We start from the raw sequence: 144,179 nt of genomic DNA, 5'->3' as shown, positions 1-144,179 counted from the left end.
CCTCATGACTCAACAAATTATTCTGTGCATTTGCTTTATTGCAGACTCGTGGTTATAATGAAATTAGTTCTATTCCACATTATTGGTTCATAATTAGAATTACATGAGGAAAACAGATACAATCTCACCAAGTCTTCTACGGCCCAACAATTGAACTGACGGCACAGATTGCTCTTTTTTTTCACTCCTCCAGCTTCCTTTTCAGGTTGTTTCTAAGCCCTTAAAAAAATAAGACCTACATCGACTGGATTTTCCTACAGTTCTTAGACTATGTAATTTAGCATCCAAACTGGGACAATCATGAAGCTGAAAGAGAGCCCATTAATAATTAGGCCAGGATGATAACGGAAGCCAGAACTCCTCCAGGCAAACTGCCATGGGTGGTTACCCTACTTTCATAGGGGCAAGCCACCCTCTCCAATAGTCATGAATGAGTCTTGCCAGGCAATGATGTTTTCCTAATTATCTTTTTTTTAATGTTAATTTGGGGGCAATCACCTTTATAAACTAAAAATCTCATGCTATATGGGTGGCTACTGTACAATTTCAGAGCAATTTGAGAAATTAAAAAGTCAAGAAGCAAAGAGCATATTTACATGCAGATGAATGAGATCACTCTGGACTTGGTTTAACGTGACGGCTGCAAAAGGTGTGGGGAAATCTGGGCTGACCTTCCTTTGCTCCAAGCTTGTGACCTGGACCAATGTGTGGAAGTGTGCTGACCTCCACTTGAGGCAGGGGAAACTTTTCACAAAGTAATATTAGAGTCTCTCTCCATTTCGCAAAAGTCAGATTCGAGCAAATGAAAAGCTCACCCTTTGGCTTGAAAATGGAATATGCATCAGTAAATAGGAGAATGTGTTTTTCTGGGTAACAGCCCTCATTTAGAAATAGCCAGGTGGCATCCGGAAATTCTGACCTCAACTCCAGGTTGATTCAAGTGAAACTGACTATTTAGTATCCCTGCCTTCAAGGTTGCCACCAGTCATCCATTATCCACCCTTGGCTAGCCAAGGTATGGTTTTCCGTATTAAAGTATGAGCCTTTCTGCTTTTGGTTTCTCTAGTGATCCTGAAACACATGAACCTGAGGAAAAAAAAAATAAAGTACCTTTGGACCCTCAAAGCAGCAGTGATTTTACCAAGCACGAGAACCACATCTAAGCTTATGCCCTGCCCACTGCCCTACCTGTCTCCCGGGCTTGTGTGAAGGCCAACTGTGATAATAATACATAGCGTATGGATGGACTTTGCTAACTGTAAAGCACCATAACAACATGAGTTATTATTCTCATTTCAGTGTTTTCTGGATGAAGTTGAAATATTTTGGCAGTTGTAGAATGAACTGTAGCATATCCAAATCCATGTACGATAAATCATGCTTTCACAGAGTTCTGCTCCACTGAAATGTAGTTTACATACTTCTCTGTCAGGAGCAACCTGCACTTAGCAAGGTAGGTAGTAGCCTTAAGTGAAGACATATATGGAATCCCATTGAGCTTTAGAGGAAAAAAAATGACTGCCAAGGAAAGAAAGAAAAGAAAGAAAGAAAGAAAGAAAGAAAGAAAAGAAAGGAAAAGAAAAAAGAAAGGGAAGAGAATAAAGGGAAGAAGAAGAGAGAGAGATAAAGAAAAAAGGTGGAAGGAAGGAAGGAAGGAAGGAAGGAAGGAAGAAAGAAAGAAAGAAAGAAAGAAAGAAAGAAAGAAAGAAAGAAAAAGAAAGAAAGAAAGGAAGGAAGAATTCATGATGATTTCAACAAAACAGTTTGCAATTCATCTTAAGTGGCCAGAGGCAACCACCCATATGACCATCCAAAGGAAAATCTTGTTAGAATGAGGTCATATTTTCCCTCAAAAACAAGAAGATAGAAAGTGGCAGGTGAACCGGGATTGCGCTCTCACCTTGCAGCGTTTGGGGGAGATCTGATTTCTGTCCCCTGTGTGATGGGTCTCAGGCACCCAGACTCACAGGGCAGGGCATCACTGCAGAGGAACAGCAAAATCCCTAAACTAGACACCTACTGTAAGGAACTGTTGACAAAAACACATCTTCATCACTGCGCAAATTATCATCTTTTAGCAAGATTGTTCACTCTCCTATCTCATAATAAACCTGTCTGTGGTGTGTGTGTGTGTGTGTGTGTGTGTGTGTAGCAGTGTGTTGAGTGAACGCACGTTATGTGCCCGTGTGTGTTCACTATCTCATCTGATGTGATTAAGGGAGAAAAGCCGGGGGAAGGGGTGCCTGTTCTTTGTTTATTTTGCAGATAAATCTCGTCTCTAATCCGGATGCAGAGCAATGTCTCGTGCAAAGGAAAGGAAGGCCCTCCACCGCCCCGATGGCATCCGTATAAATCACAGGTTTTATTCCTCTGCTGCGAGGGGCATTACGGATCCGAGCGACGTTGCGGACTCTCATTGGGTGATGCTTCATTACTTGGTGGAAAATCCCCAGGGCCAAAACGTTATTTAAATGTGCTATGAAAATAAATGTGATTTATATGTGTGTCGTGTGCTGAGACGCGCTTCCCCGTTAGTGCAGGTGCTGCTGTGCATCAGGATTAGCACCTCGATTTATCGCCGGTTCCAGCTACATACATGCTCCATGACAGGACATTGTCTACATCTCCAAAAGTTCCAGAAAGGAGGCAGTGTTTCCTGAGTGGTGGGTTTTAGACATTCAGTGGTGTTAGTTGACTTTTATGGGCCGAGGATGCATGTGTGCTTGTGTTGAGCCTGGGCCACGTTCATCTGAAGCGTGCAGGGAACACACACTTTGTACTCAGATGCGTTGATTTCCAATGGCAGCAGAATGGTGTTTCTGGTCAAAGAGAGAAAGAAGAAAGTGCAGTTTTCATTTCAGCTCAGGGCTGGGGCCCACATGTTTAGCTCAAAGTGAGTGGAAATCTCTGAAAAGCAGGTTTGAGCTAATGAATGTCAGCAAGCCTTCAACCCAAATGGGATTTGATTAGCAGGAAGGAGTATGGTCGGGATGTTTCCATTACCAAAGAAAGAAATGCAGGGAAGGGCTTGTATTAAGGGGGTGCAGAGCCGTGGGGATCACCTCCTTTCTCAGTGGGCGTGCACTTACATTCCGTAAACATGGGGCGGATCATGACCCCTACGGCATGCCATGGGGTGCCATCCCATCACTCCAGAAGAGGAGACTCGAGGTTGGAGGAGGTAGCAGAGATAGACCAGACACCACTGTTTGTTGAACACCCTGTAGGTGACAGGCCCTAACGAGACAGACCATCCTATGCTGATCCTTAAACCAGCCCTGCCTTTATGCCCATTTTAGATGAGGAAACCAAGGGCCACAGAGGTAAATTTCCCATAGTTTGGAATTCTGGAGAATCCAAGGCCTTTGCTTCCAGAATTCCTCTTCCCTGGACATTTCCTTAACTGGTAGCAACTGGTTACCAAGACTGGTTTTGCCAGTCTTGTCTCTAGCTCTCTCATCCTCTAGTTTCCTTTAAGATTAAGGGTTCTAAATGATATCCAAAATAGTAAGAACTTTTCATCAGATCTGTTTTTTGATTGATGTGGGGAAACAAATAAAGGAACTTATAAATATACTCTACTGGGTTTTTTTATTTTAAATAAGAGACAGTGGTGAAGGTGGGGGGGATGGTGAAATGGGTGAAGGGGGTCTAGAGGTACAAACTTCCTTTAAAATAAATTAGTCCTGGAAATGTCAGATACAGCATAGCAACCATAGTTACTAATACTGTATTACATATTTGAGAGTTCCTAAAGGTAGAGTTCTCATCACAAAGAATTAACATTTCTATAACTATGTATGATGGTGGATGTTAACTAGACTCACAGTGGTGATCACTTTGCAATCCAGACAAATATTGAATCATTATGCTCTACATCTGAAACTATATATAATGTTATATGGGAGCTATATCTCCATTTAAAAAATAAAATTAAGGGACACCTGGGTGACTCAGTGGTTGAGCATCGGCTCAGGTCATGATCCTGGGGTCCTGGGATCGAGTCCCCCATCGGGCTCCCAGCAGGGAGCCTGCTTCTCCCTCTGCCTGTGTCTCTGCCTCTCTCTCTCTCTCTGTGTCTCTCATGAATAAATAAATAAAATCTTTAAATAAAATAAAAAAGAAAGAGTATCTTGGGGGCCTACATAAGAAGACTTTCTTTTTTTAAAACTTTTCATTTTGAAATAATTTTAGATCTACATGGAAGTTGCAAAAATAGTACCAAGCGTATACAGCGTACCTGTATATGCTTTGTTCAGATTCCTCCAGTGTTGATATTATACCATGTTTACTGTGTCATTTTGTGCCCGTGTGAATTAGTGTGTGTATCTCTGTGTATGTGTGTTAACACTTTTCTAATTGGTTTGCGACTAAGTTGTGGACATGCTGCCCCTTTATTCCTGAATACTTTAGTAAATTCATTTATGTAACCAAAATGCGGTTATGAAATCCAGGAATCAACATTACTACAATATTATTACCTAACTTACAGACGTTATTCCAATTTCAAGAATTGTCCTACTAATGTTTTTCTAGAAAAAATTTGTGTTACTTTGAGTTTGTGTGAAGCTTGTGTCCCATTTGTGGGGAATGTGTGAGTTTGCTAAAGTTTTAGGCTATTAAACTAAAAACTAAATAATTTTATTTATATATTATATATAATATATATAAATATATAATATTAAATAATAAATATAATAATAAATATAAATAATATAATATAATGATAAATAATAAATATATATAATATTATATGCATATACATATATACACACAATATGGTAATATTTAGGTAAGGTTATACACATATACATACATATATGTATATAAATATAAACAAACATACACACACACACACACACACAATTCTCCCTTATGTCATAATTAAATTTCCATAACTGACAAATTAAAAATGTTTATATCCTTGCACCAAAAACCAGAGCCAGATGCTGGGTTCCTCTGTGCATTCCTGTTCAGTGTTAAGTCTATATATCCACCTGGTGCCCCTGCGGACCTGCACCTTTGCCTTCTTGAAGCTCTTGAAAGTCTCAGCAATGACTCTGGCTCTGACCCCAGAGTGGGCAAAACAAAGGTCCAGAGGGTTTTCTGGCAAAGTGTTATGAGAAAGGGCAATTTGGTCTGGAAACGGCTCCCTGGTGAAGTTGTGACGCAGGAGGTGTCACTCATCGTAGCTGCGACGGGTAGGTCGTCTGGCTCCCGTGATCAAATGGTGTGTCCTAAGACCCAGAGATAGGCAAGTGACGGGATGAAAAGCCAACATCGCTCAAGGATTTAGTGCTGTCCACGGGCAGGATTAGTGAAACGCCTTTCTAATGCCGGTGTTGACAGACAGGACTAGCATCTATTTTATAGGCTATCGACTGAGTTCCATCAGGCCTCGCCTGTGGGTAGCAGTTCTGTTTCAGCCAACGTGATTTGACCTGTGGTTTATCCGAATCGGTGTCATAATAAGCTGGGTTATGAGGGCGTTTACTTTTTCCATATATGCTCAGAGTAAACCTGTCATAAAAACCAAGCAAATAAGGGCTTCTGTTTCTCCCACTGGTACATGGTGAGGGTGTGAGAGTAGCCAACACGTTCCCCTCCAGGACGCGTCCATCCAGAGAGTTTGTAAAAGCTCTTTATTCCTCGTAGGGAAATGATTTTGGTCTCAGGAAGGAAACACATGGCTCTCTTCTTACAGCTTCAAACCCCGTCTTGCCAGCTGCATTTCTTTCCCTTGGCCTGGCACTAATGAAAGGAGACTTTGATGAGCCGGGTGAGTGGCCGCTTGAGGGAGGGATGCAGAAAGACTCCCCTTTCTGGAAGGTGCTCCTTGGAGAGTGTTTCCACTGCATCTCTGACGCACACCCCAGAGAAACACCACTGGCTCTGGATGAAGAGCCCACGAAGCCTGGTTTACCTGCCAGAGTGACTTTCTATGGGTTAAGGTCCTGGGAGAAGCAGCCCTGAGAGGGCAGACCAGCTCCCACATTGGGCGGCCCTGTCTCTCCCAGTCCCTCCTGGGCCTGATATGCTTTAAAGCAAATTCCTGCCTTTTTTTTTTTTTTGGTTGTTTTTAAAATTTTTTTAAAGGTGTTAGCAATCTGTCTTACGTTCTCCCACCCCTGCTGGGATTTATGATCCAGTTCGTATTTTACTACATGATCTTGGCAGGCTCCCCTCGTTGAAATTCAAACCGAAGCAACTTGATGGGGGAACAGACATAAAAATATTAATTTGGTGGATATTAAAAAAAATCACACTGGTTATAAATCAGGGGCTGTCCACTGCTTCCTTTCATCATCTAAATGGTCCTTCTAACCAGACCACAAATCTTGCTGGGGAGGAGGAGGGGGCTTGGAAGGTGGGGGTTCCCTTCCTGAGGTTTTGGAGACAGCTTACATCCAACACTTCCTCAAACCTGGCTTTGTTTTCTAAAGGTAATAAAAAGTGAGTACTTCTGGTACAGGCAGGCTAATTAGCTGGCCTCACAGAACAGACGGGGCTTAAAAGAAAGTTGGCTTGGTCTAAAAGAAATCAGGTTGTGGAAATGTCTAAATTTTGATTAAAAATAGTGTTTGAGAGACTCAGGAGGAATGTTCTGCTTCTCCAAGCCTGTGGAGATCATTATGTTGTGATGGTGGCAGATGGAGACTGGATGAAGCAGGGTGGGGTGGCGTGCAAGGATTGGGGGCAGCAGACCGTGGCATGCATATATACCTGTGGCCGAGACTGAGGATGAGGACGGCATGCCCATGTCTCCACTGACACCTCCCATGCCAGCCTTTGGATTTTAATGGGGAGCCATCCCTAGAGATAGCTAGGGGAGGAAGGGTAGTTACATTCCTCTGGGTTAGAATTCAGAAAAAGTGGCAGAGAATTTCTCTTCCTATAATGAGAATTTAATGGACTCTTTCATTTCCATCTTATGGCTGATCTTTACTGTTAAAAGACTCTTGATAGGTACTTTAAAATTTCATGAAAACCCCGGTAATTGGTTTTGAAAAACTGTGGATAGTTGGGAGGCTAAATACTCCTATAAGAAGGTGCTAATAAAAATGGAAAGCCGTCCCCATTGCAAATGCCCACCTATGCAAATGGCTGTGTAGCCATGATGAGAAATTCATTAGCGTTCTAGAATTCCAAGGTTTTATTTAATGGCACAAAACCTAATAAAGCAACCAAATCAGAAATTCGACCCAGACAGGCTCACAGCTAAAGCGTGTCCTGTAACAGAGCTCGGAACACATCTGGATCTTGAGATTAAAGAGAAAGAGAAACATGCAGTAGCTGGAAAAGAGGCAACCAGTTTTCTATAAAAATCAAAGCAAGTTCTCGATTCAAACTATTACCATGATAGCAGGAAGAAAAATGATTGTAGATCTTTTTTTTTTCCAAGGGAAAACATTTCTAACCAACAATTGGTTCATATTACTCCTCTGCTGTCTTTATAGGCAGCTTTAGAGAAGGGCCCTCCTTTCTGCCTAAAGAGTATAATGATGAGAATTATTTCATCTTGAACAGATTTTTCTACTTGGTTACCATGCAATCTAATACTGACAGTGCCTTGGACTTGAAAAATGATGTTCTCATCTCTGAGAAATGGAAGACGGGAGAAGGTACAGTCATTTTGAGCTTCACTCTAAAGCAATTATGATCTCTTCACAACTCTCAGACAAGAATTGATTTTTATTTTTAGATTATTAAGCTGTGGGTGTAAGGAAGTCAGGATGTGTGACCTAGTCTTGACCTTGTTGATTGAATTCTTAAATTGATTCAATATTGGAAAGGAAAACTTAAAAAAAAAAAAAAAACATGTTTCTGCCTTATAATCTCCCCAAATTTACTTTGCTTCTTTCCCACCTTTTCCCAAACCTTCACGTTCATACAGACAGTTGAGTAAACAGGGCAGTACGTGCACGGTATTGGAATAGAACATAAACATATCAGAATTAATTGCAATGTCCTAAGGAAACCTAGAAATAGGGAAAACTGCCATAAGGTAATGATGCTATGTCAGATACGTTTGATGCCATCATTGACACGCTTCCTCTCAGACAACCAGGGTAGTAAGGTGTCCAGCTTTTATACTCACATGGTGGACACTCACCTTCCTAATTTTGGGGGGAAGTAGTGGTGTTTACATGTACTCTTATGTGCTGAATGCAATTGCCCCACTGAGTCTAAAAGGGTCCTCTGGATAGATTCAGAGCCCCACCCAAGAGGTAAAAGGACCCTCTTGACTGTATGTGCCTCTGGGTCACCATCCTACTTTTTCTGACCACGCTGAACAGCTCAGACATGTGCCTTGATTGGGCCAACTTCCAATTTTAAACACAGTCTGGAGTGTGGACTCTAGAGCCCACTGGTTCTCTCCCACCCCAACCTGGGCCTTTAATCGGGCCAACAGCCTCACCGCTCCTTGAGAACACGTGTTTATTCCTTACTCAGATCCTCTTATGGAACGTTTTCTCCTACTTGTGCAGCCATCCAGCTCTCACCAAACCTTCTGTGTGCTTCCCTTAACCGCCTCCTCCAGCTTTTGCTCAGCTTTCTCTCTCCCCAGCCTCCGCTGCATCTCTGGCAGGGACGGCCTGCCTTAGCACTACACAGTGAGATCCTCTCTTCAGTTGTGTTTCTTCTCCCCTGGAGATAACTTCCTTGAGTTTCTGATTCACCATCTGCCAAATGCTAATACATGCAGAGCTGTTGTAAAGATGAAGCAGGACGGAGCACAGGACTTGGCTCCTAGTAGGTGCTCAGTGAACACCTGTGGCCATTCCTTCCGCTTAAGGACCATATTACGTTTCTGCTGTGCCTTCCTCTAAACCTCAGAGCATCGGGCACCTGGGTGGCTCAATGGTTGAGCATCTGCCTTTAGCACAGGTCATGATCCCGGGGTCTTGGGATCGAGTCCCACATCGGGCTCCCTGTGTGGAGCCTGCTTCTCCTTCTGCCTATGTCTCTGCCTCTCTCTCTGTGTGTCTGTCATGAATAAATAAATACAATCTTTCCAAAAAAATGAACCCCTCACATAAATTAAAGTGTTTTTGTGTGTTGTGGTTGTGGTTGGACTGTTAAGCAAAAACTGAACCACTGTGCTGTATCCTACTTTAGGCAGAATTACACTTTTCCTTGATTTTTTGGGAAGGGGATGGTCAAATGCTTGGATGGGATGACCTGCTCTGATGTGGGTTAGCCTAGAGGAGTGAGAGATAGCAGACTATTCACAGCAAAACAAAATTCTGAATCTTTGGGTTTGAGGGGCTTTGAAGATGAGTCAATGCAAACATCTCATATTCCTCAGTACTGCAGTCTCTAGGATGAACTGTGGCAGGGGTCGGCCCCAGCAGTCCACCAAGATAATCACAAATACAGTATTTGCTATTTAGAGAAATGAGATTATGACAAGGAAGGACTCTCAGGAGGTGTTGACACAGGAAACCTGAAACAGCTGAATTTTCTGAAAAGAGCTGTGACATTTGCATCCTGATTATCAAGCTGGTGATTATTCCGAACAGGCAGGCTGCTCCTTTCCTCCTGAATGGACCTCCCAGCAAAGCAGAGCTGCAGGCGAGCATAGCCTCCCTGTGATTCCATGAGCTAGGACCACCTCAACTAAGCCAGGCTCTTGCTGAAAACTGGGACCAGAGACTTGAATTTATATGTCACGCTCATTGTGTTTGGTTTAGTCTGTGAAAATGGACTAAAAGACAATGCATGTGCATACATAAATGCCATAAAATTAGTGTAGGCAGCTGGCAAATCATTAATTAACAGCGGTAATGGTCTTCAAATAGCACTCGGGGGAAGCCACAGAGAGAGGAAGTTTCCAGGACCTGGCTTCAGTTTTGTCTATGACCTGAATTCATCCTCATAAAAAAAGAAAGGAGGTGGGATGAAGTGGGGAGAAAAACCCATGTAGATGCCACTGGAACACCTTCTATTCCCCTCCCTCCTCACCAGCCCCAAAAAGGACAAATGCTGAAAAGCCACACCATCCCTGTCTGCAGGGCATTCCCCAAACCAGACAGACGCCAAATGAGCAGCAGGCACAGGAGGATGTGCCCAGCACAGGATAATTGTGCCATAAATATAATTAAAGTCAGCAGGAAGACCATTATGGAGAAAACCAAACTTAGAAAAAAATTAGTGCTAGTGAAGAAAATATCATACATTCTTTTTATTTCCGTCTAATTTTGTTTACATGATTCATACAGTTTCTAAGAGGATCCCCGGAGAACATTAGGCCGGCACCACATGCATAAACATTCATATATAACATGTAAATTAGAAACAATCTCAGGATTTATATAGAAATTACAGCCACTTCTAGCAAATTAATTCAATGACAGAAAAAGGGTTACTGTCTCTCTTCAAATCAAGAGGGGGAAATATTGAGCAAAGCAGATTTATTTATTCAAGAGGCTTATTCCTTGCCAGGAGCTGATGTCCCCTTGGCCTGGAGATTTCCATTTTTTTATTGGATATGTTTTGGTGATTGAATTTACTTTGAATACAGGAGCAGTCAATGAGGGCCATAATGGGTGGTTTTAAGTTATAGTATTGCTAATACAGTCATAAAGTCGATTAGGCTAGAAGAGTTTGCTGTAGGGAAATGATGGAAAAAGGCAAGTCGCTTGAGTTAAAATATTCAAGAATATCGAATCTTAGAGCTGCATGGCCTTAAGAGTTCAAACTTACCATTTTATAGATGAAGAAACTGAGTGCCAGAGAAAAAAGTGATCTGTCCAAGAAAACAAAGGAAATGATTTAACCAAGGTCAAACCAGAACCTGGTCCTTCTCCCCTGTACTTAATGACCTAAACACATCATCAAGCCACTCCTCTTCTATATTTTAATAGAATGGAAAAGTGACATTTGAGTAGGATTTTTCTTGTAGGGTTTTGTACTGACATATTTTGGTGGGAATTTTGCCATTGGGGATTGTGGTAGATTGATGGTCAAAATGGACCCAATTTTCACCTTCCTTGTATCTGTCTTTCTCGATGTGACTTTACAGTCCTTGAATCTGGGCTGGGCTTGTGATTGCTTTGGCCAATAGAACAGTGATGTGCCTGTTCTGAGTCCAGACCCCGAGATGCTGTGCATGTTTCCACTGCTCTTTCCCTACCTAAAAAGGACAAGCCCAGGGCTCTCCTGCTAGAGGAATGAGAGAGATATGGCTGGGTGTGCAGCAAAAATTTGGGAACACACTTATATTGAAACATTCTTTTTTTAGGGGCACCTAGGTGGCTTGGTCGATGAAGCATCTGTCTTCAACTCAGGCCATGACCCCAGGGTGCTGAGATGGAGCCCCACATCTGGCTCCCCACTCAGTGGGGGAGCCTGCTTCTCCCTCTCTCTCTGCTTCCTGCTTTGCCTACTTGTACTCTCCCCCCTCTCTCTATTTCAAATAAATAAAATCTTTTAAAAATTCTTCTTTTATTTATCTGAAATTCTAATTGAACTCGGTGTCCTGTATTTTACTTGCGAGGATGAGAGAAGATCCCAGCTGATACTATTCTGTATCAGTCAGCCAACTCCTAAACGTCTATGAGAGCCCAGCCAAGATCAGCAGATCTATCTGCCCAACCCATGGCTGATCACAGGTACATAAGTGAGCCCAACCAAGACCAGCAGAAGTGCCCCTTAGATTTGTGAGCAAAAAATAAATACTTACTGGTGCATGACACTGAGGTTTGGCGATTGTTTGTTCTGTGGCATTATTGTGGGAGAAGCTAACTAACTTAGGGACTATCCAGTAAAAAAACATTCTAGGAAAAGGAATTTGATTTGGGCTTCAGATGAGGACAATCTAATTGTTGTAATGTTCTGTATGCAAGCAGAAATAGCAAGAAAGAAACATCTTGACATACATTCTGACGCTAGAGATTCCATACATAAATACATATTAATAGAATATGAGTCTTATGCATATTTCTGCCTTTTGGGGTCTTGCCTTCATTCTGGTGTTTTATTTTAAATGACCCACTTTGCAGTTATGTCTTTTTTATAGAAGAACTTGCCAGAATGTGGTGCTTTTCTTCTTCTTTTTTTTTTTTTTAACTTCCCTAGACTTTTGATATATTCTCTGGCCTAGTGATTATTTGTTCTCTTCCTTACCTACCTTTATGTGTCTCCTTACTTGTCCTTCAATGAGGCAGGCAATGTAAGTACAGGTTCATCTCGGGGCCCAGTAATTGTGCTTGATCTCCACTCGAGGTTACTTTTTTTCAAAGGTCAGCTCCACCAGTCAGAGGCCTGAGTTATACGTCTTGTCTTTGTTTTTTGCACTTTCCAAAGCCCATTCACATTAATTACCCTCCGTCTGTGAAAGCAGTTGGGATGGGCATTAGGATCTCTCTTTTGCAGATGAGGAAACTGAGGCTCCTGGACTCCATGTGACTTTCCCAAGGGCACACAACCTAGCTCGTGGCAGATTTAAAACTGGAACCCAGATTCTAGTCTCCTCATCTTGGACTCTTTCTGATATACTCTGCTATCACCCTCCTAGGTGACGAGGCTTTGGAAGACTGATGTCATGTCCAGGTGTTTAACAGGACCTGAATAATGCTTCTGTCTGGGACTGAATGGAGGCAGGACATTCTTAAAGAAGCCTGAGGAATCCCCAGACCTGCACCAAAGCAGGGTTTGGCCCAGAAGATTGATGCCTGGATAAAGGCTTTCACATTGTAACAGCCAGCCTCAGCCTCCAGAGCAGAGTACTACAGCGCGGATGAATCAGCCCATATCTCTGTTTCAAAATTGTGTTACGATATTTTAAAGGTAAGTGTTGAGATGTAATGTTCTTCGAGGGTCCATTTAAAAGCAGGGCTGCTTGCAGGTTTTTGATTGAGAAGAACTGAATGCAGACGAGAGGAAAAATGCGGGGATATTATCCTAGGAAACTCTTTTTTCTCCAAATCCATAAAACAAAGGCACGAGCCACCCACACAAGTGTAGTATTTGCTTTGATTCCCTGCTTCTTCTGGATTCTGGAATATCAGTAATGTTAGTATTGGTCTTAAGGTGAACAGCTATCCTGATTTGCCCCGGACGGAGGTGCTTCTTGGGCTGTGGGACATTCAGTGCCAACACTGGCAAACACTTTTAAAAAACGAGTCCAGGCAAACCAAGATGCCCTCATTCTAACTGGTCTCCTGTATAGCCCTTTGAGATCAGCTGATGAACAGCCAACCCCTCGTCCTCCACCTAGAGATACCAACTCATGTCTCCCACCCTGTTGTTCTTACACATAAGGACCTTTCCACAGAGAAAAGACACAATATGCATATTTTGAAAGAACAACAACAACAAAAAAGAATGACTTCCCCTGGCCTCTCTGAACTGCTGTGCCCCTGACCAGGAAAGAGGATCAGCTTGGGAATTAGGAGACTGACTCAGTTACTAAGTGGTTATATTAACTTTTGCCAAGTCATTAACTGATTGCTCCTCAGTTTTCTCATTTGCAAACAGGGGCAGGGAGTAGGGTTTCTAAGGTCCCTTCTCTGTTATATATTCTAGGGTTTTATTGTATAGGGACCAACGAGGTGATTCAACCTTGTCTTGACTCTTTTCTTTTTTTCTTTTTTTTTTTAAAAAAGAGATTTTATTGATTTATTCATGAGAGACACAGAGAGGGAGAGAGAGAGAGAGAGAGAGAGAGAGAGAGAGAGAGGCAGAGACACAGGCAGAGGGAGAAGCAGGCTCCATGCAGGGAGCCCGATGTGGGACTTGATGCCAGGACCCCAGGATCATGCCCTGGACTGAAGAATGTTCTTCGAGGAGAAATGGCTGAGCCACCGGGGCTGCCCTGTCTTGACTCTTTTCATCCTGATGCTGCAGCCAAGCCCTCTTGGATGACTCTCTTTGAGCTCAGCCCAAAAGATAAAGTCCAGCTCGAGGTCGGACATGGGGCAGAGTCAAGGGTCTCCTTTGAGGGTAAACCTTTTAGATCAAGGCTGCCTCACAAAATTTTCTGTGATGACACATGTGATCTATATCTACTGTTCAACATTATAGCCAGCCACGTGTGACTATGTAAATTTAAATTCAATTAAAATAAAATGAATTTTAAAATTTAGCTCCTGAATCCTAATAACCACATTTCAAGTCCTCAAGTAACCACAAGTGGCTAGTGGTTACCATATTTAGCAGTGCCTATCTAGGACATTTCCCTCATAGGAAAAAGTTCTATTGGACAGCACAGCTTTAGAGAGCCACCTTGAGTATTTTCTCTGTAGCAGAGGAAGGTAGGAAATGGGAGCAATAATCTCTCTCATCATCAGTAACCTTTATGTATGGGTGGAATCATGGGAATGATGTATCCAGCTTACTGGAGACAGACCATTTTAAGTCTTGTCACAGGCAATGGTCTTTTATTTTTTATTCTTTTTTTTAAAAAGGATTTTATTTATTTATTCATGAGAGACACACAGAGAGGCAGAGACACAGGCAGAGGAGAAGCAGGCTCCATGCAGGGAGCCTGATGTGGGACTTGATCCTGCTACTCCGGGATCCCTCCCTGAGCCAAAGGCAGATGCTCAACGTTGAACGTCCCAGGCAATGGTCTTTTAAGTTAGTGAAAAGGACATGAAAATATGTGCTTCACTGAAGCCAAAGAAAAAGGCCACGATAACTTTTTTTCCCCATCCATATCCATGACTGGGTTAACTTTTTGGCCAACTATAGAAAGCATCAGGAAATAAAATTAAATAGCTACATGTGAAAGTTGTCAATGATTTTCTCTTTGCAAGGATCGTGATTGAAGGTTTTCCCAAGCATCTTGCAGGATGAAAAAATATGTGGAGATTGCTTTGTTTATCATTGAGATTAGACAAAAATCAAAATGCAAGGTTAAGTGTTCAACTCCTGAACGTAGCATCACCATCCTTGTTTTGGTAATAAATAAAGTTGCTTTGTGGAACAGAAACCTCAATGATGATGTTGGTGATGAAGAACTGGAACCACAGAAACACATTCTCTCTCTCTCTCTCTCTCTCTCTCTCTCTCTGTCTCTCTCCCCCACCCCCTCTTTTTTTTTTTAAGATTTTATTTATTTATTCATGACAGATGCAGAGGGAGAGGTAGAGACATAGGCAGAGGGAGAAGCAGACTCCCTGTGGGGAGCCCGATGCCGGACTCGATCCCGGGACCCTGAGCTCTCGATCTGAGCCTAAGGCAGACGCTGAACTACTGAGCCACCCAGGTGCCCCCCCAGAAGCACATTCTTACTTCCAGCTCTGCCACTGGCTGCTGTGTGACCTTCACCAAGGGGCTCAGTCACTCGTTTGCTTGCTTCAGAAAGTTACCATGCCCCCTTTTGCTTTGGTGTCAGTGAAGGACAACTTTTCATGTCCTTTTTATTAACTTGTAAAAGATCATTCCCTATGAAAAAGGCTTACCCTCTCTGGGCCTCAGTTTCTACTGTTGGAGAAAATGGTGCCAAGCTGGGTCCTGGACATCCTCATCATTCTCGGGTCACTTCTGCGACCATGTTGCCAACCCCTGCTGGAGACTCCAGAGTTACCTACTTTCTCATAGCCCTAACCACTGTTTCTTTCAACACTCACAAATGATCAGTGTTGTTGGTTGCCCTCACTGAAGGCTTCCGTCATCAAACCTCCAATCATTTGAGACCTAGCAAACCTCTAGGTTTTCTGGAACCCTCACACCCAAGGATGTGCAGCATTTAGCTGCTGTCTCCAAGCCAGGAGCAAACATTGCTCATGAAGCAGAGGCTGTGGCAATCCCATATTTACACAGATGAGGACCGAGGCTCCACCTTAGTAGGAAGTACAGCCACAGTGTCGTGGAGACTAGATGAGAGGGAGTTGCTTCCAGCTCTTCCACTCATCAGCTGCATCACCTTGGGCAACTTCTTTCACTTCTCTGAACCTCAGCTCTTCCCCTCCTCTTCCTCCTTCTTCTTTAATTTAACCTCAGCTCTTCAAACTGTGAAGCACAGATAATAGTGTGGTGGAAGGCAAGGCTGGTTTACCAGGAAACTAATGAAACTCAGGTTTCAGGGCCCCTCATTTGCATTGGCCCCTTTGAAAACCCTGTGCTTCATTTTGGCTTTTAAATATATATATACATATATATATATATGATTTCATGATCTTTTCCTCAAAGAGGGGCCTCTAAATTGTATAAGCTTCAGACCCCCAAAATCTGGTGGCAGTATTTAAAAACAAGATGGCACCCAGATAGACTATTCCCTCTAACGAGATAACCCATCAAACAAAATCTTGTGGAGTCAGTCCAGTCTGCAGTTTTTCTATTTCTTCCAGATGCCATCCTCTCTCACGTCCCAGCACGCCTGTAGGCCATGTTGGCCTGTGTCTGTTGAGAAAACAGGAAAGGAGATACCTACTCAGTCATGAGCACCTCTCAGGTACCATAGTACCTGTTCTTAGAGGTCACATAATTATGAAATCCAAGATCTGAAAATTACCTTCAGAGGCCCTTTACACACTCCCCCTCTCAAAAGATATTCCTTCTTCTCCTTTCCTGCAAGTTCCTTCCCCAAATGGAGATTTCACAATCTCCTTTGAAAACCTGGTCTGGTCTTATGTCATCAACATTCTCAGGAACATCTCCCTTCAGCCGAACCTTAATTTAATTTCTCTCCTAATTCAGATTTGACAATGCCCTTGACTTCCTTTTTCATCCTATCTTATGCAGATTACAAAGGACTTTCAAGACATAATCGCTTGCCTGCTGCATACTCAGAACCTGCTGCCTCCTTCTAGAAAGAAGCAACTGAGGTTTAAGTGGTACAAGATTTGTTCAGGGTAGTGGATGGTGGGGCCAGGACCCTGAAAGGAAAGTTCTGCCCTATAATCCCCACTGTTGCCAGAGGCAGATACTGGACATGGCATACACTCCACAATTTTGTGGGGAGCCAACGCTTAGGAACAGCTTGGCTCTCGGGGGTTGTTTCTCCTACAGGACAGTTACCTCTGCTTCTATCTGCTGTGACCGGCTCTGTTGTTAGGACCTCCTTTCTTGTTTGGACTCAGAATTCTCAGCTCCTGTCTTTGGTGATAATCCAAACTTTCAGCAAGTGGTAAGGGAGGTACATATGCCTCATTACAACCTCATGCCTCCTGCTCCGCCACCCCCATTATTGAAAAATGAAGTCACAGTCTACTTTTTACTCATCATTCATTCAGAATTGTTCAGTGGGTGCCTATCATGGGCATGGCAGTAATGTCATAAAAAAAAATGAAGAAGAGGAAGAAGAAGAAGGAGGAGGAGAAGGGGCTTATAGCAAGTGACATCAGCAAGAGGATGGCAAAGGAAGTTCTGGGTACTCATTGCCCCACAGAAATACCTGAGACATCAACTTCATATATGGGCCAAATGGCCTTTGTGAAAACTCCTAAAGAGGCCTAAATATCCTGTTTTCTAGGCAAAGGGAATTTTTCTTCCTTTTTTTTTTTTTTTTAAGATTTTATTTATTCATGAGAGGTACACACACACAGAGAGAGAGAGAGAGAGGCAGAGACACAGGCAGAGGGAGAAGCAGGCTCTACGCAGGGAACCTGACATGGGACTTGATCCCGGGACTCCAGGATCACACTCTGGACCCAAGGCAGGCGCTAAACTGCTGAGCCATCCAAGGATCCCCGGCAAAGGGAATTTCTAGTTACTTAGTCAAGTAGGCTGCTTGTCACTTGCACACTTAGCTAAGGAAAAAATCTTATGATTACCATTGTCAGGCATGGAGAGCTTTATGAGTATTAATGAAATTTTCACCTTGTTCTTATGAGGTTGTGGATATTATAATCATTCTCAATGTGCTGATGAGAGAAAAAGAACCATAGAAAGGTTACAAAACTGGCCTAGGTCCACAAGGTGGCCAGTGGCTGAGCCAACAAATCAAGCCAGCATATCAAGCACCCTGGCTCCAGGGCTTACACTCCAGACTGTGCTTAAAATAGGAAGTTGGCACAATCCTGGCACATTTCTGAGCTGTTCAGATGAACAGATGCTTGAGTTATGCTGCCTTTAGAGATCTGCCTTTCAAAACAAAGATGTGTTCTTCAAAGGAGTAATTGAATTCACCCGGTCTTAACTCTTGATGTCATAAACAGAAGATGGAAGAAAGGAGCTGGTTTAAGTTTTGGATCTCCATCTTTGATCCTGAGTCTTGATGGATTTTACCAGAAAAAGGAACAGAATGACCGATTAATGAGGACAGCAGGCAATGATAGAGCAAGATCTGTAAGAATAAATATTGCTCACAAAGCTACCAGCGAGGTCTGGAATCTCACCATATTTGCATATGGAAGTGGGGAGTACTTTACCACACCAAGCTCTTCCATAATAGCAACCCATACACTCTGACACATTTACAAACATTTAAATAGCCAGACATAAGTGGAGATACAGTCACAGCTCCTTGATTTTTCTATAGCTCAGAAAGAAGTGGGTTTTAGATAATATTTAGTTAATGCAAAAAATTGGGGAAAAATTAGAAATATCAGGTGACCTTTTGTTGGGAGGAAGGATTCCTCTGCTTAGGAAAACTTTTGCGTATATTAATCAGGAAGATAATAAATATCTCCCCTCTTCTGGGCGGTGGAGGTGGACTGCAAGAGGGATGCATGTGCAGAGATTTAGTTTGCCTGTAGACAATATGGAATCAACTCTGATGCCAGAACCTAGAAGTTCTGTGGGATTTTTTTTTTTTCAAAAGATTTCATGCCTTTGTAAAAGAGACTTACCATAAAGAAGAGCCAGACGTTTTTTTTCGGAAGATCAAATGTTTGTCAGCACCTCTAATGGAGCAATAATAATTAATTTTTCAGTGCGATAAAAACCATATAATTAGAACGGGTTGGGTGTTCTAAAAACTTTCAAACATGGGATGAGCAAATGGAAAAGCTTTCTTTTTCCCCCTAGTCTCTTCCTTTATTTTTTGGAGTTTGTGTGAAATACTGAGAGGAAGCGAGCCCATCTGTTTCTGATACTTCTTCCAGGCTTGAAGTATCAGAATGTTTCATGGCAGTTATTTGATGTCTCGTTTGCCTCTAAAGTATTTTCCATAAGCTGCAAGCTTGTGCTTTTTTACTGACAGGAAGTTTGTTTTCAAGGGCGCTTTGGCATCAGTGCGACACCCAGAAAGGAGAAAGGGAGTAATTGGCCAATTTCTAAGCACCCCCGCGTTTGAGGCAGTTCCGGTTTGTTGACTTCTACACCGGGAGAAAATTCGAGAAGAAGCAAACGCGAGTGGAGTTACAGATTATTCCGATCGCTTACGGTGCTTTTCATCTGCTCCCCACCCGTTGCGGCTCCGTGCGCCCCCGCCCCACCCCGCGCCCCCTCATTAGGAAGGGGTGACCGCACTGGGGAGAAGGGGGATGGTGGATGTCACAATGCAAGGAAGGAAGCTGGAGGCTCATCTCCCCGTAAAGGTCGGGAGGAGGGAGGACGCGGTGGCCCCGCGATGACACAGCTGCATCCTGCAGCGTCCGGCCCGGCGCGGCCCGGGGAGCGCGGGGGGCGCGGGCGCTGGGGGCCCGCCCGGTACCTGCAAGGGCCGCTGCGCGCGCTCCCCGGGCCACCTCCCGGGGGCCTCGGGGCGCCGCGACCGTGACCGCGCCGCCCCCGCCCCCGCCCTCCTCCCGCCTCCCGCCGGGACCCGCTCTCCGACCTCCCTCTGCCCTCCGCGAAGGCGGGGAAAGACCGGGCACTAACCCACACCCTCGGGGCACTTGGGGGCTTGCCGAAGGGATTCCCCTCTACTTCGCTCTAGGGTGGCTGATCAAGGAAAACGAGTGCAGGCTTGGTGTGCACTTTCTAGGCATTTTTGGACATTTTCTAAGGTAATTTTTGATGGTGCTAATCAGTACGAACAGGAGCACAGGGGGACTGCTGGGGTGCGACTCGAGGCGCAGCCCCGAGGGCCCGCTCGGCACCTCTGCGGAGTGACCCCGCTGTGCGCGGGCTTATTTTGAGCTAAAGGATGGCTCACGAATTTTTTTTTTTTTTTTTTTAAATCTAAGCAGTCTCCCTCCAGTTGTGGAAAGAAAATAAGAAGTCATTAGCTTCTTTTGCTCAGCTTATATCTTCATTTTACCTGCTTACCTTGCCTTTAATTCCAGTTTCTTCAGTTAAGTCAAAACTATGCGTTCCTCTTTCCCCATATATTTTTGCTTGTTAGTGTATTTCTTGAGCTGTTTTCATACTTCTTTCCTTTCTGTGAAATGGTTTTTCTTTTCTTTTTTTCTTTTCGTTTAAACCTTGCCTTTAATCGCAACTTCTTTCTCCTTCGCTTTCTCCTATTCCTCTTAAGTGACGTATGATCATCACTGAGAATGGATGCAGTGGATTCAAACATCAAATGGATGTTTGAATTATTATCCGCGTGTTTAAGGCTACGCAGCAGCAGAATAGCGTATTTTCTCTAGGTACACATAGGTTATCTCTAAATCCATAGAGAAATGATTAAAAAGCTACGCACCAAACTGGGGAGGAGGAACCTGGTCTGTGGGAACTTCAGCTATTTGAAAAATTTAACGTCTTGATTTCGAAAAACAAGAAGAGAGTATTTATGGGTCACTTAAAAAATAAGCAATAAAAAAAACGTAAAAAACAAGCAATAAAAAAAAAACCCAAGCAACCAGTCTGAAGACAAAAACAAACAAACAAACAAAAACAAACAAAACAACCCTAAACACACACACCTCACACGCGGATACATGTATGTGCACACGCCACACGCAGAAAAAAAAAAAGAAGAAAGAAAAAATGGAAAAGAAAAGAAAAAATGAAAAAGAAATGAACAGTGCTCGCTTTGGCAGCACATATACTAAAATTGAAAAAGAAATGAACAAAAAGCTTGGAAAATATGCGATGCCTTTCATAGGAATTTATCCTATGAAAATAGCTGCTGACAAAGATACAATGTCATGTACTGCAGTGGTGGTGTTTATAATGTCGGATAAGTCAACACAACTTAAATAGCCCATGATGTAAAATGTGTGAAATAAAACCAGTTGTGATCATTGAAAGTAGATCTGTCAGCCAGTCCAAATAATTTGTGGACGAATCCTGGACCATGGAAAGATTCCCATTATTTTTTAAATGTAGCAAAAAACCAAAAACCAAAAAATAAAAAACAAAAAACCAAAACCCTCTACAGTTTACAAAACAGCATGTGCAATATTATTCAGGTTTTTTTGAGATGGAAGTGTATGCGCAGAAAAAGATTTCAACAACACATCCCAAATCTGAGCAGTGGCATTCTTTGGGTGAATTTTACTCCTTTCTTTGTGCCTTTAAAGTTTTCTACAAGGCACATATGTTATATATATATATATAGTTTTGAAATATAGTTGCTCTCTCTATATATAGTTTTGAAAATGCATTAGCCCATACATGGTAATTTTCAACCAGGGATTATGACTCTTTAAAATCAGGACAACCTGGACAATCAGGATCTTAGATATACTAAGAGTTCTGCCTATTTCATACTTTAATTTGGTCATTAAGATGTCCACTTGCTTCAAATATTCCTTCAAATATTCTTATGAATAATACTGACATTTTGCATCTACTGAACAAGGTAAGCTAAATAGAGAGGGAAAAGACTACATATAGTACTGAAATAAATTTATTTTCCCAGGAGGAATTCCCCCACCCCCAAAATATGTACTATTACCACCTCTAGAAGCCAAAGTACTATTTCACAATTTTAAAAAGAAATATAACATTGCCTGGCATACTGTTATTCACCATCATGAGACTGCAAATAACACTGTAACTGAAAAGTTGCTCTACCAGGGATTCTGGATTTTTTTTTCTATACAAAATTCATTTTATGATCAAGTTTAAAGCAATAGATTGCTTAGTCTTTTGGGGCTGAATATTACTTTGAATCTCACTTGAACTCTCTGTATCTATGATGCAAAGAAAGAAAATTGGGGTAACTTTCAACATAATCCAAGTTTAAGAGAAAAACGTTTATTTTACATTTTGAAAAGAGACTGCTTATCTCTTTAGAAATATTTTCTCTTTGCATGGGAAGTTGGTATTCTGACACCATTTTTGTTTTATACTTCATATCTTGCATGCTTATAGTAAATGAAAGTTCAAGTATTTCACAACTGCTTCACCACCTTTTGGAAGCAGTAATGGACTATGGGATCCTTAAATACATAAAGCAACTCATTTTCTTCAAGAGTCTGTTTCCATTACTTAATTATGGCACTCTGGCACAAAACACTTCTTGTTTACATGAAAAAATATACTTATCCACCTCCAATGGTGAATTTGTGCTGTTAAAATTTTAAAATATATATATTCACGATGAAAGAAACCTGCAACAAGCAAGACACACACTCCCTATCATGTTCTTAATTTCCTTTCTTGTGGATGGTATTTATCCACAAAGGCAAATGCAGTCTTTTAAAATGTATATAGAACAAGCACCTTCCAGCTGAGAACATGTAATTGGTCAATCAGTTCTTATTCAAAGAGATTTTAAAATGCCACTGTAAATTCTTACTCAATTCTGGATTCTTGCATCCACAAAAAGAATGGCCTAGACTGTTGCTCTTCTATGGGGCATATCAATTTCCATGTCTTTTTCTTGTAAAACTACCCTGGAAAGTCTGATGAAATTATCCATGTCACATAACCCATAATTTTAAATAAAACAAAGTAGTATAGAACACAAACTTTGACTTTCTCACAGTTGGCAATTTGGTCTATATATTTGGAACAAGTTTAATTTCTATTAAACTTGAATTTAACATATTCTTAGTTTGAGTATGTTAGAATTGGATTTTACAGGAAACTAAAAGGAACAAAATTTAAAAGCAGATTTCTTTCCATAACCGTCTGCCACCACAATGAAATAATTTGGCATAGAAATTTACAGGATATGTGATACATTATAAAGGCTGTATTGCTATGAGTTTATGAATTAATGATTACCAGTTCTATTTGCTTTGTTACTGGAACCATAATATCAAGATTGGAGAAGATGTAAACAGCACTACACACTAAAATGAAATGGTGAGATATGTACTTTTGCTTAAATTTAGACACCTCAAACATAGCTAATCATGCATTTGGGTAAATACTTGCTTGATGATATTCTTAATTACACGTCCTTTGTGGCTTGCTGGTATTTTCAGGTGCTATTAATAAAAATCAGTATTCCTAAAAGTGCAAGTAGATTGGAAGCAGATGCTGTTTGTAAAACATAATTGGGCTAAAGGAAAAATTTTGCAATTTGAAAACAGGCCAATGTCTTTAATGTGTTGGTTTGCTGTGATTATGCATTCATGCAGGATTTGAAACAGGAATAATCAACAAATACATCTTAAGAGAAATAGAAAATATAGAGAAGGAGAATTTTTGTAAACTCAGAGAAAATGTTTGTATGGACAATATTTGAATTGCTGGCATACGCTGCAGAAGGGAAACTCTTAAATCAGCTTTTGCTACATTAGAATATGAAAATACAACTTTTAACAATTCATTTTTAAAGTATGATAAAAGGTAAATTAATTTGGGGTGTACTGTTTTGCTTTTAACCCAAAGGTCCTATTATGTTTAAAAGTGAATATTGCATTTTTTAAAAAAATGCAAACAAGTGACATGCGAATTATTTATGAACAGATCGTTATATATTTTATATGTATTTTAGTTCTACTTTTTGGCAGTTACAAATGATTATTTTATGAATATGTACGTTTTATAATAAAATGAAGTTTTTAAAAAGTATGGATGTTACAAAACTATGAATTCTTACAAATTTAAATTGTAGTTCAAGCAGAAAATAAAAGCAATGTAAATCTGAACTTTGAACAGTGAGTTATTAATATAAAGCCTAATTTGAATTTCGTAACAAAACAAAAGAATAATCCTAGCAATTATGCATAGAAAAAGGTAGGAAGAAAATATAGGAAAATGTTAATTTAATTCTTGGTTGTGGGAATACATTTCAGTTTTTTCCCTATGCCTTTATTTTTTTATTTTCATTTTTTCCCTTATGCCTTTAAATATTTCTCAGGTTTTTTTTTTTTTTTAAGGAAGGAATATATGTTACTTCAGAATTAGAAAAAACCTTTTTCATAAAGAAAAGAAAAAAGCTCCACACCCCCCAAAACCTATTGTGATAGCTTGGAGTAAATAAATTTTCATTTAGGTATCTTAAGTTGGTATTTTATTCATCACACACAGCTTATTAAAACTTATAGAGCTAACTCCTAAAACTGATTAATCTGAACATATAATTTTTTTGCCATTAGGTTGTAAAATCAGCCACTTATAATTACTAAGAATCAAGTGTATAAAAGTGCTAATGTTTTATTTATCTTAGTTATGGTTCAGTTTCAAAAACTAATTTTGACAAATTATCAACTGACATACTTCTGGGCTTAACAGTAGATTTGTATTATTTTAATTGCTTGGAATATCATAGGCATTGACATGTATTTCTGAAGTTAAATTACTTGTTAGCAATGGAATAATATTTTTGAATATAATTTCATTGAGTAGGTATAAAATGTTTCAAGCCATTTACTTTTAAGACTACAAAATTAAATATGAGTTGAGTTAAATGTACTGAACACATTGATACCACTCCAGGAAGCCAGTAATTAAGCAAAATCTCTACCTCTATTTCAGGTGAGAAAGTATTTCAAAGAAAGAAGTTAGACCACACTGACCTATCAAACGTTTCCTTTACCCTTGATCTTACCTTTCCTGGAACCATTATACTCTGTTGAGAGAACATTCAGGTTTTTATTATTGTAGAAATTATTTGGAAATCCCTTCATTTCCGTGCCAGAGGATTATAGGAATTGGAGAATTGGAAAGGTGTCATTTGTCTTCCAAGAGGAAGATAGATAAAGACAGGATTTGGGGGCGGAATTCAGTACATTCGGTTTTTTTTTTTTTTGGTATGAATTTTAATTTAATTTCAGTTCAAATAAGCCCTGCAAGCCTGCTCTCTCCCCCAGACACCCCTTCTCCATCTTTATTCCATCAAAAGGTGTTATTGACTATTCAGATTTTACAGAGTAACCTAAATTAATGAACAAACACTCCCAAATTTTAGTTTGGAACCGTGAAAGCTGTTAAGAAATATTTTTCAATGTAAAGGCACAGTTGGTGTTTTAAAACTCAGTTTCTTGGAATCCATGTTTGTCCTTTCATTTTCCAATTATTTGTCACCTGACAGCTTTGTCACAAGTCCCGAAAACTTGTAACTTTATATTCAATTGGACAGAAAACAGAAGGGAAATTTTCGTAAGAAAAAAAAAAACCCAAATGAATCACAAAAATAATTCTCTTCTTTAAAAAATGTCAACCTCCTATCCCTGGGGCATAGTACTGTTGGAAACGATTTTAACACTTGCCTCATTCACAAGCAATTCACAAACGCTTAGCCCGCAAGAAATTTCCATCCTTTCTCAGCTTTTTACAGACTTCAACTCGGTTTTCCCTACATCCGCTAGCAGAAAATTAGGGAGACAAGGAATTCATAGTAAAAACAACAATGAATTCTAATGCAAAAGTCACTTAGGATAAATTTTTGTTGTTGTTTTTTCCGCCTCAAAAAGGGCCAGCGAGAGCAGCGGACCCTACGCAGATTGGAAGGAAATTAATTTTCTTTTTGGAAGTACTGGAAATCTCCTCTTATTTCACGGCACCACCTCGGGTGACTGGTAAAAATAAACGAAAAGATACGTTTGGAAATATAGAATTCCCTCTAAAGGGTGAATTAAAACGAAATTAAAACGGTTTTCAGAAAAATCGTTTTGTTTCCTTAACCAAGCCCACCGCGAAAGCTGAGCGAGGCTGGTTAGGGACCCACCCCGGCCCGCCCACACCCCCGCGGAGGGGGGCGGGCACCCGATCTCGGGTTACAGGCGCGGGACTCCCGCCCACTCATTATGCAAAAAGGCAAAAAAAAATCGCCTCCGTTTTCCTGAATCCAGCCAATGACCAAACGGCATCTCTCCCGGCAGGAGGTGGAGCCAGGAGGAGGAAGCTCAGAGGTAAACCCAGTCCCACGTGTCACGGCTCTCTCCGCCCCTTCCCTAATCGCGCCCGGCCCCCCCGCCACCTCCCTCCCTCCCACCCCGCCCTCCCTCGGCCCCTCCCACTCCGCTTCTCCACGCCCCCGGAAGGGGCGGGGGAAGTGGGCGGGGCGAGAAACTCTCGGGTTCTCTCATTTACATGCTGCCATTCGATTGGCTAAGGCTGGCTAAACGCGCAGGGAGGCGGGGCGGAGGAGCTTGTCAAAAGCGAGCTTCACGGATTGGCTTAGCTGGACGATGACGTAAAAGAGGGCCATCTAAGCAAATGAGAGCTCCGGGCAAACCCTTGTCCTTACGAATCTCCTCCTTCTTGCCCCACCTCGGAGTGAGCAAGCCAATGAAAGACGAGCCTGCGCGGCTCCTTTCTTTGAACATTTAAATGAGAAATCCTGGAAACCAACTGTTTAAATATTCATGAGGAGGCGGGGAGGTGTACAGTGTCTTCCGGAAGCGCTTCTGATTGGCTGGCTTTCTCTAGCGTGTGTTAGCTTTAGGGAACCTGTGAACGCCTCACCTTAAAGGATGGTTTCCCCGCATTTTTTTTTTTTCTTCCTCAAAAGCGCCACACCATATACACCTATGTTTTTTCCCTCAGTAATTGATTTCACGTGTGGTCCGACCGGCTCAGCTTTGTTACTCTTTCGCTCTCAATATATTTTCTTTTTTTGTAACTCAAGTCCCCATTTTCATCAGTTTTTAAAATGCAAAGATCTGAGACAGATGGAAACAATTAGAACCTCCGCTCTGCTGATGTGTATAATCTTATTAGTTTAATGGGTCACAGGGCGCAGGACCTATTTCCTACGGATCAAAGTGAAAACAAACACGGTTAATATCCCATTTTGTTTTAGAACCACATCGGATCGGGTTCCCTCTGTCGGCTGTGGTAATGACAATATTAAGAGATCTTGGTTGCCTTGAAGTTTAGAGGGAAAATGGAGTCACTGAAATATTCGGGCTTAAAAACGCATTAATATTAACACCAGGTAGCCGGCTGCCAGTTCCCCGAGCTCTCTTGAGTTTATCACAATGGCATGGCTATTAAAGGATTTCAGTGTTGCTTGTTTTGATCTATGGCCTTCAAGCAAGCGAAAAATCCTGCCTAGTTCGCTCCTAATTATGCCGGCTTCTCAGATTTCGTCTATTCGGGCCCAATGCAAGCATCAAGCTCTTTGTGTAAATTTCCATTTAGGGCTCCTTAATGATTTTTTTCTTTATCTGTGGGTGGTGGTCATCAACTTTAAATTATTTATTTATTTATTATTTTTTATTTGCAGAGTTAAAGAGCCCCATCACCACCGCCCAAGGGTAGCTTTCTCATTTTCAGGGAGTTCTAACGCCAGTTCAGAGCCCTAAGCATCCTGGGCCCTAGTTAACAACACACACCTTAAGGCAATGTTTCTCATATTTTGAGTTGTGTTTGAGTGTTTTATATATAATCTTCTAAGTGCCTACGGGGTTGGGCCGCGGCCTCTCTCTTCGTGGCAAAGGCCCCCTCTGGAAACCTCCCGCAGTAACTTCTCACCCCAATAAATTAAATGCAGCCACAGTGTGGTCCATTACTCCGGAGTGTGAGGTGACGGCGCCTGTCAAAGGTGGCTGGCCGAGTACAGACCCTTAAATATTCCTACAGATAATAAATATCTGTGCAAGGAGCGGATGTAAATAATAGGTTCATATTCGTTTAGAAAGCTCTGAACTACGGCCATGAATAAACGCACTGCAGACCTGATGAATGCCCCCAAGTCTTACACAGAGGTGGGGGGCTGGTCTTGAAAATCTTTTGCCCGGTGCTGGGAGGCTGGACTCTAGGCGCTGAGGGCACCAGCGCCGTGCTAGTTCCTCGTCGGGGGCCTCCAGGAATGTAAATACCACGAGTTTACACAGGTCCAGGCCCCCCTCCGCCCACCCCGGAAAGTGCTTATTAGCAAATCATTTTAATTCGAAGCTGTCGAGAATATTTGCATTCACTTGGCCGCACGGAGTTAGGGGTTCTAGAGGGAAAACTCTGTCCTTGTCATCCTCTCCTCGCTGGCTGGGAAGTAGGGTCACTGAGTCCTGGGCTCTCCTTCCACAGTCTCTGGGCTGAGTTCACACGCGCAGATGGAGGCGAACCCCTCTTTGCCCTGGGGGTTGCAGATGCACGCCTTGCCCAGCACTCAGCTGCGGGGTTCAGAAACCGACGTTAAAACACCGAGCAAGCTGCAGGGGAGTCGGAGGTCAGTCACTTCTGCTGCTCCTCCTATGACCCAGGGCTGTCTCTCAAATAAATGCTCATTGCTTTTTTTTTTTTTTTAATTTGCCCTTGAATTTCATTATTTTGGTGCCTGATCTTTAAATATGCCTCAATGCATCACATAATCTTTTTTTACCCCCCCCCCGAATTTGTTTGTCTCTTGGGGTTCTCTATGCCTTCTATTTTTTATCAGTAGTGTAGCTTTATTTTGGAAAAGAAGAATTTTCTCCTCGGAAGTGGGGCCAATGATCAAATCTCCAACTCCTCTTTTCCTGGAACTTAATCCTGCGTTTACTCCTGGATCATGAAACATTTAAACCATTCAACACGTCCATGACTGATCAACTTTAGAATTATGATCCACTTTTAAAATTGGAAATGTTATCTTGGTGTGTGTGTGTGCGTGTCTTGTTATTGACCGATCATGTTACTCTCTTTTCTGTGGAAAAAAAGAATACTTGCACGTGTGAATTTGAGTATTTGTTCTTCTAGAGCAACGATGTCTGCTAGGCTTGATTTTTTATTTTCATATACTTCTTTGCATCTCATATTCAGAGATATTAACAACATTCAAACTCAAAACAAAACACCTCTTCCAGTGTAGTGGAGGGATGTCCACTGACGTCCAACAACAGATGCCTTTTCTTTACTTTTTGTTTGTTTGTTTGTTTTCTTTCCTTACTTTTCTTCCCCCTCCCCTTGGTCCACAGCTCCTTTAGTTATTTTGGCCTGGGTGAGCACCAGCTGTAAATTCCATGTTTGGGTTGGTTCTGCCACAGTCGCATCCCATGCGCGATCTGAGTGCAGCTCTGGGGACATGCAGAAGCACACTAGCTGTCATTCTCAGAGGAAAGACATCCCACGTTAATGCCCGCCTGGGAAGAATCCCGGAAAGCCGAGAATTCCTACGAGCTGGAGCCCACTAAGCGACCAAGGACTACAAGGATCACTGACTCTTAGACTTTTGACAAATGGTGTTGGGCTTGATTTTAAAATTCTGTTTAGTTTGTTGTTGCTGCTGGTAATGTGGGCCTTTCTGATGAAGACCTTCGTGGCCTTCCAGCGCAGGTCGGCTCCCTAACCTCCACTCCGATGGCTTTCATTTAGGGAGGGCCGGCCTTCAGGTGACATTTCCCCCCCTAATCTAACAGTCAACTGCAAGTTGTTTGGTTCACATTTGGGGCTTTTCGCGCGGAAAAGCCTGTGGAAAAGGCTCGACTTGACTTTTACCATCATACCCCCAAAGCAGGGCCCCCTCCAGAGCGCTCGCCTGGTCCGGCGGTGCCCCTAGCGCGGTGTCTAGCGTGGAGTTACAGGCCGGGACCGAGCCAAGATCAGAGGCTGCAGGGCTCGCCCCAGTTTAAAGGGAGCCTTGCTACCGGAAGTCATTTGACAGATCTCAGGCAGGCCTTTCTTCTAATCTTTACTGCTCGGCAGAGCTTTGCAAATCTCTAAACACGCTGTAACCGTCTTCAAACAGTGTTCCAGACACACTTGAGGGTGGGGTTTTACTTTAGGACCGGGTGGCAGGGAAGCTGCATCTGCAGAGGCCACCTCCACAGTCGGGTCTGCACCCTTTCCAGCTCTTCTTGAGACCCTTATCTCCTCCGGTTAAGCGGGTTCCCACGCCTCCGTCCGCCCACCCAGCCCCAGGAGCCCTCCGGTCCCGAGAGGCCTGGGTCTCAGTCGACCTCCTGCTGGAGAATCCCGCTGCGCCCCAGTGGCAGGCGGCAGCGGGAGAACCCCTCGGGAGCTTAGCGGGGACCGGCAGGGGCGGGGCAGGTGATTTATGACCCTGATCAACTTTTTAGGAAGCAGAAATTAACCTGAAGGGGATTAGGCTCGAGCTTTGAAGTTCACGGTTTTGTTTTCCTTCAACTCAGCCCTGCGATCAAACGGTTCTTGATTCTTTCTGCCCGCCTCCTCCAACTCCTCCCTAGGTCTCTCATCACCCCACTCCTATCCCCCAGCAACTTTCCCTATATGGATTTTCATAATTAAAAAAAAAAAAGAAAGAAAAATGGAAAATGAAAGAAAAAAAAAAAAAAACACCCTTCCAGACCAGAGACTGAAGTTCCTGACTGTGACCTAGTGAACGGAGGGAACGTAGTGTCTGTCCCCTCTGACTTCTTGGAATCGTGTTTTACGCTAGAATCTGTTATTTATATTTGGAGGTGGGGAGTAGTAAATTTAAATCCTTTTTTTCCCCCTTTTTCTTTTGGCTCCTTCCCGCTTGTTCCACTCTCAGGGATGGATCTTCCTTCGCAGAGCAGAAGCCCAGCCAGGGTTGGGGTGATCAGTGGCTCTGTGGGTGACCATTAACTTCTCAGCGCGTCCTCCAGGTACAGCAGGTTTGTGGATTCCTCTCCTAGTTGACCAGAATATTCAAACTCGGACGGGAAAGATCTCCCTTGCCGCCTGGCGCTCTTACCTTGGCCCCCCCTTTATTTCCATACCTCTAGACTCCCCTCCCGCCGCCCGCACCCGCCTCCCCCCCCCCTCCGCCGCCCGCACCCGCCTCCCCTAGCCCCCAAACTGCAGGTCTCCAGGGGGAATCTGTCTCCTGCGGTTTTTTCCCCGCAGGCGCCTGCTGAAAAGGCAATTTCCTTGGGGGTGTGGTTGGGGCGAGAGAAAAACAGAAACCAGGATTGTTTGGGGCCTGAAACCATCCAAGTTTTATTGCATCCGCTACAAAGTCAACTAACTCTTAATGAGCATCCAAGCGGAAAAAGGCCGAGGTTTACTCGGTGTTAAGGCAGAGGTGGTGGTGGTGGGGGGGGGGGGGGTTGCTTATTTCTTTTTCTTGCAACCAAAGGTTGCAACACCTTCCTAAGGGGCTCTTCCCAACGCCAAGAGTACAGACAAGAAAGTCGAAAGGCATCAGGTTTCAGCTCCCTGAGATCGAAGATCATTCGGCCACGAGGACCTTCTAAGTTGGCCCTGTCTACAGCTTGTAATGAAAAGGATAATCTGTCTTGTAATAAAAAACAGGACTCACACAAACCAACCCAGCATCCAACCGCCTTCCACCGCGCCTCGCTCTTCCCTAATAGGGGCCAGTGACAAAATTGCCATCCAGTTCCACCCAAAAAAAGAGGAAGCAGTAGATCTTCCTTTTAATAACTTCCCAAAGTGTTACAAATAATAAAAGGAACGCATAAATCATCGCGGGCGCGACTGAACGTGGAGCACGGCAGGATTTACTCCTCTCAAACCTTGACTCCCAACCGCGTCCTCATTGGCTGCTTCCCTGTAGCCCGGCCCCCCAATCCGCCCTCTTATTGGTCTGTCAGGCTAGATGACGCGCGGAAAGGGCGTGGCGTCGGCTGGGGCAGGAGTCTAGCAGTGCGCATGCTCCCTGTGGCGTGAGCGTGTGATTGACAGCTGTGCGCGCCTGCGCGTGCGTGGGAATGGGTGGCGGCGGGGTGCTGGGGGCGCGGGGGTGATGGTGGTGATAGTGGTGGCGAGGAGTGCTCGAATTGAGGCTGCCTCTGCCCGCTCTGTGGGTGCAGTCCTCTTCGCGGGCATTTTCCGCTGAGTCAGAGGGGTTGACAGTTACAGACCTAGACTCCCCGGGCTTGGGAGACGGTCTGGAAGCGATTTAGGGAGGGTTCTCCAGCAGTAGGCTAATTGGAAAGGGAGCAAGGAGAAGTAGAAGGCATGCCCCACTGTGTTTGAGGAAGATACTTAAAAATACCCGGGAAGAGATGTGATTTTGCCGCTGTGTCGGTGTGTGCATTTCCTGCGAAGCGCGCACTACATCACAGGCCAGACTGCGTCTGCACCACACACCTCTTGCCCACCTTTGCTCAGCTCCCACCCAGCCCGGTCCCCTGCAGGCAGGGGTACACGCGGGCGCGAGCACTTCTGAGTCCCTCGTAGTCATGCAAATCAGGACCAACTTGCCAGAGACGCCGGAAATTCGGTGGTAATCCCTAACTGAAAGAAAGAAAGGAAAAAAAATAAAAATAAAAAAGGAAAAAAGCAAAAAGTCAAAAAGAAAGGGAGAAAGAAGTAAAAAAGAAAAAATGAAAGAGGAAAGAAAAACAAAACGGGAAATACGTAGCAACCCGTAAGACACGAGTGTCAAAAATAAATAAAATACCGACGGGGGGGGGGGGGCAAAATTCGCTAGTGATTGAATGTGAAGATTAAAATTAATTTCCCAGCCTGGCTCGTGTCGTAGAAACGACTGCAGCCCATTGCACTGTGGTTGTTAACGCCTAGTGCAAAATTCTTGAGAGCCGAGGGCTGGCTCCGCGGGTTGGGAGAATCGTGGCTCCGTTGCCCTGTTGCATCCAAATTCTCCTCTCGGACAAGTTTCTTCGGTGTGTTGGAGCTGGGCGGAAAGGCTGGAGGGTCTTTTCCTATCACAACCTGTTAGTTCGATGCTTCGTGTTTGCATATATTTTAGGGAGATAGTAAAGGTTTTTATAGCGCTGAACATTTTTTTTTTTTTAAATGACAGTCGCCCAGGGTGAGTTTTGTCGCTAGCAAATTAAAGCTTCGGTTTTACGAATTCTGAGATTGAAAATGGGCAGTGAGCTCTTAGTAGGCCCTGAGATTTTTTTTTCCCCTTTGTTTTCATTCTGGAGTATGTGTGGGGGGGAGGAAGGAAAGTACAAATACAAGTATTACAGATGCTCCATTCAACTACTGTCCTGTCTGTTGAGTGCACGGTAAAATAGATAAAAAGCAGAGTGTGAGAGATATGTGACTGTTAAAAGCAAAATAATGCCATTTTAAAATTTTCCCGTTGGTGCATTATTTTTTTCTGTTGAAGCAGTGCTTTCAGCTTGCCTAAATATTGAAAGCAGTGTTCTTAAAAACACTATCACAGTAATTTTATTCCGAGGCCTCATGCTCTCCTGAAATTTTGAAATAATCATTTACGATACATAATTATTAGTATTAATATTCTGTTTGCTTTTTAGTTTGCCTTTGACCAATTATCAATATTTCAAAGCAGCAAACATCAAATAAAATTGGTAAACAAGGCTTGGATAATTGTTTTTGTTTAATTGGATGTCTTTATTTTATTAGGTAAATTCGCACTTAAATTTATTTTAAAGTAGGGAGCAAAATAACACTTTTCTTTCGTATCGTTAGAACAAAGTGATTTTTCATTCTTCTCCGTCGGATTCTTTCCTGTCCAGCTGCCACAGCCGACTGACAGGCTCCTAGCGACCCAAGGACTAGTATGCAAATTTCAGATGATTGACACCTACCAGAGAAACCAATCACGCTGGAGTCGGTTGCTGATTGGTTGACAACGATTTGACGTAGAATTGATGTTTTAAAAGCCTAACATCCAATCAAAGCAGTTCATGCAAATAAAGGAAGGTGTCGAATTACCAGGGGCCAGCGATGCTTGAGCACGCCCTCACGTGTTCAGTGGTGGGTATTGCACAGTTGCCGGCTCTGAGTAAATGCTGCAAAATGTTCAACTCTACAGCTCGTCTTGGCCGTTCCCAAACTTCTGTGTCACGGAAATATAAATGCATCCTTCCCCCCCCTAAATATAAGATCTATGCCGTGCACACGTATGATAGTTTAAGCCAGAAATCTGTGTAACTGTGGGCTTCCAACGCACCGAATTTCCCTCTCCATTCCCACCAAGACAGGGAATCTGTTTTTAAATTCATTCTTCGAGAAGAAGGCTGTTTCCCCCCCTTGATTTCAAAAGGAGGAGATTTACAAAGCCTTTCCCTGGAGAAGCCCACTCTAGGCACAGATGGTCAGTAAATTTGGCTTCTTCAGCGAAATTCCGCATGGCACCGCCAGATGGCATTAAGGATCTCCTCCTAGACCCTGTACCTCCCCGACCTCCCCCGCCACCCTCCCCGTGCCCCGTTAGTAATTTAGAAAAATGGAAAACCAACACTTTTATATTTTACAGCTAAATGAAGTGAGAACGTACTCGCACTGTTAAGGAGCTACATATTATGCGAAAATAAACTTTGTTGGTTGTTGCTTTAGTGCGAAACACTTAACTCTTGAGATTTTGCCCGGGAAAAGTTTGCGAATAAAATACTCATCCAGTGAAAGTGTTTGCAAACACATTTCCTTAAAGCAAAGTGTTCACCTTAAGCACAACTCCAAGCAAGTTAAAAAGATAAGGATGGGAAGCTGTTGGGTTTCTGAGGGTGTTTTTTCAGGGCCTCTTAAGCATTAAAATGCCTTGTAGGGTGCAGCTAACCCTCCCAGCGAGAGGTCTTCCCGGGAGCAGAGTTTGGCTGGACGCAAGGGTCCGAGGTTCGGTGGAGCTGCTGTTGGAGCTGGGAAGCTCTTTTAGGGGCCTATTTGGGGACCCCGATTACAGATAGAGAAGACGTTCCTGCCATTCGCAAATCCCTGTAATTGGAAGCAGTGCCTTTGTTTCGCCAACCCGGGCGGCGGCTGTGGGGAATGGGGGCCTGGAAAGGATTGACTTCCACTTCTCATCTGCCTTTCTTTTCATGAATATATCTGTTTTTCTGCTTAAATTTGTCAGGAAGAGAGGGAGGGATTCGTGCCGCCCCTACCTCGAGGCCAGACTAAGAGCTAATGGTATTTGCACAGGGCAGAAGGGAAGGGAGAAGCAAGTACCCAAGAAAAGTAGCAAGGAAGGCTGTTTACAGGGTTGACCGCTCTCTTCTTGGGAAACTTCGTGATTTCTCCACTCATTTTTACAAGCAGAATCATTGTACATTTACTTGTGATCACTCTGCTCCATAATTATGCATTTTAAACCTGCAGTCAGGAGTTAAAAATAGATCTTAAAAGGGCATCTTTATTACTTAAAAAGGGAGTTTCTTAAACTAGTCATTAAGCCCTCCTCTTGCAAAAAAAGATTCACTGGGTTTGTTACTTGTGCTTTGTCTGTTGACTTCTGTTTCGCCAGAAAGTAATGGTCACAGTGCCCACGGGGACTCACGTCTCCCCCCTGACACCCTAAGTGTGCGTAATTGTCCTGCCCAACATCCTATCCCTGGTGTCTGCAGCAGAGGGATCTGCACATTTGACGAACCCCGGTTTCCAGTGATGAGCATCACAAACTGTAGGTAGGAAAACTCATCACACCCAGTCACATATACATACAAAATCGAATACAATTACTTTTTACTTTAGAGCTACCACTTTGGATTTGTTAATTCAAGTTGAAACATACGTTTATTTTATTCACTATCTGCACTCTTCCCTCCCCCCCCCCCCCTTCCCCACTCCTTTGGAAGCAAAATCATGATCGGAGAGCGTTATAGACAGGCTAACGGTAAACATTTCAGGGAGCGCGCATTCCTCTTAGGTAGTAAGAAGAGTAAGGAGGAGGCGCAGAGAACGCAGCAACCTCAACTCTTGGGCGATGGGAAAGGGAACCTGAGGTTTCTAAGCACAGTCTCGCTGCTCTCAAGTTCGTTTTCTGCGCTGCAAGAAGGGCGCGGGGTGGGGGTGCAAATTGTGTTTAAACAGACAGACGTGCGGCCTAGGGGCCCTCCAAGGTTTGCCCCGGACCTCAGGGAGCTAGCAGCTTCCCTTCCAAATCACGGAGTCGGAGTTTCTTTTGCTTCCCCCCAGTAACGTGGTCCCCAGGTGCGGAGGGAAGGCTGCATTCGGGGGCTCGGCCGCGCAGCGGGGACCGAGGGGCAGCAGGAGGGGCAGCAGGCCGGGGATGGGGGGCGCTGTGGCCCGCAGCACCCCCGGGAGCTCAGCTCCCCAAGGAAGCCTGGGCACCAGGCCCAAGCGGACGGCCGCCTCCCCCCGAAGCCCGGCCCGCGCGGGGAGCTGATGCTCGCCTGCGCCCCTTGCGCCCCCCGCGCCCCCGCGCCCCTTGCGCCCCCCGCGCCCCCGCGCCCCCGCGCCCCTCCTCTCCCCTTTCAGGGCCTCTTCCGGGCTGAGCCTCGGGAGTCCGTTTCCCGGTTGAAGTGATTGCGCCCCAGTCGGTCCGGCGCGGCTGTAAATCACCCCCCCGCGCCGGGCCCCGGAGGCCCTCCGGAGCCGGGCGGGGGCGCGGGGGCGCGGGGACGCCGGGGGCGCGGGGCGCGGGCCGCGGCCGCAGCTGGACGGGCCGCCTCGGGCGACGCGGCGGGGGTCAGACGGCGTGGGTCCATCCATCAAGCCCCCGCCGCCCGCCCCGGGGCCTGCTTTGTGTCTCGCTCGCCCGCCGCCCCGGGGCCTGGGGGCTGGCGGGGCCGCTGCGGGGTCCGGGGCGCGGCGCGTTCCCACGCGGGGCCGAGGCCCGGAGCCCGCGCAGCCCGCTCCCGCCCGTAGGCCCGTAGCCGGGGTCCTGGAGGCGAAGCCCCCGCAGCCGCTCACTCCTCGCCCCTCCCAGCAGGGCCAGGCCACCTCCTCCCTCGGACCCCCAAACCCCACGCCCCAGAGAGTGCGGCGCGACTCGGGGGCTGCGGGAGGGTGGGGGAGAGTAGGCCCTAGCACCCAGAGACCCCGAGCAAGTCACATGATCTCTCTGGGCCTCAGTTTCCCGCCTTTAGGGTCTCTGCCTTTGGGGTTTTGTTCAGATCTAACGCTCTTTCGTTGGGATGGGTTTTGCCGGTGGAGTTTCCAGAAGTTCCCTTTTCGTCCACGTTTGTAGTGTTCTTTCCAGCCCCCCCCCCCGCTCCGCACCCCCCGCACCCGGGCTGGCCTCTGGGCGTCTCGGGCGCGGGCCCGGGTCCCCGCAGGGGCAGGACCCTTGCACCTTTGAGCTGAGCCCTGGCCGTGTTCGTTTCGGAGAAGCCACCGGGGGGCGATAGAGGCCAAGGATAGAGCCGCGAGATGTTCACAAAAGTTGGTCAAACTCCTCTTTGCTTCCTTTTTCTGTTCCTGTGACTTGTAAATGGCTCAGAGTTTTTCTTTTAAGATCTCAGATGGTCAGCGCTGAGGTGGACGGATGCAGCCTGGGGTTCATGGGGCATGGAGTACGGAAGCATTAACGATGCACGGGCTAGCACCCCCCCCCCCCCCCCCCAAGACCAAGCCAAGTGGAGTGAGTGCAGAATGCTAACTTGGTGTGCAAAACTTTGGTTCTGAAGCCACGCACACTAAGTGGGCTCTCCGGCTCGGAGCAAGAAGTGGAGACAAGGGCCAAAGGCATCGAAACAGCGAGGATGCACACCAGTGTGTTTTTTAAATCTGATCCTTTGCAAATATTGGGTTTATTTCGGCATCACGAATGGGGGTAGGCTGAGGGGTGGGAGAAGGCAGAGGAAAATAGAAAGATACTCTCAGGGTGGGGAGGAGATGGGGATGGTTTGTTTTATTTTTTAAAGATTTTATTCATTTATTCATGAGAGACACAGAGAGAGGCAGGGACGTAGGCAGAGGGAGAAGTAGGCTCCCTATGGGGAGCATGATGTGGGACTCCATCTCAGGACCCCAGGATCCGGCCCTGGGCCCAAGGCAGACGCTCAACCAGAGTGCCACCCAGGTGTCCCGAGATGGGGATGGTTTAGTTTGGGGAGCCCCAATACAACGACCTTCGACCTCTGTAAGTTCTAGAAAGATTCTATCTGTGCCTGAGAGAGAAGAACCACATCCCTGCCCCTGTCTCCAATGGCAGCGTCACATTGTTCTTTTATTTGTTTCCTGCGAATGTTTTACAATAAGGATTAGCGGGGGCCTCAGTGGAAACGGGCTTGTTCTCTGCCAACAGCCAAAGGATCTTCAGGAGAAAACGTGTTAGGCTGAAATATCATCTTTTCCCACATGTGCAAGCCTCTTGGACTGTGTTTGCTTTCAAAGTCCATAAATGTTTTTATTAAACTATATCTTTCTTGTGGCCCCTGCACATATAAAGTACTCACAGCATATGTAAACGCTTCCATTTTGGTCCTCCTTTAGGAAAACTTTGTAACTCGCAGTAAATATTTGTTCTAGGCTGAACCTTGGCAAGCAAGAGCTAAAGTCTAAAATCTGTTTTCACTGTATGTGTTTGTGTTCACATGTGTGTGTTATAACAGCATATATATAGATTATATATATATGAAAATGTGCGGTACAGCTTGGTATTTTTACTTCTTTGCTGCACATGGGGAGGTATAATGACTGTAATTACTTGGATGACATTTAAAAATTAACAAATTCTCTTTCAAATTCGATTCTTTCTTGTATGCTGTCAGCCCTCTCCCCCAAATCACGTCAATTAAATGTTCTTACAATGTCACCCTTTATAACACCCCTTAATGTGCTTGATTTCGGAGGTATATTTAAAGTAGTTGAGTGTAGGTTTTGCTTCCTAAAATCTATCCTGAGAACAAGAATGTAGAAATCAAACAAATCGGGATCTTCATTGTTCTCCTTATGTTTATGCTTTCGCTTCTTTTAATGTTTTGATTTGTAAGCCATGCCAAAAAATTTCAGAGAGAACAATGAAGACAGTTCAGAAGTATGGCACACACAGAGTTAGGATTTTGGATCCTCATCCCCAAAGGAAAATTTGGATTGAAGCTACTCCTCCGTCATGAAAGGGACATGGAGTCCGCTGAGGTTGATTAAAGAGAACGCTATGGAAAATTATTTTAACGTATGAAAACTGCTAGACTAGGGCTGTGTGTTAGTCATCTTTGAGGGGCGAATCGGGAGTCATTAACTCAGTGCAGCCTGATGAGCCTTGACACGGTAGCTGCCATCTGTGGCTTCTGGGTGTCTCCATGGGCTGGGGCTGGGTGGAAGTAGGCTGGCTCCTGTGGGAGCCCAGGTCTGCCCTATTTCTAGAGACATTCTCTCCTTTCTTCCTTTCCTTCTTTTAAACAATAAACACTAAAGGGAGAAGGCTATGCTGAGTGGCAAATCCAGAGTTAAGCAGTCTCCTTCTGTCCTAGAGGGGACTGGGATCCCAGATTTGCCTTTTCTGAGAGACTATAACTCATTGCTTCTGAGTGATGGGAACTGAGCACGGGGCAGGCTTTTCTTTTTTTCTTTCCATCATCCCTTTACTCACGCCCCACATCCCCCCACCCTGTATTACAAAGATAATGTGTCCTCTGCTCCTCCTGTTGATCTAATATTCATTCCAGTGACTGCTGCAGGGAAAGAAAGCAGTGCTAAGTGGGGAGGAAAAGGGACCCACAGGTACTCGATCACAGTGGGGTGGGTTGGCTGTTAAAATTGAAGTAGCTTTGTCCAGAAAGCAGAATGTACACCGCCCCCTCCCATGCACACATCGTCCCTGGAAAACATCATGTGGATCTGAGTCACTCTCTGGAGGACCTGCTTCTCAGAGTTTGGTTTGGCAGTTCGGGCACATCTAATCCTTCCTTTCATATTTTCCCTGCTCTTTTGAGGAGCAATGGTTTCCAGTTTGCTTTGCACTGGGGGCACTTTAAGAGATGGCCTAGAACTACATCAACGGAGTCCCTTAGGCGTGGTCTTTTGGTAGCTGGCAATAGCTGAGGCTGTCCCCAGTGGGGACCGCACCCTTCGAATGAAGTGTCACATGGAAGTGTGAGTGCGAATCCATGGGAACAGGGGCTGCCCATGGCAGATGTTGGGGAGTGAGAGAACTCTGAGCCATGTAGGCTGCGTGAGTCTGAAGGAAGAGAGGCTCCCTTTAGGTGCAGCTGGTAAGTGTTGCTGCCCTAGAATTGGCCTCAGTTCATCCACACTGGCCAATGACTGAAGTTACCTGACAGCTGAAAGTGTGATAAAACTGAGAGCGGGGGTAGGAGAGTTTGTTTTATGGGGGCTGTAGACACGGCTGATGCAAGCAGTCTATGCATCTTGGGATCCTGTGTCTTTCTAAAAAATGGTAGATGGATAATTGGATCCAGTCCTGCAGAACTTTATTCTAGTCCATTTTAGTTCAAAGAGAAATATGATGTGGCCACATAGGTAATTTTACATTTTCTAGAGGCCACATCTGAAAAAAAAAACCCAGATAAAATTATTGTAATGCTTTTTATTTAACTCGATATCTCCAAAGTACTTTTTCAATGTATAATCAATATGAAGTTAGTGATGAAATTTTTACATTCTCTTCCTTCCCCCGTGTCTTCAGTATCTGGTAGGTACTTTAGACTCAGAGCACATCTCAATTCACATTTTAGGTGCTCAGGAGCCATGTGCGGCCAGTGGTTATTGTATTGGACAATGTAGTTCTAGAGAATTCTAGCTCTAGAAAGTCTGGATACATAGACAAAGTTAAGAGTGGATTTCCTCTCACAGTTCTGTTAGAGTCAACAGAGCTTTTAAGTATCAGAGAAAACACATTAAGAAAATAGGTTTGGAAACTTCTAACAATGTCCTTTTAGCTTTGAAAAGGAGGGTCCTAAGCCCCAATCCACGAATTAAAGAACTGACTTTAATCAAAGAAGTGTTTCGATGAAGTAGGTGATGTATTTCAGGGACTTTATTCTATTTTAAAATGTTTATTTTTAATTATAAAATAAGTCCCGAGCAGCCCAGGTGGCTCAGCGGTTTAGTGCCGCCTTCACCCCAGGGCGTGATCCTGGAGACTGGGGATCGAGTCCCACGTCGGGCTCCCTGCATGGAGCCTGCTTCTCCCTCTGCCTGTGTCTCTGCCTCTCTCTCTCTCTCTCTCTCTCTCTCTCTCTCTCTATGTCTATCATGAATACATTAAAAAAAATCTTAAAAAAAATAAGTCCCTACCTGTTGTAGAATATCTAGACAGTATAAAATAGAGAAAAATAATAAAAATGATCTGTAATCTTACCAGCTATAGATAACTATCATTCAAAGTTTTGAAATATTGGTGTCCTTATATGCCGATTGTTTCCCTAGCTGTGATTATACTGAAAATGTACTTATTGGTCTTACTTTGATTCATTTACTGTTATATCAGAGGCATCTCCATACGTTGTTAAAAGCTCTTTATAAGAATAATTTTTAGTCAGGGTGGGTGGGCTATAGTTTACTAAAGCTGTGCCTTTTGGCAGAGTAAAGGTTGCAATGTGCTCATTATATAATGAGCAGGACAAACAGACTACTTTATGGAAAAGTCACCCTAGGGTAGCAGTCCTCATCCCTCATACAGGGGGCTCGCCTTCCATGACTGTCTCACCACAAACAACCGGAATGCCTTCTATACCCATGTTTATTTTTTTTTAAGACTTACTTATTTTATTTTCTTTTTTTAAAAAAGATTTATTCATTTATTCATGAGAGGCACAGACTAAGAGAGAGGCAGAGACATAGGCAGAGAGAGAAGCAGGCTCCTCACAGGGAGCCCGATGCGGGACTTGATCCTGGATCCCGGGATCACAACCTGAGCCGAAGGCAGGGACCCAACCACTAAGCCACCCAGGCATCCCAAGACTTACTTATTTGAGAGAGAGAGAGAGAGAAAGAGAGAGAGAGAGAAAGAGAGAGAGAGAGAGAGAAAACAAGCAGGGGGGAGGAGCAAAGAGAATCTCAAGCCGACTTGCCACTGAGCATGGAGCCTGACATGGGGCTCGATCTAATGACCCTGAGATCATGACTTCAAGAACCCAAGAGTCAGTCACATAACTGACTGCACCACCCAGGCACCTCCCCCTCCAAGCTTATTTTTTTAGAGAATGGATGTAAACATCTTAGAAAAGAATCACCTTTTCTTGTGCCTAGTCACCCACCCAAATTTGACACATTTGGATTATGATCTAAGGGTAGAAAGTCAGTTTTTCGGAAGAGATTTTGAATTGAAAACAAGAGTGTTATAAAGATACTTATTTGCATTTTCTTTCTGTCTTGTTGAATCCATGTCCCCTAAGGTATCACAGGATGTTCCCCAGGTACAGGTACTGGACCACCTTTGGTTGAATCATAGTTGGATTTATTTTTGCTTCCCCTTTTGGCCCTCTTTCCCACCATTTTTCCTTTCTGCAGGCTTTTGTGACATAAATCTTGTGGAATGTTGGCTATGCACATAGCATGAAGGCTTCAAACTCTCCCATTTCAAGAGGGTTAGCCAAGGTAAGCAACAGAGGGTGGTGGGGATTGGGGACAGAGATGACTGGAAGAGGCAGGGGTAGAGGGACTCTGGAAGGAACATATGATATATGACAACAACAGCTTTGAGCTCACTCTACTTCTGGAAGTTTAGCCAAGGGTGACTGCAGTTGACTTGATGATCACCAGGTAATAATAAAGTCCACTAGGAACGGCACCATTATGAACTGCCATGATTACTTTTTTCTCCATATAGGCAAAGGCCTGTGGGCTGTCTCCAACCATATTTTGCTTCTCTTGATGCAAACCTGATTCGGTGTGTGTCCGGGTGCAACAGACCTCTCATCTGGGAGGCCAGAGAGCTGCCTTGAAGGAAAACCCCAGGACCGGGTATTTCTGTAGCATGTCTATTCTCTTCCCAATTATGGCTCTAAGCACAGTTGGGCCAGAGGGGGTGGGGCCTCTGACAATCTTCTCTTTGGTCTCGTACCTTCTATCACAAAAGAGCATTTTTTCCTGTCTTGTTGAGGAATTTGCAAGCACACAAGTGCTAGGGGGTGGCCGTGGAGTTTATTAAGCTGGCCAATATGAATACAAATTTACTGAAAACTGGTGGGCCTTCTCTTTCTTGGTCCAGCAGAGTTTATACTTTTCTTCCCCCTCTGGAGCTCTCTTCGGCCCAAGCAATTCAGGGCAGGGAGTTTGAAGGGTATTTTGTTTCTAAAGTGGGCAGTCTGTAAAATAGTGGACCTTTTAACATTGCACTGACAGACGCTTTCAGGGCTAATATAATTGATGTATTCATAGGAGCTTAAGCAAAATAGCTTCGCAAAGGGGAGAAAAACTTGTCTTTTCACCTAAGCACTGACCGATTTGTGGTTTGGATGCTTACACCAGATATTAAACAGACTCGATGGAAAAGGTTTGTTCGCTTCAAGTTTGACTTTCCCTCATCTTGTAATTTTTGGCTCCGTGTCAAGTTTTTGTCCATTCCCCTGCACGCCTTGGGTCGAGGCCAGCGCCACGGGCTTGCTCTCTCCATGGTGTTGACAGAGTGTTTTTCAGCTGTACCAAAGGCCACAGATTTTATGTCAGACTTCAAGATGCACAGCTTGATAAACATGTCTGCCTCTGGCGATTGGCAGCATTCTTTCTGGAAAAGAAAATAAAAATTGTTTTACATAAATAAGGAAAGTGGTATGAATAGCATAGAATAACACGAGTTGGAAGGTGTGCCTGGGTCCTGAGCTTTTTTGCAGTATGTTGTGCTCTTTAGATCGATTTGTTTTTGAATTGTCTCTTCACCCCCACCACTGTCTGATTGCTTCCAGCAGCCATATGTATCTGGTTCTGTAACAAATAAACAAATCAACAACTGATCTGTTTGGAAGGTTGGAGAGTGGTAAATAACTCCGGGATGGTGTTTTGAAAAAGGATCTTGGCTTTATGTAGATACTCTATTTTTCATGCTGCCTGGCATGGTGGACACCAAAACACCTTTCATTCACTATAGTTTGAAGAGACTCTGTGATGCTACATCTCTTTGGTATTTTCAAATTGACTTTTCTTTATGTTCGCTTCTTTCTCTTGGCTGGGTGTCGGCCGCTAAATTTAGTAGGGGATCAACACACCTGTATGACACAGAGCTCGGCTCCCTGTTAGCTGGAAAACTCATCTTTTTAGGACTGCAGCCAGCTCGTCACTGATACCCACAATCGGAGGACTGGATACCATTGGACAACTTCTAATAATCAGAGAGGAGTCTTGGCTTATCACCTGTACTTCAAAGTCTCCTGTTAGCACGGGGGAGGGAAAATTCCACCCCAGGAGTCAGCACCCTAAAGCTGTTTTGCCATTGAGCAGATGCCCCAGGAAGCCTGGAGGTCATGCTGGCTTCTTCAGGTTGAACCTTCCTATGGAGGACAGATGAGATGCTGAAGGAGTCTCCAGCCAGCCTGCATGGCTGTGCGGCTTCAGGCCCACTGGGGATTCTCTCGGAAGGGGCCTACTCACCTGGATGCTGACCCCTGAGGGATGGCGGGCTGCTGGGCTCCTGGTGTCTGCTCAAGGGATTCCTCAGTGGCACTTTCACATCAAGCACCCCTCCCCCAGAACGTGCTGCAAAGCCCTGCGCCAGACCTCTGATGTCATTGCACGCCTATGATTAAATACCAGCTTAAAGAGCGGCCCAGTGACAGGAAGGGTCATCAGTAATGGGTCTGAGAGGGGTTTCAAGGCCCAGGGTAATATTTTATTCATTATCAGTGTCGGCTGAGGAACTGTGAATCTGTCTGTTGTTTGGTAGCACTTTATCTGACACCTCCCCAGGGTCAATGCTGAAGCTCGAGGCTGCTGGAATGCAGTTTTTGTTTGAGGAGTGTGTGTGGGGTGTGTGTGTATGTGTAAACACTGGATATTAGTATCTTATCAGGTAACAGAGCTGGATAGTGATGAAACAGTTCATCAGTCTTAATCAACTTTCGAAAGCTGCATCAAGAATAATCATGGTTAGGGTGGCTTAGTGGTTGAGCATCTGCCTTGGTCTCAGGTTGTGATCCCGGGGTCCTGGGATCGAGTCCCACATTGGGCTCCCCGCAGGAAGTCAGCTTCTCCCTCTACCTCTCTCTCTCTGTCTCTCATGAATAAAATAAATAAAATCTTTAAAAAAATTGTTGATTCTCAGACATAGGAATCTACGTGTACATACATAGTGACATCTATATCTATATGTATATATATATATACATACATATATATGTGCTTGTATATACACACACATCCTTTTGATGTTTTGATGAATTTAGGACATCCTCCGTCACATGTTGAAGAGCCCTTGTGTGCACCTGTTCTGCCTGTGAAGGTTCTTAACCTGGGCTGTATGCTCAGTGATCCATGGGTGGGCCTCAGCAAGGTCTGGGAATCCGTTCAATCATGATTTGCATGGGAGACTAAGTTATGCAGCCTCTCCAAGCTCTTTTAGGTATTTGTAAGGTGGGGGAAAATAGTACCCACCTCATTGGGTCAGCGTGAGGCTATATAAGAAAACACATGGAAAACACTTAACACGATGCCTGGACCCAAAGTGTTCCCTAAATATTAGATGCTGTTATTATAACTATTATTGTTATTATGACCTGCCTATGTGAATTTTAAATGGCTATAAAAAGCCATAGGTTTTTATGAGATTTTCAGAGGGAGCATTGGACCAAACAGGGAAAGAACCGCTGTCTTTGATATGGCTACCAGAGAATAAATCTTTTACAGAGTCTAAGTCACTTTGTCAGAAACGGGAGAGGAAAGCATGTGATTTGTGAGGTTGAGCGATCTAGTGAAATTCCTATGGTTCCCGGGAAGCAGGAAGACTCGGCAAAGTTTTATGTCACTCCTGTTTTTTCTTCTACTTTCTATTAGTTAAAAAAAGTTTCTTTTTCCCTTACTCTATCTACTTTTTTTTTTTTTTTTTTGGTTTGTTTGTTTCTGAAGAAAGTCCACAGGGCATGGCCATCTCTTCTGCACATACACAAATCCTGTTTTCCCTTGCATTCTTTTGGTGTCTTGGCTCGTATTAAAATGAGAGCTTTTTAGCATTTAATTTCCTAATTACAAAATAAAAGTTCCAGCTGTACATGGCAGCTTTTCTTGTGACATAAGTAAATGTGGCTATTTCCACTTTACAGGTTTGCAAACTGAGCCAGAGGACAGCATATTTATTATGTATGTACAGAGTCAGAAATAGTTACCCTCAATTCAGGTTATGCCAAACCCATGTGCCAAGTAAAATATCACAAAGGGGACTTCCTCTAATGCAGTGGCCTCAGGAATCCAGTTACCACAAACTCTGTTGGGGAGGAAGTGTCTCTCTCCTGTCATAAATCTGCAGACCCTTTGCTATGGCTGAATGGTTGAAACTACACTCCTGATAATCTCCATGATTTTTCACATAGAAATGAAGACCAATAGCTGTGAAAGTTACAGGATACCAAATTACATGTAGTAAAAATAGACAGTCAAGCCCTTCATCTAAAAATTAACTTAACTGCTTGAGGAAAGATATGGTTATAAAGTTAAATGGCGTAATTTCGTGTATGGAAATGGCTGTCCTTTCTCATATTTAAAATTTACCTTAGGACATAATTACCTCTCCACAAAGCCAATTTCTAAATGGGAAACATTCCTCTGGCTGGATGTTCTTTCCATTTCTTGGGGCCCCAGTGGAATAGCACCACTCAGTGATTGGGGAGAAAGTGTCAGTGGTCAGAAGCAAACTTCCTCAATGAAAGCCTCCCTAGAAACTGGCGTCATTCATCATTATCTGTTCTCATCTCGAGGCCGCTCGCCAGCTTCCCATCCTATGGAATCTGGCGGGATCCTCCTCCGAGAAGGATGTTGCAGGGGGTGAGAAACTGACCCAGTGTGCGGAGAGGTCTCTGCCGGAGTTCCCAAGGAGGAGACCAGAGAGATCTCTGTTTAGCCAGCTTACTTTGTCTTCCTCTATCTTCTAGCTGACTTTGGGACCTACCATTGCTCTGGTGTGGCATCCTATTGTGTACAAGCAAGATGCTAATTTGGGATCAGTTTGCAAATGCCATTCGCTTTCCCCATTTGCAATAAGCTGTTTCTTTCTGGAATTCAGTTCATCAAGACTTCCTCGTTTCCACAGCTCTTCATTAGCCCCATAGAGAAGCCTCGTTTCCACAGCTCTTCATTAGCCCCATAGAGAAGCCTCGTTTCCACAGCTCTTCATTAGCCCCATAGAGAAGACGTTGATCTTGTCTGAATTTTTTTTAGTATCAAAAATACTAAAAAAAGGAAGAGAGGGCTTTTGTGCTCCTCTAATGTTCACTGGAAGGGAAGTTCCATGCAATAACATCACGACTTATAATGCCAAATATTTGTGCTTATGTCAGAGTCCAGAGGCTAGAACTGCTTTCTTCATTCATGACATCTTGTTCAGTCCCTACTTCATTTAAGGCACCGCTCTGGGTGCTGTGGAGCCTATACAACGGATGGGACCTGGATTCTGCTTCCCAGGATGTAGACAAGGAGGGGAGGATGAGGCATGTGCATACCAAAGCAGACGTGCAGAAGAATTCCCATGGAAGGTCAGAATCAAGAGAGATTGTTTCTAGCTTTTAGGTGGGGGCAAGGCTTCTCGAGGGAGGTGGCATTTAACTAGGGGAATACTGTGGGCAGATCCAGAGAAGGTGACATAAAGTGGGAATGGGATTTTGACTTTCTGTTCCTTTAAAGAATAATTCCAGGTACTTATATGCTTTATGGAAATTAGGGTTAACGATGACCAGAAGGTGCCTTTCTTTCAGTCCCCAACCTTTGATTCTTTTGTACACGTCGTGTGACTTTAAAGCAAGCAAGTGTACAAAGTGTATAAAAAATGCAAAGAAAAAGAGCAAGTTGACATGGGCGTTATGGACCATAGAGAGCATCTCTTCCACACTGGAATAATTCGTCAGGTCCTCGTGCCAGATAAATATAATTTTGAGTTGAGAAACAGGACCAAGGTTTCAAAGTCCTCAATTTCCAAATGGCTATCACATGGCCTTTATCTGTTTACAGAAGAAATCACAGTGGAGTAGGGCAATCACCCTTTCCCGGAAAGCAAGAAGGTTGCATTTCCTGGCGCTGTAAATAGAACCTCTGTGAGTCTGGCCACCCCCTCTTCTCAGGAGACTGCAGACGGTGGATGGTAACAGCCTCTGTCTTTTGGGCAGGCATAATTAATGGAGTAAGTGTAGGTTTGTGGCTTGTGAGCAGCCAGGGTGAAACTGCTTGTCCATTTCAGCTTTCGCCTAAACCACTGGGACACTTACTTCCTGAGTCAATGGGGATCTTGCAATGCTAACAAAAGACCCCCATTGATCATTGCCCTCTCATAATTGCTGCCAGTGTGAGGCTGTCCCTCACAACTTGTTGACATCTCTTGACAATTTAACTATGGCACATGCTAAGGGCCCAAAGCCATCAAAACGCAGGGTGAAGAATGAAAAGGCAAGCATCAACTTTTGCAGCAAACTCTATGAAGTTCAGGGTACAACACCGCTTCTCCGGTGATGACATTTAATTGTGCATTAGGAGCCTTTCCAGTGGAGCCTCCGGGTTCTGCTTGAGCTGAGAGGTTGCTGGGAAGATAACTCTTAAGTAGCCCCCTAACTTTTCAGAAACGAGAAATTGGGGGAGGTCAGACAGTGGTATCCAATAGCACCTGGGTGTGTTAGGGACCATCCGAAGGAAAGGTCTCACACCAAGGGTGGAGGATGAAAGTTGGCAGCTTGCATCTGAAAATCTGCTTTGCAATTCGTCAGGATTCACGCTCAGCAAACTGTCATGAGGGCTCAGCAAACTGTGGCCTTGGGCCAAATGCAGCCCAACGCTTGTTGTAAATAAAGTCTTACTGGAACACAGCCACAGCCGTTTGTTTATGGAATGTTTATGGCTCTTTGGCTCTGTAAGAGCAGCGTGGAGCGGGCAGAGACAGATTGTATGACCCTCAAAGCTGCAAAATCTTTCCCATCTAGCCTTTTACAGAGAAAGTTTGCTCATGGCCTGATGACATTTTTTATACGGAGTCACTGAACTGAGCTCTCAATGGGAGGTTCTGTAATCTTAGAGAAGCCTTGCAATTAATTGTGCTTTGAAGTCTCGAGCTCTGGACCTGAGACTCTGAGGCCACAGGCTAGCCTTATTAAGAAGCTTTCAAACTCTTCAGCGTTATTCTGGTTCTAGTTCCCTAGGACACTAGTATCTGTAGCTAATAGTATAGCCTCCCATGATGTAGGAACGTGGCACAATTGGTAGAGTCGGATGGCCCGTGGAGCCGTCAAAGTCTAAATGGCTGATTTCTGAAACCGAAATATGAAAGCTCAACACAAGCCTTTGATCTGCATTTGGTTTGGATGACTACAAAGATTTCCAGTGCCACACGTTGATACAGCAAAAGTTAGGCATGATTGCTCTGGCACCCTGTAGTTAAATTCGAATTTCTGGACTGCTTAGGGAAAGAATTCTTTTTCATAGTTGAGAAAGAATTAACCTCTAAGTCACCAGATTGCCATGCTTGTTAAAAATTTAGTAGTCATTTGGGTCATAAGCTCTCTAAAATACTATATACTCCTAGTATGAAAGTCCCCAGTTTAGATCTGTCACCAACATGGGCACTGGACTGAGCCCCAGCACTGGAGGCTTTCTTCCTCTTTCTACCCCCAGCCTCATAAAGCCTCACAGACATAGAGAAGATATCTTTTGCCCTGAACGAAAGCCAGTGGGCTGATGTGTTGAGAACGATTCTGAGGATGCATCTTGGGGGCCATAGAAAAGAGCTTCATGGTCCCCGATTGATGTGTGATGATTCCAGAGAAGAGGTTAGGTATCTTCTGCTCCATAATTCTGATTCTTGCTCTGTGGCTTCGAGGGCTTCTGAACTGCAGAGCTGGATTTTGTTTCTTTGTTCTCAGCTCTCTATTTTGCTGTTAGCAGGTCTGAGACTCAATGTCCTGTTCCTGGGTCTTAGCCTCACCTCATATTCTGTTTCTCTGGGTACTTCGCTTCTTTTCTCCCTTTCTTATATTCATCTATTTTTCTTGGCTCCTCTGACTATAACAACTTCTCTTGAGAAGTGTGTCTTTTAGACACATCCAGTCAATCAGGTGCTTCTTTCTGCCCCCCAAGATCACTGTTTATAGGTGTGCAGACTGTGACCTGGACAAGGTTGCCTGGGTAGAGAGTGAGGATGGAGGCTTAAGGCCAGTGTGCACCCTGCCCCTTTCACATTTATTTGCCTGCATTCTATTTCCTGTCTCCGTTTCTCTCTTTTTTTTATCTTTGTGTATGGATTCTTATTTTATTAAATGAATTATAATCCATTTGTTTTCATGCTCAGATTGGCCCAGATTTGGCCAATGGGAACCCTTTTGAGCCGGTTCCTTTGTTCTTTTGACATATCTATAATGTTTGGCATGTACTTCCTTCCTTTCTGCACAACTCTATGTTCCAGATTCATCTTTACCTTTCCCTGCCCCAGCCCTGGATTCAGCCACTTCTGCAAGAAGCCTTGGTTCCTTTTAGTTGGGGATGATATTTAGAAACCAAGACCAGGGTGCTAGGTGTGCTCACAGTTAACTGGAGTGTAATTGCTTTTAGAATTTAAAAGAATTTCTAAGATTATTAATGATACCATGAGTCGAGATTGATACTTTCAATTCCAATCTAAACCCATAGGTTCTTCCTTGCTGTCCTCATTCCATTTTTGTATTTCTTTTCTTTGTACATAGAACCCTGGCTCTAAACAGTACATTCCATCTATGCTTTTAAACAATTTAATGACGTGTTTAATTTCCATTTGAATTCGTTCTCTCTTGGGCATCTTGCAGTTTCTGAAATAGTTCTGTCTTTTCTTTTTTATTTCTTTCTTTGGTAAAATGAACTCTCATTGTGTTTCTTCCTGTCTCTTGTCCATTTTTATTCTCAGTTTTTGGATATATGTAATTACATGATTGTTTGAAAATAATCCAATTTGTAATATTGTGTTGTAGGCATCTTCTGCTTCATGGTGGGATTTTGTGGGATAGTTTTTATTAGTTGAAATATCTTTTACACTTTTATTTTATTCTGATCTGACAGTAGAATCATATGCAATTGGTTAGATTTTTTTTATTCCTAGGCATTTTGTAGGTGAGTTTTCTAAATTGAAAGCACCATTTTCCATCACTCTAATAAAGTTCAGTAACTTTAATGGGTAATGATGATGATGGAGATGGGGTAGACTGAGCGTGGCCACGATGTCTTACTTTTTTGTTTCCTCAGGTTTCTTATTTTTAGTTTCCTACTTCCTTCTTGGCCCTCGTTGCTGCACATCCCAGCAACACCACTTCTTGCCTGTTTTTCTGATTTTTCCCCCCAGACAGTGATTTTTCTGCCACTGCCTGCTAACTTTCAAGTCCCTTCCCGGTATCAGATTCCCTGAACTGCCAAGTCAGGTAGTGGTCAGGGGAGCACAGCTTAATATTTGGGCAGTTAGTGTTGGACTTACTCTTTCTGAGACTTTCTCTTTTATCTTCAGACCTGAAATTTTCTCCTGACATTACTTCTTGCCTCTAGATCTGGCTTGACTTGGCACTGGTGAGTTTTGCATTTTCATTCCAGAACCTAGATTGAGGGCCCTATTGGGCCACATTGTTCTTATAGCAGAGGGCAGGAACAAAGAGGTTGACCCAAATTATTCAAGTACATTTGGAACTTTTGCTTAGATATGATGTATATAACATTTGTGCATATTCCATTGACAAAGGCAAGTCCTATGGCCACCCCTCCTAGTGAGGCCAGGAGGTGTACTCCTCCCATATGCAAACATAGCAAAAGTGAGGAGTGGATTATACTCTTACAGGGAAGGGGGATGTTAAAATGCTCACGTGCATAGTAAATCTTCAAGTGGGAGATTTTATTAAATAGATATACCAAAATTAATTGGCCACAGAACCCTTTCCTTAAGGTACATCTCAAATTCCCCAGAGAATACTTTGGGAAATGCTGCTCTGCTCCATCTTGAGGTGTTAGAACTAACCTTCAAAAAGTTATTTCTTTGGAAGTCTGGGTAAGTGGAGTATACGGAGCTCCAAAACTCATGTTTCAATGAGTGAGAGCCAGACTTTAAAACCTTCTCATGTCAGCAAGTCCAATGCCTCTTTATTAGCTAACACTTCTTTAGCCCTAAAGTCCTATAAAAAGTAGATTTGGAACATAATCCTAGAGATCTCATGCTTTTTTATCCTTATGGCTATCAGTGATCTTGTTAGGAACCATCCCCTCCCACAACGATCTTTTTTTCCCCTCAAATAATCAGTTATTAAGGAATTCTCATTTGTGTTTCTTCAAATAAGAAAACCAAGAGTCTCCATCTTATTGTTTTATGTGTCATTCAGTGTGAATGGTGTCTTTTCCAGATTCCCGCATCAGCCAGAACTAGATTGTTGAGCTCACTAACTATAGCTCTTAGCATGGTATCTGATATATGAATAATAAATTGCATTGAGTGATGAAAAATTGCCGACTGAGCAGGTGATGTGCACATGGCAGGGTATCTTTGCTCTGTGGGCTTTGGCTATATGGAAAGCAGAGCCATAAAACTTAAATTAGGAACACATACTCTTTTTTTTTTATAGCATAAGGTAAGTGTCTCATAACCTTGGAGTGATGAGATTCAGGTCATTGGGCTAAAAGAGAATGGAAACGAGGGTGTCCTCATTCACATACCCAACTTGGTGGTTACCTTGGGCAATTTACTCTTCTTTCGTCTTCTCATGTGCCACATAAGATATACCACATGAGGCTTGGAAGAAATTCTGCTAATAAAGCTTGAAAAGATGAGAAAGGTATTGCAGGAGTTGTGGAAATGTGCTGTACAATACTGGGTCAGTGGAGTTCATTTTCTTTTTATCCCCAAGATATGTCTTTCAAGGTTTTTTGTCCCTAATGTTTTCATTATGGTAAAAAATATGTAACATGAAATGTATAATTTTAATAATTTGAAGCTTAGAATTCAGAGGCATTAAGTACATTCACATTGTTGCTACCATCACCATGCTCTACTTCCAGAACTTTTTTTATCATCCCAAACACCAAATCTACCCATTAAACAAAAAAATCCCTATATTCCTTCCCCTCAGCCCCTGGCAGCCTCTGTTCCATCTTTTGTCTCTGTGAATTTGATATTCTAGGTCTGTCCTAGGAGTGGAATCACATGATATTTGTCCTATTGTGTCAGTCTGTTTCTTTCAGTATAATGTCTTTGAGGTTCATCCATGTCACATACATCAGAATTTCCTTTATTTTTAAATAGTGAAAGGGATTAAAGGGGAAAGGAGAGAAAATGAGTGGGAAATATCAGAGAGGGGGACAAAACATGAGAGAGTCCTAACTCTGGGTAAGGAACAAGGAGTGGAGGAGGAGGTGGGTGGGGGGATGAAGTGACTGGGTGACAGGCACTGAGGGGGGCACTTGACAGGATGAGCACTGAGTATTATACTATATGTTGGCAAATCTAATTCCAATAAAAAATACACACAAAAAATAATTTCCTTTATTTTTATGTTCAAATAGTATTCAATTTTCTGTATATAGCACATTTCGCTCATCCGTCTGTTGACAGACACCTGAATTGTTTCTGTCTTTTGACTATTGAGAATAACATTATTATGGTCCATGGTGTGCAAGGCAAGCCTCTTCTGGAGGGTATTTGTCCTCCTCTGCAGCCTTGAAGTCCTGGCACTCAGTTGCGGGGGAGGTTTGGTGTCTAAAAAGTAGAAGAGGACAACTGGCAGCAGGCAAATGGTTAAAGTTCTGGCTTGAAGTTTTATAAGCTCAGCCCTCTTCCCTTTTTTTCCTCAGGGCAGACCTTTTCCTGGAATCAAGTTCAGCTCTTAGAACCACTCCATGGGTGGCTGATGGACACAGCAATAAAGCTGACCAAATCCCACTCCTTTCCATATTAATGGGGCCATTTGCTGTTGTGGGATTGAAAGTATTATAGCTGAGTGACAGTTGTTTAATATTCTAATTACATAAACTTTCTGTGTTACAGTTTTGCCATTTGACATATGAGATTTCATAATGTGATTGAATTTGTATGTTGGAACTGTGTTTATTAACGGAGACTGACACGGTTCTAGGAAGAATTTATGTGAAGCCCGCTGAGTGAGTGATGTGGGAAATGCACAGTGATCGGCTGGGGGAGGCTGGAGTACAACCTGACCAGAGTCTTTTCTGTTTCAGTTTCCCAAGAAAATGTCTTGGAGACTAAGTCCACGTTTTCATTCATTTGGACACGTTGTGGGATGATTGGATGTGAGATGAGGGAAGACTGGCTCAAGAATGGGTACTTGCAGAGGCTGAAGGCCAAGGGACTGCTCTGTAAAGAGCTCGTCCAATGCAGGGAGGGCACAGAAATGCATGTAAATAGTCTGATTATATTATCTTTTCTTTCACAAGGCTTTCCTGGCTGGAGGTATAAATACATATTAGTTAGCAGAAGCTTTAGGCTTTTCTTTGGAGAATACCTAAAGTCTACTCATTCTAAGCTAGATAACTGGGCGGGGAGCCATTTTTCAGAGCGGCTATGGCCTCGGAAGGTGGCAACGTGATTTTTGCCTCTGCACTCAGCTTAGATCTGAATCAAACTAGGCCTCAGCCAGGAGGTTTCAACAATTTATAATTTAGTGAGGTTAGGCTTATGTTGGTCTCCAAAGGTAGTTTAAATTGAGTTTCCACAGATTTATGCAAAACTCCAGTACAATATTAGTAAGATCCAAATAAATCAGAAAACTATAGGCATTTTCATCTTCTAGGATATTACAAACCAGCAGAGAGAGTTTGTATGCTAGTAAGGTTAAAAATTATAAAGCAAACAGATGAGTTCTACCCCTAACCAGATTTCAATTTTTAAAAATGATTGTATATTAATTTTTTAGAAAAATTATGAAGGTAATATAATTATCTTACAGAAAACATAGAAAAGAAAAAATTACTCATAAGACAATACCCTTAAGCAGCCTCTAATGTATTTTGGTATAATTCTTTATAGTCTTTTCCCTCAGCATAACTATTTATCTTTTTTTCTTTATATATTTGTCATCATAATTTAAGGACAAATTTGTATCTTATTCTTTTCATTTAATATTGCACTGAAACATTTCCCATGTTTCTATATTGTCTTCTTAGCCATAATTTTAAATGGCTTCATTGAGGGAAAGCAAGGAATACAGAGCATTTACCTCACTTCCAATTTTATAGTAAACTAGACCAAGGGCATTTGCAGATTTATCATTCAAGATTTCAGCTCTTCTCAAGCAATTCCAAAGTCCCAAGGCATGTAATAATTAGTAATTTTATCAAAGCATTTGGGGGAATTTGAATCATAAGATCAGAGTCCAGGAACTAGCCAGCCTGTCTATGAACTGATTGCCCGGTATCAGGATATTAACGTAGTTTTTGTATTTTCTGTTTGTCCCATATGCATTTTATGGGAAATTATTGTATTAGTTTTTGCTGCATAATAAACCACTAAGAACTTAAATGCTTAAGACGACAAACATTTATTATTTAGCTCCTGATGCTAAGGTTGGCTGGAAAAGCTGGGAGAATTGTGGCCTGGGATGACCGGCAGGGGCCCGGTGGCCTAGAATGTACTCAGTCACGTATCTGGGGTTGGTGGGCTGTTGGCCAGAGTGGCTTCGCCTTTTCAGCATGTGACCTCTCTAGGTTGAACTGCTGGTGGTCCCATAGTTTCAGGTGCAGAAAGAGAAAGCAAAATTCACATGCAAGCATTTCTCAATCATTTTTCAATGTACTTGCATCATATTTGCTAATGTTCCATAGGAGGAAGCAAGCCATATGGCCATGCCCAAATCGAAGTCCACTAATAGACTTTACCTTTGAGGGACAGAGAAGCAACATCACATTTCAAATAGGCAAACATACTGAACTAGCAAAGATATTGTTTGCAAGTAAACTAACACAGTTTCATACGTAGATGTATGATCACATTTGGGAATCTGCAGAAAGTCTGGCAGAAATCCAAGGGCCACACCATTTGTGATTTATGAGGAGGGGGATCTTCTAGCCACGGGCAGGTATTGTAAATACTACTTTAATACTGTCTTTGTGTATATATTTTTAAAACTATTTTGAGTTATTTGGTTAGGATCGACTCCCAGAAGAGGAATTACTAGGTCAATGAGAATGAGCATTTTTATGTCTCTGAATACTTATTTCCAGCTCATTTTTCAAAAAGTGGTGTTGAATCATGTGCTGTCAGCAATGTATGTTTGATTATGCACAAGATTACCTGTTTTGCCACACTTTGGTTAGCCCTGAATGTTATCATTATTAGAATTTGCTAGTGAAAAGCTAAAAAGTGGTTCCTAACTTCTATGGGTGTTTATTAGTCTTCTGGGGCAGCTGTACCAGAATGCCACACAGTGGCTGGTTACACAACAAAAATTTATTCCCTCACAGTTCAGTGGTTAGAAGTCCAAGATCAAGATGTGGGCATGCTGGGTTTCTCCTGAGGCCCCTCTCCTAGACGTGCAGATGGCTGCCTTCTTGCTGTGTCCTCGCATGGCCTTTTCTCTGTCTGAGCACATTCCTGATGGCTCTTCCTTTTCTTAAAAGAACATCATTAAAAAAAAAGAAAAAAAAAAAAGAACATCATGTTGGATGAAGGTCCCACTTTTAGGACCTCGGTGAACCCTGATGATCTCATTAAAGGCTCTATGTCCACATGCAGATGCACTGGGGGTTGGGGCTTCAACATACAAATTTTGGGTGCATTTAGGTCCACTAGTAAATGTAGGGCAAAACAACAGCAAGCAGAGGCCAGCTTAATTGTGCTATGCCCAAGGCCTAAGCCTCAGTGTCCTTCCAAGACCAGGAAGGGCACCTAGCAATTTTATATTTGTGACTTTATATTCTTTTTCAAGAGGGCTCCACTAAACCTAGACCCACTCTGTCATGGACTAAATTGTATTCCCCCCAAATTTATATATATCTTCCAGGGATACAGCTAAGGATATTGGTTTTGAATAAAACGTGGCAGGAGAGGAGTGTTACCATTTAGCGTGGAAGGTTCTCAGGTTTGAAGCTTTGGGTTTAAAGACATGGTAAGGTTTTTAGGGGAGGCCTTACTTGCTCCAGTAGAGCAGCAAACCACTTAGGCAGTGTGTTTGTTGGGTGACAATGAGTGTGTCTTATTGCATCAAGTATTTGACCTCTGCCATCTGAGCACATGACCGAAACATGGTTGAGAGGGAACCAATTTTCATTCTTTAATTAGACATGGGGCTCAGAATCTAAGTTCCCTGGAGAGAGAGAACACACCAACATAAGTTTATATTAAGATATAAATGCCTTATGCTAGGTTTTCTAGGAGTTGGTTTTCATAAGGGAAAACGAGATGGCATTTCTTGAGAAGAAGGTATTCAAAAAGGGAATTTGGGGTGCTAATGACAAGCTTCACTCTTAAAAATGTTGCACGTAACACTTTCACTATTGGCAGGTGTCATGATACTATATACAGGAAACCCTGAAGACTCCAGAAAAAAACTGCTAGAACTGATAGATAAATCCCATAAAGTTGCAGGGTACAAAATTAATACGTAGAACCAGTTGCACTTTTATAATGAAGTAGCAAAAAGAGAAGTTAAGAAAACACTTTCATTTACAATTTCACCCCAAATAATAAAATGCCTAGAAATAAACTTAACCAAGGAGGTGAAAGATCTATACTCTGAAAACTATAGAAAAAAGTGTTAAACTGGGCCAGTGCTGGCTATGGAGGACATGGTTGTTGTGTCCTAGTACAGAGCTTTCTGCATAGAGAATTTATTGTCTTAGAAATGTGTTTCTGCTGCCATTTCTGCTTCCTTCCCTGTCAGATACAGGGGCCTGAACACAATTAGGGACTTATGGGAAGGGGTAGGACCATGCTGTGACAGGCATTGCCTTAGGCCAATGAGAGTGTAGAAACGGATGAACCAGGCAGGGATCCTTAGGGGTAATGATTACTTAAGCATGAGTCTTTAAGTAAGGGTTGAGGGGGAGTTTGGAAAGTTGGTTTGGCAGTGAGCTGAGTGGAAAGCAAAAGTCACATGGGGGAGGGGGAGGTATAAAGAGAAATTAAGAAGAGAAACCCTCATGAAATGACATATTTAAAGACACATTAATTACATACAGAAAAAAGGTAAATCTGACTTTCTTTCCCTCTTGTTAAGTAATGCAGATAATTCACACAGCTATGGAGATCGTTATTCAAAATCACCATGAACCTTCTGGCTCCTGGAAGACAGCCAATGAAATTCCCAGAGCTGAAAGGGGCCTGTCTTAACTACCAATCTGAGTTACCACTGACACCGAGCAAAACATGTAGGAAAATATTAGCATTTCCTATTCAAACAAATAGGATATAGTCTGGGGACACAGGTTTATCTAATTTGCCTTTGAAAAGATAACATATAAGAAAGCACAGGGTTTAAACAGGAAAATCACTTTGCACAAAGTAACCAGTGATCCAAAGTGGGGTAGTCCTCACCGCCTCTGAGAACAAGCAGAGCATTGTCTCAACCATGAAAAGAAAACACCCTCTGATTTTCTAATTTTGCTCTGAACCAAATTCTGGGTTAGAATCTAAGGATGTATTTTCTTTGTCCTTCTCTTGCCTCCCTTCTTAATTTTCTTAACCTCCTATTTTTAATGGGGCTATCTAAGTGGATGTTGAAACAGTCTGAATGTTCAGAAAGAGTACATTTCCTATGTAAACAAACACAGCCCAGTTTAGAGAGAAAGGAAAGCCGTCTTGTCAACCCGAAAGGACCCAGCACATGGTAATTTTCGTAATTGAAGTATTCCAGGGATTCCAGAGTACAGGAACAATCCATAAAACGGGAACTGGACCACACAAAAACACACCCATGGCTCCAAGCGGGCATGTTTGAAAATAAGCAGACCTTGAGGAGTAGGAAGCAGGGGGCTTGCATCAAATGATCTTTATAAATGCCCCTCTAAAATTAAAACCCTCTCTAAGCTTCTTCCAGGTAAAAATGTTGTCTGGGGGTGGTGGGTGGGGGCTGGTGGTGGTGGTGGTGGTGGTGGCTGGAGGCCGTGAAACCCAAGCGCTGTGGAGAGGAAGACAAATAGACTGCTGAGATCAGGACTGGAGTGACATGACCTTGAGATTTTTTTGTTTTCTTTCTCAAGGTCTTTCACATGCATCATTGGATTACAATCTCAAGTCTGGGATCCCAGTGGAATTGAGTATCCATTGAGAATTTACTGTGCTCTAGGCACGGAACAAGACAGTTCGGGTCTTTCAAAGACAACACCTAATTATCCCCAGAGAAGTCATGGCTGAAAAGATGGGATGGTGAGAGTCCCTAGATCCATTCTAGACATGAGTTTCTCTGGAAGTTTCCTGCCACTGCCAGAGGTGTTTCTTGCCCACCTGTCGAGAAAATTCTTGACTGCCTGATCTCTCCAAATAGTAAGTGTTCCCTGAGCAATCAAATGATTTTTTTAAAACAGCAGGCGGGATGATAATGTTTTAAAATAGAGTCTATCTGCCATCTTGTAGCTTCCATTCTCATTCCAGATGAAGTCCTGGGGGTGCCAGAGTCCAGATGAGGATTTTGGTATCTCCAAGGATTAGCAGAACATAGGGAGAGAAAGAGGCCCTGTTATCTTTGCACAGGGGCTGCCATTTGACTTCTCAGCGATGGAAGTCAGCATTTCCTTCGGTGTAAGTGGTAGCTTTTGACTGGCTGTCAGGAGAGCCCGGGTTTGTTTAATTTGGAGTAAAGTTTTATGAGTTAATCTCTAGTGAGGGAAAGCGGCAGTAAACACAGAACATATTGGTCATTATTCCTAGTATTTCTACATTCTTTCTCATGCATGAAAGGAGAAAAAAAATTTCAAAAGAATGAGGAGGCATAGGGCTCAAACATATGTGTGTGTGTGCGCGCGCACGCGTGTGCCCGCGTATAATTTTGTTTTGACCAAACCATCTGGTGTACAATATACTCCAGTAGTGTGAAGGCAAACATTTACCAGGAGATTCACATGGTTTCTGCTGTGAATAAACATACTTGCCCAAGACTCTTAAGTTTCTAGAAAATAGAGATAAACATAGATCTCTCTATGCATATATTAACACAGCTCAGTCCTTTGCAGACCAAACTGTGATTTATTTTGGTGGACCTTATAAACTCAGGTGGGTTAAAATGCCAGAGAGACATACACAATCTGGAAATGATCACTGTCGTGTCTGAGGAAAGCTACCTTTCTCCTCAACTTTAGTAATAGGAGTGAAAAATTCAGGGATCTTGTGATATGATTGTGTGCTGAAAAGTGGATTAAATCTCAATTAAATCACAACATAAATAATACCTTAACGAAGAATGTTAAAAGTGAACTTGAAATGGTCTTAAAAACAAAGGAGGTAATTTGCCTGATTTATTAGGGGAGAGAAAAAAGTGGCTTTGTGTGTGTTCTGTGGATTTCACCTTTAATGGGACAGACTTCTAGGGAAACTGCTGGGATTTGGGGAAGCTAAACCGAGGGCTCCTAGCATGCTGGCTGGATTTTTAAGAGGCTAGAGGGAGGGGGAAATCACCCGCCCATCCACCCAACCATCCAAACAACCAGCCCACTGACCAAACAAGCTGAGTGCCCAGGCCCTGGGAACATGGCCATTGTTTCCAAAGGGGGTCCTGAGTATCAGAAGACCACTCAACGAGGGAGCACTTAAACTTCAAAAGGAAGTGGGGGATTTACTAGGAGGGTTGAGGGGAATGTTCCTATAACTGGGACCCCCGATGTTCTCATTCATAGGCCTGAGTGTTGTTGAAAACCCTCCTATAAGATCCAGATATGGCTTTGGCTCTTCTGGCCTGAGCTGCTGCTTGAACATCTTGCACTACCATTTCTCTGAAAAGTCCAAGGTGTTAGGTGCTTCTTTTGAAAGCCTCTCGGTCCTTCACCAAGAATAGGCCATATTCAGCTTCACTACAGGGTGGTGGTGGGGGTGGGGTGGGTGCTGGAAGGCATGTTTCTGGTTGGTCATGCATATGTCAGTAGGCAAGGGTATCACCTCTTGGGGCCTGTTTTCTTACGTGAAATGAGGGAGTTGTTCCTTAAGGAGCTTTCCAGCTCTGAAATCCTATGATTCTCAGTGGGCCAGGAAATCCAGCTTCTGAGCAAACAAAGCTCAGAGGGGCACAGTGGAATCATTTGCCAAAGGCCATGCAATGACTGTCTCTCTTTTCTGACAACTAGACTCCGACATCCAATAAGGCTGAGGGCGTTGGGAGGGCGATGACCATGCCTATCTTGCTCACGATTGTGTGTCTGTATGCCTGGCACCTAGCCAGCAGTCAAGAGCCATTTGTTGACTTAATAAATGAAAGGATGAATAGAAATCAGGAAGTTCCTAGGAGCAATCTGATTTTGAGGCTGTGGCTTGCTCAGTTCTGCGGCTTGGAACCCCATGCGATCAACGAGCCTGAATTTCATACAGAGGAGGGCAGCCTCCCCAGCATGCTGGAAGACAGACGGACAGAGTGACTATCTGGGAGAATCAAATATTTCTGTCATTAGCACTGATGACAAAATCTGGCTTGCTATTTCACAGACATACACATCAAATGTCATACTTCTGGAGGCAATACAAGGAGAATCGGATGACAGCTCTGACTCTGGATATTGATGAGTCAAGTGGCCAACCTCGAACCATCTAGGTTGTGCAACAGAATCACTTTGATCGGACATGTGGAGGAAGTAGGTTACTTGAGGACTCTTATAAAACATGTCACAAGTCTTTGAAATAGCACACTGTGACCCTGTGCATACTCACCCAGTGAAAATTACAGTTTTACGAGACAAAACTTGCTTTTACTCTGCGCAGTGTACCCCGATACTTTATGATAATTCCGTTTTATTTTTATTTCATTATTTAAAAATGCTCAGTGCAGGACGCCTGGTGGCTCAGTTGTTGAGCGTCTGCCTTCAGTTCAGGGCGTGGCCTTGGTCCGAGGATCGAGTCCAACATAGGGCTCCCTGCATGGAGCCTGCTTCTCCCTCTGCCTATGTCTCTGCCTCTCTCTGTGTGTCTCTCATGCATAACTAAATAAGATCTTTAAAAAAATGAATAAATAAAACAAAAATGCTCAGTGCAATGCACTAAACGTTGATTTCATGAAAAATCCGCCATCTGCAAACAATGCCGAAGGCTATGTTTGAAGTGGGACAGTTTGGGGCATGTGTGCATCAAGTATTTTGTTTCATTTTGATTGAAAAAAAATAGTTTATTGAGATGTACTTTGTGTGCTGCACAATTCATGCATTTAAAGCAGGCAGTTCAGTGGTTTTTAGCATATTCACGGAGAAGGGCAACTGACTCTGCAATTTTAGAGTATCTTCATCGCCTCTGAAAGGAACCCCATATTCTTTTGCCATCACCCCCCATGCCTTCGTTTCCCTGGCTCCCAGCCCAGGCCACCGCTCATCTACCTTTTGTCTCTATCTCTTTTTCTTAAATGAATTAATTAATTTATTCATGATAGAGAGAGAGAGAGAGAGGCAGAGACACAGCAGGAGGGAGGAGCAGGCTCCATGCAGAGAGCCCGATGTGGGACTCGATCCCGGGACTCCAGGATCACGCCCTGGGCCAAAGGCAGGCGCTAAACCACTGAGCCACCCAGGGATCCTCCTTCTGTCTCTTTTAGATTTGCCTATTGTGGACATTTCACATGAATGGAGTCAGAGAACACGTGGCCTTTCGTGACCGGCTCCTATCAGCGTCTGTTGTCAAGGTTCATTCCTGTCGTCTCTGTGTCAGGACTCCATCGCTTTTTATGGCTGAATAATGTTCCAGCAGATGCGGTTATACCACGTCGAGTGTGTCCCTTGGAGGCATTTCATCCTCCTTTACACAGGCTGCCCACCGTTGCCGTTCAGGTCTTCTTGGGTTAGCTACTCGGTGGCATCTGAAAAGATGGGGTGCTGGAGCCCCAGCCCCCCAGACTGGCGAGAACACCTCCTGGGCACCCTCCTCAGCTCGCAGTCCTCACTGGCCAGCCTGCCCGTGTCCTCCTGTCCTCCCACGGTGGTCGGGAGGCCCTGCTGGGGATGTGGGCAAGGGCTGCTGCTGCTGGAAATGAGGGCCACCAAGCCCTTGATCCTCCCCTGGGGGCGGGCAGCCAGGACAAGGGTAGGAGCAGTTCATGTGTCCATCTGTGTGTCGGGCCCCAGGAAGAGCTCTCTGCGACACCCCGTCCTGGCCAGCGGGCAGCCCACGGCCCAGAGCCAGCTGGCAGGAAGGAGACCTTCTGCTGCCCACAAGATTTCTGCTGAAACCCCTTCTGCAGGAGGACGTTTCTCCCAATTGAATTTTATCACCTCTAGTTTTTTTTTTATTATTATTATTTATTTATATATTTATTTATTTTTTACCTCTAGTTCTTTAAACTTGCTTTTTTAAGTTTCACAGTCTCACCAAAATCACAAAGACCAACTACTACGTTGCAATGTGAGCTTCTTTTAGGGTTAGTGTTAGTGTTATCATTTTTTAAAAAATTTTATTTATTTATTCATGAGAGACTCCAAGACAGAGGCAGAGATATAGGCAGAGGGAGAAGCAGGCTCCATGCCAGGAGCCTGATGTGGGACTCGATCCTGGGACTCCAGGATCCTGCCCTGAGCCAAAGGCAGATGCTCAACCCCTGAGCCACCCAGACGCCCCACTGTTATCATTTTTTAAAAAAGATTTTATTCACCCATTTGACAGACAGAGGGGGAGCGAGCGCAAGCAGGGGGAGCAGCAGGCAGAGGGAGAAGCAGGCCCCCCTGCTGAGCAGGGAGCCTGATGTGGGGCTCGATTCCAGGATCCTGGGATCATGAACAGAGCTGAAGGCAGGCGCCCAAACTACTGAGCCACCCAGGTGCCCCTAGTGTTATATTTTGAAAAAAACATCTCCTTTCATGCTTTTAAATGAGAATATAAGTGATAGGTGTGCAAATCCCCAGGTGGAAGACAGGGGGTGCGCTCTCTGCCCCGCAAGGACATTACGATACTGAATAGAGGAATTGATTTAATATTCAGCAAAAAAGCCACCTTTGGCTGCACCTGAATTCTGGAATCTTCTGGGTGATCGAGGCAGGCTGTGCTGTTGATCGTTGTCTTGCCCTCATCTGTGACATTCCACGCTGACCTGGCTGCGTCTCCCTGCTCTGTGTCTGAAATGTCCCTGGCATTTTCCCTAGGTGTCTGCTAACCCAGGGTTGTGCAGGAGGGGTTCAGAGAGGAGAAGCCGTGCCCCAGAGAGAGGTGGACAGGAGCTGGCGCCCCTCCGAGGGCACTCTTGGCCTTCCCACACAGCCGAGGGTACTGGGAGCAGAGTGCTGGCGGTGCTGTGCAGAGTCCTTCGGGCCATCTGTCTTAGCCTCACCTGGAGGTGCCAGATGGCAGTCCAGAGGGCTGCCGTGTGTGTGTGTGTGTGTGTGTGTGTGTGTGTGTGTGTGTGCTGGGAGAGTGGGTGGGGCTAACTTTCTCAGGCAGCAGGCCCTGGGAATAAGTCACATGGAAGGTTCCCGTGAAGGTGGAAGCTGGCAGCTCTTTTGTTATCAGGGGCGTTGGTGTTTGGGACACAGCACTTACGGGGTTTATTCAACAGATACTTCTGGAGTGCTTACTATACACCGGGTAGCATTCTGGGCATTCAAGATAGGTTGCAGGGCAAAGTAGAGAGCGTTTTTCTATCTTTATGGTATTCTTGTTTTTTGGGGGAGGTGGGAATCAGATGATCATATATGCAGGTATAATATGATTCAGGTAGACACAAGGCTTTTAAAGAAAAATAAAGCAAATAAGGAATGTGGAGGAAGGGTGCTATCACAGAGATTGGGGGAGAGTTTTTTAAGGAGGTGATGCTTAGCAGGGATCTGAAAGGAGCCAGAGAGTGAGCTGATGAAATTCTAGGGATATTTATTTATTTATTTATTTATGTATTTATATTTTTAAAAGATTTTATTTATTTATTCATGAGAGACAGAAAGAGGGAGCCAGAAACACAGGCAGAGGGAGAAGCAGGCTTCATGCAGGAAGCCTGATGTGGGACTCGATCCCAGGTCTCCAGGATCAGGCCCTGGGCTGAAGGCGGTGCTAAACTGCTGAGCCCCCCTGGGGCTGCCCTAGGGATTTATATTCCAGGCTGAGAAGGTGGCAGGTGCAAATGTCCTGAGGATGGCGCTTGCTTGGCATGCTAGAGGAGCAGAAAAAGGTACAATATAGCTGGCACGAGGCAAAATGCAGTGTGGGGAGCAGAGGAGTTGTGGGGCAGCCAAGGACTCCATCACATGGGCCTTGCAGAAGTATGAGTGCTGATGTGAATCCAGTCCCTGCCTCAGTTTCCCTATTTTATGCCATTTGAGATCATAGGATGTAGAGGGATGTACACTGGATGTAGGAGGTACTTAGGAAGTGCCAGTTATGGTTCTCCCCTCCCAGGATGACAACAGGAACATTTGTTCCCACATCCTCATGAGACTTGGTCAGTTCACCAGGAATGTCATCCTTTAGTTTTGCTTGGGTTGGGCATTTAAGAAAATTGGTTTATCTCTACTCTTGAATATCACTAGATCTCCTGGGTATTGACTCTGATCGTGGTGGAGAAAGGAAACGGAAGACGTATGCCATGGGACCCAAGCTTTCCTTGCCTAGCCGGCAGGGACCGCATTTATAGTTGGTCATTGTATGTGGTGCCCAGAGGACGAAGAAACATGTGGTGTTTCATGAAGCCAGAGAAGAGGCCTGGGTGCCCTATGATCTCTTCAGCTTCCTGCTGTGATTCCAAGACAGTGTTGTGAGTGTTCACTTTACCCCTCAGCACCTGTTCGTTTGTTTGTTTGTTTGTTTTTTTCTGACACTACATGACAAAGCTCTTCAGAGACCAAGCGATAATATGAGCATAACAAGAGTGCAACTGGACCGAGTAATGTAGCTAGGAAGCTAACGAGAACATTGGTCCACACCTAGGCCACCAGTTATGATATAAAAACGTATTTGTTTTGTCAAAGGTCCTGAATCTTCCTGTTGCACCGAACACCAGATGTCATCTGCAGAGTCCTTAGCTCCCAGGCCTTCCCAGAGGGCTTCCTGCCAGCTTCCAAAGGAGTAACATTTAGGTCGATGGTTTCCAAACTGGTATTGGGTGGGAAGGGTAATGTCAAAACTCCAGAAATCGTAAAAATTAAAACCAGGTCAGTAAAGTACTATTTAGTAAGAGCTCATTGTGTGCAAAGAACAGTTCACAAACTGGGAATCTTCAAATCCAGAACCGATACGAAGCTCAAAGACACGGTATTACAGGATGGCTTGTAAAGTGAAGATGAGGAAGTTGTTTAACTTGACAAGGATTAGTTACTACAACCAGGGTTTTCAGATGGCATAGGGTTGGTGAAAAGTGACCATATTATACCATTTTAGGAAAATGACTTCAAGGTTTTTTTTTTTTTTAATTATCAGAGGCGTTTACAAGAAATAACCTAAATTTCTCTTACATTCATGAAGTAAGTAAGGTCGGTTTATGTGGTTTGAATGGTTTTGTCTGCCTGAGGAATTTTCAAGCCTGGTCTCCATCTTATTTTATTTCCATGGTAGGAATCCCCCAAGAGTGTGCAAGATGACACTCCGTGGGGAGGCTGGAAGAAGATGGTAAGAATTGTAATTTCAGTTTTAAAGATCTCATCCTTTGCCAGTTCCCTCAACTCTACCTCCTGAGTTTTATCCTATACTTCTTGTACTAATTTATTAGTTCAGAGATGGATTTTGGAATCAGATAACTAGGATTCCAATCCTGGCCCTGCCGCTTCCCAACTGTTTTCCTTTGGGCAAATTTCTTACCCTCTTGGTGCTTTAGCTTCCTGCTTGGCAAAATGAAAAAATATTACCCACCTGCTTTGGTTGTGAAAATCAGAAGCATGAACGTATATAAAGTTCTTGGATGGGGGCATGGCATACTGTTCTATACTAGGTTGTTTCTATTTTCCTGTTATTACAAGATGACAATTTATTAGTAACTAAAGATGAAAATATTAGGTATTTGTCCTACATTTTATTCAATGGTGGGGTGGACGATTAAAAAAATTGGAGATCACTCCTTGAGATGATGAACACCATTTTTCATCTAACAACTGTGACATTAACTTTTATAAGGACACCATTTGCTAGTTGGCTATATTTTTATAAAAGTGGAGCAGGTTTTTGTATCAACACTAGAAAGAAAACATTTGAGATATAAAGGACCAAAGCCCCAGAAGAGTACCCGGTTGCTTTCCAATTATAGATCTACTTTCTGAGGCGTCTCTACAGAGAGACGCCTGTCTTGAGAACATAAGGATGTTCTAGTCTTAAGAGCCCTGTAAAGGCACATTGTTCTGGAATAATTGCATACTTTAGCAGCAGACCCAAAGAGAGATTAGTTTTGAAAATCAAGAAGACCTTGGAGACCCTTCAACTAGGAATGTTTTTTTGAAGGGTTGGGGGAAGAACAAAGAAAGAAAGTGAGATTCATTTTGATTCAAGATATATTTTCCAGATACTTCCATTTTCTTGGATCTCCAGTTCTCAGTGCTTCCATTCTCAATGTTTCATGTTGAAACAGCCCTACTTAACCCATTGTTTGCCAGGCTCATGACAGACACCAGGCATGAACTTAGCTCTCCATTTTTGAGCTGAAAAGAAGAGTTCTTTTAGGAGCTAGGCATCCCTCACACCCCTTCCTCTCCCTCCCCCTTCTCTTCCTCTCCCCATGGACCTGAACAGCCTCTCCTTCTCCACCAGTTAATCCTTTATGAGTCACTTGCAGATGTGGGGTGGAGACCCTGAGGGTTCTCTCCAAGTGGCCTTCTATGAGCAATAGATGGATTTCTGCCTTGAAGGGAATCCTACAGCATGAGTTTTATAGGACTTAGTGTTGGCTTTGGCTCATGGATCAGTAGCAGCATCTGTTTATAATAAAATGGAGTGTCTGTGCCCTGACTCTGTTTGCAAAGGGCCAACCTGCTACAGCCGTTCAGAGTGGACCAGACCATTAGCCTAGCTGTCCAGTAGAGAGCTACATGCCAATTCTCCGAAAGGAAACTAAGACAAAACAAAACCCAAGACAACACCACTTCTTAACAATAGTAATTAAATGCCTTTTATTATGAGAACTTTTGAATATACACAAAAGTAGAGATTAAAGTATAATAAACTGCCTTTGTACCCATCACTGGGGTTCCAAAATTAGCAACTCATGGCCAATCGTCTTTCATTTACAGCTCCCTGATTCCCCCCATGCCTTGGAATATTTTGAGGCAAATCTCAGACATCATATCACTTCATCCTCACACATAAAAAAAAAAAAAAAAAAAAAAAAAAAAAAAAGAAGACCGTTTAGGATATTGAACCAGAGAAAACAAAACCAAAACTAACTAAAAGCATCTAGGGTACCTGTGAACTCATGAGAAGCCTCTATAAAAAAATTGGGTGAAGAAACATGCAAACTGTACTCCCTGTGCCAACTCTAAGGCAACTACTAGGGACTCATCTGGCCATGAGTCTTCAACTCTTTCACAGCAGCAATGGACTAAGAAGTAAGTTTTATGCTTTCACCATTTGATTGTACTTGACCAAAACACCATGACAAAGAACATATTAATAAAGGAATAAGCTAGAATCTGAGAACCTGGTTGGAGTCTGAGAGGGGACCCTGGCATTCCTATCAACTTAGGGAGTATGTTATTGATTCTCAGCTATATCGACCAGGGACTTCTACACTTCTGAGAAAAAATGGCAAAATTGGTATAGAAAAAAATAATAAGGCCCAATTTGATTTCCGAAAAGGAACCCAGAGAAGATTTCAGTGGCCTCTCAGTTGCTTTTCATTGTCATCTTGCTGGGGAGTGTGGTGGATGCCCATTCCCTTCCCTCCCTGAGCATCCCAGATGCATGGGGACAAGCCACTTAGATCATTTTTGAAATGTTGCCTACTCCTGATAGAGATACCATCTAAATGAGGAATGTGAAACGAATAACTTTTTTGCTGTTGTTGTTGTTAGGAACTTGAAGTTCTAGAATGTTATAGCCAGCAGTTCTACACATTTTTTTTCCCTTGGAGATCCTAAACAATTTATTTCTTTTACATATTTTGCTCAAACAATTCTATTCTTCTCTATTACTACCTCCCCATGCATCAAGTTCAACTTCCTTTTTCTTTTCTTTCCTTTGTTTCTGTTCTAATGATTTTCATTTGGTAATCAGTGCCATAGGAAAAGACACAGCTTTAACATTAAAGTGATTTTTCTTCCACCTAAGTAAACCATTAAAGACAATGGAAAGGAGAACAAATGTGCTTTTCAAGAGCTGTTTTTCCCTTCCATTGTATCAGCTCACTGCAGATGGCCTGTGTACAATTCACTTTTGACTGAATCATAATAAATATGAGACAATGTGGTATAAACCACTTTTTATAATGTGATGCTCACCAATAAATTCCACTTAGAGCCTTAAATCAAGTTGGTGCAGATGCAAAAATTATGTAAAGCTGGTGGTACTTGCTCTTGACCTTGTGCAGGTCCTCCTGGATTTGACTCAATGAACTTTTTCTTCCCTAATGATCTAGCAGTTATTCCTATCAAGAGAATACAATGGGGGCGCTACAAGGTGGGGAAGTGAAGCAGTGATTCAGAGACCACCAGGGCCCTTAAGAAGATTAATTTGTATGAGGAACCTGAAAAGTTGGAAAAATCTCAGTGCATTTCTGAATACACATATTCATTTTGAGCTGATTTCTGTTCCTCTTGTGCCCTGTAAAATTTCAAGGAATGTAGTTGAGGTCTGGAGATTTCCACAAAGAGATTAAGTGAGGCTATAAACTGAAGAAATAGTGGTTTTGTGTAACTGTTGGGCATGAAATATTTTCAATACCAAGATGCCCTGATTTTCAGTATGGAAACTGAGTAAACACCCTATAAACATTTAGGGAATACTTCTATTAATGCTCTTAATAATAGGGCATATGAGTTTAAGTCTAAAAAGGACCTGCATCTGTTATCTTTACTTGGAACAACGTCTGAGTCTATTTTTGTACTATTTCATTAACTAGTCAGTGAAGCGGCTAAATTTTCTGTAGACAGCTAGGTCCGACGTGTTTTGTTGAGGAGCTAACCCATTTGGGAATCTTAATGAACACTCTTACTTGATACATGCTGGATCTCATTATACAAGCTAAATACTTATAATCTTTCTACTTTTAAAAGAAGAGGGGTCCTCTTGGCCCCACGAAATCCTGAAATGTTCTCTTGCAAAGTGTCAGGCCTTCAGCTTTAGAGCAGGACGACAAACTATTTCCTGGCTCCTTCTTGCAATCTTGATGGTGCACTGAATCTGTAGCTGTTTGGCAGGGGGGAGCTTAGTTACCTCTTTCAGACTGCTGTGACTAGGGAATTTCATGGAGTTTTACCACAAATTTGAGCATTTCTAGCTGAGAATGGCCCCAGGGGGAATGAGAACAGGGCAGGATGGGAACAGGTATATAGTGGGGTAGGCCTGAGGGGCAGCCTCATTTGGGCTACTTAAGCTATGTGGACTCAGGCAAGGGACTTCCCCTCTTTGAACCTCTGTTCTCCCTTGTGAATTAAGGATAGTATTACTTACCTCCAGGGTAGATGTTCAGACTAAATGATTTCACAAATTGGTATGTAAAATGGAAATAGTTATTTTATTATCATCATGTGGTTATAGAGTGGCCCAGCATCCCTGAGGGATAAATAATAGGCACACAACTTTGAATGACAGGGAGTTTTATGGTTTTAGCACCCTTGCTTGCCCCCATCACAAGGCAATCCTAATTACAAAGATATTAAATAAATGTCTCTTTATGCTAAGGAGAAATTTTATTTCTTAAACAATAGTAACTTAACCTATGATAAACCATATAAATATTATTCAGGCTAATGAGACATGGAGGATGTATTTGGGGACAGATTTACTTCCTGACAAAAAACATAAAACATGTTTGGGATAAAAGCCTTCTGACCATCCCCTTCTTTGTTAATTGCAACAATTATGTGAAACATGATGCTAGAGCTCTAGCAGCCATCTTGCAACCATGAGGCAATTAGCAAGAAATGTCAAAATGCTGAAGATGGTTGAGCTGAAGGAAGGAATAAGTATGATTTTTCAATAATAAAATTGAGCTGCTGAAAGAGCTGAATTCACCTACTTCCAGACTTCATATTTGGGCTTTGGCTCAAATATCCCATTAGATAGCTTTTCAGTTATTTACACATGAATCTATTGGCTACCTAAGGCAACATTCAAAGTGGAGTGTGGCAGGGTGAAAATGGAGGAAGCCTTTTCAGTTAGGGAGGATGAATCAGGTAAGGAAGAAAGGTTAGATGAACATTTCAGTTATAAAGACTAGAGTATGCAGTGATCCAGAGGCACAGTATTGAATGGAGTGTTTTAGAGGCTATGAGTAGTAGTCTAGCTTTAGTTAAATATCCCAATGTCCAGGACGTGACTCTAGCATTTAGTGGTTGGGATGTTAACTATCCAGTAGTGTGAGGGTTGTGAAATGAATACAAGCATCAAGCAGGAAACCTGGGTGGAAATTAGATCTTAATTGTCTACCTTGTTGATATAGCATATCCCATAGAGACAAGAAAGCTTCTTTTCTTCAAATATTGAAAGGGAAGAGGTGATTTCATTTCTTAGAGGTGAGAGGCTACCACCATGCGTAAAGAGTAAGAGGTGGGGGCCTCCTGACAGGCCACTCTTCCGAATATCATTAGAATTGTCTTCTTACACACTTCAGTCCCTCATTCAGAAATTTGTCATTCTTATCATTAAAACATTAAAAGACAACAACCTAGGAACAAGGAACAAAAAATCTCTGCTAATGAAAGGCTGTTCTTATGCTTAGAACAGATCCACTCTCTGTGCAGTAGATGAATTCTAATAGGAAACTCCAGGCTAAACCCTTTATGTAGAATAGCTCATTCCTTTAGAATTTTAAGGACTAAAGAGTGGGCATATTTATAAATGTAAAATGTAAGATTTTTTACATTTACAAAATGTGGAAAAAAGTTGAAATATTTGGTTTTTTTTCTGATTACAAAATAATATGTGTACCTGGTAAAACAACACAGTCTATAAAGTGAAAGTTCTCTACAATTTCCTTCTTTTCAGGTAAACACTATTAATAGGTTGATGAGGGACACCTGGGTGGCTCAGCAGTTGAACATCTTCCTTTGGCCCAGGGTGTGATTCTGGGGTCCTGAGATCGAGTCCCACATTGGGCTCCCAGCATGGAGCCGGCTTCTCCCTCTGCCTGTGTCTCTTCCTCTCTCTCTCTCTCTCTTTCTCTCTTTCATGAATAAATAAATAAAATCTTAAAAAATAGGTTGATGAATGAAAATGTTTCTATTGATGAAAACAACATGTTTATTTCCATGCATGAATGGATAAGACCTATTTTTACATCTTCTGGAATTGTACTATATAAGGGAAGCCATCTCTTATAAGCACAGTGGAAGATTTATCCCCCAGAGGAGGCCAAGAGGAGGACTTTTGCTTCTTTTATTTTTTCTAGGTCTCTGAAGGGTAAGGCTGATGTGCTGCTGATATGCACCAGTCCAGCTGCAATCTGATTAGATTTGGCAAGCATCTGTTCAAATTGGTTGATGCTTGTGCCCCCAATACTTACATATCTTAAAAATTGCCCCTCTTGCTATGGACTGAATTGTTTCTCCTCTCCCCATTCATATGTTGAAGACCTGACTCTCTAGAGTGACTCTATTTAGAGACCAGGTCTTTATAGAAGTAATTCAGGTTAAATGAAGTCATGGGGGTGGAGTCCTGATCTAATAAAATTAGTGTCCTTATAAGAAGAGAAACCAGAGATTTCTCTTTCTGTCTCTCTCTTTCCATCATGCAAAGACATAGCTGGAAGGTGGCTGCCTGCAACCCATGGAAAGAGCTCTCACCAAACACTGATCCTTGGCACCTTGATCTTGAACTTCTACCTTCCAGAGCTGTGAGAATCGAAGTTCTGTTATTTAAGCCACCTGGTCTGTGGTATTTTGTTATGGCAGCCCTGGCTGACTAAAAGATCCTCCTAACAAATATTGATCCTCCTTGGAAATTCCATCAGTGCATTTAGTTATCTTTAGGGTATAATAGCTTGAAAGAAGATTGTGAGTGAGGGAGTGAGTGTGTGTGTGTGTGTGTGTGTGTGTGTGTGTGTTTGGTGGCCATTGGCAGTTTATCTGCCCATAAGCAATAACATAAAAGCAGATTTCACATTCAAATTTCAATAGCATCAACTTTCTAGGTTCTGCGTATCCAAGGGGCCAACTCTGCCTTCTCTGAATAGCCTTGGGTAGAAGGAAATCCCGCTCAGCAACATTTTTACCAGCCAAGGGATAAGCCAAGGCCACAGTTCACAGACATCTTTCTTTTTTTCCCCCTCATCCTCAAGATCTTAAAGCTTGGGTAGGGAAATAAAAAAGAAAATCTTCCCCATGGATAGTGTATCTCACTGTCTCTTTTGTCTGGAGATAAACCAAACAATCATTTTGGACAGTGTATTCTGGAATGGGCCATGGAAACAGAAGGGGAGAGACAGAAAAACAATTTGCTTCAGGCCAGGCCATAGTTGTTGCAGAGATTTGTATTTGTGCTTATTATTTTTTTTAATTAAAAGTATTTGGTTCTAGTTGTCCATGGGGGATATTTTTCTTTTTACGTTTAGAAACAGGTGAATGTATTTTCTGATATACATTGACATAACAGGACATAAATGAGCTAGGTAATGTTGAGACTTGTGGTTTGTTTGGTTTTTCAATTCAAATTTACTTAAAATCTTGTTGCTTGACAAAATATTCTCAGAAAAAGATTGCTTAACTTTCTTGAGAAAAGTTGGACCTTCTCGTGTTTATCTGAAGATACCTTTATTTTGCAACTGATTGTATTTCTTTCTTGATATGGTTCTTCAATATTTCTTATAAAAAGTTTATTGGTTTTTTATTTATTTCATTTCAAATAGCCATTGAGAGGTTTCTTATGTAGATATGAAATTTCTTTGGTTAGATTGAAATTTATTTTAGTATATTATACAAAGCTACTTTTTACTCATTGCTGGAAAAATCTAAAGAGTAGCTTACTATATCAACACCCCCTGAAGGGTGGGAAAGACCCAAGCCTCAGTTATTTAATAGAAATTCCAATTTTCTCCTTGCCGATGTTCATACCCATTGAGATTTGTCCAGAATGTCCTCAAGATGCCTGTGCACCTTGCTCCCCAAAATGACCACACCATGTTTAGAATAGAATGAACTTTTCTTTGCCATGCATGGCAGTTGCAGTTAGAATTTTCTAGCATGAGGAGAAGGGAGAAACTAGGTTGTTCATGCCCTTTTCCTGAGCCATGGGACAATTTAAGGTCCTATGGCTCATTATATTTCATGGTCATGGTGGCTTCACCATGATGACTGGTTGTCCATGTCTCCCTTCACAAAGCAAAGCCAGGAAGATCATCAGTGGGAAGAACCTTCATGTCCCTATTATCAAATGGCCTATTGTTCCCATGTCGCATTTGGAGAGAATATATTTCATATATTCTCTTTCTGAATGCAGCAAATTGCGGTTGAAAACTTCTGTCATTTATAGGCCTTTTATCCTCTTGGAGAAAACAAAGCCACAGAATCTCAATGCTGTGAGCCTGTGGCTTCAGACCATGGTGAGTTTTTTGGGAAAGTGCCAAAAAAGCTTGTTTCTGGAGGAGAAACATCAGCATTTTTCTTGTGGAACTTTAATTGGAAATAGGATGGTAGTTCAGCCTAGACAAGAGATCAAAATGAAACGAGCTGTGTTTTCATCCTTGTCCCTTAATGGACCATAATCCTGGTCATAAAAACCCACCACTTAAACTTTGGCAGTCTTGCTTTCCCAGGAAGCTTTATTACTAAGTATTAGCTCGACTCAAGACATAGCTTCTCCAAGCCAGGTTTGAGCCAAGGCCATGGGGGAAGAGAATGTGTTTGTGGGCAAGTCAGGGCTCCCCTATGGTCCTGCAATAGCTGTGCAGTGGTCCTCCGAGGCCTGATGACATTTTTCTGCGTGGAGAGAATATGTGTTAGTCCATTCCTTACAAACTATATCTTGGGCCAAGGACACAAAAGGAAGCATAGAGAATTCTGAGCCTCAGGTTTTTCTGAGAGTGGCAAGCCAATACACAACTGTAAAACACTTCAAGCACATTTCCTCCCCCCTTCAAGTGAACCCAGCATGCTCTGGATTGTGCAAAAGGGTCAGGACGTGCAGGGCACCTAAGGATGGTGTTCCCAATCAGCTCTTGCTCGTTTATGCCTAGTGCTTGGTCTGTTTATCTTTATGCCAATCCGTCAACTCTGGGTGCTCTGGACCTTGGTGCTTGGCCCTGGATGTTTCCTGGTCAGATTGATCTTTTCCATTCATCCTGCCAATTAGGTCTTTTAGTATGTACCCAGTTGCACGCTGAACAAGCATCCCAGGTTCTTGCCATACCCCTCGGCTTCCCCCGATAGTAATGAGGAATGGAATTTATTCCAGCCAAACTTCACCTGAGACTGTTTTAGGTAGCCTTAATGGTCAAAAGTGGACCCACTCCAGGGGCTACCTAGACTGAGGATGAGCCATACTTCTAGAATTCCAATAAAAGATCATTCATATCCAGATTAGGAATTTCTCTTTTCTGCTCCCTCCTGCAGCTTAAAAAAAAAAAAAACACACACAATGGAGATGAAGTGTTTTCACTTAAGATGACTAAGTCTTATTTTTCCAAATATATTATTAAAACATTTAGATTTCTGTTGCCCACCCTTCTCACCCTAGAGCACTTTTCAGATCCCCCAGAGGAACACTGACTGCTTTGCTGCACTGCGCCCACTCCACAGCAATGGGGTGAAAAGCCAGCACAGCCCTTCCTGGCTAGCTTTCAGAGGATGAAATGAAAATCATTTCTGTGCCTGAAATGAGAGGGGGGATATTGTGTAGGCAGGAGGCAATTATCCAGGTTGGACTTGGGCCAGGCCAGTAAGGTTCAGTTGCTCCTCTTGCAAAAATTACCATCTGGTCTTTAATGACCCAGAGTGGTCAGGCTGGCATTAATTTACACCTCATCTCAGGAAGGCACCTCTGAGAATGAGAATGCCTGGTAAGGTAATACTGTTCCTTGGCTCCAAGGGAAGGGGTTGGTGTTAAGTGGGAACTGTTTGTTCACAAGACAGTGTGTTCTAGAATGAGGGCAGGAGTTCACAAAGAGGCCACCCTTTGAAACAGAAAGCAGTAAGAGCCAACACAAAAGGGATGAGCCCCGACACTACGGACCCATCCCTGAAGAGGTGCTAGGTCCATTTGTATCATTTACCTGTTCATTTGGCAAAGGTTTATGGGAAGCTTACCAAGTGTCAAGTACTGAGCACCGTGCTGGCAAGCATGGTGGCACCATGGCATACAGTGACAAACAGGCAGTGGTCTCTGCACACAGTCCAGTGGGGATGTAGATATGAACACATGTTTTCACAGAGGTCTGTTCAAGGTGCTATCACAGTACAAGAGAGGCAAGGAACGACATTTCCTGGGTTTGGGGGTGAGTGTAGCATGAATCAATGTAAGGAGTTTTCAAAATCCATTGAAGGTGACCTAAGTATTAAAAGATATGCTTTAATACAATATTTTTTAAAAGTTATTATAGTAGTTTACATTTATTTGAGCCTTACTATGTATCAATTGCTCTTCTAAGCACTCTCTCTATATTATGAATAAACTAGATTAATCCTTCCAACAACCCTGTGAAGGAGAGGCTATAATTATTTCCATTTTCCAGTTGAGGGAAATAAAGCATGGGGAGATGAAGCCAGTTGCCCCTAGAGACTAAGGGGCAGGGTCTCAATTTGTACTCAGAACAAGACAAAATTACATAAAACAACACGACAAAGAAATCAGTATAAACCAAAAGATTACCTTGTAAAATGATGAAACTTGGTTATTAATGATGAAATATATTTTGTTAATATTAAATATATTCACAAGGAGACCAAACCTGGTGATTCTTTCCTTTTGAACAATGGAATATTCCTTAACATGCGTTATGAAGAGAAGATGAAGCAGTTAACTACAACTTTGAAAAAGTCTTGTTTCAACAGCTATTGAAGATTATTTTGCTCAATACAAATATCTTTAAACTCTACAAATAGTTGCAAGAAACTAGTTTTAATTAATTAGTAAATTTGGAAAATTCAGTGAATTTGAAAAATTCAGATAATTGGGCTCTTTGGCTATTGATTTTGAGCAAATTAGTTTTTGACGAACTGATTCCCTGTTACTGACTTACAGCAAATTGTCCCTCCTGAGAGAACTTAAGGTGAGGGCCTTCTCTTGTCCCTGTGGTCTATGGGCTGCAAAAGCCATCAAAGAGATCTACCAATGTGACATGATAAAGAAGAGGTGAGATGGGTTCTGGACAAGAGAATTCAAGGGCTGCAGCTCTTCAGGACTTGAGGAGAATCAGTATTCAAACCCAGTGTAACTCCAAATTCCATGTCTTTTCTATGATGCTCTTTTGCCTCACAAAAACATCGAGAGCATCAAGATCCCAGTGAAATATTTGCAGACCAAGCTCTGAAATCTCATTAGGGCTCCTTCCTGGGATAGCCTTGTAGAACTATACTTACTATGTCCTATCTCTTACAGATTTCATGCAGAGAGCCTGGAAGCAAATGTGAAGGAGATTAAAAAACAAAACAAAGCAAAGTAACTAACGTACCCAGTCCCCAGGTGAGTAATAGATAATGCTAGAAGATACACTGCCAACTCTCCTGAGAGCCTGCTTGACAGGGCCAGACATGGGCTATGAGACCTCCTACAGCCCCCTCCAGTCTTGTGCATCTGACAGCTGATGGATTTTGAGGGATGTTTATCGTTGGTTGGATCATTGACTCAGCTGTACCATCTCGAAGGGCTGCCAGGGATGTGGCCTCCCTGAAATGTTGCCATAAGATCCTTCCTTCTTTGCATTTCTGTACCCATCCTCTTTAGAGTTTCCTAAAGAGATTCTTTGGAATAGGTTCTTCCAGTTTTTCAGCACATCATTCCAGTGAGCCCAAGCTGTGCCCAGCATTACTACACCACATCAAATAGGCGTTGATGCCATGTTGGCACAAATTTGGTGCTGCTCTGCACACACTGCACGTGTCTGGCTTGTACACATAACAACACTGAGCTTTCATTAGGGTATGAGGCAAGTCCTAGCACTTCTTTTCCTGCCAGAGTGCCCTAATGGTAATAAATTCGAGGCACTAACATCACCCTGGTTAGCATCTCTTGAAGGCAAGCCCTCCTTCCAAGGATGTTGTAATGTGTGGCCCTTTCTCTTGGGCATTTCTGCATTTTATATCTATTACATGTGCCTTGTGGTGGAGCTCTCCTTTTTTTCCCCATAAAGCTTTTAATAAAGTACGACATTCTTAAAGAGTATTTTCATCAAAATCCTCTTTGGTGGCTATCTAATGATTTTTTTAAAGCATAAAAATAGGCTGTTAATACTGGAAGCATTCTTTAAACAGACCTACCCTTTGCCAGGGGCCCTGGAGAATTCGTATTTCAAATGGCAGTCCTGTACGGGGGAAGCTTTCATGGCTGGAAGAACCATTCTGCTTTATAGTTCTGAAAATTTGTTTTTGAAACAGGTTTTCATGGATTTACAATACTGTATCAGCCTGGCGACCAGAACCTTCTGCAGTTTTGCAAGATTTTGCTCACTTCTCTTCTCCCAATATCACCTTCATCATGCATCACAAATAGCTCCAGGGGGTCCCCATTTCCGCTGTCGTGGCAAAATATGGTACAAATTAAACCACCCTGGTGGTATACGGAGAACTGCCAACATTTTCTTTTTTGGTGCTTTTATCTTCAAAAGGGCAGAACTGGCCCTAACCATGTGTATTATATTTACCTCTCGCACATACATGGACAAGAAGAGTTAACCAGAACTAAGCCATCTGACATTTCTCACCACAAATTTGGTAATATACACAGTACAAATGCTGTAGCAGCTCATAGGTCTGTTTTGCTTTGCAAGCCACCTTGATGTGCAAAGTTCTATTTTCAAGCTAACGCTTTGTTTTCATTTGTCAATGCAATTTTGGCCTTACAATAATACAAAATTGAAGTGTTTTCGTAGTGCTCCAAATAGAACTATCAGGAAAAAAATTGCAACTGTTAAGGATTATCATGGGCCTTCAGTTCCAAGATAGTAATTAAATTGATGTTACCAACTTGTTTTTCATCTCAGGGTCGTTTGGTTTTAGTTGTTTTGTTCTACATTTATTATTTGGAAATAGAAAATAGAAATGGTTTGTGTATGTGATATGACATCTTTTTGAAAGAGATATATTTTTTTATGATTTGTTTATTTATTTGAGAGAGAGAGAGAGAGAGAGAGAGCACACAACCAGGGGGAGTGGCAGGCAGAGGTAGAGGGAGGCAGAGGGAGAGGGAGAAGCAGGCTCCCTGCCGAGCAGGGAGCCCAATGCAAGGCTTGATCCTACGACCCTGGGATCATGACCTGGGCTGAAGGCAGATGCTTATCTGACTGAGCACCCAGGTGCCCTGGAAAGAGATCTTTCTATTGGTGATGTGGGAAACGGCGATGAGTTGGTTCCCATTGCAAATGAATAAGTGAATGAATATGAAAACGTTTAATGTGCCTCTGAACTTGAGGAAACATATTGAGGGTTTGGGAAGATAGGGAGGTGAGTAGAAGCACCCTACAAGACAAGGGATATCTCTGGGCAAATGGTGTGGAAATGATTTCATCTCCAGAATTCCTACAATGATAGAGGAGTAACCGAGAAAGAATTGGTTGTGTGGATGGCAGGGTGAAGGGAAATAACCTGGGAAGAAAAATAATAACCTGAAAGGAAATAAAATAACATTTATGCATTAGATTGTTGGAATTATTTATGAATTGTTGGGTTTATTACTAAACCAAGAATGAGGAATACTCTTGTGCATAGTAATAGATACAAAGTATGGTTCCTTCACAAAGTCAGCTGTGTCTAAGTCATGGCCTTCCTCTAAGAAGTTTGTTCTAGAAAATCAAGAGGAGGAATTCCTTCCACTTATTATCAAGGAGTGATGTTGGGGAAAAGAGCACAGCATTTGTCATGTGCCTTGAACATCAAGTGCTATGGCCCTGCTGCCAGGCGGAGAGAGGCTCTCTGGGGACATAATTTCCAAAGAGAATCTTCTCTCACATCACATGCCATCTCTGACCACAGTAACACGTCTTTAGCTTTTACATATTCTCAAAAGAGTGCTCTTTTTTCACGGTAGAAACCATTTTTGCTGCATTTGGAAATGGGCTTTATGAATTAATGAGTCCCCGTTCTGTATTTCCCGGCCGACCTGGATATGCTCTTTACACAGCACACTCTCCTTTTAAGTCAGTCAGAAGAGGGAGTAATAGACTTTAAAAAAAAAAAAAAAAAGGAAATCAGAACTTTTATTTTAGTTTCCTAGTGGAGGAGCTTTTAAAAGTTACGTACATTTTCAAAATAAAACAATAGGAGAGAGCAGATGGTTCTGAACCGCTGCGTATGCACTCCGTGGCTTTAATGGTCACTGCCGTTTCACCGAGCTTGTGCCACTGTCTTTATAAAGTACAAGTGTCTGGTGACATTTGTGCAATTAGACGCATTCCTGTGAAGAAGCATATTGATTGAGCTGCTGTAAAGATATTGGGAATCTTCTCTTAAAAATCATTTAAGGAGGGCAGCCTGGGTGACTCAGTGGTTTGGCACTACCTTCGGCCCAGGGCGTGATCCTGGAGACCCGGGATTGAGTCCCACATCGGGCTCCCTGCATGGGGCCTGCTTCTCCCTCTGCCTGTGTCTCTGCCTCTCTCTCTCTCTCTCTGTGTGTCTCTCATGAATAGATAAATAAAATCTTTAAAAAAAATCGTTTAGGGAAACCCATTTGTTAAAGAGAATAATCACCCCCTTACTTTGTATTGTAAGCAGAGTGTGCGTCTTCTCTCTTCCCTTCTTCCCTTCCCCTTTGCCTTTTTGATTCAATAGGGACGACTTTTTGCCATATGCTGGGCCAGGAGGTTGTCCTTCTCCACAGGATCGTGTCCTCTGATAACTCTAATGAGACAGTGAAGGGTGTTACGAAGAGGTTTGTGGTGGTGTTGTTATTTAATAACTACATGTTCGGTTCCTGTTTTTATGGCTAGTCTTGAAGAAACCTTGAAACTACTTGCTTGCAGAATTCACACCTGGATCCCATTGTTGCTCATTCTGCTCAAGGCATGATGTAAGTCAGGATTTAACCCCCTAGGAATTTAGGTCAAAATGATGCCTCTTAGGGAGTGAATGCCTCAGGTACTTGCCGGAGTCTTGGGGAAGACAGCCTGCTTCACGGAAGTGGCCCTCTCCTCTGGGGAGAGATCGGTAACTAGGAATGCACTGTGGTAAACTCTGCTGGACACCCTCCCAGCATCCCCCTTCCTTCTGTCTTCCCTAACCCTATTTGGGGAGGTGATGTACCCAGCTGCAAAGTGTCCCTACCTCCCCAGTGAGATGATTAGTAGAAATTTGCTGGAGATTGGAAGGAAAGATTTTGCTTTTCTGCTGTAGGCTGGTGTCACTTTCTTCCATTCCCCTTTCTGTCTAGAACAGGAGCCTGGGGGTAGACTGCCATCTGGGGACCATGGTAAGAAGCATGTGGATGAGGTGAGCAAGTTGGGGACCTGGCTCATGCTGAGGAATTCCTACACTTGCCCAGATCAGTCACTCCAGGACTTCTTATTATGTTTGGGAAATAATTATAATTTTTAAAAAAGACTTTATTTATTTATTTATTAGAGACACAGAGAGAGAGGCAGAGACACAGGCAGAGGGAGAAGCAGGCTCCATGCCGGGAGCCCAACGTGGGGCTCGATCCCGGGACTCCAGGATCATGCCTTGGGCTGAAGGCGGCGCTAAACCGCTAAGCCACAAGGTGGCTAATTATCATTTGCCCTAATTATCATTTGATTAAGTTGGTAGAGTCAGATTTCTGTTGCATGCATAGAAATGCAATTTCAAACGGACACCCGCACATAGGAAATATGACCATGACTTCTGGTAGCATCTCTTGAGTTAGAGAAACCTTCTCAGAGAAACCTGAGACAGGCACTCAGCCTTCCAAGCAGTGAATATCCTTCTTGAAAATAATCCATATTTTCTATGGAGGACATGCTGGAAATGTTCCTAAAAAAAGGAATAAAACCCCTCTTATTCCCAATCTGTGCTGACAAAGTGAAGTAGAGAACTGAGGAAATTGCCTGGAGAACGCTGACTTCTCGGGTTCAGCACAGGAACTACTCATGAGATCAAGTCACAGATGATTTTTAGGCGCTTTATGGGGTCATTTTTTTTCCTTGGCAGGTGTAGATCTGCTTTTACTGTCTAGGAGTACTGCATAAATAATCCAAGAGAGTTAGGTTTGTGTAGCTTTATATTTTAAAATGCTTTTGTTGTTTAGCTGGGACGGTGCCACGTGAGGGTGGTTTACTCTGAGGCAAGTAAGCAGGGCATGGGATGCTATCGCGGTGCCTTCAAATACTCAGAGAGCACCGTGCATAGGAGGGGCATTAAAGGTTGGTCTTTTTGAGAAGTGACAGATTACCTAACACAGTAATCCACGCTATCGGACAAATTGGTTTGAAAAGGAAGACAGCTGGCTTTGGTCCAACACCAATAATACCATTAACAGCAGTGGCGGAATGATGCCAGGAGGGCAGGGGGAGGCCTGCGTGGCAGACGTGGATCTGGGCCAGCCGAGGCGAATAGGCCCAAAGAACATTTTTCCCCCTTGTCTTTCTGTTTACACTTGGCATTTGGCGGCCACAGAAGGGCTGTTAACATCGGCTGTTGTATAAATCTAAACAGGCAAAGAACAGAACCGATCTCGAAGATAGAGAATCGTCCAGCAATTCATCCTGAACACAGAACTCCAGCATCCCTCATGCTCTGTGAGGCCTCCCGCTCCACCACATAATTTATGACTCCCACATCCTGGCATTTCGTTCAAACCCAAAGCATTTGACAAACTATATTTAAAAAAAAAAAAAAAGTTTTCCGTGAGTTGGTGCCTTAGCGGGAGGAATTTATGATGAGTTGACTTAATCCTCGCTTTTCAGAGACTTCTAAAAAAAGGTCTTTCTCCAAACAACGGAATTATGTGTAGCGGACCGTAGAGCAGGCGGTGGGTGAGATGTCAGGGCTGCCGGTGGCCGAAGTCTCAGCGAACGGCTTCGGGAAGGCCTCTCTGTGCAGCCCGGGCCCGGGCCTGCCTCCCGCCTAATTGCGCTGTCTGAGGCCTGGCGGGCGGCCAGCTCTACCTGAGCCAGCTCTGCTCCCGGGCCCAGCCAGGTTGCCTCTGTGTTCGCTTATTACAACTAACCGCTGTGAAATCATTCACAGACCTTGGAAATAACAGATGTAAGGTGATTTATTTATATATTTTGACTAATAATCTTAACTTGTCATTTCGTTTTTAAAATTTGATAAACGGACTGGGAATTTGAAGAGGGAGCTGTGTGTGTTAAATTTATAACCCTGCTTCCTGGCATTTTGGAATTGGTTATTGCTTTTGGATTCCTTTTTTTTTTGTCAGAGGTGTGTGTGTGTGTGTGTGTGTGCACGTGTGCATGTGCATGTGTGTGTGTGTGTGTGTGTAGAGGGTCCCCTGCTCACTCTCTTCTGATTTTTCTGCTGCATCAGCATGATGTTATAAAAGCAATCTTTGAGAGGTGGAGGCTTCCCAGGATGGACACATTGGTGTTTTTCACGTTTTTATGCATCAACAAAGGGGGAAATGGAAAAATGTGGGTAGTGTTTTATTAGTGCAGTTTTGCGGCCCTACCCAATATAAAATCAAATGGCATTTTCAGCAACTGTTGTTATTTTGATAGGCAAATAGAACATTCAAACCTGCCCCTCACCAGTAGATTTCCTTGTTTGTTTTACCAGCCATCGCCACCTGCGTAGAGTTCAGTAATGTTCACGACTCTACATCACCTTGACCTGAACAGACATTCTTATCTTCCTAATCCTTGTCTATTTTTGCCACCAAAGAGACATGGGTGAAGAGCCCTGAGACGAGTGTTCGAATTTTCCATATCACAGTTGCCACCGCTCGAGGGAAAAATAAGCGGACAATTATTTTGACTAAATGCAGTTGACTGATACATTTCCTGCTAGTCTCTACCTGTGAAGACATAGGTCTATGTGGCTTGGGTAAACAGCAATCTTTCTGGCAAAGAAAATGAGAGGTGGGACAATTACCTGCATAATTCGGGTAAAAACTACTTGCCCTTGAAATATTTTCAAAGGGAAATGGTTTTGTGGGCATTTTTAAATTTTTTAATTTTTTATCTTATTTGTGAGGACTTTTTAAGATCAGAATCTAGCAAACTTTCTGGAAAGGGCCAAATAGTAACTATTTTAGACTTTGCAGACCTCGATAGACTCCATTGCAATAGACTGTTGCTGAAGCAGCAGTGAAACAGCCACAGAGAACACTTAAAAGGGTTAAGCATGCCTGTATTCCATAAAATGTTTTTTATAAAAAGAAGCAGTGGACTGGATTTGGCTGGGGGGCTGTAGTTGCCAATCCCGGATTCAGTCCCATGTCCTCATTTTACTGATGAGCAAATGGACCCAGTGAGATGCAGCAAATCACTCAGGATCACCCAGCCAATCATGTGAGGCTAGAATCTCTAACTTCTGGCTCCCAGATGCCAGATTCCTCACCCAGACAGCTTCCTTAAGATACTCCCTGTGGATCTTCGTTCTTGAAGTTGTGTAAACCTAGACAGCCAGTGATTGCTCTGCCTTGTGGGAGTAGCAAGTGCATGTGTAAGGATGTGCCCATGGAGAGCTGACCAATGCTATTTATGGACGTTAAAATGAATCAAGATATAAGAAATCTGAAGTATGTGCAAGCTACTTATTTTCAAAATCAGTAATGTTTTTATATGGTCTTTTCTCCTGTCAATCTCTTAGGTTGTCCAAGCTTTCCTGTATACGTGCTGGGGGAGATCAGGGTCTGGGACTGGCTCAGAGTGTTGACAGGCTGTGGGAAAGGTCTCAGGCAGAGGCTAAAAAATGGAAAGCTGACACTTTATGAAAGCGAAGAAGATGACATGGTCTGGGATGTGTGAAGAAGTGAATAAATGGGGTGTTAAAGCTGATTTAGGCTGTGAAGCCTTTCTGGGGTTCAGAACTCATCTGTCAGGGACTGTTATTACTTTGGTCTGCCCATGCCTGTTCTGTGAGCCATAGCAACTGGGGCAGGATTGTCCCATGTCCCCACTGGGTCAATCGGAAGTCTTCCCCACAGAGTTAGAACACGGTTCTGGCAGTGAGGGTGTTTTTGTATACAGTGACCACGCTCTCTATAACAAAGAAGGCCCCTTGGCAGGAGAGAAAATAGCCAACAGCATACAGACCCAGAGAGATAACAGAAAGTGTTCTGGTGCCTGGCTTTCCTCTGTCGATGCCCAGATCAGCTCTGATCCCTGCAGCCCTCCCTGGCTCCATGAACCACAGCAGTACCTCCCCAGGCCTTGATTTTGCTTGACCAATTTCTAGTTGAATATCTGACACCCCAAACCAAACAATCATGTTATTTTTTTTAACCATATCATTGGCAAAAGTATCTGTCTTCAAATGTCAGGTTGTATATAAAATCTATATCTTCATATAAAATCTGTTTCTTTTTAGCAACACGGGTGCCTGCTATATTCCTCTGACACTCATTATGCTCCTAAGAGAAGCAAAAGGTAACTTTCAGTATCTTTTTAGGAAGAAGTGTATAATTGTATCCAGAACTCTATGAGTTTATGTGCACACACTCATAGGACACACACATACAATCCTATCTACTCCTCTCTCTTAGTCTGCAAGAAAGGTTGCTGTTTTGAGACACAGCTACCTTTCACAAAAAAGAATAAATAATAAAAAGAACCAAGAATAAAACTTCTACAGGGGTTTAAGCCACCATAGGAGGATCGAGCAGTTCTTTTAAGGGTGCTTTTATTACATAAGGGAATCCTTGGAGATTTGGATTCCTAGAACCATATAATTGGTCTCCTCTGATAAAGTGAAACAGAAGCTCTGTGAAGAAAGCCAAGTGGAAAACTGGAAATGAATATAATCCGTGTTCACAAACAAACTATACATTTCAAGGACAAAGATTCCATTTGATACACCAGTTTTGTATGAGGCAGTCCGTAACACTCTTGATAAATAGCATATTTTCAAGTATCTTCTTGACTCTGGGCAATAGCTGTGCAACCAAGCCAACAGTAGAGACAAATTTGTGGAAGAAAACGTCAATCCTTTTAATTTCTAGTAGTCAAGACATAAGACATTCTTTAGACTGCTTAGAACTTACAAACAGCAAAGTTCTCAATCTGAAGTATACAGCTTGCTTAATGAATTTTGATGTGGGATCACCACTCAATTCAAGATTTGTAATATTTCTAGCACTCCATAATGGTCCCTCACCTCCCTCACCATAAATATTCCCACCAAAGATAACCACTATTCTGCATCCTTCACCGTACATTAGTTTTGCCTGTTCTTAAGTTTTGTATACCTGGAATCAAATGCCATGTACTCTTTGAGGTTTGGCTTTTCTCACTCAATATATCTGTGAGAATCATCCATGTTGTTGAATGTAGAATTATTGTTTTCTTGGCTTGTTTTTTTTAAAAAATATTTTATTTATTTATATTAGCTATTGAGACAAAGAAAGTGCTCGTGTGTGAACCCGGGAGAGAAACAGAGAGGGGAGTGAGTGAGGGAGAAAAAATCTCAAGCAGAGATGTGGGACTTGATCTCCTGACCTGAGCTAAAACTGACAACTGGTCACTTAACCAACTGAGTGACCAAGGTGTCCCTATGTTTGTTTCTTTGTCGTCTTTTGTGTGTGTGTGTGTGTGTGTGTGTGTGTGTGCGCGTGTTTTGTTTTGTTTTTGTTTTTGTTGTGGAATATTCCATTTTATGAGTATACCATGATTTATTTAACTATTTTGTTACTTATGAAAATTTGGGTTTTTAAAGTTTGGGGCTATTACATGTTAAAGTGTGCTAAGAATATATATATATATATATATATATATATATATATATATATATATGCTTTGGTTTTATTTTGAAGTAATCAATGTGGGGCTTGAGCCCACAACTCTAAGATCATGAGTCATATGCTTCAGCAACTGAGCCAGCCAGGTGCCACTCTTGTATATATTTTTGGGTGGACACATGTATCTTTTCTCTTTGTTAATATACCCAAGAGTGGAATTGTTGGGTCATAGCACAGGCATATGTTTAGATTTGGTAGATACTGCTAAACAGTTTTCCAAAGCGATTGTACTAAATAAAATACACTACACCTGTCAAAAATATTCCATATCTTCATCAACACTTGGTATTGTAAGCCCTTCTAATTTTAGTTCTGTTGATGGTTTTGTACTGATATCTCATTGTGGTTTTCATTTGCATTTCTCTGAAGACTAGTAATGTTGAGCAACTTTTATATCCTTATTGGCCACTTGGCTTCCTTTTGTAAAGCTCAAGGTTTTTGCTCACTTTTACAAAACACGGGGTTGTCATTTTCCTTATTGATTTGTAGGAGCTCTTTATATATTCTGGGTATTAGTCATTTGTCAGATTTGTGAATTATAAATAATTTTCTTTAAGTCTATAGTTATTTATTTATTTATTTATTTATTTATTTATTTATTTATTTATTTTAAAGATTCTATTTATTTGTTCATGAGAGACACAGAGACAAAGGCAAAGACATAGGCAGAGGGAGAAGCAGGCTCCCTGCAGGGCCCTGATGTGGGACTCGATTCCAGGACTCTGGGATCACACCCTGAGCCAAAGACAGACACTCAACCACCGAGACATCCAGGTATCCCCAAGTCTATATAGTCTTTTAATGTTGGGTTATGATAAACAAAATGTCTTTATATTAAGAAAGTTCATTTTTCAAACTTTTTAAGTCATGTTTTTTGTGTTCTGTTTAAGAAATCTTTGCCCACCCCAAGTTATGATAATATTCTCTCATGTTTTCTTCTAGAAGCATAATTATTTTGACCTTCACGTTTAGATCTATGATCTGTATTGAATCAATTTTTGTACATAATGTGAGACAAGGTATCAGAATTCATTTTTCGATATGCAGATCCATTTGACCCAGCATCATTTATTAAAAAGATTCCTCACTGAATTATAATGTATCATCATTGTAAATCAGATGACTGTGTATGCATAGGTCTATTTTTGGGTTCTCTATTTTTTCCATTGGCCCATTTCTTGATGCCTGTGTTTCCATTACTATCTTTACTGCTTTTGTTATCCAATTACAGTCTTCCAGATTTGATCTTTAAGATTTCCATGGCTTGTCCTTTGAATTTTCATATACATTTTAAAATTAACCTGTTAGTTTCCACAAAAAGCCTACTGGGATTTTGATTGGGATCACATTGGATTTACAAGTCCATTAGGAAAAATCAACATTCTAATGATATTGAGTCTTCTAATCCATGAAAATGTTCTATCCCTTAGTCTATTTCAATCTTTCAGTAGTTTCATCAATGCTTTGTAATTTTTGGTGTATAGATCTTACACATCTTTGGTTAGATTTTATTCCTAAGTATTTCATGATTTTTGGTGCTTTGTATCTGGCATTTTAAAAATTTATTTCTAATCGTTTTTAGTGTACATATACATACAATTATATTTTGTATCCAACAACCTTGCTAAATTAACAGTTTGTAGTTTCATTTGGACTCTTTCTGTATACTTAATCAAGTCCTCTGAATACTGATGTTTTCCTTTTTCTTTTTCAATCATTTTACCACTTAATTCTTTTTCTTACCTTATTATACTAGGTAAGAGCTCTAGGTATAATATTGAATAGAAGGACTACAAGAGTGTTGGTTGTAGAGTTTTGCAGATATCCTTGATCAGATTAAGGACTTTCTCTGCTATTTCTAGTTTGCTGAGAGCTTTTTATTTTCTTTAAATCATGAAGTTATCAAATTTTATCAAATGCTGTGTCTATGAGTATATTTGAGATGAGCATATTTATTTCTCATTTATTCTGTTCATATGATTAATTACTTTATTTTAGAATGTTAAATCAACTTTGCATTCCTAGAGTAAATCCCATTAGGTCATGATCTGATATCTTTTTTATCTACTGTTAGATATGATTCATTAATATCTTGCTTAGGATTTCTGCATCTGTAGTTTTCTTATGCCAGGTTCTGATACCAATATTATGATCTTCAACAAAAAGTTGGGAAAAGTCTTTTTTTCGTCAGGAAAGTTTTGTGAAGAATTCACAATTGAAGCCCTTTGAGCCTGTGATTTGTTTTGTGGAGAGTCTTTATGGATTTATGTCTTGAATAGATGTGAGAATATTCAAATTTTCTATTATTCTTATGTCTGTTTTGGTAAATTGTGTTTCCTGAAATTTGTTTATTTCACTATATTTTCAAATTTATTGTTATAAGGTTCTTCATAATATCGTCTTATTATCTGTTAAATATCTGTAGGATTTCTGGGGATATCCTCTTTTTAATCCTTGGAACTGATTACGTGTGCTTTCTCTCTTTTTAAAAATCAGTCTTGCTAGGTGTTTATGAATTTTATTAATCTTTACAGAATACCAGGTTTTTGGTTTGTTGATTTTTCTCTATTGCATATTTATTTTATCATTGATTTATGCACTTACCTTTATCATAGCTTTCCTTCTATTTATCTTGGGATTTAATTTGCTGGTTTTCCTTCAAGTTTCTTAAGATGGAAACTTATTTTTTTTAAAGATTTTTATTTATTTATTCATGAGAGACACACAGAGAGAGGCAGAGACATAGGAAGAGGGAGAAGCAGGCTCTCTTCAGGAAGCCTGATGCAGAACTCCATTCCTGGACCAGGATCACACCCTGAGCTGAAGGCAGACGCTCAACTGCTGAGCCACCCAGGTGCCCCAAGATGGAGATTCAGTGTTTCTTCTCTTAAAATTTATGCAGATGCTTAATATACTCATTTATGTTTTAATATATGCACTTAAGTCTATAAATATGACTTTAAGCACTGCTCTAGCAGCTTTCCAATGGTTTTGATATGCTGTATTTTCACTTGACTCAAAATGTTTTTAAATTTCCATTTTGATTTCTTTGATGATCTATGAGTTCTTCAAAAGTATATTGCTTAATCTCCAAGTATTTGGTGATTCTCTATTTCTCTGTCTGATACTTATTTCTTACTTGATGCTACCGTGATCAAAGAAAATACTTTTATTTCAATCTTTCGAAATCTGTTGAGACTTCTTTTGGTCCATTTGATGGTTTATTTTATTAATGTTTCATATGCTCTTAAAAAGAATGTGTATTCTCCAGATGGTTTTAAATACACCCATTAGGTCAGGTTGGTTAATCAGGTTTCAAATTGTCTATATTTTTTACTGATCTTTTACCTGCATGCTCCATCAGTTACTTAGAGAGTTGTTGCAAGCTGGTGCCAGTCTGGCTTTGGAGAATGTGGGCTGTGTAGCTGCAGAGGCTAGCCCTGTCATTATGGAATATGGGAGTGGCACTACCTGGAGGTGTGGGTTGGGACTTAGGCTGGAAATGGATGTCAACCTTAGGTCTTGGGCCTCAATAGGCTAGACAGTGTCAAGATGAGCCAGAGGCCTGGGTTAAACATTTAGTGCCATATTTGAATGACAAGTCAAACTCTGTTATTTATATAATTGGCTTCTGGTTGGATTTTTTATTTCTTTGCTCTGCTGTTTCTTCTTTAAGTAAGACCATAAAAACACCAGCTTTTCCCAGGCCACGGAGCACACACGAAGGTCCTGGCCAAAGTCTATGTGAAGACCCTGAGGAATGTGAATGTGAATAAGCATAACACAGATCCTGGGAACTATATAGTAATTGCTTTTTACCTATGGAGATTTACCTCCTTTGTAATTTGTGATTTGGGAAGTGGCTGAGTTCATGGGTTCCAACATCTCCCCTAAACTTATTTCTAAGTGGTGAACATTTCCAGGTGGGCATATGTGCTGACTCCAAACTGTGGCTCTGGGCTTGGTACCGGTGAGGGGCTGTCTTAAGCGTAGATTTCTTTGGAGCATCTGGATGGGGAAGAACAAAGGCTTTTGAATTCAGAAAGATCTAGAATTGAATGCTGTTTTGCACTTTCTTGCTCTGTGGCAAGGACAAGAATCCCAAGCTATCCAAGCCCAAGTGTTTTTATCTGTAAAATCTGATTCATAGGATTTGTGGTTAGGATGAATTAGGAAGCTTCTAGCACGGTGCCTGGCTGTAGAGAAAACTAGCGCATAGTAATTCCTCCTCCTCCTTTCAGTGTCTCAAGTGAAAGAACTGAAGAATGACTATTTTTGGGGGGTTTAGTGTGAAAGATAAGAGTACGGGGTTGGCAGAGGAGTCCAGTACTTGAATAAGGCAGGGAGTTGAGAGGATTGGGGTGCCCAGGACTGAGGCCTATTAAACCATACCCAAGTTTTCTCACAGAAGGAATGAGGACTGGTTCACAGCAATATTTCTCACAGAAGGAATGAGCCCGTTACCTTCATTGATGCCAATGCAGTTACTTGCCTCAGGAGAATTGTGAGCCCGCCAGGAAAGACCTGACTGGTACTCCAACTTCTGCCCAAATGTAGAAAAGGCCCTCACACATAAGAACTCGACCCAAATATAATTCTACTGTTTTACTTTTGCACAGGACTGGGATCTGTTAGCACTCATCGAGTTCTGAGAGCTGCAGTAAAGCACTTCAGAGGAAAATGTTCTTGCCAGCGACTGAAGGAGGCCTGGTAGTTTGGGCTCAGCAGGAACTCCAACAGAAGTGGAAGCAATGGTTCAGGCTGGTGGAGGGCAAGTCAGGCACGAAGACTCACTTTGAAGGCTCGTGTGGGAGATTCTGTTAGCCTTAGCGTTTCTGGTAGGGTATCTAGGTTGACCTGGGGTAATGGAGAACAAGCATCCTGGGTAGCTATGAGCCTGCCTAAATTGTGAGAATAAATTACAGGCAAAGCATGAGGCAGGTACATGTTGTGTAAGGTTTAGTCCTGGGACAGGCTGCTTTGAAGATTCCAGAGGCTCCTGGAGAGAGCTTGGTGGGAGATTAGGTAGCAGCTGATTAGTGATATCTGCCGTGGAACAGGGGGGAACCTGGTTGACCCCATGGACTCTTTCTTTATTGACTTTTTTTTTTTAGAATTTAATTTTAATTTTTCTCAAATGAATATATTTATATAATGGGAAAAAGGCAACGATACTATAGGGCTTTCAGGAGAACAGGGGTCCATAATCTCACCTCTCCCCATACCTGAGTCTTGCTTCTACCCCCATAGCCCCCTCTCCAGAGGCAAACCACTACTACCTTTTACAAGCTATAGATTCTTTTTTTTTTTTTTAAAGATTTTATTTATTTTTTCATGAGAGACACAGAGGAGAGATAGAGACATAGGCAGAGGGAGAAGCAGGCTTCCTGCAGGAAGCCTGATGCGGGACTTGATTCCAGAACCCTGGGATCACGCTCTGAGCAGAAGGCAGACACTCAACTGCTGACTCACCCAGGTGTCCCCTATAAGCTAGATTCTTATGTCCATATTTCTTTTCTTCTTTTCTTAAGGAAGAATTCAAACAAGAAAGTTGAGAGGATAGTATGAGAAACCCCTGGTCCCATCACTTGGCTCCAACCGTTATCATCACATGGCCAGTCTTGTTTCATTTCTCTCTCTCTGTACTCCCAGATGAGTCATTTCATCTCTAAATAATTTACTATGACTCTACAAATAAGGAATCTTGTTTTTAATATAAACATATACCATCATGCCTTAACATCATCAAATATCTGATGTTCTAATGTATTTGATGATCTTATCATTTTTAAAAAGATCTTATTTATTTATTTGACAGAGAGTGACAGCACAAGCAGGGGGCAGGGGCAGAGGAAGAGGGAGAAGCAGGCTCCTCGCTGAACAGGGAGACCAATGTGGGGCTGGCTCCCAGGACCCCAGGATCATAACCTGAGCCAAAGGCCGACACTTAACTGACTGAGCCACCAGGCACCCCGATCTTATTTTTTTTTATCTTATCATTTTTAAAAGATACTTTGCCTCACAATTTTTAAATAATATGCTTATATTTGAGCCACTTATTTTCAAATCCAATAGCATGGGTACTCTCCCATCTATAGGGATTCCCCATCTATTTTAGAATAAGTCTGCAAATCACTGAAGGGCATAAAAGTGGCTGCAGGTGAGTCCTGATGGTTTCCCAGCTGGGGTCTTCTCCCCTGTGGCTTTTGCTATAGATGCTGGCATTCCAAGCAGCTGTGCCCTGAGATTAGGTAATGTGTGGCTTTGTGTTTTAACTTTGTGAATGAGAGCACAGTGTTGGAGACCAGCGTTGTAAAGTGCACTTACATAATCACATTCATTCATTCTGGACACCAGGAAAGTGGCAGTGACAATGCCAATTGTTTCTGAGGTAGCCAGTGTGGTGTAATGGAAAGATATTCTGGGCTTTGGAACTAGAGATCTGGGGTTTAAGTCCATGCTCTGTCACCTAGCAGCTATGTGACCTTGGAAAAATTACATAACCTCTTTGTGTCTCAGTTTTCGTATGTATGATACAAGGATCACAATGCTTACCTCCTAGGGAAGTTGTAAGGACTCAACGAAACAACACACACAACACACTGGAATAATACCTAGCACATAGTAGGGACTCAATAAATTCACATGTCCTCTGTCTCTCGATATAGGCACATAGATGCTCATATATGTGTGTGTGTGTAAATATATATATTTCCAAATATAATATTTGACTTTTTAGAGATAGATGGACAACAAATCCAACTCAATTTTATCTTGCATATTTACCATTGTGTTTATTAAAAAATTATCTAGCCTTTCTACTTAAATCTCTACTTATGACCGCCTAAAATAATAAAATATAAAGAATTCCTTTTAGTAAAACGTCCTCAATTCAAATTAAGGATCCAAATGATAGAATTAAAAAAAAAAATAACTGGGTATCCCTGGGTGGCTCAGCAGTTTAGTGCCTGCCTTTGGCCCAGGGCACGATCCTGGAGTCCCGGGATCAGTCCTGCATCGGGCTCCCAGCGTGGAACCTGCTTCTCCCTCTCCTGTGTCTCTGCCTCTCTCTCTCAATATGTCTATCATAAATAAATAAATAAATAAATCTTGTAAAAAAAACTTATTACTTTCACATAATGCTAACTCATTGAATGTAAATTCTTTTCTTTTGGCTGGCCTTGCTTTAATAGCCATGCGACTCACATAGTTAAAAGTGGCTCATTCAGGGCTCCTCTGGTTGTAAGAGACAGAAAGATGGCACCAACTTCCTTAAGCAAAGAGGAATTTTACTTGCTCACAAATGTGGGAAATCTAGAGATGGAGTTGTTTCTAGTTAGGCCATGGTCCAGGGGCTCATCAATCAAGCATTGTTAGATTTTCCTCTTTCTTCTGCTGTCTTTCAGCTCTATGCCTTGGCATCATTCTGTAGTTTCTTCCAATATTCTAAGGTTCCAATGTTCAGGGTAGCCAACTAGCATCTCTAGCTGTGTTTTCCTCACGGCCCTCAGTCCCAGAGGAAGAGGAACTCTTCTTTCCCAGGATCTGCAAATCGCTCAGGGAAAAGACTCATGTTGGCTTGCTTTGGTCATGTGCTCACTCAGATGGTGAGAGCACAGCATGGGGACAGGGTTGGTTGCTAGGATAGACAGCAGGACCACATGGAAGGAAAGAGGTGATTCTCCAGAGGAGAAGCAGAGAGTTGATACCATATATGGATACTGTTTAAGAAAAATAATTGTATCATTTACATAATTTGTCAATTGGTTATTGGTTATGCTAGCACAATCAATATATTATAATTATTATCCACATAAAAAGGTTGTTTCCAGTTGAGCTGCAAGGGTAGAACATATATGGATTAGCTAAAGTGAAGCCTTGCTCATAATAAGCAATAGGCATTATGGCTGACATTTATTCATGCTGCCATGTACTGGGCAATCTGCTGACGCCTTCATGTGCTCTCTTATATAATCTTCACACAGGATGGCCCTTTGAGGCAGGTATTGTCATTATCCTCATTTTCAAATATGAAGAAACTAAGTCATAGAGAAGGTTAGGAAATGTATTCGAGGTCACACAGTTGGCATTCATGCTGAAGTTGGCTGGTTGTAGAGCCCCAATTCCTAACCACTATGCCCTTAGATAAACCCCATTAGAAAAATTATTTTAACAAAATAGTGAACTCTATCAGGTATGCTGGGAGGACTGATAAAGCATCCATTTGGCTCTAGCTGTGGAGAAATACCCTTGGGTGTCTGGTGCACAGGTATGTGCTGAGTTCCACCACCTTCACCCACGTGGCAGAGCAGTTGACCTGGCAAGGGACATTTGCAGTCATGAGTAGTTCAGTGAGATTGAGGCCAAGAAATGCCCAGGCTCCATTTTTGTCCAAGCTGGATCATTGCAGTAATTTGCATGGGTGTCTTTCCTGGAGCCATACATTATCAAGGGTCTGCTAAGAAAGGGAAGGTTGAACTACAAACTATCAGTCCAACCTTAAGCCAATGGAACAGCAAGGCAAAAATATTCAGTTTGCTCACATCAGCATAATCTGAGTGAACCAACCCCAAGGACAAGCCAAAATGAGTAAGGAAAGGCATGTAAATGACATACGATCATCAGAGGCAAGGGAAAAGGCACAAGAAGTTAATGAAGGCAACTATCAGACATTTTCTAACCAATTTCCATCATCTTTTTGGCTACAGGGGCCACAGGTACACCCCAAGTCCCCAAGTCCTTGACGCTGATAAGGAAGAAAAAGGATGTGTGTGTTTATTTTGTGTGCATGCATGAGAGTGTGTGCAAGTATTTAAATTCATGGCCAGCAACTCTGTTGTACGTGTTAAGTGGCTGAAAAATTAGGAGAGTGCCAGGCTCTGCTTTAATTGGATTTTCCAACGCATAAATAAAAGGAACGGGAGAGAGATGCATTCTTTGATCGATGTCTTCCCTCAGAGTGTGCACAGCTGGTCCAGAGTCCCTTTCTTGCCTAATTAAGGGGCCTTATTCTGCTCACGCTCAGAGCTGCTTTCTGCGTGCTGGTCTGGAAGCTGACATCACACCCATGGGATTGGAAATGCCTCTAGAGGTGGAGCAGGTACGGAAGACTGGAACCGATACAGGAACAGATGATGACATAACGGATAGCAGACAAACATGATGTCCAGCTCTGGTATGAAAAAAAGTCTCTAGAAAAATGGCTTCAAAATACACCCCAAGGGTTAACCTTTAGGAGGCTTAATGAAAATAAACCCTGAAAGCTTTTGAAGATAAGCCTGTTTTGGTGGGAGGTAGGTTTGGCCAGGCTAGGAGGACAGAAACCATCCTGTAGTCTTGCCTTCTATTGTCCATTGTCCTTACCAGGGCCGGGACCCTAGGGAGGCAAGGAAAGTATTTAGGGCACAGAATTTAAGGGGACATTCACTCTCAGGTACTTCAATATCAATATCACAGCTAGAGGGATCTTACAATCATGCAAGTATGAATGCCTGGAAGATGGAGTCGAAAGGCCTCAAGGCTTACAGAAGTGCTTCTCCCATATTGATGTGCCTATAAACCATCTGGGCAGCTCTTGAATGTAAAATGCAGATTTGATGTGAGCAGGTCATGGGCTGGTTCTGAGACTCTACATTTCTAACAAGCTCCTGGGTGATGCTGAGGGCTACTGGTCTGGGAACCACACTCAGAATAGTGAAGATTCCAGCTAAATAAGGCCATGAGCAATATCCAGTCTGCCACCTGTTCTTATAAAGTTTTGTTGAATGCATTCATTTACATATTGTCTGTAGGTATTTCCTTGGAACAGAGGAAGAGTTGAGTAGTTTTGACCAAGACTGTATCAACAGCAAAGCCTAAAATACTTACCGTCTGTCCTTTACAGAAAAGTTTGCTGATCCTGGTTTACAAAATCTATTTTTGTTTCTCATCACTCATATTTCAGACAAATGTCATGTACTTCAATTTCTAGAGTTTTGCAAATGATGTTGTTTCTCTTTTGATGGTCTATACCTTCTCTTTGCTAACTTTTACTTTGTCATTCTCAGCTTAGATTTTTCCCCATAATGTCTTGTATGACTTCCCAAACCTGAGCTAGATGACCCTCCTATATATTGTCAGAGAGTCTTGAACTTCCTGTTGAGACACTAATTGTCCTGGACTATCATTGCCTATTTCATCCTCCATATCTCCTATTAGAACATAGACTTCTTAAGGGTAAGGGCAATATCGGTTAGTTCTCGAATTCCAAGCACCAGGCACATAGTTTTCAGTTTTAAATTTTATGATTTTTTGACAGCTTTGGACAGCTTTCTTATTTTTGATCCCCTTGAATGGAGAGAGGTCTTGGCATTACAGAGAAGCTCAACCCAGTCGGTTTCCCATTACTGGTCTCCTTGAAGAGGATGAAATCCTCAGTGGTCATCTACTCTAGTGAGAATAATGCCACCACACACACACAGAGCAATTGTCAGCTCAGATTCCTGCATTGGCCCGAGGATCTACACACCTTTTAAGATTAAAAATATTTGACAATTGAAGAATTGATCTGGCTTTTCCTGGAATCTTCTGCACTAGGATGCTTAAGAGCTTCAGTAAAAGTTTTAGCTGGGGAGGGTAGTGAAACTCTTGCTTATAATGATCCTTGGATTGTAGTTATCCCTGCCCTCCTTTGACAGGGAGAATGGAAATCCAAGTCAATGGACGATTTTGAGAAAATAATCAACCATTAGGTCAATTACCTCTTTTAAGAGGCCAAGCAGTGGTTTTCAGAGCTCATTTCCACTCAGCAGGGCCAGTGGAATCTTGGGTGAAGAGCCAGAGTCTGCCCAACAAGTCGCTGTGGGCTAGCCTGGGGTCTGGCTGCTGCAGACAGACCCCACACTTCCCACAGATTCTTCCTTGAACAGCCCAGTGTGTGCTTCCAGGGTGGCCCTCCAGCAGTAGAAAGAGCTGTTAGTGGTGAGACTTGAAGACGTTAAGCCAACCATTGATTGAAGGTTGGTAAGATTATCTTGGTGAGATGGTCCGAGATAACCAGATGCACCTCATACTGCTGATTCTTTCATTCTTCCCTGAGATGCTTAAATCATCACCACGTTGTTTGCACATCACGAGGCATTTACCTCCTTTCCTCACACTCTTCATTTCTGCCCGTTTCTGGTGAGTTCTACCAAGCTCCATTCCCCCGAGTTCATAGTTAACTATCAGAATCTATGTACGTCTAGTGCCGCTGCTTTTTCTTTATCACAGATGAGTACTTAGGACTTTTTAATATCATAGGCATTTCCTCCACAATTTCTCTCACTGGTTTTTTTTTTCAGAGAGAAAAAAGCTCCTTAGGAGAAATTATGTAACTCTAGAAACACCAGCCAGCATTTGAGGCATCCTGTGACAGTGAAAAGCCAAATTCCAGATGTTGGGTTTTCATTCTCCAAAGCAATGTGCGCAAGGGAGAAATTGCAGGCATGTCAGGAACTAGTTAGAGAATTGCTCGCCTCCCCAACCCCCTGACACATTCACAGTTAAGAGTTCAAGGCAGGCAGCTGAAAAGGCTTTAAGGGACAGGTCAAGGTGAGCAGCATGTTGACCCCTGTCTGTTGAGCAAGCAACAGTCCTCCAACTTCAGATGCCTGGCCTAGCTTCCCTCCTGATGCTCTCAATAAACTTTTATCAATGGCCATCTGAGGAAGGACAGATAGGACGAGGTGCTTGGGGGAAAGGATGTATTCATTTTCCTTTGTGCAGTCTGAGTATGTTGAATGAGTAACTTCTGGAATTTTTTGAAGTTTGACCCTTCTTCCCCCTTTAAAATATGAAATAGCTGCTCATTTCTCTATTTTGATTTTGTCATAGCTGAGATTTTTCAGGCCACACACAGACATACATTTTAGTTTTGGCAAGAAGTAAACAGCCAAGTCTCATAAATTACATTCATAAATATTTGGTGTACTTAAATGTGTTGAGGGGTTTTAAAGGGAAGGAAAGAAAACCAAGACTGGGCAAAAACAAGCTTTATCTAGAGGTAAATGAAATCCTTTATTGTTTGAAGACTTGAGAGCAGTCATCAAGAAACAAAAATGAACTTTTGAAGTTTTCAAAGGAATCATATTCTGCTCCCAACTTAACAGAAAGGAAAATATCTCTTGATTTCAATATTTTTGGATTAAGTGTCCCAATGACAGGGTGAAGAAATAGTTGCTTTTAAGAGTCAATGAATCATGAAGAAAAAGAAACGGGTCCTGGAACTAATCAGTGATCCAATATGGAACTGCTCTGGGGTCAGACAGTGGGCATGAGTCAGAGAATCTAGCTTCTTGTCTTCCATTCCTGGGAGAAGCCTGCTTTGCCCTCCTGTGGCTGAAAGAGACAACTAGGTGTACATTATGTTAAGAGACTCTAAAGCACAACTATTTGCAAATGTCAGAAAAGATGCTGGGTAGAAATGGTGCTTGCATCAGGAAAGGATTCTTCACTTCATAAGAGTATTTACCTCCGGATTTATCTAGTAAATTGCTTCAGTGCATTTAAAATAAGATTTAGTTACTAGATTTTTTTTTTTTTGGATGAGTGAAGGAAATCTATGTTTTCTTTTCTTTTACATTTTTTAAAATTTAAATTCAATTTGCCAACATATAGTATAATACCCAGTGCTCATCCCATCAAGTGCCCTCCTCATTGCCCATTACCCAGTTACCCATCACCTCCCCACTTCCCCTTCTGCAACTCTTTGTTTCCCAGAGTTAGGAGTCTCTCATGGTTTATCTCCCTCTAATCTAGACCTTTGATTGGCAGAATTTTTTTTTAGGACTCTCTTTACTGCATAAAGTGAGATGTTCTTGTGCTTACTAACTTCCTCTCAGATTTATAAGGGTATAAGCTCCAACATTATTTTGTCACATCCCTGCTCGTAACCTCCAATGTATCCCCTTTGTCTACTGCAAGCTTCCTCAGCCTTGGCATTCTTTTTTTTTTTTTTAAGATTTTATTTATTTATTCATGACACACACACACACACACACACACACACACACACACAGAGGCAGAGACACAGGCAGAGGGAGAGGCAGGTTCCACGCAGGGAGCCTGATGTGGGACTCAATCCCGGGTCTCCAGGATCACGCCCTGGGCTGAAGGCGGTGCTAAACCACTGAGCCCCCTGGGCTGCCCAGCCTTGGCATTCTTGATACTGGAGCTGGACAATTCTTTGTGGTGGGCAGCTAGCCTGGGCATTGTAGGATGTTTAACAGTGTCCCTGGCCTTTACCCACTAGCTGCCAGTAGCATCCCTACTCTTGGTTGTAACAATTAAAAATGTCTCCAGACGTTGCTGAATGTTTTTCCATGGGATGGGGGTGCAAAACTGCCTCCAGCTGAAAATCACTAGTCTATCAAGTAAAGGGTATAGGTATTTCTTTTTTCACCACCAAAAGATTGATCCCCACCCTCTTCACCCTCTCCTTGAGGTACATTTGTTTCCAGTCACCATGATACATACTTTGTTCACTATTGATTCTTGTTCATGTGTCCTCCTCCCTTGATGTCTTTCTTCTTGCTTATTCCAGTATAAATCCTTCCTCATCTTTAGATATGTTTCCAGTTCCTTCTTCTTCAGAGTTCCCAACTCATATGTTTTTCTTTCCTAACACAGGTGATGTTTATTGTCTGCCTTGCACTATTTGGGCCAATGGAACTCTAGGTATGGTTAGGGCAATCTGAGAGCAGGGAGATCTTGAGTTCTTGGGGACAGCCCTTGGGCTCTTGGGGCCCAGATGTTGCGGAGAGAAGACTAGATCCAATGAAACTTTTTTTAAAGGTTAGAGATGATGCCTGGTGATCCCCTGAGTAAACTGATTCCAGAAATTCAGATGGGGACAAGGAACATGGCTATTGGAGATGGATGCCAACATTGAGGGCTATTTCAGTGCCAACGTCTTGGCATCGTATAACCTATTTCAGACAGTCAATGGTGACACCAAGTGGGTAGCTTTAAAGTTTAAATACCCAACAATCCCATCAGATTCCTCTCTAGCCATTTCCTATGATGATGATGATGATGATGACAATTTTATTATTTAAGAGTTATCAACTGTCCCAGTTTGCCCGAGATGGGTTTTGAGGAGAGCCTGGGACTCTCACTTTTAAACTGGTGAGAGTCCTGGGCATATGGGGATGAGTTTGTCACCTTATTACCACTGTTAACCACTGCAACGATCACCACCATCATTACTGTAGCTTCTAGGGTTCTCTGTTATGTACAATTTAAGGTGTCTCGATTTTATGCAAAAGTAACTGAAAGCTACTTTAGAAAAGTTTTTTTTTTAATCTGTAACATATAATCCAAGAAAAAAAACCAAAAACCTATGCCTATCCCCTAACACCTTTCAGTGGGAGGCAGTCCTAATGAAGCCCATCCTGTACAGAATTCTGGAGTTCCCACTGCTAATAGGGCTTTCATCATGACACCAGCTGGGATATTTTTCCATCTTATGGGGTCAGAACACATGTGTCACGAGGTTTCACGGTCATGGAAGAATATCCAAATATTTGAATGAGTAGGTTAGGTTTTCTTTTCCATTTCCTCAGCCTGGGCCTCTGTACTGATTAAGTCAACTGGGTGAGTCCACTGGTTACATTGCAGTCAGCAACTGTTCCATTTAGAAAACACCTTGAGTTCCAGATACCTTAGTTAGTTAATTAGGATTCTCCAACAAAACAAAATGAGTTTAATTGTGTAAGTCTGTGTAGACTTGGCCACAGAAATACTTGTCCTGAATTCCAGTCTCATATACATTACTGACAGGCCTTATACCAGCATAGACCAGTTAATGCTCCCCAACCTCTTGCTTTCTCATCTGTAAAATGGAGATGATATTGCTTCGTTTATATCAGATGAGATGAAAGCATGCTGAGAAGTGTAAAATGTTATGCAGATGAAAGTCTTTGTACTGAAAATGCTTTCTTTGGGTGACTTTTAAAAAAGAATGTTATGTTAACCTTATCCTGGATTTGTGTTCAAAATCTTTTGATGCATTAGCACTCAATTTCACATGTGCAGTATAGCTGTTATTTTTGGCTAGTGTCATTATTCCCATTCACTGTGCAGTCCTGAAGTTTGGGCCCTGAGGCAGCACAGGTGGAATGGAGACAATGGCATTCTCTATCCCTGGGCTCCATTAGATGCTCTGGCCTTCACACAGGTGCCCCGTGATGGTAACTCTGAGCCACAGCACCCCAAAGAATGAACTACCACAATGTATTAAAAGCCTTATTGCAGATGGACAGAGATGATAGTACCTAAACCCAACTTCAAAATTCAAGGTCAGAAAACCATCCAATTCTGACTCTTATGTGATATTTCAGCCTGGGCTATGAGGGGGCTAGATGTCAAGTGGGATGTAAGGTGGGGCCTTTTTATTTTTTAAATCATATTTTTGGTATTGAAAACATCATGGAGGTTTTTAGAGAGAGAGAGAGAGAGAGAGAGAGAGAGAGAATGTGTGTGTGTGTGTGTGTGTGTGTGTGGGGAGGGTGCAGGAGTGCATTAGTTTTAGAGTTAGACTACCCTGGGTTTAAAGACCTCTTTACCTATGACTTCGGATTAATAATTTTTGAATTAACAATCCTAATATTAATAATGAATATAATATCCTGGCTACATTGAGATGAAAATGTGGTCTTTGCAACAAAGATGCCTACCTGGCTGGCTCAGGTTAAGACAAACCCAGGAGGTTGCTTGAGGGAGGATGATTCAGGACAGGAAGAATGAGCTTTGACCTCATCCTATTAGCTTGACTCTCCTGGAGAAGAAGAACCACCTGGGCAGTAGAGGTGGAAGACTGATTCTCAGTTGGTCTACTGGCAGATGGAAGAGGAGTAGAGGAGAATTGTCCCATAACCATCAGGCAAAGGAAAAAAAATCCTTCAAAATGTGTGGCTGGGAAAAGTCTCCAGGAGCCAACTGCAGCTAGACCCAGACCAGGCCAATGGAAAAATGGAACGGTGGGCTTCAAGGTGATGCCTCTTGTTCTTCAGGAGCCTGGTCTGCCAGCAATGCCAGACTGCTTAGGGGTGCTCAGATGAACCTTACTCTAGGCTAGGGATACAATGCCCCAGTCTTCCTTCTCTCCTTGTACCCTCACCAGGTTCTACCCACCTCACAGTCATTGCCATCTGTTGGACTCCAGCCCATCCTTTGAGCCCATCTCAGATAACTCCTTCTCCATGGAGTGACACAACTGAAAGTGCTTTCTTTCCTCTCCAGCTGTGCTGGGATCACTGGGGTGAAAGCAAAATAAAAACAAAAATGGAAACAATGTGAGGATTTGGGAAAGGCGGATTTTGGATTGGCAACTTTTAGTTTACTAAGTAAGGAAGTTTAAAAATCTATAAACAAAACTATTTTTTCCTTTTTTTAAAAAAAAGATTTTATTTATTTATTCATGAGAGACACAGAGAGAGAGGCAGAGACATAGGCAGAGGGAGAGGCAGACTCCCTGCAGGGCAGGGAGCCTGATGTGGGACTCAATCCCAGGACCCTGGGATCATGACTGGAGCCAAAGGCAGATGCTCAACCACTGAGCCAACCAGATGCCCAAAAACTATTTTCTTTTAATTTTATAAAAGTTAACATTTTGATTTCAAAGATAGAAAGGACATGTCTCCAGAATAAACAATGCTTTTTGAAATACAACAAATTTAACCTTACGTGTAAATATGTTGTGTTGTCCTTTTTTTTTTTTTTTTTTTTTTTTTTGCCTCATTTCACCTTCGATTTCTAAAAGATTCATTGTGGTCTTATATGCCCCTGCAGACCATGATATTTGATAATCTTGACCCTGTAACCATTTATTGGTTCTTTTTTGGCCTTTCTCAAGGTCCCCATTATGCTGGCATATTTTAGGTTCATGCCTATTTTATCCTAAGCTCCTTTTGGTAGGATCCCATTCTTTCTTATTTCTGTGTCCTGTAAAGCTCTTGGCCTAGAGTCAATCCCCATAAAAGTTTGAATAGATGGATGGATAGGTTATGTTTGAACAAGATGGACTTCTGAATGGACCAGAACGAATCATAGGAGCTTTCCCAGGTGACCTTTGATGCCCTGCTTCCAAACTGGAACCAGTGCTATGGTAGGTTGATTGCATTAGCTGTCCTTGTCCTGTAAACTTACAATGCCCTATAAAGGGCCCAGTCAAATAATGACTTATTTGAGATAATTGGATATTAGCACACATGATACAAACAAGGGCTTTAAAAGGTACCTGCTTTTGCTTATTCCCATTTGTGCTCTTGTACTGTTGTTATTGCCTTGAGAACATGTTGGGGCTACCTCCTGGGAAATAGGGTAAGTGAAGAAAGCCAAGTTATCCCAGTTAAAGCCGATTACCTATGTAAGCCAGCAGAGAACCAATGCTCAGACCCACAGCAGGAAAACCACCATTATTGGCAGAGGCAACTGGTCAACCTGTAGCTAAGAGGAGGATCTCGAGATTTCAACGAAGATCATCTTTGTTAAAAGCTGAAGTGAACAAAAAGAAGACTGAGTCAGAAGGAGGAATGGAAAGAAAAAGTCTGCAGGCAGGGGACAAGTCAAAGACCGCCTTTGCCCACTTAGCAGTTATCCCAGGGCCTGGACTTAGTGGCAGCCCTCAAATTCCTGGGGACCAGCCAAGAGGGCTATGGCACCTAGAATGCAGGCGCAGGTTCCCAGGAGACACTCCTGTATTCCCCAAGGGTCCTGACCCTGTAGTCCCAACCTCCAGCAAATGATTTTTCTGGTCTGAACTATGCAGGTAAGTACTCACCTACTGCTGACTTTGTTAATTAAACACATAAAATGCATCTCAATATTTTCAAAATAACATGCCATAAAAATACCGAAGTTTTGATATTTAAACCTAAGTCAGACTAGACAGGCACACTACCTCTTGATGCTTCAACTTCATCATGCTTCATGGTTTCAAATCTTTCAGCCAACAAATAGGGGGGGCAGGCTTTTAAGTTTTGCAAATATATGATCAACCAGTACTATCAGCTTTTCTGAATTCACTAGAAATATAGAAAATGCCTTGCCCAGCTCTGGCTACAAATTTCCCTGCCATCTTGGTGAGACTTATTGCCTTTTAACACAAGCCTCTGGTATCTCCCGTCAAGCCATAGGTCAGGTGCAAATGAACCATTTCATTCTGGGTTTTCCCAAGTTTTGAAGATTCAGCCTTTCCTGTAAGGTAGGGAATTCTGCTTTGAGGGGGTTTGGGAAGAGAATAAATAGAACAAATGTTGGCCATTCACCAGAAACCACTTGGAGCCTGAAGCCAAGTGGTCTGTGCAAGATGTGATTGTTGTACTTACCTTCTAGAAAATGTCTGACTGCACCTCTTGGCTACACCTACAACTGTACCTACAGAAGCCACCATGCTACTTTCCCTGAAAAAAAAAAAAAATAGTACCTGGTTTAGACAAATACCTCATGTGTCTCTGTCCTGGGCAATTTGTTAATGGCTAGGCAGTCTTTGGTTTTGAAGAGGTTGCAGGAGGCTGTGAGTATGTGGAATGGCAAATTAGTGGCTCCTCACCCTGGCTATACAGAAGAAGCATCTGTGAGGCTATAAAATGACCCATGATAGTTAATTTTCTGTGTCATATTAGTTCTGCCTCGGTATTTGGTTGAATATTATCCTGGATGTTTCTGTGAAGGTGTTTCTGGATGAGTATGACATTGAAGTTGGTGGACTTTGATCAGAGCAGACTGTTCTCCATAATGTGGGTGGGCCTTACCCAATCAGGTGATGGGTGGTAGCCTGAATAAAACAAAAGACTGAACTCTCTCCAGTAAGAGGGAATTCTGCTAGCAGACAACCTTTGGACTTCAAGTGCAACCCTGGCTTTCTGGGTTTTCCCCCTGATGGCCCCCCCTGCAGATAAGTGAACTTGTTGGCCTCCGTAATCACACGTGTGTAACAATTCCTTAAAATAAATCTCTCTTTGTATAAACACATCCTATTGGTTTCTGTGGAGAATACAGATGAGTATAACATCCATATCTGAGCCCTTTCCCTGGTCATTCTGTTGTGGTTGTGGTTGTCATGTGGTGGGCCAGAGGACTGTAATTTTTAAAATCTCTGGGGAGGCCCACATGACCAGTGTTGAGGACTACCGTCAGGGCTACTCTCTTCCCCTTACACATGAACTAGGTCCTGGTCCAAACATATCACTGTTGTTTGAGTCCTGACTCTGCTACTAACTGGCTGAACAACCTTAGACACCTAATTCTAAACCTTTTTGAGGCTCGGTGTTCTTATTTATCAGGGTCACCAGAGTGCTGGGATATCAAATGAAATGAGGTATGGAAAGGTGGGTGAGAGTGAATGTGTGCGTGTCCTAGGCCTATTACTTTTGTAATCCCCATGTGTAACAAAACACAAGGCTCTGTAAGTAAGTGGGGCTCTCTTTTTTTTTTTATTTTTTCATTCTCAAGTGCTAACTAACCTTTGGCCTCTCCTCTCAGACAGGCAGCTCAGTGTCTGCCATTTGCCTAGTGTGGCCGAGAGCCCTGGCTCTGACCCGGTTTCAGTGCAGTAGGGGCCATGTCAGGATGGGTGGGACCCTGGACACTCCAGATTCAGCAGCCCTAGTGGACTTGGGATCTTTGTGGCGGGGGCACTCTGCACAGGGGGACTCTCTGGGGCTTTGGGTGAAGGCCTAGGTGGCTTCCCAAATGTCGGTGAGACAAATTGAGATATTGTGGTCAAATCGAGCCATGTAAGAGATCAGGAGACACATCTGAAGGATTTTCATGGTTAGCCGAGAGGCGCAGGATCGCCTGGGGTGAGAGGCCTTGGCTCATGCGTGGCTGAAACCGATCCTCGCCCGGCTCTGGCCCAATGGGCGGCCTGCTGGCGCTGGCGTGTCACTTGCAGGTGGCCACGCTCCTGTTCAGGCATCAGACGGCCTGGCTGGGAAGCACGCTCCTTACTGCAATTTCATACCAGGACATTTGAGAGGGTTACGGGAAACCGTCTTTCCCTGACTCTATCATCTTGAGTGAAACGGATGGAGGGCCTGTAAAAAGCGTGTCCTTTAATTTATGGCAACATAAACAAACCTGAGCAGCCTGGACTGAAAGTCAGAGATGAGGGGGATAGGGGAGAAGCGTGGGCGTGGATAATGCGGTTAAAGACCTTTTGCCTCATGCGGCGGGGCTCTGGGAGGGATGGCTTCGGCGCTTGGGCCACTTGCACCATGCTCTGCTCGCACCGAAATTGTAGAAATAGATGGATTTGTTTACTTCCCGCATTGGAACAGGGTATTTTTAATAGCTGCAGGAAAGTGCTTCATTGGCAAGGATCGGAGAAGAGCAATTCGGCCCACATTCAGGAAGGCATACAGCAGGTGTGTGAATTTTTGCCTTATTCAGAAAAATAAGCTGTTCAGCGGCTGCTAGTGGAAACCACCTATTAAGATCGTGAAATTCTTGCTGGTTTGGGGTGTAATCAATTCATTTCAGCATATACTTAATAGGCCGCCTCTGGGTAAGGTTCTGTGCTAACCCCCGAACAGGAAAAAAGATGAATTCATCTAATGTCAGCCTTAAAGGGACTTAGAGTAAAATGCAGTGGTTAACCAGTACACAAGTTCCAGATTTCACTAGAGGAGCGGTTACATGCAAATTCCTTTAAGACTCTGTCTCTCCAGCTGTAAAATGGGTTTGATAAGTGGGGATGATGCTGATGCTGACCATGGTTGTAACAAACACGTATTGAGCACTGACTGGGTGCCAGGCTCACAAGGAGCTCGGTTATAAGAGTTTTTCACGTATTCCTTATTCAGTCCTCTCAACAACCTGACAGAGTAGGCTGGCTATTATCTCTATTTGCATTTCCTTCATAGGATAAAGCGAGGATTAAAGGAGTTAATGTATTTAGAGCACTGAAGACAATGCCTAACGTTTGCAAACTGCAATAAATGTTAGCAATAACAATAAGTATTACATTATAATTGGTTGCTAGAAGCCAGTCCCCAGATAATTGTCATGGTTGCTCTAAGACAGGTATAAGCAAAATGCTTTGAGGGTTCAGAATGGGGAGAGAGCACATCTAGGATGAGTAGAGACTCCATGAGCGGGGTGGTCTTGGAACTGGGCTTTCCAGAAAAGATGTGATCATGACAGACATCGTGGCCACAAAAGCATGTAAGCAGGGGCACCGGCATGGACATGACCCACACAGCGACCAGGAAGCAAACCAGTGCAGGACACATCTGGGGCAACTGTCTGTCAGTTTACACCAAATCTTGGTAGGCAGAGAAGCCACTAAAGGATTGTAAGTGGTGAAGACCATGGTCAGGGCTGTTTGCGTCCTGAACACAGTGGTGCTCCAAGAGTTTCCGAGGGAACACATAAAATATTGGCAAAGCCATGGGTCCCAAGATTTAAAATCAACTCAGAGCCAGGCCACAGTTCAAAGTGGATGTGAGTTTGGCTTTAAGGATAGGATTAAATCAGACCTGAAAACTCACATGGACCAGATTTTGCTGGTTTGGCTCCGGCATCAGTTGCAGTGCCAATATTTTATTTGTTTTTAAAATGATCCGTGCCACCTTGCTTTCACCTTTTGCCCTCTGACAGAGACTGTTGTAAGGAACAGCACCGAGCACCAGCACACAGTACACATCTGACAGTGAGCCATGCTGGGTGAAATTTGTGTAAAACTTGCCACTAAGTGTTGTAGCATTTTCTTCCTACTCCTTATTACTTCTAACTGGGACAAAGAGTGATTTAAGGACAATAGATTCCTTGTGTATGCCTTGCTTGATTTCAACACGCAGGCACAGAGCTATAAAGCTGTGTCACATGCACCCTGTCCTCCAAGAGCTTAGAGTCTCGTGGAGAACACAAGACTAAGACATGAGCATAAATAGCCATAAGATTAGGTGAAAAGGAGGTAAGAGCATTGGACAGAGTGCAGACAGTGTGCTTGGGTGGTGGGTGTGCAGGTGATGACGACTCTTCTTTGGACAAAGACCCCTCCCCCCTATTTTGTCCTTTATAATGTAATATACCCTCTACTGTGTGCTGTTTGATAGAGTCTTGAAGTTAGACCTTGGTTTGAATCTTGGTTCCATCTTTCACTAGCTAAGACTCCCTGGTAAAGTTTTTGAGCTTCATTTTCTACAAAATGGTAATGATATTGCTTACTTCACGTTGGGGCACAACCAGGCAACATATCAGTTAGGATATGCAGATAACTTTGTCTGCCAGTGGCAGAAAACCCAAAGCAAACTGGCCAAATGGGGAACTTCGTAGCTTGGAACAGAGGCACTTTGGAGTGGAGTACCTCGAGTGGAACCATCCTACCAAGGGGCAGGCTCGTTCAGCATCTAGCCTGCCACCCACAGCGGCAGTTCTCCCCAGATCTGCTCTACTTATGCCATAGCACAGATGCCAATGTCCACATACTTTGTCCATATTCACTTCAGTTGGCCAGTGTAGGTCAGTGCCCACTTCTAAAGCAGGGACAGTCAGCATAGGTTCCTGTGTGAACTGCTGGAAAGTTGTGAGACCTTGTGTGAGTCATTCAATCCCTCCGTGCCTGAATTCCCTTATCCCATCAAATGGACTTGCTGATAGTACTCACCCCATAGGGTGGTGTTAGATTTTAAAGAATGATGGTTATCTTAGATCAGTGTTCTATATTTTACCCCCCAGACCATATGCAGCAACCTACTGGTAAATCATGAAATAAATTTAGTGGACTGTGCCCATCCTGAAACCACAAAGAAAAGAAACAAAACAGAACGGTGGTGAATAGAGAATCTCAGAGCATACGGCAACTGATAAAGGCAGTGATTCATGAGACATTTGCTTAGGTTTCATATGTATTTGTGCATGTACTTGGTTAAATAGAAAGCTTATTCATGGGCTCAGCGTGTGGAAAAGGTTGAAGAGCATTAGCCTGGACTCATCAGAGTGAATGGCCACGGCTGGGGCTCTTCCTTTCACCAGCTCACTGGGACCCAGGAGAAACTAACGTTGGGGAGAAAGACAAACCACAAACCCTTCTATAGGGTTTAGCGAATGCCAGGCATTGATTTAAGAACTTTTCATATATTAACACATGTAACTTTTGCATCAACCATATGAGTTAGGCACCTTTATTAAACCCATTCTCCAGAAGAGAAAACTAGCAGAGAAGTTAAGTAACTTGAACAATGTCACACGGGTAGCAGCAGGGGAACGAGGTTCAAACCCATGCAGCCTGGTTCTAGAACCCACAGTTTTACTACGCTACACTTAAAATCAGCAGTCAGCATTCGCTCCCTGGAGGGAGGGTCAGGCACAGAGAATAAGCTCGTCATCCATAGTAGTTAGCATGAGGAATGTTGTTTTGAGAAGACCAATACACAATTATGAAATGCCCTTCTTTGGTTTCTCTCCAGTTCAGGATGTGTAGACCAATTTATGGGAGGGAAGGGAGCTTTGACTTTCTATCCAAGTCATATGCTTAATAAAAGGGGATACTATGTAGTCCTCAAAAGATTTTTAGGGCACAGCCCAGTTTTTCTTTTTTTAAGAAATTCTTAAATAAAGACTTATTTATTTATTTGAAGAGAGAGAGAGAGAGAGAGAGAGAGAGAGAGAGAGAGAGAGAGAGAAGGAGGACAAACAGAGGGAGAGAATCTAAGCAGACTCTCTGCTAAGTGCAGAGCCCTAAGTGGGGCTCGATCTCACGACCCTGAGATCATGACCTGAGCCAAAACCAAGAGTTGGATGCTTAAGTGACTGAGCCACCCAGACACCCTACGGCACAGCCAAGTTTTTCAAAGACTGTTCATATGCATGTGGTGGCACTGGTCAGGGACAAAGGTAATTTCTTTTAAAATGGGCCACCTCTGTCTCCCCGAGTTGTGTTAGCTAATGGTTTCAATGATACATCCAGAAATACATAGCGTTTCTGAGAGCATGCGGTGCATGAGGGTCAGTTTGGTTGTGGTGTTTAGAAGACACTCTGATCTCCTCCTGGGATGTCTGGGAGGGATCCTGGAAGACTAAACAGAGTGTGATCAGCATGTGCCCTGGTGTACGTGGGAGCCACAAAGAAATATTCTGGAGAATATGACCTTATTTTACACAGGGCGTCTAATCTAATACAGCAGAGGAAGAATTTTTAAAAAGAGTCCCAAGAGGACTCATAAAATGGCTTTGAATTTCATTACGTTTGAGAGGGAGGCACTAATTCAATTAGCCACAAAATGAGAATTTTCCTATCCCTTCTGTTTGGAGCAGCGCTGAAGATAGACTGCCCCCGAGGAAGTCCTGGGCTGCCCTTGGATATGGACTTCCTTGTGGGGAAAGGCAGTTCTTGTCAAGTTTGAGACCAGCTTCCAGATTTTATGTTTCTGCTCTGCAAAATTACTGTGGGCGGGGAGAGCATAGCGAGTTAGGGCATACACCTTGGAGTCGGCGCTCTTCCTTTCAAATCTCAGCACTGCCGTTTATCGGGGTGTAACTGTGAGCAAGCCATCTAACCCTTCCGAGCCTCAGTTTCCTTCCCTATAAAGTGGGAGTAAAGAAAGTAGCTATCATCATTGTAGGACCATTGTGAGTGTCAAGTTGATTGATACATGTTAAAGCATATAGATGAGTACCTGAGGAGATCTCTGCTCTTCAGGTCATAGAGTGAGTAGACAAGCAGACAGAAGACAATCATCACACAAGCTGTTAGTGCTCTGACATGGTAAAAGGCCTAAGGAGGAAGCAGTTGTCTCTGGAGGAATATGTGGGGAAGGCTTCACAGAGAGGGTGAATTTGGATCTCGAAAGATTCACAAGAGGCCTCATAGGCAGGAGTCAGGAATGGCATGCCTGAAAGCAGGTCTTGCATGCCTATAGTGTCTCCAGGGATTAGTGGGCATTTACCAGGGGGTGAGGCCAAGGATTTATGGGGCAGACTGGTGAGGTATGAGGCTGGGAGGTCACAGGGGGCAGGCAGGGACAGGACTGTTCATTTTGGCAAGGCAAGATTGTTCCATTAAATTAGGAGTTCTGTGAGCTTTACAGAATTCAATCATTCTTGTCTAGGTTTTTTCTTGGATAGAGTATTTCGAATAGTTTTGGAGAAAGCTCATTCCATAGCTAAATAGTCCTGTCTTGGGTTGACATTAGATCTTTCATTGGTGGCTGCTCTGGTGACTGCTCCCCCCCCCAGCCCCTCGCCCTGTCCTGGACACCAGTGGGGAATTTGCCATTCTGGTTAAAATGATTCTGTCAGGATCAGAAAGAAAATGTCTCAGTTTGCTCTTAAACCTGCTAAATTGTTAAAATCACTGTTAGAATTTGATATGTCCATGGAATATGTGGTTTTTGACTTTGGCAGAAAGTGTCATTCTGCTCTTGAAATTATTCTCATCAGTTTTTCTATTTGTCCATTTAACTCTATTTACTGCATACTTATATCTACTTATAAATGGGCAATGTTCTAAAAATTCATTTTTAAGTCCGTCGTTTGGACCACAGATTGCATAGTTCCATGGAAATGACCGTGCAATTTGTTGGTAGGTCTTCAGACAAGTTTGCCAGACTTAGTTAACACAAACTGGAACTGAATCGTAGCTAACATTTATTAAGCTGACAGCACAATTGCAATAATAACAACTTTTGTTTTGAAAAAAATAGACAGCAGTGTTGAATAGAAACTTTAAATTTCTATTATGTTTAAAACATATATCAGCCCTCCTGGATTGCTAGTCTATCCTATCCCTGACAGTTTACAAGTCATCTTTGGAAACATCTAATTAAAACCTCAAAACCAGCTGGTGAGGTCGGTGGGGATAAGGAAATTGCAGTTCAGAGAGGCAAACTGGCTTGCCCGAGAGCATACAAATTTTGTCAAAACTCTTTTTAGAAAATGAAGGTACAATATAAATGAATGATGAAGAAGAGTTAGCTTCACAATGTCAATTGCATAGAAATCTTGCCATATTTTGTTTAGAGATTTTGGAGGAGATGTTGGTTATAAGATGATATGATCTTGCAACTACTTAGCTAATCTAGTAAATATTTATTGAACGTCTACTAATCAGTTCTGTTTTTTGGCAGGAGGCAGGGGGAATGGTAGAGAATCACGGGTATTTAAGGCACAGCTGCTGGTCTTTATTAGTTATTGTGGTAAAAATTGTAGAGTAGAAGATCCCTTATCCAAAGCAGTTGGGGCTGGGAGTCTGTTGGTTAATCCAAAATCAAAATCATGGCTTAAGGTAAACATGAGAACAAAAAATTACATGTTTTCAATAACAAATATTGCTGTGTCTTTCTAAATAAACCCGTTTATCCCAAACGAGCCTTTGAAAAAGGTAATAGAAAAAGCAAGTTGGTTTATAGTAGAATGAATGTATCTTGCCATTTCCGGAGGACAGGAGAAAAAAAAAACCTGAGAAAATGGTAGGCTGAGAGTAAGTGGCAATGAAACAGTCACCTCCTAATGTTGAGTATCTTCCTTGGGCTGTGATGGCAGCTTTTCCAGGATTTATTATTCTGTGATGTTTAATTTGCACGAATACTCCTAAAAACCAGAGACCCTGCCTTATTTTTTGTATTCTGTGGCAGCTAATTCTGTGCTGAGTACCTAGTGCTGGATAAATGTTTGATGACTGAATGAAGGGATGATTTAACACAATATTAGTTGTGTTAGTAGAATAATAACCTGAATCGGTGGCCCAAAGAGTCAGCTTTTCTTTTGTGTTTAACTGTCTCCCAGAGGCAGCCTTAGGCCTTGGGAGATGAATCTGCTTCGGCTGATTTTTCAAATGACACGGCCAGCTTTCTCAAGAATGGATTTCTACTCCATTCCATTGCATACTTTGTTATGAGCCTTGGCCGGCTTCCTCCGCCTTGTGACAAATCCTCATGGAGCAAATACCTTCCACCATCGGGACATGTGCCAAGAAGAAGAGAAGTATAATTATACCCCCTACCATATTTTCTTTTTTAATTTTGAGGATTCTAAAAGAAATGTGGGACACTTTCATCTTACCTCCAAATTTTTCCTGGAATTTACTTTTGCTTTCTGTGGTGCATTTAAACTCTATTGTTCCCAGTGTATTTATTTGTGAAATGGATTTAATTCTGTTCTTATAAAGCCTTGAGAAAGGTCTGTCAGGGGCACGCAGGGGTACACAATGCTTAAGAAAGATGTTAAAGTTTTAAAAGAGATTTATTTGACCCCGAGGCCAAATGGCACAGCCTGCAAATGTGATAAATCTAGCAAATAAATAAACAAATAAATAAATAAACATAAATGCCTTTGAGGAGGCTATGGGCCAATAGGCAGCTTCGCAGCTGGCACTTACTTTTACAAGAGCACTTGTTAATCCCACATGCTCAGGACAGTTATAAAGGTTGCATTTCCTCCCCAGACCTTTGCTACCACCCCCCCCCCCCCCCCCAGGGTGCATGGAGTGGAACGCTTTATTTGAGACTGGAGTCGTGAACGGACTCCCTGCAAGGTGATGACTTCATGTATATTGATACTGCCAGTAGGGGTTTATTTTCTTTCTTGTGAGGCTGTGATCCTTTGAAGTCAGGAACCACGGCTAGCACAGCTCTTTGCTCAGAGTTTTATACTAGAATGTGTTCGAGAGACATTTGATAAATGGATGAATGAAGAATGCTCTGTCCACAGCCATATCTCCAGCACCAAGCACCATGCCAGCCCATGGGAAGCACTCAATAAAGATTTGTGAGAGGAGTGAATAAATGAATGAATAATGTAAATCACAGTTTTAGCCGGTGCTTCTATCTTCAGGACTCTAGCAGAGCAGAAGCAAGGCGTTCTTGGTTGCCGGAATGGCACATGGCCATTATCCAAAAAAGTCAGTGTCAGAACTTATCTCGGTGACATCAGGTGCTAGATTGGAGGAGAGGGAGGAGACAAAGAGTAGAGAAGCAGAGGAGAGAGAATCAGAAGCACAAATGCCATAGGTCCCTGTCTGTCTGCGTATCATCCGTCCATGTGGCATCTGTTGATGCATTTATCCAAGGATACATGAAACTGGCTGTTGACAGTTATTAGTGTGGAAAACTTTACCTCCTCCAGTCTATTTCTATATAAATATAGTCTGTGCCTTTCTCCTGAGTGGAAGACCCGTAGTGCAACTGCTGTTGGACATTCCTGCTTTGTCTGCCCATCAACAGCCTGGACTCTGTACTTTGTCTTTGAGGACTGAGCAGATGGACCACCACTGAGGTCAGCTGTATCCTTCTCGGGATGCACCTTAGCTAGGGTCTCTATCTCAGTGATCCTCTCCCACCATTTTACATGGGAATTTTCTTTGGGCTTCCTCACTGACATGTTGCAGATTATCCACGTGAAGCCTAGTCTTGCCACTGCTTCTCCTGCTCAAAACCTTTCCGTGGCTCCTCATCATTTACAGGTTAAAATTCAAATGTCTTAGTCTTGTTTTCAAGGAACTTTATCACCTGCCCTTGGAACTCTCTCATAGGACTCTATTTAGAAGCCCCTTCTTCCAGCCACACTTGGACTAACTTCTAGAGAAACAGCTGTTCATCTCTGTTTCCCCCCCAGTGACCCTCACTGAGCACCCTGCCACATACCAAACTCTGGGTAACATTTCGTCTGTGTCTTCACCTGTTTGCTGGAATGCTGCCTCTCCCTCCTCCCAGCTCAGCTAGGTCCTAACCGGGCTCTCAGGTCTATCTCCCATCCCTCTTTCTCCAAGTAGCCTGCCTTGACAATCCCAGTCCCGTCCCCTTCCCCCTATGTGAGCTAGTCACTTACTATTTTGTATTGTTATATGTTTTCATGTTTATCTTGTCCCTCTAATCACATGGTGATTGCATTGTCTGCTCCCATGAGGGAAAAATTCCGTCATAGGTTCCGTGTGTGTGTGTGTGTGTGTGTGTTTGTGTGTGTGTGTGTGTGTATTGCTTGCTGAAGGCACTCATGAACAGTGGGCTAATTGTGTAACTACTTTCAACATTTTGAAACTCTTATTATTTTCTTTTTTTTAATTTTTAATTTTTTAATTTATTTATGATAAGTCACACACACACACACACACACACACACACACACACACACACAGAGGCAGAGACACAGGCAGAGGGAGAAGCAGGCTCCATGCACCGGGAGCCCGACGTGGGATTCGATCCCGGGTCTCCAGGATCGCGCCCTGGGCCAAAGGCAGGCGCCAAACCGCTGCGCCACCCAGGGATCCCTCTTATTATTTTCTAAATTTGTACCACTTTAACAAATAGGGCTCTGAGGCACACATTATTTACTAGATAGTCATGCTAACATTTCTCACACTAAAATTTCAAATATCAATATTAACGTATGCACCATTTTAAACAAGGACATTTAAACATGAATTTGCCCTTTGACCTCTATTTACTAACATTTTTTTCCCCCGGAATGTTAGTAAAAAAGTAGACTTATCCCATTTGTTATTCTACTTTGTGAACTTGAAAGGATTGAAGAAAGGTCTACTTAGGGCTAAACCTTTCCCTTGTCCTTTGTGGAAGAGTTGAAGGGTCATAAGGAAAGGTTGTATTTCTCAGGAGTCTAGACACTTCCCCACCACTAACTAACTCTGCCACCTTGCGTGAGGCACCTACTGCCTGTGCTTCAGTGTCCTCACATGTAGAAAGGGGGATGATGCCAGCTGGGCCAGAGGTCATGCAATGCTCAGGAAAGAGTTCTGAGAACTATAAAGTTCTATCTAAATGTTAGGTCTCATCATTGTCATCATCATATTACTAACATCTCCATCATTTTTTCACCTCTGCCACCATGTGCCCTCAACTCAGACATCAAGATGAGAAATGCCATTGTAGCTGGTGACTTCGTATAGGATGGAACAGTCTGCCATTTTCCAAATGTGAATGGTTCACAGGCCATACCTTCTTCTGTAAGTTGCAACTTCTGAGGAAACTGAGTGGGGTAAGCCATTTACCTCTCTTGTGGCACTGGGATCTCTCCCAGTTTTTGTTTCTCCTGCTCCCACTGCTACAATAAGTCTTTTGGAGTATGAGATGTCTCTGGGGAATGGATAGGGAGTTTTAGTTTAATGTACTGAGCAAGTGGTCCTGAATATAGTACTTTGTTGAACCTAAAAAAAAATCAATTGTATAATGCACCATTATTTCAAAAATCCCCAAGAAAGGAAAAGCTAACAATTTTCAAGTATGACACACCATTGATTACAGATGCATTCCTATTCCAGAGTTGTTGAAATGTGAAAAATGAGTCTGGGATTTAGTCACATACAGTGGGACTATTGCTACAAGAGTCTGGTCTGAGTCCTCTAAGGTTCAGACATGGTGGGTCCTGGGATCTCCCTGTCCCTCCACCCCCACCCCAGCCTCCTTTGCAGATTCATGTTGCTAAGCACTCCTATGGTAAGTTGCAACTGGCTGAACTCCCACTTCTCCTAGGCTTTCTGTTTTGTGGTGGGAGGAGGAGCTGGTGTGGGCAGAGGTTGAGGAGAGGCAATGCCACCTTCTCGGTCCCCTTGTTGCTATGTTAAATCAGTATGGTAAGAAGTTGCCCCAGCCACAGACCCTTCCAGTTCAGAAGAGGCACATTGCTGGGCTTATATGTTCTCTTATCTAGAAGCACTAGAGGATCAAGTACCCACTTGAAGTTTTTCCCAGTCCTGAGTGGCTCCTATTTGGTAAGGATTCGTCTTGTGAGAGAGACCTGCCAAAGTGACGAGTAACCTGATGCACTAGCCCTGGGCCTAAGAGCAAAGTGGTTTTCTTTTCTCCCTAAGACAGAAGTGAGGGCTGGAAGTGAGCAGAAAAGTTCAAAGCTATTTGTAGCAAAAGGCACAGTCCCTGCCTTTGCATGTGTAGGGTGTGGGGTGGGGGGTGGGGGTGGTCACCCATGTTCTCAGGTGTCACCGCCAACTGCAGATGCTTCAGCACCTCTTTTGCTTCAAACATCTTAGGTTTCAGAGAGGGAGGTAACCAGACCCTTCACATTTGTTACAGTAATGCTGTTTCAGGCCTTATTCCTTGACCTTACAAGTCACTTGCTCCTCTTGAGATATTGTCACCCTGTGGGGTGAGGCCTCTACTATCCAGATTTTGCTGACAATATTGGGAATAACATGTAGGTCTAACTCATGTTATCATTTAGTGTGGCTCTTTGGGTAGGTTTCGATGGCCAAATACGTCATTCTGCAGCAGCTGTAGAACGGGTTTAACTTCTTTCATTTGCATAATGAATTAGAAGGTTCTGTGGATATTGCCTCTGCCCCTGAAAGATTGTTTAGTCTTCCCACAGACTTTCCGTCTGCAGTAGAAGTCTGCTCTCTAAGCATGGAAGAGAGGCTTTCCAGTGGCTTTCCAGCCTGCCTCTTAAGTCCAAACTCCTTAGCATAACCCTCATCGCTGTACGAGTCAGGACTCTTAGCTCACACTGGCTCAAGGGAGCTAAGACTAGCTCGTGCAACTGAGAAGTCCAAGGATGGATCTAGAGCTTCAGACAGAGGTGGACCTGGGGGCCCAAACAACGCCTTCTGAGCTCTAGCATCTCCTGGCTTCCGGTCCCACGTCATCCTGGCTTCACTCTACAGGCAAGCTCTGCTCTTTCCTGCGAGATGGCTACCCACATCCAAACTGATATCTTTTCATCCTAGGAAGAAGAGGCACTTATTTCTTCTGATATCGTTGCATGAATCCAGGGAAGCCCTGGTTAACCGTGCTTGGATCTTGTGTCCCGCCCTGGAGCACTCATTAATACGGGCTCTGATTAGCTCGCCCTGGGCCATGTGCCTGCCCCACAATTGTGGGTGCCTGGACACAGTGATGACAGCACTACTGGGAGCAACTGTCTAAAGCCACTACAGGTGGTGGGCAGACAACACCTCATATTTCTATAAATGGTTGGGCCCCTTCTGTCTGTCCAGCCCCTCCTAGGATTGTAGGCTCTTACCTACCAATCATATTGGACTATTTCCTTTGGTGAAAATCTGACTTCAGCTTAACACTTGGTTGTCTTTACCCTCGGTGTTCCCTGGACTTTTTTCTTCCCCTTCTACACTTGTCAAAATTCTTCTCAGTCTTCAAGGATTAATTAAAATGTTACTTCCTTCAAAACTTTTCCCTATATGTCCAGTCCTTCCACACTGCAGTCAAAGGATTTGGCTGATGGCACGTTTATGGAGTTCATTATTTTTTTCCTCTCATTGCACCTGCTTCCATCTGCCCCAGAAATGCAAAGCTTCACCTAACTATTTAGTATTCTTCCAATGTCACATGGGAGATGTGCAATAAAAATCTGTCAGATGGATAAATGTTCTCTCAAGATCTTTTTTGAGAGGATCTTACGTATTGGATCTACCCAAATACCCAAGTGCATACACTGTCAGAGCGAGTCCATGTCTGTAATATCTGCTTAACCACACACAGCACTTTTGTATATTCCCAGCAGCCCTCTGGGGATGACATTGTTATTTTAGTTACAAGTATACTGTCTTATCTGGTGACTTTTCTTTTTCAGGATTAGGGAGCAGCATGAGCTGGGAATGGGGTCATGGAAGAAATTCTTTCAAGCCAAAAAACCCTGGATGTGTTATGGGATTGAATCGCATCATCTCTGGGAAAAGAGCAAAAGCTAGGAGAGGTAGCTGGGCATAATGGGTAAGAATGAAGCCTCCAGGTTTGAGGTCAGGTCCCACTACTTGTCCCACTACTTGGGCAAGTTAATATCTCTGAGCCTCAGTTTCTTTGTAAAATAAAGAAAGTAGAGTTTTCACGTGGCAGGCTGATTGTGAAAACAACACAAGATAATGTCTGCAGAGCACCTAAAATAGCACCTGGCTTCTAGTAGGTGCCGCCTCTGTCATCCCCCAACACACACACACACACGACTGTGGTGCAAATAATTGCATGATTTTTCTTCGGGGTGACCAGCACGTTGGGCAGGTCAGTATTGGGAATGCATTAAAGGATGCTCTCTCTTTGTTCTGATTGTGGTTATCTGGCTAATACTGTCACTATCTAATGACCAGAATGATGAATGCTCTGACAGGCAGGAATATGTGGATGGCCAGAAGCCTGTTGAAGCAGGAGAGCGAGGTTCTTGTCTCATGGAGTCAAAGAATGAATCTTGTGGACAAAGGAGAGTGAGTAAAGCCATAGAAGTTTATTAAGCAAGAATACAGAAAAAGCTCTCAGGAATGAGAGGGGTCCTGACAGGGTTGCCAACATGGGCCTCCAAGGACCCAGTCTTTTAGTTAGAACTGATCAGGGAGCCTGTGGCCTTCTCAGTTTTGTGATGTCTTGATTTGAGTAAGGACTGGTGATAACATCTTTAATGGCTTACTTCTTTTTAGAGTCTGGTTATTCTTTTCTGGTTACAGGTGACTGTCATAAAAAAGACACTCTTGCTGCCCACACCTAGGGCAGGGCAGTCTGGTTTGTTCCCTTATTTCTGGTTTCCTAACACCTCAGCATTTTGGGGGACTTCTGTGACCCCGATCCCGTAGCCCCTTACCCAGCTCTGACTGTCCCTTACACACAGTCACCTCTGTTGAGAGCCGTGGTGGCGGCTGCTGCAGTAATGGATGATGGGTTTTTATTTCCACGCCATCTGAAATATGTAGTTAGCCTGGAGAGGGAGGAGGTCAGAACCCCCCCTTTGTCCAGATAACACTTGATGTGTGGAGGAAGACCCATTATCTCTGGCTGAAGGATCTGCATGTTGAGGGAAGGAGACTAAGCCATTTTCTGGATTAACTCTGTGCTTATTTGTAATAACCTAATTGTAGGCTCTATAGGAAAGGAGCCTCAGAAAGTTATCCTCTGCCAGAGTGATGACAACTCCAGCAACTTTCTCTAATTCTTATTACCCCTCCTATCTTACCCATCATCTTAGGTATTCAAATGCTTTTTGTATTTGTAGAAAACAGCTACGATGCTTCACCCAGACCGATGCACATCACATCAGAGAGGAAGACACATGTGTGATTCATTTTGCTAAGCCTCAAGTCTAAGGATTTACCTAAGGACCCAGGAATGTTGTGAGGTAAGTTTTGGAAGTGCCTGTGGTGGTGTGGTGATTATCCATTGGCAGGCTCACCTCTTCTACTAATTGGCCATGGGCTTGCATTTACAAGCTGCGACCTATTGTGTTTAATAATCTGATGGAATCTTCTAGGATGCAGAGAAAGGTACACTGCTTTACTAGTAAATGGATGGTCAGGGGCACGCTTGTCTAGCAGCCCTAGACACCGAAGGGAGGCCTTTAGGAGTGAACACTTCCCTGAACCATGGAATGTCCGGGATGAGGTCAGGGTGGGTGGACTGTAGAGATTATCTATTGCAGACCCAGGCATTTTACTGATAGAGAGCCAAAGAAGCAACACTTCCTATCCAGAGCTCCCCAAATATTTAGTTTCTCTCTTCACCTAAGGATTTGTCACGTTGCATTGTGATTGCTTACGTGCCTGTCTCCCTCCATCAGCTCAGACTCTTTCAGCTGCAATAACAGAAAACTCAACTCAAAACTACTTTAAGCAACCAGGGGACTTTATTGTCTCAGTCACCTAAGAATTCAGCTGGATCCAGAGGCTTTAACAATGCTCTTGAGATCTAGTCACTCCATTTCTCAGTCTTCCTTCCAGCTAGTTCCATTATTCAGGCATGCTTTGCCTGGGGAGGACAAATGGCTGCCAGCAACCCTACAAATTGATCTCCCTGACTCCAAATCCAGAAGGAAAAAGAATATACTTCTGTTTGCTAAACTGGCTCACATTGGCTGTGAACCGCTCCTGAACAAATCACGCAGCTCTAACTGGCCAGGCCTGGGGCATGTGTTCTGGAGCTGGGGATGGGGTGCCCTGGAAGCAAAATGCCTGATGTGGGACTTGATTCCAGGACTCTGGGATCATGACCTTAGCTGAAGGCAGATGCTTAATCAACTAAACCAGCCAGGCACCCCTTTAGAAAGTATTCTAACTTTGTTCAAAGTCAGAAATGTCAATAGCTATTGTTTTCGCCAACACAATATATTTTGGCAAATTGATTGGCGCTCTGGTAGTTCTTGGGAACTTATGGGTACGACAACCTGTATTTACAGCAGGGATTGAAGTTGGCTAAATGAATTTGTACTGGACACATCTCATAGGGGTTCTCAGATTCTCCCAGCGTTGCCTCCAGGCTCTCAGCTGTCTCTCCGCTCCCTCCATTGCTGGGGTTTTCACTCCTTGAGGGCTGACTCCGTGCTGCAGCCTGATGCCATCCTGTCACACACCCACCTCTCTGGGATCTCCATGACATCCCAGCTCTGATGGAATGCTGCCCTACAGGCCATGGGCTGTGTCATAGGCATTGGATGGTACAACTCAGAAATACGGGATGTTCACTCCCGACCGTGTGTTCTTTGCCAATGGCAAAAAGGAGATAGGTAGGAACCAATTGGATAATTTCCCCTCCCACCTCCCTCTGTGGAGTCTTTGAGGCCCACTGTGAAGCAAAGGCCAATATAGTAAAGTATCACTTTGCATGGCTTTTTATCCTTCCCTGCCTTGCTTCTCTTTCCTTGTACTTTTGTTGCCCTGAGATTGTACCTGCCAAAGAAAGCATCAGAACTTAATTCTTGCTTCAGGCTCCTTTTTCTAGGAAACCTGGTCTAACACATTATTTTGTTTTTATGTAACTTTTTTTTTCTCAAGGCTGCAGAAAACGTTTTTAAGTTCAATCGTCTTGATCGGTTTTTAATAAAATGGGGTTTCTGTTTCTTTCCCTATTTGTAAGATAAACTGAAACACGCAGTGGATGTAACTTGTTGAACATTATAGGCTTAATCCTTGGGCCACTTAAACACAGAATCTGAGTTTCCTGTCTTCCCACTGAATGTTCTGCACTCAATCACAATTTAAAACTGGATCTGCACCTACAAAGTGTAGAGAATAATTGGGAGAATTATCCCAATCATTCAAGCCAGGCAACCAAACCTAAAATAGCTACATAATTGATCTCAATGTCTCCACTTCACATTGGATCTCTGGAAACAGCCAAAGACATGCTACCCAAACCTTGCCATTGTGTTGTTGTAAGTGCTACTGATGATGGTGGGTATATATTTTTTAAACGGTTGGTTCCATTTCTTGAAGTATTTTGTATTATGGGCCAAATTTCTCTGCTTTTTACCTAATGGAGACAAAAATAAAGTTCCAGCAAAGATAATAGACTCTTGACAGGAGGGGAAATGTCATAATTATAAACAAAACATTTCAGACTTGCCTGGAGGCGTACTCTAAACATGAAGGTAAGGTTAATTAGTAAGTATTTTGTGCTCTGATGTCATAGTGATTTCAAAGTGACTCCTTGCCATTGTTGTATTTGCTAAAAATAAGTTTTTTTTTTTTGTTGTTTTGAATGATTGAAAGTATATTCAAATACTTATAGAAAACCAGTAATAGGGGCAGCCTGGGTGGCTTAGTCGGTTAAGGGTCCGTCCGACTCTTGATTTTGGCTCAGGTCATGATCTCAGGGTTGTGAAATTGAGCTCCACATTGGGCTCTGCACTGGCCTGCTTAAGATTCTCTCTCTTCCTCTCCCTCTGCCCCTCCCCCAATCATACACATGCTCTCTCTCTCAATAAATAAATAAAATCTTAAAAAAAAAAACGGTAATAAACAGGAATCTATTACAAAAAAATTCTGGTGATAGAATAAGCTCCAATCCAAACCTAAAAGGAAAATGTAGTGTTTCTGGCCTTTTCTCTGTGTGGTGGTTGATATTTAGGGTGGAGAGTGGGAGTGTGAATTGCCCTAGTTTATATAGAAATTTATTAAATTCATAACTGTGTTAATGTTGGGGATCCTACTCTCTTTCAAGCATTTTTAAAGTACTATTGAGGAACTGGTGCTCAGAATGCAGTGGCATCATCCTACGGCAGGCAGACACCACAGTGTAGTTTACCTATGAAAGAGAACGCATCAATAGAGCAGGAAAGCCGCTCCTGCTCATGAGGAGCCCGAATCATGAATGTCCAAACCAACACTAAGAGCACCATAGTGTTTTCTGACACCTTTTTGAAAGTGCATGAGTGGTTACTGTTCTAGCAGAATAGCCAATTAGCTAAACATTTCAAGTACCTAAAGTGAGCTCCCAGTTTTAATGAATGTGCATCTAAAAGAACCTTAGAAAAGTTTTAATTTGCTTGCTGTTTACAAACACATCAGTTTGAAAAAGACTTGTTTTAGGTGTTTGTTTGGCTCCCAGCTTGGTTTTGATTTTCCCTTTCGCTTGGGCCACAAAACAAACAGGGAGAAAGATCAAGATTTTATAGAAAATCTTTTTTTTTTTTTTTAAATTTCATAGAAAATCTTAATCAGGCATGCAAAGAAAGGCCATAAGTATACACTGTCCTGGCAAGACCCATATGAAATACTATTCATGTTATGTAATTGGGAATTAGAGAGGGACCAGTGGCTTGGCCATGGTGTCCTTGTGGGAGAGACTGTTAGAGAGAAAGTGACATCTTTGTCACATGTGACATGAATGTGTGGCTTACACCATTCTCACTTGTCAACCTCGGCTCAAGTTCTACGTTCACATATTCACCTAAGAGATGACTAGGAAATGGGTCAGGTGTTGATCGATTCTCATGGAAAACGGAGAATTTAAAATGTTCTGATCGAGTGTATGGAACAAATGAAAACCAAGATGAGCCAGAGTTTTTTCTTTCTTGATTCTTTCATCTCCAGTCTCAGAAGAAACTTGGAGATTTCAAAAAGCTCCCTATTTCCCAAGAAAGATAAGGAGGTTCCAGAAAGGAATAAGAATTGGCTATTTAGTCTTGTGAACTTGTCAACACTTGACAGAGAAACAAATTGTACAAGGCAAGAAAACTGAGCCTCGGACCTTGGAACATTTTAAAACAAAGGTCTTCTGCCAAAGATTCCTTAATGTCTATTACTCCTTCTAAAATTATAACAAATATACCATGAAATTCAATGAAACACGCTCATTTTCAATATATAAACAATGCTAGGCTTTCAGTCCCAACGAAAGGCACGTTTTCCCAGGGTGTTGTGATTTGTGAAAATTTGTTTTTTTCACAAAAGGTCAAATAGCACTTTCATATAAACCGCTTCAGTTTCTAAATGCATAAAATGTAATAAATGTTAAAAGTTAGGGGGAAAAAAGGTAATGGGATAAAATTTGTTTGGCTATTAGCTCCTTTAGGCTATGGAAAAGCATCATGTTACTCAACTTCCTTTTGGAACAAGTTAACCTCTCTCGTTGCTTAGTTTGGTCATTAATTGAACATCAGTTTCTTGAGAACCATCATCTGTGGCTGGTTCATTTTTGTGCAGCTCCAATTCATCTTTTGGGCTCCATGGCTTTTTCAGCCCTCTACTGAGCTAATGATAAATGCACATTTCAGGGGTGAATCGTTATTAACCTTCGTAACAAGCTGAGCCATATTACTTTCTTACCCCATTCACTAGTTCTCTTATCTCCTTTTCTTCGCTTTCTATATTTAAGAACAAAACAAATGTTTGAAAGTTAAAGGACACAATATTTCTCAAAGCCAGTCAATTGCATAAAAGGAACAAGAGAAGTATTAACTATTGGGATTAAATGTATAGTCCACTGCTATTAAGAGGGCACTCAATGCTCAATACACAATACTTCCAATCAGAGTTAATTTTACCTTTAGAGTGACTTTTCTTAGTAAGTTCCCTTTTAAGAAGCCAATCTTCTCCTATATAATGATTATTCTAGCAAAGTCATTATAATCCATGTGGTCTAGGAAGGTGAAGCCAAGATTAATGTGCCTGTGTATCTTTAATCCCTGGTCTGAGATCATTGTTGAGGTTTAGGTCTTAACGTGGAAAAATTTAGCCTAATTACTGTTTGAGGATCTGACTGCTGTCTCTGTACTTTTAATAGATCAATTCCACTCATTTTTTCAAATTAGCTTTTCCAAAATGCTTCTGTGCAGTGCCAGGAATATACTTCTTATATTTAGATTTAAGGCTGGTATATTGGATTTTTTTTCTTTGTCAGTTATTTTTGTTTTTTTCCTGACTCATTCTGTATCTCAATTCCTTTAAAGTTATTGCTATTTTTTCATGAAAGCTGTGAGTGCAGCTAATAGAAAATGTGGATAATTTTTTAAAAGAGGAGACTTTATATACTTTTCCATATGGGTACATATGATTCACATATTCCAAGGAATTCACAATGTTCCAAGGAACATCTTAGAGTCATTCTCATGGGATTTGTCCCAGTGGGGATCAGAGGCAGTCATTCAAATCCCTACTTCCTATCCCATTGTGGAGAGAGATAGAAAGATAGAACTCTTAGCACAAGGCAACATGCTAAGCATTTATATCCCTGGTTCAGCATTATCCTGAGTTGGAAAGTGGGGAAGAAGTTAGGTATTTTTTTGTCGGGTGCCTCTTACCGCACCTCCAGGTTTGCATGGGAGTGAAAATGAAAGATGGAAGAGAGAAAAAAAAAAAAGAAAGATGGAAGAGTGGTGTTTATGTTAGGTTTTATTGCTCTTTTATAAGAACCTGAGAGGAGTGGGCTGCTTCACAGTGGGGGTATCCTCTCACATAAGTGAGAGTGACTTGTCTAAACTTATGTATAGACTAAATAGTAGCAACTACTTATTCCATCAAATTTGAACTGTGACAGGTTTGGTTTAAGGTCATTCCCATTGTAACCAGTCAGTGGAAAAGACTATAAAAATATACAATTCAAAGAAGGTGGTACCCCATGGATATCACAGGCAAGCAAGGAAGCCAAGATGGTTGTCTTTCCCACACAGATAATATTCAGATCTTATACTACTGGGCCTTCATCTGAGAAACATTTGGAAGCCATTGTCTATGGTAAGGCCAGACATGTGAGCGTCTCACAATCCTGGATCTGAAATCCTTGTGAAAAATCATGATGAGAAGGGATGGAGTCCTAGGGCTTTGGTGGGTGATGGGGAGCCCCAGGATGGGAACCCACGTCACCATTCAGCACCCAGGAGCTCCAAGCATCTGCTCACATGGGGCTACCTACCAAGTAATGTTTTTGAGGTAATCTTTCCTGAGTGAAATGCTCCAGTATCTTTTTTATCCAGTAACCAAAGTTCTTTTGCAGCAGGGCCCCCAGGAACTTAGAGCTCCTTACGCATGTCCCTGCCTACCTGCCCGATCCCTTAGGTTGGTTTCCTCTTGGCCTGAGTAATGAAGAACGTGCAGCGATCTCATCTAAAGACATGCAAAGCAATTTGGAAACGGCTTCGTTAGGGAACTCTTAGTATGTCCCATGACTGCTACAATTTCTGTTGGTGCAGATGGCAAAGGGCTGGCTCTTGAGTGTGTCTTCCTGAGGCTGTGGGGCAGGAAGCTGACAATCAAGTTACCTCTTTCATTCTAATTATGCTGTCCACTTGCTCCTCTGCAGATAACCCCAGTGCCAAAAATCTGGCTAATTCCACATTTCCCCAGGCACAGTCTTCATGTAGGTGGTACGTATCCGAGACCCAGCATCTGGATGCCTGAGACCAGTGTATCGCTGTGTGGACAGATTTCAGCCACTCCAGATGGGGATTATGTTCAGGAAGTGTAGGACCCCTGCAGAGCTTTCAGAATGAGGGAAGAAATAAGCGATACAAAAGAGATCGACGTCGTCGTGGTCCTGGCAGCAGGGAGAGAGCTTTATGTACATGTTCTTACAGGGTTTGGCTAAACATTTTGTACAGTTCATATGAAAGTGTGAAGCACCATAATCCCCCTCCCTGAAGCGAAGCAGAAGTATTGCAACACAAAGGCTGGCCATGGGGCTTGGCAGTGGTGCTCTCCAGCACTCAGTTTGGTACAAAGTGCTGTCATTGCCATTTGGAAGTAGCTCCCTGTAATGTGAAAAGGCTACCAGGGAAATGCTAGCAATCACAAACACAGCTATCACAGGACACGGAAGGGCAACCATGTAGCTTTGCAGGTTGCCATCATGCCCCCTGTGTACCTCTCTTGTCTCAGGCAGAGTCCAGAGAGGGGAGACAGAGAAGAGGAGGAGGTAGGACCCAGTAAGGCAGTATTTTCCAGCCAAGCCAGGAAGCTCAGGTTAATGTACCCCTCCTTTGTAGTTTTGAGTCTTCAGGGTCTTTTGGGGTGATCCACTGAGGCCGAGGAGTGTCTGGGGCAAACCCAAGTTAGCCTGTGTGCGTCTGGCCTTGGGGAACGGAGAGGGCAAGGCAGAAAAACAGAAAAGTGGGAAGTGGTTGCTTGGTGCTGAGTTTGGCTTAGAGTTTTGAGCTCCATTTGAGCCTCTGGGCTCCAAGCAAAACTCAGGGGGGAATGAAAGCCACAGGAACCCAAACAAGGTTAAGGCTTGGCAGGAAGCTGTTTGTGGGGCCACACAGCTTTTCACACAGCTCTGCCTCTGCAGGCCTTCGGGTGGTTGAGCCACCTTTCACCATAAATAGCATTTCTCTGGGCTCGTGTGAACCACTCATTGAATGTGTTCAGTCAGGACTTCAGTTTTCCCTGAAGCAGAACCCCTTTCTGACACCCAAGACCATGTCCTTGGCTGGCGAGTTATTATGTACCCCGTAGCCCAGCCAGGCAAGGAAATGATGTTTTTGTGAAGAAATTCACCCCGGGGTTGAGGGGTTGTGAAACGAAAATATGAACAGAGATTTGGAGCTGAGACTCTTCGACTCTGTTGGGTGAGCGCCCCCCCCTCCAACCCTCTTTCTCTATAATAGTCCTGGAAAAACAGAGGTGATGTCGTCATAGCAGCTGCTGATGGCCTGACAGACAGTTTCCGCAGCGCTACATGAGGCCCTTTGGTGTCCCTGTCAGGAGATTGGCAGCTGAATGACACCAATGAGGCCGGGCCTGTATTCCCTCTGGGAATGCCGCCCTAATTGATAGACAGAAGGCAAAGAGAAGGATTGTTTTTGAACCTGAAAAGAATCCCCTTTTTTTCTCCCTAAAGCTCATGCCCCCACTCTCCGGCAGCTCTACTTCTCCCTCCCCCAACCCCGACACTTTTTTTTTTTTTAAAGGTGTTTTGTTCCAGAGCAGTTACAGAGCTTAATGGAACCCAATGACTTTTACCCTTCACAATCTGTCAGTCAAAAGCCCGACTCCAGGACTGTTAAATAAAGTCCTTTCAGAGGCAGACAGGAGAGGAATGTGTCAGTCAGGCAACAGACCCTGTTGTGTTTTCATCTGTCAGAGGGGTGATGGGGGAGGGCAGCGGGCCCCAGGCAGGGCACATTCCCAGCAGCCGTTAAGAGGCCTTGACAAATCCAGGTGTAGAGCCAAAATGTCACCCAATCACCAACATTCTTGAGGTGTGGGCTCAGAGCCCCCAGGCACTCGGGTTTGCAATCAACTATGAGATGTTTGGGCAAACTTTCAGCACAGGTTTCAGACGGAGCATTTTTAACATAAAACCAACCACTAAGTGCTGGGTATCGGTACAAGGCATGGCTTTCAAATTAATACACCGCTTAGCTGCGAGCCCCGCAGACAGTAATCCTCCGGCTGAAGGGCCTTCCCGGAGACTCCAGCTCCAAACCAATTTTGTAGAGCCACTTTCATTTTTTTTTCTAGTACTTTCCCTTTACATTATATGACAATCCATTAATCTTGCCCATTAACTTAAAATTGCTGGGCAATTTTTTTTTTTTTTTTTTGGTGGGGGGAGAGTTTTGAACAGTTGCTTTTGTTCAGTATGGATTCGGAGCTTTATATAATAAAAAATGTCCACCGTTGGACAGACTAATGATCTATTCCTTATGTTTTAGTGACATTTCCTTTAAGGGCTTAAAAAAAAAGATTGGAGAAGGATGAGGGAGTGAAGTTAATATTGAGACAAACAGGGTTTGTTCTTTTTTAAAAATATTTTATTTTTTGTTTTTTTTTTTAAAGATTTATTCATTTATTCATGAGACACACACACACACACACACACACAGAGAGAGAGAGAGAGAAGCAGAGACACAGGCAGAGGGAGAAGCAGGCTCCATGCAGGGAGCCCGATGCGGGACTCGATCCCGGGTCTCCAGGATCAGGCCCTGGACTGAAGGCGGCGCTAAACCACTGAGCCACTTGGGCTGTCCTAATATTTTATTTAAATTCAGTTTGCCGACATAGTGCTCATGCCATCAAGTGCCCTCCTTGGTGAACAGGGCTTGTTCTTATTGGAGTGGTATGAAGTAGCAAGGAGCATGTTTTTACCCAGGGGGCAAGGCTTGGGGTTGGAGCAGGAAAGGCACTCACTGCCCACGACGGGTGGCTTGCTAACGGTGGCAGGGCTGGTGGGAGAGGAGATCCAGCGAGTGTTGTTTTGGCTCAGGGGTACATGTGGGCATGTGATTCATTACTTGCTTTCTTGTTTCCCTCTCCTTGAGAGATTTTGCATAAAACAAAGGAATTAGCCACCCCCAGTTTTCTTTCCTCTGATATGCTCTCTTCCAGCTTCCAATGTACTACACCCCAGATAGGCAGAATGAGCAAAAGATTCCATCTCCCCTCTTTTCCTCCTTTTCACCCTGTGCCCAGATCCAGGTACGGGGGTGTCCATCTCCTAGCCGGCCCTAGGACTGCTTTTGATACTTGGGTACATACATGGCTACAGTGAGCAATGAGAACTTCCCCTCTCTTCTCTCCTTCCATCCCTCTGTGGCCAAAACGGAGATGCTGGCTTCTTTCTATCCACGCATTCAGGGTTCTAGAGCTAAGCTGGTTTTAGGCAGACCAAAATGAGGTTGGATAGGCCTCTGGCATAGCTGATAAACTCTGTCGGCCTGAAGTAGTTCTAGGCATGGTTAAAATAAAGACAGCACACTCTATGTTACTAGAGCTAAACGTTTTCCAAAGAAATGGATCTTCAGGGGGCCTGGGTGGCTCAGTGGTTGAGCTCAGGTCATGATCCCAGGGTCCTAGGATCGAGTCCTGCGGGGAGCCTGCTTCTTCTCCCTCTGCCTATGTCTCTGCTCTCTCTGTGTGTCTCTCATGAATAAATAAATAAAATCTTAGAAAAAAAAATGGATTTTCAGCATTTCACAATGTTACATCAGACTAGAGAGTCAAAGTAGGCAAAACCTGAACTTATTAAGAACAAAGCAGACCCACTGATTTCTGCATTGGGGTAGAGAACTGTGCTTCTCTTTCCTCCACTGAGAAAGTTCTGGGGCTATCCTAGAATCTACGACTCCTCCATTGTTTACAGAGCCGAGTTAGATCGGAGGCCCAGAGAAACTTCACGGGAGTGATCTTCCTCCAGAATATTAATGAAGGCTTCAACTTCAGCCCTAGAAATACGTGCGCTGAGGCTTCTTGAGTCCATCCTTCACTGATTATTAATGATCTGCCACGCTTAGAAAAAAAAGCCATTTCTCGGCTCACTTTCCGCTTGCCTTCCTTTCCCTCCGCCTAAAACAAACATTGCATCTGGGGCCCTGCTGCAGACACAGGAGCCTTCTGAACAAGGGGAACAGTTTTCCTTTATGCCCAAAATGCGAGTGGATGCCAGGGCTTCTGTTTTTAACATCGATGGTGACACAAAACCTTGCACGCATGGCTGATAGAAGTGCTCCTGAAAATGGCAGTGTGTATGACAGTGGGAAGGAAAAATCTTTCCATAAAGCCCTCATCCCTGCAAATTCTCTGGAGGTGGCACTCAGAACCATGCTCTGGTTAAAATGCAAATAAACACACAGAGGAACCAGCAAACAAAAATAAACCCAAATCCTACTCATTTCTCTGACGGTCCCCAAATTCAATCAAAGCCCAATTAGGAGCAGTTTTTCATCCTTCCTGGGCCATTTCTATGGCTATCGGTGGGGAGCGGCAGACAGGGCCTGCTGACCCGTCCTGCTCTGCCGCAGAGTGCTGACCTCCTCAGCGCTGGTCTGGCTGTGCCCACATGTGAGCAAAACCTCCCATCCTCTCACTTGTAAGTATAGTGAGTCCTGTGGTTTGATGGTAGAAAGAACATTCACACGCTGGCCATAACATCTCTCAGTCTTCACACTTAAATGATTCTTTTTTTTTTTTTTTTAAGATTTTATTTATTTATTCATGAGAGACACAGAAAGAGAGAGAGAAGCAGAGACACAGGCAGAGGGAGAAGCAGGCTCCATGCAGGGAGCCCGACGCGGGACTCGATCCGGGGTCTCCAGGATCACGCCCTGGGCTGAAGGCAGGCGCTGAACCCCTGAGCCACCCAGACTGCCCTTAAATGATTCTTATTAAACATATGTCTGGGTGGTTTTCATTCGGTTGGCTGCTAAATCTTGTCTCGGATGAATGCCGTAATGACAGTTTCCTTCCTCCAGTTGTTCATGGAAGCAACTAGAAGCCACATTTGAAAGTGGTTGATAACTCTCTATTCACTTTTTGGGGGGGATTGATTTAGTTTCAAAATTCTTTTTTAGAAGTCTTGTTATTTTAACATTCAGCAACTTTAGTGTCGATTGTGCAAAAACGTACTCTTGGAGTTTCATCTAAAGATGCCCAAACCAGATGACCAGGGAGCCTGAGGGGTTGTCTGTATAGGCAGGGCCTGGGGACAGGAGCTGCAAGTGTGTAAGTCAGTACGTCAGGGACTCGGCAATGGAAACAGACTTCGGCACCTTGGCCACCACGGGTCCAGTTCCTTTGTCCAGTTTCTTATGTGATTTTTGGTCAAATGAGATCAATTTTACTGTCAGTTATTTGAAAGAATAATTTTAGTAAATGATTATTAATTATAATATGTTGACCAGACATTACATATCATTGGTGGAACAATGGGTGCCCGCTTCCATTCTATATACATGATCTTACTTACAAGGCAAACCACACTCCCCCCCGCACCCCCCCCGCCCCCGGGTTTGGGGCAGTGTTTATAGCAGTTAAGAGTATGGCCTCTGGTAACAAAGTGTGTGCTTTCAAATGCTGGTGGTGCCACTTACTGCATGTGATCCTCATCTATAAAACAGGGGTGATAATAGCATGCACTTCACAGGGCGGTTGTGGGGCTAAACGAGTTCATGTGTGGAAAGCCTTTAGCACTGTGCCTGGTGCATCATCAGTGCTGTGCAAGTGTTAGTGCTTGCTCTCGTTCCCCCCCACTGTGTGCAGCCCACATCAATCATTCAAGGGGTGGCTTCTACCGATGAGAAATAGCATTCTTTATCAACAACAATAAGCCACTCGTTGTTCTGCTGGTGTATAAAATGGCCTGACACTGGTGGCCGTGAATTTCTGGGGAAGAAGTGGTTTATGAAGAAGCTTCTGGGGAAAGCTCCCTGGTGAGTAGACGACCCCGACGGGCTGGCTTTCCCCCCAGGGCAATGCTGAATTAATCCCGGGGCCGGGCAGCGTGCCCCAGGAGTGGCTGAAAACTCCTGAGGGGGCCACTGGGTGGCCTCCAGGCCCCCGTGCATTCTTGTCCCCGTGCAGTCTCAGAAGGGCTGGCCCGGCCCGGGAGCCCATATTCTTTCAAGATGTTTGACCCTCGTCTCATTAAACCTGTCGTGGTTCTGCCCCAGGCTGCTCTTGATCCGCACTGAGAAGGATATTGAAGCAGCAGCCTCTGGTAAGAAGATACGTTGAAACCAGAGAAGACCTCATCACAGGGCACACAGCGGAGCAGGACTGCCTCGTAAGGGTATTCTTGAAAACCAACACCTCCTCCCTTGGCCCACTGGGGTGTCCTCAGGCCATCTCCGCCAGTGGATCAAGTCACACCCTTTGGGCTGCCACCAACTGCAGGACCGCCTGCCCGCTGCTTCTTGGCTGCTCCCAGATTGGCCACTTTCCTTCTGGGAATACCACTACATCCACCAGTCATGGCTCGCTTGCTTATATGATTGAAAGACCAGACAATGCCTAGTTTAATCCAGTGTAATTTAATAAATATTCATTAAACACTTAATACATGCCTTTAATATTTGTTTTCTTTCCTACCAATAAAACTCTGGGTACCTATTGTCATGAAATGAGAAAATCTGCACAAACTACTTTAGCTCCATTTCCTGGATAACCTTGGTCATCCCCAAATTAATTGTGAAATGCCTATGATGTTTGCCTTCTTTCTAGAAATGCCATGTAGCTTGCTCTCTGGTTCTCCCCTCTTGCGGGTTTGCCGGGGCGTGATAGGTTTGTATGGATGCCCACTCACAACTTTGTTTGGTTTAGTGTAAAGTAAGGGGCACTTGATTTTGAACCTTGACCAGGTCTGACCTGGCTGCAGTATAGTCTGTAGCCCCTTGGCCCTGACAAGAAGCAAGCTGTGGGACCCTCCTGTTCTTAGGGAGGTGAGGGTGGGGGGTGGGATGGAGGGTGGAGGAGGGGAGGGTGGCATTGTCCTCATTAGAGTAAGTAGTGAGTTGGTTTATCAGCCTCATGAATACCAACTTTGTAGTAAGGACATAGTTCATCAGCAAATACATTATTTTGGAGCTCACAGGTAGGATGGTGGGCACGTGCAGATGGATGGGCAAGGCAACATTGGACATCTGTGGTTTTTCTGCTTCCCTTCTCCTTTCATTGGGAAATTTCTTCTTCTCTGTCCTAGACGGTTCTGCTGGATTATTGATAATAGTGCCTCATCCCTGGCTATCTTAAGTTTGTTCAGGCTGCTATAACAAAGCACTATAGACTGAATGGCTTACAAGCAACAGAGATTTATTTCTGACAGTACTGGAGGCTGGAAGTCTGAGATCAGGATGCCAGCATGATTGGGTTCTGATGAGAACCATCTTCCACTTTGTAGACTGCCGGTTTCTTGGACCCTCATGTGGCAGAAAACAGAGGCAAGCAAGCTCTCTCATGACTTTTATAAGGGCACTCATCTCATGCTTGAAGGCTCTGCCCTCACAACCTCATCTTGGCCTAATTATCTCCCAAAGGCTCCATCCACTAATACCATCACCCTGGGAAGTAGGGTTTCAAGATATGAATTTTGGGAGTACACGGATATTCAGTCCATAATGCTGGCCCATGGGGGTAGCCCATGACCTCGGCTTGGCCAAATCCAATCTTCCCCTCCACAGGGATTGGGCCGAGGCTTGGGCATATGGCCTAACTAGGTCAATCATATACTTCCATGGAGGTCAGTATTGGGCACTGGGGCAGATTTAGGGCCTCTTGCTTTTGTATGTAAGAAAGGCCGGGATATAAGAGAATGAGGCCAGGATATAAAAGATGAGAGATAAGTAGAATAAAGAGATGGAAAGAGACAAGCAAAAAAGAATATTGCTATTATTTGAGTCCCTGTGCCTGAAGAAACCCATCTTTTAACTTCCCAGTTTACCAACCACTAAATCTACTTTTCTATTAAGGTTGTTTACATTGGGTTTCTTTCACTTATGATGGAAAGGTGACTAACATATAGGGTTTAGGGACCAATACAACAATGGTTGGCCACTCGTCGACTAACTACTTGGCTTTGGGAATCTCCTAACAAACCTACATATCTCTTTCTTCACTTGTAAGTGGGTTAAGTGTGGGTAAGTGGTGGGCACACAGCCCTCTTAGGAAATGTATGTGGAATAACAGGAATAACGTAGGTGGAAAGTAGCTAATAGTATTGGGATGGTATTGGGTTTCACCCTATGCAATGGCCAATATTTGTTCATTTTTGCCCTACAAAAGAAGCAGTTTTGTGTGGTTAAACTAATAGCATTTCTAGTTTACTGAGAAAGTAGAGCCACATTGTCAGTTAACATTTATTGAGGCTTATTATGCACAGGCTTTGCTCTAGATACTGTGAGAGAATTAAAGACAGAGAATCCAAGGTCCCTGTTCTCAGGGAGACCACAGCCAGTGAAGGACACACAGCTCACTAAGAAACCATTGCTATAGTGTTGGCCTCACTCTATAAACTAATGAAAAAGAACAGTGCTTTCTTTTTTTTTTTTTTTTAAAGATTTTGTCTTTATCAATGAAATGTGCCTCATGCAATCTAAGAAGGATCAAGATAGTGTCAAATTCAAAGAAGAGCTCTGACACCACACTTCCTAGAACCCCTCCTTTTGCAACTTCTCTCTTTGAATCCTTTTGGAACTGTCACACTTCAGCCCCAAGAGTCAAGGATCAAGGAAAATGCTCAACACAAGACTCCTTTTCAGTCATCTCTGTGCCGATTTGCCCTGTCGGCCTGAGAATTTTCCCCTTTTGTCCCTTTTGTCTGGGAGAGAACCAACTTCAAATCTTATCTGTGCTGCATCAAATCCCCAATTTACATCAAGCCGAGGCTGGGGAATAATAATTGGACAGAGCTCAAGAATAATGCAAATTTGCTATGACTTTAACTCCCCATGTGTAGCTGTGGCGTTCGAGATGCCCATTTATGTCCATATTTTTTGGTTTAGATTTCTAGGTGTGGTACAGCAATCTGCTGTGATGGCTGATTCGAAATATCCCAGTTTCAGGGTGTTTGTCCTCCAATTCTCCCGCAAGTAAGATGTGCTTAAAACAGAGCCTTGCAATTTGCCTAAATCAAGCTGGCTGCTGATAGAAAGAGAATCACCCATCAAGGACATGGCTCTTAACCTTCTTTGAGTGGCCATGTGGTTAGCTTTCCTTTGCCGACTCGCAGGAGCCCCATGACTTCTTCCCAGGAAGGGGTGCTTCTCAGCTTTGAATAAACAGCATTCTTTTCCTCTCTTCTCTATTTTAGGTCCGGCTCCCTCCTTTTACTTAAAGAAAAAATGTCACCTTTATGTGAAATAACTTACTCTCTTGCCGAATCTGTCCATCAACATAAGAAACTTGGGAATGCCTTAGCTGGCCTATAGAACAAGGGCTCTAATTTACGTGCAGTGGGCTGACCGAGTAAAAATGCGTGTGGGAAAGGCCATAGTCACTAGCATGCAACCCTGATGTTTGAATTTATCCTTTGTAAACAACAGAGATGTTTTTCTTCTACTCGTACACAAACACAACAGTTTAGTGTAATCCAAGCTGTGGTATGTGGCCGCAGAGCTCTTCTGGCATTGGAAACCCTCACGCTTGTGTACACACATGCTACAAGGGCCATTCCCGTTGCTAAAGGAACTCATGTCACTTTTTCGTGAATGTCCTGTGATTGGCAGGAATGCTGGCTGTTGTAAGTATCATATTGTTCCGTGGTGGAGAATATATTTTATTGCTAGTTCAATAGCATTTCACAGTTATTAAACCAGAGTCATTGTCTCTGGAAGCTCCCAAAGGCTCAGAAACTTTGGGGCACAGGGAAAAAATACACACGCACAAAACCTGTCAGTTATCCCCATTGTTGCGATGTGGCTGTCATACTCTGCCTGTGGTGTTTAAAATGTTTTGGGGCAAATGTTGAGAAAGTGGTTTTTTAAACATATCACTTGTAGCCATTTTTTTTTCATGAATAAGAATTTGTGGGACCACATTTGATCACAAAATTTATTTTGAAATGCTTAAAAATAAAAATACTTAAATGGCACACTTATATTATTACAACTACACATTAAAGCACGTAAATTAAAAAAAAATGCTTGCAGTATTAGCAGATATGGCCAAATATCTCATAAACCCCAAGATGAATACCTGCCTGAAATCATGGCTATGCCCAAGTAGAAGGATCCAAGCAGGAGATGGATGGATGTTATCAGGGGGACCACATATATATATATATTTTTTTTTTTTGCAAGTAAGAGCTCCCCCAGGTTATCTCGCAGATAATGGAAATATCCCGAGTAGATGACCTTGCACAATTGGCAGGTGTTAAGTGACAACTGAAAATTTGCCAGGAAAAAAAAAAGGCAGTCTCTTTGACAAATCTAAGTGTTCGTAGGGGGAGATAGTGCAGGACCTTGGCTGTTCTGTAGGGCTAATATGAAATCCCAGCAGGAGCACATTGCCTTATGTGGGTCACCCCAAGGAAGAAGCACTTAGGGTCTTTAGCAAACACCCAACTTCTTGGAAATTTGACTAATGTTTCGTTATTTCTCCTGACAGCACTGAGCCAGCTCCTGCAGATTTTGCTCTCTTCAGCTCTTTGTGTACTTTCTGTATTGTTTTCTTTTTCTTCTTCAGAGTAGAGTTTGCGAGGCCCTGAGGACTGCGCCAACACTCCAATCGGCCAATGCCTGGTTCATCTTCTGCTGGAAGAAAAATATATTCTTATTTCTCTTCAAGTGTTTCTGGCAACAACTGGGCGTGGGCAGAAACTTGTGTTTATCTAAACAAGGACAGAAGATGTATGACCTCTCTTAGCACTTCCGGCAAACTCTTCTCTGATGATGGCACTCTACGGCTAGTTTCTAAGAATCTTCTATCTTTCTAGAAGTAATTGCAACTTTAAAGGAATGTACTCTGCTCCCGGTTTAGAGGAACATGCCTGGAAGGATATATACCCAAATGGTAGCATGGTTATCTTCAGGGGATTTGGGGTCATTTTTATCTTTTTTATATCATTCTGTATGTTGTGAGTTTGTACTTACACCGAAAAAGGGTAGGGTATTTTGCTAACAGCCCTTTCCACAAGCTATTCAGCGTTGTGGTGATTCTTAAGGGGTTACTTGTAAAATGATTGCGCCTCCAAAGAGGATCTGAGTATAAGGACTGAGTCTGCTACCTCCATTTGTGCATCACTTTGAATAAGTCATGTTTTCTCATGTAAGATGAGGACAATGTCATCCACTTGTAGAAATTATGTGAATCTAAGGACATAACGAATGGGGAAGGCTTTGATATATGTGAAGCGCTACCCATACAGGAGGGCTAGCAATAGCAATCATTTGTGAGCAATCGATGGGGCAAATGTTGACCAAGGAATCTGCGATGAGAGAATGAGCACAGTGGTGACCTGAAACACACAATATTTCATTTTTGTTAACGTGAATGGAAGAACCCCTCCCGGAAGCCTTCCGACTTGTGCCAACAGTTTAATATTCTTAGTGCCAGTCTCCAGCATTGTTTTGTGAAGGGGAGGTGTGTGTGTGTGTGTGTGTGTGTGTGTGTGTGTGTAAGTGTGTGTTTTAGCAACCGAAGTGCCCACGTGTAATACGCAGTGACATTGAGCTACATTTAAAAGTTATCATCAAGGCACCCATATAACCCCACTAGCAGACTGATATGAGGGGTTTCTGAAGACTGTCGTGTATGGTGCCAGATGTTTAGTAAACTGTCCCAGAAAGGTAAAAATCATTAAAAACAGAAACCAAAACCAAACAGAAATCATAGCAGTCTCTCACGGAACAGCCAGCTAACCCACTGAATGAAACAGCTGGTTGCTGCCACCAAGAGCAGTGGTGTTTTTCTGCATCTCTAAGGAAGAAGAGGAAGACAGGGTATGGCAGTGGTGTCTTCTGGGGGAAGAGGCAGGTGGTAAAAAGCAGTGTGTATTGAGAAATACCTTGGCCATCCCTGAAAACACTGGATGCTCCTGGGTCTTGGTGGAGATACCCTGTCTACATGGGCTCCGAACCATGTTCGACACGGTTCATGTGCCAGGAGGGGCTTCTCATCTCAGGTCTGGACTGTCCAGGAGGGAAGGGGTTACACCTAAGAGTGATCAAAGATTTAAACTGTCTTGTCGACAGTAAGCCGGAGAACAGGCTATGCAGGGGCCTTAATAAATCTGCCCTTGACTTATGGCCGAACCTCATTCAGCAGAAAATTATTTCTGCAGCATATTGAGTGCTGTGCTCTGATGGAGACAGAAATAAAAGAAAGGTGGAAATGGGGAGAAGAGAATGGAAATTCAATCCACATGTGGTGGGGAGGACTCTTCAGTACATTCTTTCCCAGATGAAATAAGAAACAGAATGTGTAGGACTCTCAGAATATGGTACATTCCTTTTCCTAAAATGTCTTGGGGGGAGAAAATGGGCAAGGAGTGATTCTCAGGGAGATACTGACATAGAGGCTGGGGAGAGGGAGGGAGGGAGAAAATCTGAGTGGTTTAGACATGATTTTTCATTCATTTGTGCATTGGGCTAGCCAGGCTCCTTTGAGTGCTTACTATGAGTGAGACCCTGAATATCAAGATGAGCATGACATCTTGAGGAGTTCACAGTGAATGAGTTGGATCTACACGTTCAATGTACACCAGAGATTTGCCCACCACCCAGCTCAGTAAAATCCCACATGATGGAGATGCTGTGCTGTCCAGAAAAGCAAAGTGCTGCGGGAATCTTTGAATAAAGTGTGAGGGTGGTAATCAGATTTTAGGTATCACAGAAGGGTCAGCACCTTTTCCCAATAAATTTTCCCAATTCAACATCAAAGAATGAACTTTTTATTAATTTTGATGGTCTGATTTAAAAAAAAACAGACATCTCTTTCTTAGCGGATATGTGATTGAAATCTTCTCATTGCTTTTCCTTAGGCCATTTTAAAAAGAGAAGAAAGGGTTAAGATTGGGGGAGTCTGTATTTTTCAGTCTGGTTCATAAAGACATGAAGAGTCCTTTCAATCCCAGACCAGAGATAATTTGAATTCAGGAGACAATTTAGGAGGCAGGGCCTATCCTTCTCTATTGGTTTTGAAGCTATCGGGAAAAACTCAAGAAAATAATGAAAGCTTTTCCTCTTGTAATAATTTATTCGCTGTTTGTTTGTTTGTTTGTTTTTGTCTCCCTATACTTTCATTCCCAGAGCTGTAATGAGTTTTAGGAACACAAGGTGTCAGATATTGGCTTGTTACTCTTGTTGAGATCTCCAAATTCATGACCCCTCTGGGCATTCTAGGTGCAGATAATATGTAATTTATAGCGATCTGCAGTTTTCGTGTTCTCTTTCCTCCAAGTTTTGGAGTTTTTATGTTCAAAGGGATGATTTGTTTCTCTGTAGTGGAATCAGCCTCATTTCCAGAAGTTTTAACACTGGACCTGACACTTGGTGGTATCCTTGAGCTCTGGCCGAGCCTTGGTAATGAGGCTCCACGCTTCTAAGAGCTGGGCTTGTGGGTTCTTCCTGCCTAGTGGAGGAGAGGGACCAAGGCAGAACCAGCTGGTTGTCTTGAGGCATTAAGGCGAAGGCTAAGGCTCAGGGCAAGTGCGCAAATAAAGATTTTCATCTGTTAGCAAGTATGATGGTTGGTTGAATTGAAGTAAGGATCTGGTGGTCTGCAAGGGAGGAACTATGCTTATGTTCCTCTCTCAACGCTTCAGAGAACAAGGATACAGTTAGCTCAGGGATGGTTCGTGAAAGACTAGCCTAACAGTTGACATCTGGGTTAACCGTCCACCAGGAAATACCCCAGGACAGTTTGTCCTCAGTAAGGAGTGTGGGGGTAGAACCAAAGCACATGATCTTTTCTGATTTTCCTATCTCTATCCCTATCCCTCTCTCTATCTCGATTCGCATCCCTCTTTCCCTTTCTGAGAAGGGAGAGTTGAACTCGGAGTGGCCCAAAGGGGCACGGGGTTGTGGTTGGCTCTCCAGGGAAACCCGGATAGACCGTGGGACTTATGAAATGAACCATTGCTAAGTAGGCTGACTGCTTGATGAGCTTCTCTTACTGTGTTACACACGTAGTGATATATTTTACTATTTGAAGGCTGTTATTCATAAACTCAATTTAATATCTTCTTATGCATGCAATTTTTAAAAATCTTACTACCTGTTTAGCTGTACAAATAAATTTCATCCTAACAGGGCAACCTGGTGAAGAATATTACACGTGGATGCATAGAACCTTGCTCTTACTTTGGCCACCCTGGGTAAATTTTATCATCACTCTCTTCCTAGTTTTCCCCACTTGTACAAGAGAATACACCTCTTGTACTTTCTGCATGGCAAATAAAGACTGAAATGATCTCCGCCTTCATCCTATCCCAAACCAAGACTTCAAGTTCTCTGTGAAACTTCTACCCAAGTAAAAATCATGATGACTTAAAATTTTTTATCATTATAATTTGGCCACTTTAATTTAGAACCAGAAGCTACAACCATAGTTGTGGACATTTGATGGTGTCATGAACAGCATAAGTTATATGATCTACTTTAATTCATAATGATTAAATTCCCGTTGTCTCCCTCCGAGGTCATTTATCTCTCTCTCTCTCTCTCTCTCTCTTTTTTTTTTTTTTGCACAAATCCTGCCACAAATATGTACCAAACTGAGTTCTTGGAAGACTTTTCTCTCTTTACTTAAGAGGTAACTGTTAGCATCGAGTGCAGGTTTCAGGGTGGCTGAAGCCCCCTTGGGCTTCCCCTTTTCCCTGGCCAGCCTCCCCTTTTCTTACCTAAACCAAATTCCTGCTCTGTCCATTTGAATTCAGAGAGTTCACACCAGACAAAGGGGTTGAAGACCTCAGAGGGAACTTCTGACAAATGTCTTGGTGTGAGGGGTGAACAAGAGGTGAGAGAAGCTAAAGGAAAAAAAAAATTGGGGAAAGAATGAAGAGGAGGTGCAGGGGATCCGGAGGAGGGTTTGGTTATCAATTCCTTTTAACATTCTTACTTGGGCCAGAAACAAAGACCACTTGATGCTTTTACAGAAAGGAAAGCCCTGGAACTCAAACAAAGCTGCTAAATTATAAGAGAGAGCTTCAGGACAGTTGGTCCTCTGAGGTGGATGGAAATTCCCCCATGGCTTGATTCAAACTCAGGAGAAAATGAAAAGAAAGGAATGTGCCAGACTACACATTTTTCCAAGCACAATCTTTTTTTTTTTTTTTTTTAAGCTTGCTGTACCTAAGTCTGAAACTTAGCCAAATAATTGCAGGGAAAATATTTGGTTGGGTTTCGAAAGCCTGTTTGGAGAAACTGAATAGTTGTAAAAAGGAATATTTGGGATGGCTGTCTGGGAAAGATAAACTTCAAAACTGGAAAGGTACACCCCACAGACCTTAGAGAAGAAGCAGAGAGGAGGGCATGGTATTTTGTGTTTGTGAGGGTGAGAGCGAAGGTGTCTAAACAGTAGTTACTTTGCCAAGTTTTGAGTTGTGCATTTTCTTGATGTGGCTTCCAGGAAGGAGTATGACATTAATTTTTTTAAAAGATTTTGTTTATTTATTCATGAGAAACACACAGAGAGAGGCAGAGGCATAGGCAGAGGGAGAAGCAAGCTCCTTGCAGGGAACCCGATGCGGGACTCGATCCCAGGACCCCAGGATCACACCCTGAGCCGAAGGCAGATGCTCAACCACTGAGCCACCCAGGCTCCCTGACGTTAGTCTTTTATGCAAAGTGGTGTCTTATAATAGAACAACAAGCTATAGCCTCCAGTGACCACATCTAAAATCCCAAGTTCTGCTTTAGGCATCTGTCTCACATCCAGTGAACTGTAGAAATAAAATCGGAGGGAATTTGGCCTTCAGGTTATAGGGCTGGAAAACGCTTTGAGAGGCCTTCTGGTTGGATTACTTCTAAACCCTCCCTGACAGATGAAAATTTATCTTATTTTTAAATGTTCCCCAGAGGAACAGTGTCCACCGACTCCCTTGGTAACTCATTCTAGTTTTTAACGACCTCCACATTCAGGAAATTCCTTCTTCTGACTTACCTAAACCCGCTCTGCTGCAGCTTAGGTCCATTTGCTTTTGACCTGCCCCAGAGAAACAGAAAAGAGGTTATCCCTTTGCATAAACATCCTTTCACGTGACTAAAAATTAATTCTTTTTTTAAAAATTTTATTTATTTATGATAGTCACAGAGAGAGAGAGAGAGAGAGAGGCAGAGACACAGGCAGAGGGAGAAGCAGGCTCCATGCACCGGGAGCCCGATGTGGGATTCGATCCTGGGTCTCCAGGATCGCGCCCTGGGCCAAAGACAGGCGCTAAACCGCTGTGCCACCCAGGGATCCCTAAAAATTAATTCTTAAGATGTAAAAAGTTCTGTATCTCCTCGCCCTGATCACATCAAATCCCTCTACTTCCTTTAGCTTTCCCTCAGGGGTTCCACCTCCCAGGCTCTTACTCCTCTTTGCTGTGGTCTCAGAAACTCTCTCTGTGGTCTAGAGTCATGGCTGTGGGCTGGTGGAGAAGAGAGAACGTGGCAATGCATTCATTTCCTCATTTCCTTGGTTTGCCTGTGCCAGAGCTGATGTCAGAGGCTAAATGGTACTGATCATTTTTCTTGTCCATGTTATATTTGTTTTCAAAGTCGAATTTTGCTCATATGTGAAATCTGCAGACATTGAGAGGGTACATATCTTTAGGTTTTGGAAGTGGAAAAAGGAATTATGATAGTCCATGAATCCAATATATTAAGACTCACTCAGTATACA

The 144,179-nt window shown here is 43.0% G+C and overlaps 1 long non-coding RNA gene across 5 annotated transcripts; it reads left to right on the top strand.

The window, feature by feature from the left end:
• The first annotated feature begins 47,061 nt into the window (after positions 1-47,061).
• On the top strand, positions 47,062-133,917 carry LOC140599736 (uncharacterized). 5 transcript variants are annotated; one of them, XR_012002717.1, is made up of 7 exons: positions 47,062-47,273; positions 77,501-77,584; positions 116,827-116,927; positions 119,525-119,664; positions 120,056-120,149; positions 120,929-121,051; positions 133,532-133,917. It is a non-coding gene; the product is annotated as an uncharacterized lncRNA (long non-coding RNA). The 5 variants fall into 5 exon arrangements; XR_012002716.1 differs by lacking the exons at positions 119,525-119,664; positions 120,056-120,149; XR_012002719.1 differs by lacking the exons at positions 119,525-119,664; positions 120,056-120,149 and having other exon boundaries at positions 116,827-116,959.
• The last annotated feature ends 10,262 nt before the right edge of the window (positions 133,918-144,179 follow it).

This window comes from Vulpes vulpes, chromosome 7, assembly GCF_048418805.1.
Source record: "Vulpes vulpes isolate BD-2025 chromosome 7, VulVul3, whole genome shotgun sequence".
NCBI lineage: Eukaryota > Metazoa > Chordata > Mammalia > Carnivora > Canidae > Vulpes > Vulpes vulpes.
Note: the sequence above shows the minus strand (reverse complement) of the source record. Positions and strands in the feature narration are given on the sequence as shown.